Here is a 125,584-nt window from a genome sequence, read left to right as displayed (position 1 = left end):
GTTTGGTTCATTCCTATCCTGATGACTGTGTTTGGTTCATTCCTATCCTGATGACTGTGTTTGGTTCATTCCTACCCTGATGACTGTGTGTTGTTCATTCCTATCCTGATGACTGTGTTTGATTCATTCCTATCCTGATGACTGTGTTTGGTTCATTCTTATCCTGATGACTGTGTTTGGTTCATTCTTATCCTGATGACTGTGTTTGGTTCATTCCTATCTTGATGACTGTGTGTTGTTCATTCCTATCCTGATGACTGTGTTTGATTCATTCCTATCCTGATGACTGTGTTTGGTTCATTCCTATCCTGATGACTGTGCGTTGTTCATTCCTATCCTGATGACTGTGTTTGGTTCATTCCTATCCTGATGACTGTGTGTTGTTCATTCCTATCCTGATGACTGTGTTTGATTCATTCCTATCCTGATGACTGTGTTTGGTTCATTCCTATCCTGATGACTGTGTTTGGTTCATTCCTATCCTGATGACTGTGTTTGGTTCATTCATATCCTGATGACTGTGTGTTGTTCATTCATATCCTGATGACTGTGTTTGATTCATTCCTATCCTGATGACTGTGTTTGGTTCATTCCTATCCTGATGACTGTGTTTGGTTCATTCCTACCCTGATGACTGTGTGTTGTTCATTCCTATCCTGATGACTGTGTTTGATTCATTCCTATCCTGATGACTGTGTTTGATTCATTCCTATCCTGATGACTGTGTTTGATTCATTCCTATCCTGATGACTGTGTTTGATTCATTCCTATCCTGATGACTGTGTTTGATTCATTCCTATCCTGATGACTGTGTTTGGTTCATTCCTATCCTGATGACTGTGTTTGGTTCATTCCTACCCTGATGACTGTGTGTTGTTCATTCCTATCCTGATGACTGTGTTTGATTCATTCCTATCCTGATGACTGTGTTTGATTCATTCCTATCCTGATGACTGTGTGTTGTTCATTCCTATCCTGATGACTGTGTTTGATTCATTCCTATCCTGATGACTGTGTTTGGTTCATTCCTATCCTGATGACTGTGTTTGGTTCATTCCTATCCTGATGACTGTGTTTGGTTCATTCCTACCCTGATGACTGTGTGTTGTTCATTCCTATCCTGATGACTGTGTTTGATTCATTCCTATCCTGATGACTGTGTTTGATTCATTCCTATCCTGATGACTGTGTTTGATTCATTCCTATCCTGATGACTGTGTTTGGTTCATTCCTATCCTGATGACTGTGTTTGGTTCATTCCTACCCTGATGACTGTGTGTTGTTCATTCCTATCCTGATGACTGTGTTTGATTCATTCCTATCCTGATGACTGTGTTTGATTCATTCCTATCCTGATGACTGTGTTTGATTCATTCCTATCCTGATGACTGTGTTTGGTTCATTCCTATCCTGATGACTGTGTTTGGTTCATTCCTATCCTGATGACTGTGCGTTGTTCATTCCTATCCTGATGACTGTGTTTGATTCATTCCTATCCTGATGACTGTGTTTGATTCATTCCTATCCTGATGACTGTGTTTGATTCATTCCTATCCTGATGACTGTGTTTGATTCATTCCTATCCTGATGACTGTGTTTGGTTCATTCCTATCCTGATGACTGTGTATGGTTCATTCCTATTCTGACTACTGTGTGTGGTTCATTCCTACCCTGACTGCTCTGTCTTTTCTTCCAGGATCACTGCTGGAGTGTGATCCTGCTTCTCCTCCTCTACGATGTTGGAGCCGTGTTGATGCACTCGGTCCTGTCTGTGTCGGCGCTCAGAGCGTTGAAGAAAGACTAACATGTTGAATTACTGTCTGCTTTATACTGCTGTGTTTAATCTACCTGTAGAGATCTACTCTGTTGTTAACACCACAGACTCATGCATCTTTGAGTCCGTGCCAGTCTGTAATACTCCACAGGCCTCTGGGTAGGTTCAGGACTGCATGGACCTACTTGGAACGCTGTGAAGAGGCTTCACCATAGAAGCTTGAATCAGATTTTAACTTTTTCTAATCTTATGTTACACTTATCTTTTAATGGATTGTGGTTAATAAATTGATTTGAACATTTCTGTGGTTTAAGTGAATTTCTGCAATATTTAACTGAATCAAACACAGGGTGGAAAAATGAACACATTACTCTTAATTTATATGGCTCCAGTTCATCACTAATGACACTTTCTAAAGGGGGCAGGTCTAGACCAGACTATGGTCTATGATTGATGATGACCCAGCAGTAATCAGCACGACCTCAGACCTAGGAAACTAACTAAGCTAGCCTGGACTCTGCCTGTCAGGTGTTTTTGAGCTAAGCTAACCTGGACTCTGTCTGTCAGGTGTTTTTGAGCTAAGCTAACCTGTATTCTGTATGTGAGGTGTTTTTGTGCTAAGCTAACCTGTACTCTGTATGTGAGGTGTTTTTGTGCTATGCTAACCTTAGCCCCAGGCTCTAATAAAGCCTCTCTGTTTCCAAACAGAGCCTCTTTCTTTACTCTAGCTGTGACTCAGCTCTCCGTCCTCCTCTCAGCGTTGCTCTGGGCTCATATTTACCCTGACAGCAGAGACTGCAGAAAGCTGGCAGTCTCAGATGGAACCTCACCGTCACACAGGGGTTTCCCTTTATATCAGCTGAGCCTGGACCGTACCATTATCACTGCATGGAGGGGGTGACAGCGGGACAACAGGCGACAACAACAATCCTGGCTATGAAGGATTAACGTGTCCCTAAATGTTTAAAATACTCGGGAGCAGTCTGACTAAAAATAATTTATTTCAGAAGTTTTATTTAAATAAAATCATAAAAACAGCTTCAGCTTTTTCCACGTTGTTTTAAAGTAAAGATGTCTGCATGTATATTAAATGTCCCTTCATACTGATTCAGGCCAATACTTTAGACAGATTTTCTTATTAAATATTTACAGGGTGCAGCTCTCAGGACTGTGATGACATTTACATTTATATTAACATAAAATGCATTCCAAATATAGGCCAGTTTGTATGGTTAAAGAAATTAAACATGCTTTTATTTTTTTTACATGACTTACATAACTTAAAATGTTTAGAATCTCTCAAAAGTAGACCAGACATGCTTTATTTGATCACTTATTTAGTATAACTTCTTGTTTTAGTGTTTAAAGAAGAATAACCAAGTGTATCTTTTTCCTGACTTTGATGCCAGAGTACTTTAATCTGCGAATTTCCCATTTTATCATGAATGAATTGAATTTAATGAATTCCACCTTTAATCTAAAAGTTCTTTATTTCAATCTTAAAAATATATATTTTTTCAGTAATCCATTATTTCCCTCCACATCATCCATATATTATAGTGTCAGTGAAATCCGTGTATTCCGGGTTGAGCCGCTGTGGGTGAATATCTTAGTCTGGTCCGATCCCCCCTCCAAACCTCTGCTTTTGGATTCTTCCTAAAATGGCGGCGGTCGCTGTCAGTGTAGAGTGAAACTTTGCTATTTTTAGCGTAAATTTACTCGTTTTTTCCCGCCTTCCCGTGGCCGCAGTCGTCTGATTAATACAATAACTGTTAAACGAACACGGAGACGGTACATATCGACGACCAGGACTGAGCAGGCTCGGCCAGGGCCCCGGTTTTTGGCCGCCTGATCGCTGGTTTCCCTCGAAGTTGACGGTTGCTGAGTGTCTGACATTGCGATCATACCGACTGTTGTTGACTCCGGATTGCTAACGCGGAACCTTCAGGTGTGAAGCTAGCTGTCTGACGGGACACCGCGCGAGGAGCGGCGGGAAACGTGTGCTGGTTTCGGTGCGCGTGACGGTGACGTGTCACGGCAGTTGAAGAGAGAGAGAGGAATCTCAGGTGTTGGATGTCACCTGTACTCACTGTCAGTCTGGTTTGCTAGCATCGCGTGAGTATCACCTGTCTGTCCTGTTTAAAGCTCCTCTGTCTCTGTTGCCGGTCTGTGTCAGTGCCGCCGGGGTCTGTGGCCTAGCCACGGCCACGGTGACTCTGAGGATGGTCGGTACTCCGGTACGTCGGTGATTGAACCGGTACAGTGTCTGTTAGCGTCAGTTAGCAGGGAGATAGACCCATAGGAACAGAGGTAAACATGTAGAGCTCAGTGAACCAGAGTTATCACCATGGCAACACGGTCAGTAAACAGGTCAGAGGTCTGAATTCATCATAACAAACAAGAGGAACTGGTTTAGGTCACAAAACAGGAAGTGACCCAGGATTTTGTTTTAGTCTGATACCCAGCAGTCATTATTGATTGAAGGTTTGGTAATTTTATTTAAATCAGTAAAGAATTTAGAAATATGTGGGTGATTCCACAGTGGGACTGTGTAGCCATCAGAACTGGAGTTTTGTTATTTTTCTGATATTAAGTTAAATCTACAGATAATAAACCAACAAATAATGTAGTTTGCTCAGGCAGCAAAGACTACATTTTTATAGTTTTTTATTTGTTTTCTGTGATTGGTTCAACTGTTACCGAAACCCAATGTGTTAGATCTTGTTTCATAGATCCTTTCTCATTAAACAGAGTATGTCACGTTTAGGGCTGGGCAATTGATCTCGAATTAGATTAAATCGCAATATGGCCTGCTGCAATATTCTAATCACAGGCAATAGATTTTTTATGCTCTACAGCAGTGCTACTCAACCCTGCTCAACCAAAGATCCAAACTGTTGAAAAATACCTTTGCAAGAGCCACAATCTAAGTGGTGAGAAGTGACAAAAATGGCATGAAAATAATCAAAAGAAGTTAAAGGTGGCAAAAATAGACAAAAAGCAGCAAAAATGGATGAAAAGGGGCAAAGATTGGGAGAAAACGTGGAAAATAGTCAGAAAGTAGCAGAAATAATCCAAAAGTGGCAAAAAAATAGTGAAAAGTGACTAAAATGGGCTAAAAGCGGTCATGAGTACCAAAAATGAGCAAAAAAAATTCGAAAACAAGTGGTATGTATTGGCAAAAGGTAGCTTGAATGGCCAAAAAATGACAGAAAAATTGTGAAAAAAGGGCATAAATGGGGTAAAAAAATGGCATAAAAAAGAGGCACAAATTTGGGAAAAAAGGAAACAAGTGATACTTAATGGCAAAAGGTAGCTTATTTAGACAAAAAGTGGCAAAAAGAAGAAGCAAAGATTTTGGGAAGAAATTAATCAAGTGGTATGTAACGGCAAAAGATCGCTTAAATGGGCAAAAACTGGCAAAAAATGGTGAAAAGGGCAAAAAAATGGATTACAGTGGAATAAATGGGGAAAAAGTGGCAAAAGAAATTGTAAAATGGCCCCAAAAAAGGGGTCTTTAATGGCAAACAATAGCTGAAGTGGGGGGAAAGTGGCAAAAATGGTGAAAATGGCAAAAAAAAAATTTTTAACGTTTTCTGGGAATAATATTTCAGATTAAGACATGAAAGAGCCACATTTTGAGTATCACTGCTCTACACTATATGCAAACAGTTTCTTTTGTGGATTTTTTTTTTTTTTAACAAAAATATTACTTTTCTCCCTCATGTATATGTTTTTCTTATTCAAAACAAGAATAACAAGGAAAGATATGGATATGGATTTATTGCTTGTGTTTGTTAAATAACACATAAGATGGGAAACCTAAAAATAATCATGCATTAAATCGCAATCGCGATATTGGGAAAAATAATCGCAATTAGATTATTTTTGAAATTTTATCCTCAGATAAATCCTGATAGGACCAGACTTCCTGAGAATTTAAGGACCTTTGGAAATCCATCACACTTAACAAATTTATTAGACCACCACCCAAAGTAAGGTTTATGGCTCAGCTGCCCTAAATTAACAGCATTGGTAATTACCAAAATCATGTTTTATGTTTCTGCAATGGTTAATACACCAATATGTAGAAGCTGTTTAACCCAAATGATATTTTTAATGCTAAAATATAATTATTATTGTTATCCATGAATTTTCAAATTTACCGATTTACAAAAAAACTAAAAAATAGTAAAGCACATTATTATTTCTTGATTAACATGTCAAATTATAGTTATTTACTTGCATTCCTGAACAGAAAAATGAGTTTTAGTGGTTGAATGTTATGCTTGATTCATTTCTGACTTCTCAGAGAAGCCCAGTGAGCTGGCTCAAATTTGGGTGAATTCAGTTTGAAATTCCTCATTCCTGTTCAAAATGGTAAAACATGGAGAGCTCACTGAAAATGAAAGAGTCTGCATTAAAGCACTTCATGATGCTGGATGATCTTTGAGACAAATATGGCAGATGGTCTAATAATTTTGTTAAGCACTGTAGACTCATTACACACAGAGTGAAATATTTCAAGCCTTTTTTTCTTGAAATGTTGATGATTATGGCTTACAGGTAATAAAAACCCAAAATTCAGTGTCTCAGAAAATTAGAACATTACATTAGATCAATTAAAAAGGATATTTTAAACAGAAATGTCAGGCTTCTGAAAAGTATGTTCATTTTTATGCCTTCAATACTTGGTTGGGCCTCCTTTTGCATGAATTACTGCATCAATGCAGCGTGGCATGGAGGCGATCAGTCTGTGGCACTGCTCAGGTGTAATGGAAGCCCAGGTTGCTCTGATAGCGGCCTTCAGGTCATCTGCATTGTTGGGTCTGGTGTCTCTCATCTTCCATAGATTCTCTCTGGGGTTCAGGTCAGAATCAAGCACAGTAACACCATGGTCATTGAACCAGCTTTTGGTACCCTTGGCAGTGTGGGCAGGTGCCAAGTCCTGCTGGAAAATGAAAATCAGCATCTCCATAAAGCTTGTCAGCAGAAGGAAGCATGAAGGTCTCTAAAATGTCCTGGTAGATGGCTGTGTTGACTGTGGACATCAGAAAACACAGTGGACCAACACCAGCAGATGCCATGGCAGCCCAAATCATCACTGACTGTGGAAACTTCACACTGGACTTCAAGCAACGTGGATTCTGTGCCTCTCCACTCTTCCTCCAGACTCTGGGACCTTGTTTTCCAAATGACATGCAAAATGTACTTTCATCTGAAAAGAGGACTTTGGACCACTGAGCAGCAGACCATTTCTTTTTCTCCACAGCCCAGGTAAGATGCTTCTGACGTTGTCTCTGATTCAGGAGTTGCTTGACACCAGGAATGCCACATTTGCAGCCCATGTCTAGGATTGGTCTTTGCGTAGTGACTCTTGATGCGCTGACACCAGCCTCAGTCCACTCCTTGTGAAGCTCCCCCACTGTTCACTCTGTGAACAACCAGCTTCTTTAGCAATGACGTTTTGTGGCTTACCTTCCTTGTGGAGGGTGTCAATGACTGTCTTCTGGACATCTGTCAAGTCTTCAGTCTTCCCCATGATTGTGTAGGCTACTGACCCAGACTGAGAGACCATTTAAAGGCTCAGGAAACCTGTTTGGAGTTAATAAGCTGATCAGGGTGTGACACCATGACTTTTCTATATTGAACTTTTTCACAATTAATAATCATTTTCTGAGACACTGAATGTTGGGTTTTCATAATCTGTAAGTCATAATCATCAACATTTCAAGAAAAAAAGGCTTGAAATATTTCCCTCTATGTGTAATGAGTCTATATAATATATGGGTTTTACTTTCTGAAATGAATGACAAAGATAGTGAACTTTTTCATGATAGGGTCAGATAAGGTCGTTTTTGAGAGAGAAACATGTAGCCTACATCTATTTCCCACAGGGTGGCGCTGTGTTTGGCTGGTAAGCATGGGCCTCCTGCTCTTCACCACTCATGATGTTTGATTTTGATGTCTCTGCTCCTTTGACAGTACACATCAGCAACAGGTTCTATTAAGAATCTCAAATAACATGACTGCCCTTTTGAAATGCTTCCCCTGACCTTCCTTAACTGCAGCAGCTGGGGTGGAGGCTGGTTGTTGATGAGATGGTGCATCTCAGCCTCCAAGTTAGGAAGGAGGTTGAGATGGTGCAAGGAGCTGCAGAGAAATGCTGAAGTGACGGTCAAATTTTTGACATGTGCCGTCACACTTCAGTGGGTGTGGTAACAGGAAGGACGTACAAGTGTGTATCTCTGTCATGCATACAGATCTATAAGCCTAAAAGGAGTGAAGATCAGAGATACGTAGTACTGTCTGTGTAGGAAACACTGTTAGGGTCAGCAGTGAAACAGTTGAAGTCCAGGTTGGTTGTTTTACAGCTGTACATCTTCTTTTTTCATGCTTCTTTTCTTAGGTACTGGTGTGGGGGGTGGGGGTCCAAGGACAGAATGGTTGTGAACCACAGCCCTAGACTATAATAACAGGGTTATTCCTCTTTCAGACTGACTAGCTGGTAGCTCTCTGGTATCTGTAACAGCCCTGGTATGTTGTTGTGTCCTATGAAGATTTGAACCAGTGTTTAGTCTCCCTCCAGGGCCGATCGCTCAGGTTAACAGCTGGATTGTTCAGACCTTGGCCTTCCTCCTCATAAGTCAGAAACTTATATAGTCTGTATACAAGGAAAACCCTCGCCGCTCTCACTCACCCTCTGAACAAACAGCAGCAGTAAATGATCTGCAGAGTTTTACAGCTTCAGTACTTTTCCATACTATTGATCATGAAAATAACAGATATATGGCAATTAAAGACCAGAGTATTGATGTTGTTGATGAGACTGACTGAGCTGTAATCATGCTGAGAGAGTTTAAAGGAGCCTCCTCTGTACACTTTCTGTTTCTAAATGTATATTTTTATCTCTTATTTCCTCTTTTCTTTACTTTCCATGACGGACAGCCATCCTGGCAAATCAAATGGAGAAGCTCCAGGACCTGAGCCAATCAGAGCTGCAGGAGCTCCTGGACACACCGGAGAGGGTGGAGTCGATGGCTCTGGAGTCTGATGAGGTAAGAATGAGGCTTTACAGGTCTTCACTGTCTTTAAAGGCTACCCTCACACCTGGATCAGCTGGGGGATCTGAAACAACAGCGTTTCCTCCTCAGTCTGGTTATTTATATCTCAGTTTCAGAGCAAAGCTCAGATTGGTTGGTAGAGCTGGTCTCTGCTCACTTTGAGTCAAATCTGGGGAACTTTTTTAACAGTGAGAACGCAACCAAGGTATCGACCGGGACCGACAACAGGTCTCATCGAACTCCAGAAGGTTTATCAGCAGAAGAAGTACAGCTACCAGGCAGTTTCAGCCACATGTGATGATAATACAGGAACTAGAACCATTCTCTGCTGCCCTGTAGGGACTTTGGACCACTTTTGGTGCTCCAGCCCGAGCAATCATTAAAATATCAACAGGCTTCCTGAGCCTTCTGGTCCCTGGGGCTCTCCAACACAGACTGGTTTAACAACTGGTTCTCTGAATTTGATGCAGCTGGTTGAACCAGGGGAATCAGTCTGACTGATCGGTCGGCTGTAACAGTTCAGAGCTAACGGTTCAGTACGGGTTTGGTTCATCAATAAAAATAAAAAAATCCCAGATTTACAATTCACGATCTGATGATATGAACATCTGTGATGGTTAGGTTTCACAGTGAAAACAGCAGGGCCAAGACTGGCATGAATGCAGAAGGCAAAGGCAAGGACGAAATGTTTTATAAGCTCTGAAGTATGACACTGACTTCAAAGGCAAGGATGGAATGTTTTAAAAGCTCTGGAAGATAACATTGACTTCAAAGGCAAGGACAGAATGTTGGTGAACCTCTGAAAGATGACACTGACTTCAAAGGCTAGGACGGAATGTTTTATAAGCTCTGAAAGATGACACTGACTTCAAAGGCTAGGACGGAATGTTTTATAAGCTTTGAAAGATAACATTGACTTCAAAGGCAAGGACAGAATGTTGGTAACCCTCTGAAAGATGACACTGACTTCAAAGGCTAGGACGGAATGTTTTATAAGCTCTGAAAAAAAACATTGACTTCAAAGGCTAGGACAGAATGTTGGTGAAGCTCTGAAAGGTGAAATGCCTTCAAAGGCATGGATGGAATGTTTTATAAGCTCTGGAAGATGACACTGACTTCAAAGGCAAGGACAGAATGTTGGTGAAGCTCAGGATGTTGTGTTTTTCCCTGCTCCTCACCACTTTCACCAGCTTGTCCCAGACGTAGCCTCCATTAAAGTCATGGGCATGACTGGTGAGACCATAGACCAGCCAAGAGGCTGCAGACCCACAGACTTCACTCAGACCTGGTCCGGTATTTTCTAGTCTGGTTTGTCCTCCAGTCCAGGTGTAGATTTGTTCTAGACTGCTCCGTTTATTTTTCATAACATCCAAACTAGCTCATCATCACATCTACAGCAGACACTAGACAAAGAAATGTTCATGAGGAGGGCAGCTGGACACCAGTTAACATGGTCACACATTAAATCATAACACCATTAAAGCACTGAAGGCTCCTCTGGTTCATGCTCTGAGTTTAACATCTGTATTTCTGAGTGGAGACTTCTCTGACTGAGGTGAAGGAGCTGTAGAGGTGACACAGCCTCTCCTGTTCCTCCTTTAGAGAGTCCAGCAGCCTGATCTGACTCACATCAATAATCAGATTAAGGACCTGGACTACTGCTGACGGCAGTCAAGCCTCACCTGAAAGAGAGCTGCTCTGATTGGTTGCAGCTACCAGGTGGGTTCAGTGGGTTGGTTGTCAGAAACAGAGCTGCTCTACTCACTAAAATATTAGAGTGGCTTTATACCAGACCACTTCAGTGCCCAATTCTAGACCTGGTCCCCCATCCAGAGTCACCAGGAGGCTAGTCTGCCGTGTGGATGGGTTTTTTTTAGAGCTGATCCAGTCAGAGGCTTCCTGGTCTGGAGCTAACATTAACGTCAGACATGTTTGATATTGATAATTTAGGATCAGAGAGGCCCCTATGAGAGTTAGCGGACCCTGCAGGCTCCTTTATGCTCTCCTACTGGTCTAGACCAAAGAAAACCTACACATTTTTCAAGTCTCTGTGCATCTAGTTAAATTCTGAGTCTGATCTCATGATTTTAGTGTGTCTGACATACTGCTGAGCCAGCAGACCTGGGCCATCATAGACCAGTCCAGTGACTACATCCTGACTGTGTACGTTTGTGTTCCAGATCCAGAACATCCAGCTGGAGAGAGAAATGGCGCTGGCATCAAACCGCAGCCTGGCTGAGCAGAACCTGGACATGAAGCCTCGTCTGGAGTCCACAAAGGAGCTGCTGGTGGAGCGGTACTCACAGCTGGAGGCCATCAGAGAAAACTACAGACAGCACTGCTCACTCAGAGGTAGGGGGGGCATAAACAGGGATAAGGGTGGACCGAGACTCAGTCCCAGTCCACCCTTGTCCCTCCTACTCAGACCTACGCCTACATTTGACTGGGGGTGTGACGAAACACTTTGCTCCCAAGACAAGAGGAGGCAAAATTTAGTCCACGAGACGAGACAGGATTTCACTCTTTAAATTTTAGAACAAAATTTAGGGAAAAAAATAGCTGTGCTGCATCTTTAATTTACTACATTATGCACTCAGTCCTACAATAATTAAAACGTTTAGATTATTTATGACTTTTTTTTACAGCAGACTGAAATCTAGAAGCTGCATCACTGACATTAGACCAGCGTTACTCAACCCTGCTCATCCAAAGATCCAAACTGTTGAAAAATACCTTTGCAAGAGCCACAACTTAAGTGATGAAAAGTGGCGTTAAAAATAAATCAAAGCTGGCAAAACAGGTGAAAAAGCTGCCTAAAAGTGGTCAAAAAATGGGTAAACAGGAGTAAAATAGGCAGAAAATGGCAGAGACAAAAAAGTGACAAAAAATGGAGAGAAAAGGTGGCACAAATGGGTACAATGTGACAAAAAATGATTTGCAGGTGGCAATAATGGAAAAAAAGGGAAAAACATGGCAAAGAAATGAGTGAAAAATAACTTATATTTGGCAAAAAGCAGCAAAAATGTGAGGGTAAATGTGGGATAAATCACTAAATTTGGTAGAAATGTGAGGGAAAATGATTGAAAAATAACTAGATTTGGAAAAAGGAGCAAAAGGTGGGGGGAAATGAATGAAAAATAACTATTTGGCAAAAAGCAGCTAAAAGGTGAGGGAAAAGGAGTGAAAAATAACTAAATTTGGCAAAAAGCAGCAAAAAAAAGTGGGGGTAAATGCAGGAAAAATAACTAAATTTGGCAAAAAGCAGCAAAAGGAGGGTGAAAATGGGTGAAAATTAACTAAATTTGGCATAAAGCAGCAAAAAAATTGGGGGGAAATGAGTGAAAAATAACTAAATTTGCCAAAAAGCTGCAAAAAAAGTGGGGGAAAATGAGTGAAAAATAACTAAATTTGGCAAAAAAGGTGAGGGAAAATGAATGAAAAATAACTAAATTTGGCAAAAAGCTGCGAAAGGTGGGGAAAAAAGGGCAAAAAAATTGCAAATTAGGGCAATGGAAATATAGGACAAAAAATAAAGATTAACAACAATTAAGTTTGACAATTAAAACCTACTATATAAGTGTGGGAAACAAATTGCAATGGATAATTCTGAGGTCAAGGTTTCCCTTTTTTATGTTTTTTCCAGGGGAATAATATTTCAAAATAAGACATAAAAGAGCCACACGTTGAGTGTCACTTCATTAGACCCTCCCTCATCACCCTGAATATTCTCAGGTGAATAAATCCCTGTCAGAGCCTAAAACACTCTTCATGGACATGAGGACTAACTCTCTGAGAGTCCTCAACCCTCACGTAGTCCACATGTAGTCTGATGTTAGCACAGACTTACTCTGAGGGCTTCAGGTAAACACGACACACCTGTGAGTGCTGATCCAGGTAAAAAACGCCGTCATCATAAACACAATCAGCTGATTTCACTGTCAAATATTTCAGCGCCCTGACCACGCCCAAAGGTGACATCACCACTGCACACACCCAGATCCATCACCACTGCAGGTTCACCAGGTGATCCTGTTACATAACACCCACTCACCGTCTGATGATGTCACAGCAGCCAGGTGAGCCAAAGGCTGGTCATGTGCAGAGCTAGGCCGAATTACACAACTCTCTCTCTATTCACTTCCTGTTTTTAGTGAATAGTCACTCAGCAGAGACACACATGAGGAACACCAGGACCCACAGAGTCTAAACCAGAACAGGGGCTAGCTCAGAGCGCTGTCCTACAGCTGGAGCAGCGTCAGCCAATCACACATCAGCACACAGACGCTGCAGGAGAGCGGGAGTAGGAATGATGGCGTTAGGGTGGAAGGCATGCTGGGAACACAGATTTACAGTCATAGATTAAAGTATTGGCACCCCTGGAATTTTTCTCGACAATACTCCATTTCTTAATTCTTAACAGATTCACTAAAGAAAATATATTTAAAAAAGTGCAATGAAGTTCTGATGACAGTTTACGTTTCTTAAAGTTAAAAGGAAAAGAAGTTAAATAATGACATTACATTATGTCATATTTGGGGTTTTAGGGATCCTCTCCCAGGAAATGTTTGGTGCTAACACTTTATTTCTTCTATTGTAGTTTATTTTTATTTTCCAGTTTGTCATTAAAGTAAAGGGACACGTAATCATTTTAACATCCTCTTCTTTATGCATTATAGCAAGAATAAAGCTCCATCATTCACACAGTAGTCTGATGATGTCTCAAAGCTGAACATTTAGATTACAGGAATATGGTCCATTTTTTCAAACGGTGTTCACTTTTAATTTTTGCACATTTTTGTTTGTGAGTTCATCCACCATAAAATTTTGACCTTTAAGACCATCCACTGACCTGGAGAGCGCATTTTAAGGGATAAAGCTTCTATGACGTCAATGACAAGACATCAGTGCTCTGAATTTTGAATAATTTTCGAATGACTTATAATTACATATATAACATGCACACTCAGAGGAAAGAGAGGGCAAGCACCAAAACAGGATTTGAATTGAGACGCCTGACTGTTTTCTGTGAAACTGTCGGGTCAATCAGAGAAGTTTATGAATTTCCCTTAAGTCAGCAGACACTGTCTCACTCCAGCGAGTCATGCAGGCAAGATCAACTTGGAGATCTGCGTAGGTTCACCGGTGCAGACAAAGTGCCAGATCTGCCATGAAGCCACGACCAGTGGATGCATGAAAACGCAGGACACGTGCCTATAAACATCACTGCATCAACTTCTCTTCATGACTTTCACGCCTCGTATCATGCATGTTACATTATAGTAACAGCAACAACAAGGGCATTGTGCCACACAAATAGCCATCCATGTGAAACACAGAACGCCATCAACGCCAGTGCAATGTCCAGGCTTACAGCATGGGCGTATATGGATACACGACTGATTTAAGCGAAGCCTCGAGGAATTTTTTGATTGGAATCACCCAAATAATTCAAGGAATTGTTTCATCCCTACTGATTAGTGAGCTAAACCAGGTGGCATACGGAAAATTATGATGGGTTTAAAGACAACCCAGACTTTAGAGTATCGAAGAGGGGACGAAGTTAAAACATTTTCATGATGTGTTCAAATGTCCCATGGAGAAAATTGGAATTTTAGTTTTTAGTGAGAAATCTGAATAAATCCAGTCATTTTAAAGAAGGAAGATTTAGTATAAGATAGATGTAAAGCATGAGTTCAGTTAAAACATGTCTCATTTTTCCACCCTAAATACACAAATAATCCTGTTAATATAACTAATATTATCCATGAAGAGTGTGATCATTAAGGAGTATAACAAGAGTATCAATATCAATAAAAATCAATGACCCTCATCCTGGACTGGAATGTTTTTCAATTTTCATCGACTAAAACTATGAAGGGTGATAGGACTAAAATGAGACTAAAACTAAACGTATTTTAGTGTAAACACTAAAACTAAAAACGGTTGACAAAATGAACCCTGTCTCTAAGTCTACTCCTCCACGGGGTCGTAGATGTTTGGTTTTGGTCGTGCACAACTGCTGCAAACAGTTCCTCTAGTCCTTTAGAATAAATATTTGAATAAATTCATACATTAACGAAACACATAATGTAGCTGGCCTGGAAAGATGGAATGGCTTAAAAATGATGAATAATTTGATTTAATTTGGCTCTAGTTTTTCGGTACTGAGGACTCGACTTGGACTCGAGTTTTGGTGACTCGACTACAACACTGGAGCCAGCATATCCTACGGATGCGAACAGTCAACACCATGACATGGCGGGTTTAGTAAAAACAGATCTGACAGCATTTTAGCGAATCATTAAAAACTGATGTATCAGGATGTGTCTCTGCATTATAGAGCATTTAATCAACAGTAATAATCACTGAGGGGCAAAAACAAGACCTGCAGATCAAGTTATCACAGATTAACTCTGTTAAGGACCAGGGTTCTGCTGACCTCTATGGCCCCTGAAAGTCCCCCCTAGTAACTTGCATATAAACTTGAGTCGTGGGGACGCAGAAATGAACCTGACATTAAATAATAAGTGGGAGTTATGAAGCAGGTCCAGGGCTGTTTTGAGTGCTGGATCAGGTACCAGTGGACTGATGCCGATCTCTCTCTCTCTCTCTCTCTCTCTCTCTCTCTCTCTCTCTCTCTCTCTCTCGCTCTCTCTCTCCCGTAGATGGAATGGTGGGCCAGGTTTCTCCTGAAGCGTTTTTCTCCAGACTACAGACAGAGGGCAGCAGCACAGAGGCAGAGTCTGAGGTAAGAGTCCAGGGGTCCATTGGAATAGTCCATTTTGCTTAGGAAGGCTCCTAACTGAGTGAAACGACCCGGAATTATTTTATTGTCGTCCATGATAAAGGCCGTTCAAATTCTCCAACTGAAAAGGAAAGGAGCTTCATTATTTCCTTTTATTATCTCCTTTAGCCAAGGAAACACCAGACCTTCCTTTACCCACAATTCTTTGTGTAAACTTCATTTAAGTGAGCACCTGTTGACTGCTAATCTAAACAAGCGATCACTTTGACTGTAACTCTGCTAGCCCCGATTTAAACAGTGAAATTCAGTCAAACTTATAATTCATGTGATAAACGGAGGAATATTACAGAAATGAAAACTGTATCATTCCACTTATGATCACGATTTCATTTCTTCTCATTTCCATTTGTATCCAAACAGTAAATCGATCAGTCAGAATTTCAAACTGCATTTGTTTTGCTATTTTGAAAAACTAAAGTAAATGTGATAAACATTTGTAAATCACAGCCAATTAAAGCAATAAAGTCGGCGTGTTGCCATATTGTGATTATTATATTTATCATCATAATTACGCAAGTAAGACGCGGTTTATAGAGCTTTTCCCAGAACGAGCTGAAAGAGCGACGGAACCAGAGTAGACTAATGAAATTAACAGAGACGAGAGAATTAAAGAAAAATGGATGGGTAGGGAGTAAAACAAAACTGTTAAATATCGTTGTGAAATAAAAGGACTTGAATATTATTCATCTAGTCGTTTTGACTTTGCAGAGAGTTCAGATTAAGAGAAAAGTTTCTCCTGTTCTAGAAGTTCACAGTCACAGTTCCTTATCCTAAAGAGACTTTAGGATTTAAAATCTTAATGAGATCGTATTTATCACCGACGCTTTCACGTTTAATTCGCTGCACATAAAAACAAGGAGAAAGCACCAAGTGGTAGATGCGAATTTTGTAGTCCATCAACGTTAAATTGTAGTTTTTACACAAGTAACACACTTTACATGTGATGTCTACTGGTCATTAAGTCCCGATGAGTGAACTTTTTCCTCTTCACCTCCATAAATAAACGCTGCATGCTGTCTGCTTTATGCTTGTAAATGACACGGTGTGGGCTGAATCAAGTGATCCTGTTATTAGTTACTGTTATAAATGAATGAAAAACAAAGATCTGAGGTTGTTTTGTTAGCCGGCAGGGTTAGGGTTAGTGGCAGGTGCGCACTGATCGTCTCTCAATTATTGTTTTTTAGTACAACACGATGAGCCTAAAAAATGTGGTAATGCCTCCAAAGGCTTGTTATGTTCATTAAGGATCATTTAGAGTACCAAGCAGGTGCAGTGAGGAACCTGTATGGATTAAGTTAGTCCCCAGCAAGATGATTTTTGAGAATTTATTTATTTATTTTTTATCTGAACGACCAATCAATTAGTTGGTGCCTGGGTGCAATTTTGGTGGACCAAAATTTTGTTTGGTTGACTACAGCCCTAATCATGTTCATAAAACAGTCAGAAAGAATGTGCTACAACGTTCTGTTAACTCTAAAACAGCAGAGAGATGATCCACTCACTGATGCTGTTAGTCTGGATTAATCCACAGAATTACAGACGTGTTCTGGTCAAAGTTCCCAAACTACTGATGGAATCAGAGTGAGATTAACCAGGAGACATTTAACCACATTTACACCCCTGTTATCAGAATTTATCTTAACATGTGGCCGCACTATCAGAAATAAGTATCATGAAGAAGGTTTGAAGGGTTAACTACCTTTAACTTCAATTAATCAACATTTTGAAAGTAAACTAAATATTCGTAGGCCTTAAATGAACTTTATTTATTTGTTATAGTGGCATTCATTGTGGTTGTGCCTCCTGACATTTGCACCTAATTTCAGATTAAACGAGTAAATACTAAAACACATTTTTACTCTCAACGCTGTGCCCGAACCACTCTTTATTTCTTCTTTGCAATCTGTAAAGCATTGTTAGAACGCCCTCTAGTGGACACTTGTGTAACTACACTGTGATCAAGGCTCTGGCAACTGAATGTTTTGTATGTACAAACATACTGATTAAACTGATAATATATGTGTATAAATATTTGAAGATTATTTAAAACTGTAAAATTAAGACATGAAATTGATGGGGATTGTAGATAAAGATTGACAGCTCTAATTCAAAGAAAGCAGGTTTCATAGATGAACACATAAATACCATGAAGGGATTAGTTCTGTTTCTGATAGATCCACACACATTTATGTCTACTCACTGATAAATAAATATAAATGTAAGTATGTTGGCCTGGGTCAATCAGTGGGTTAAAGTCAGCTAAGGTGAGGGATGTGTAAGGATGCCGCAGTCTGATTGGCTCACCTTTTCTATACGTTTTATGTGTTTTTGCTGTTCAGGCTCTAGCGGATGAGTTCCTGGAAGGTTCTCTGCCGTTGGACTCTTTCCTGGAGCGTTTCCTGTCCCTGCGCTCACTCGCTCACAGGAGGCGGGTCCAGATCGAGAAGATGCAGGAGATCCTGCGACAGAGGAGCGAGGCCAAATCCACCGCCATGACATCATCTGCAGGCAGCCAGGACCCCACCCCCTCACCCTGGAATCAGCCAACGACCACATCGACAACCACACATCAGCAGCAGCCCAGCTCCGCCCCCCAGAACCCCTCACAGCAGACAGCGTCCTCGTCAGCGGGGGGCGCCGGCCTCCCCTACAGCCCCTACCCCATCTCTACCCCCAACCCCCCCACAGCTGCGGCAGCGAGCTCCGGCCCTCCATACCCGGGCTCTGGCTCACCTTTCAACCCTGCTGGAGCCTTCTCTGGGCCCCGACCTGCCTTTGGGCCCCCAGCGTCAGGCGGCTGCCCCTACCCCACCCAGCCCTCCTTCCCCGCCCCCCACCCAGGCTCGGCGTTCGGTCAGTACACCCCCAATCAGGGTGGCCCCACCCCCTACCCGGCCTCCTACAGCTATGGCGGCTACAGCTACCCGGCTGGCCCCTCCTACTCCAGTTCCCAGTCCCCCACAGGGCGGCCCTTATACAGACCGGGGTACGGCGTCCCCCAGCCATACTCCTGAGAGCCCCGCCCCTCTGCCCTTCTCCCCTCGTCTTTTTACCTTTTCTAACCCTGCCCCCAGAGTCAGCGGTCTCTCGCTTTACTTCTCTTTGTTGCACTATCTCTCTCTAAGCCCCGCCCCTCCAACACTCATACTAGTCTCAGGTTGTTGTGTTTAAAGCACGCCCCCTCACCATCATACACTCCTTCCCCTCGCCATCATACACTCCCCATCTTCACCATGAACCTCCTCACCATGGTTCCTCCCCCTCGCCTCCCTCCATCATGTATGGGTGTGTCCTGATGAGTTAAGTGTGATCTGGACGCCGTCTCGTGTTGACTTCAGTTCTTCCACGCTCTCTAGCTCTCTCTCTCTCTCTACGGCCATGTTTACATGGAAACAACCTCTGAAAAGAAAATCATGTCATTCAATCATTGTTAATTCAGGTTTTCAAAAAAGATCAGAATGACAGTTGTATTAATGCCAGGCCAGTAGGTGGCGACCTGAATATTTAGTGACTAACACAAGCATGCTCACATCCTCCTCCTTCTGCAGAGCAGTGAGGTATAAAAAGGGTGGAAGCACTAACATTTGTGTGGACGGACAATGAAGTGGAGTTTCTACAAAAGGCAAGGATGGAATGTTTGATAGTCTTTAAAGAATGACATAATCTACAAAGGAAAGGGTAGAATATTTAATAGTCTTTAAAGGATGACATCTTCATAGGAAAGGGTAGAATCTTTGATAGTCTTTAAAAGATGACATCATCTTCAAAGGAAAGGTTAGAATGTTTGATAGTCTTTAAAGGATTACATCATCTTCAAAGGAAAGGACAGAATGTTTGATAGGCTTTAAAGGATGACATCATCTTCAAAGAAAAAGGTAGAATGTTTGATAGTCTTTAAAGGATCACAGCATCTTCAAAGGAAAGGGTAGAATGTCTGATAGGCTTTAGGGGATGACATCATTTTCAATGGAAAGGGTAGAAAAAAATAGTCTTTAAAGGATGACATCATCTCCAAAGACAAGGATAGAATGTTTGATAGTCTTTAAAGGATGACATCATCTTCAAAGGAAAGGTTAGAATGTTTGATAGTCTTTAAAGGATGACATCATCTCCAAAGACAAGGATAGAATGTTTGATAGTCTTTAAAGGATGACATCATCTTCAAAGGAAAGGGTAGAATTTTTGATAGTCTTTAAAGGATGACATCTTCAAAGGAAAGGATTGAATAGTTTATAGTATTTAAAGGATGACATCATCTTCAATGGAAAGGATGTGAAGTTTTTAAGACTGTAAAGGTAAAGCTCTCCTATTCTGTTGTCCACGGATTAACAAATGGCGTTCTTTCAGGCTTAAATTGGGCCTGATTTCTGAATCGTCCTCCCCAGAATGTGTGTTAGTCTCTCGTAGAGATCTGGCCATATGCCTGGCTCTACTCTGTGATTTTTAAACATCTGGACTCTGAAGCGTACTTTCGGGCTGTTGGCGTGTAAACGTGGCCTCTGGCTCCCTCACAGGTGATGTTCTTACCTGCAGCACTGCTCCACACTCACCTGACCCTGATGTCTCAACTAAAGAACAAAGAGCCTCTCGGTTGATTTAGTTGCATTAAATTTAACACTAAAACCGAAGCTGCAGCTCTCCATCACTGCTCCCCTGTCTCTGGCTCGTTAGTGCCCCCTCTGGATTCTCTCGTCAGGACACTGAGGCTGAACCAGAGACGGGCTGGTCAAACACTACAGGATTCAGAGCCCCATTCTATCCTTTTAGAAATCAGGGGATAATAATAATTCTAATGATAATAATAATCATTATTATTTAAAGAAAAATAAAATCATGATAAAAGAAATCCCAGATTTTACCAATAAAAGTGAAGTGATAGTGATTGTAAGGTAAATTTTAGGTGATCTGATTGTAAATAAAGTGCCCAGAGAGTGTACCATGGTATCAGAATGGAACATCTTCTCTCAGAATCAGGACTTTGTTGCCCCCGGTAACGCCCTCAGGTGAGCATGTCAGAGCTCCGTTTTCATTAGTAACTCTGCCTGTGTGTTCTCTGAGATCAAAGGTCGGCGTCAGATCCAGACTGAGTTCTGTTGTGTGTTTGAATGAAACATGGCCCCCCATGCCTGCCACCCCCCACCCCTGACATGAACTGATGCTGGACACAGATCCCCTGAACTTTGAGCGAGGACGTCTTAACGTGTCGTCTTAACGTGTGGTTAACATGAAGGTGATTCGCCTGGAGTCAGTCATGATGACGGACTGTTTCGCTCCTCTCAGTCTTTATAGACTTAGTCCATCTCATCGGAATAATCACGTCTATATTTAAACCTTCTCTGATTTACAAGCTTTTCTGTTGGGAGAGGATGTTTAACTGTTTGAGTCTTAATAATGATCGTCACACCTGTCCAGGTGATCAACGAAGGTTGTCTCAGTGTTTCTGACTTCTCTAACTTTGATTCCTCATGTTCTAAAACCATACAGTCTTTATTTTAGGTCCACATTTGTGTTAAAAACTCATCAAACCTGAAGAAAGCAGCTGGGTGGGAGAGGATCTATAGCAGCTAAACTCCTAAGCTATCGTATTCAGTCGGTGTTTAACAGCCTGCAGATTTTTAAATTGACAGAAATCCAAAATCAAGAAACAAGCTGTTCCTCCATGACTGTTTAAAAACTGGAAAACACACATGGAAAATTACCAGCCAGTTCATATTAAACTGGTAATAATAAAGGATAACAATTTTCTTAAAAAAATAAAAATGTCATCTTTTTGTTTTCGTGGTCTGATCAAAAAAGATTTAAAAATGGAATACTGGGGACTGTAACATTCTTTTTTATGACCCTACAATAGGTTACATACAGAAGAAAAAGAATGTTATAGAAAAAAAAGAGGATGGAACACTGGGACTGTAAAATTCTTTTTTTTTTTTTTTTGTTTTCGTTTTTTTTGTTTGTTTTTTTTTTGCAGCAGGTCAGAGGAAAAATAATGTTGCATTACCAGTGTTCTGTCCTCAGATCTTCCTTTTTTTGATCAGACCACAAAGACAAGAAACTGAAAATGAACTGATACTCATTTATTTCAGGTCTTTTTTTCTGATAAAAACAAAACAGAGAAACTGAAAATGAGGATGACGGCTTGTTTCTTGATTTTGGATTTTTCATTTTTAATTTTAAAATAAAAAAATACGTTGATGATGTTGGTTCAGTTTAGACAGCTTGCAGGAGCACAACAGCTTCAAACTGTGGTTCTCAACTGGTCCTGGAGGGAATGTGTTTAACCTAAAAGGATGAAACCATCCTCAAAGGCAAGAATGGAACGTCATAACCTTTGAAGGGTGACATCATCCTCCAAGCCAAGAATGGAATGTCATACTTAAAAGAATAACACCCTCAAAGGCATGAATGGAATGTCATAACCTTTAAAGGGTGACATCATCCTCAAAGGCAAGAATGAAATGTCAAACTTTAAAGGATTACATCATCCTCCAAGGCAAGAATGGAATGTCATAACCTTTAAAGGGTGACATCATCCTCAAAGGCAAGAATGAAATGTCAAACTTTAAAGGATTACATCATCCTCCAAGGCAAGAACAGAATGTTAGACTTTAAAGGATGACATCATCCTCAAAGTTAAGAATGGAATGTTGGTGAAGCCCCTGCCATGCAACATGCAAACATGTGTTCTATTTCCTCCACTGTAGCATGGAAATGTCAGTTCTTAGGACATGACATCATCCTCTTGGGAAAACAGCTCTGCTATCATGAGGAAAGGACATAAATAAGTTGGAATCCTGGGAAGAGACCTTTATTTATTGATTGTCACAGGGAAATGAGGGAATAGAATGTATGGATGTCTGTAGGACTTCTGTATAGCCTGTGATCTGCTGAAAACAGCTCCACCAGCTGAGAGAAACTAACAAATAACCCAGTATTGGGTGTCTAGGACTTTGATTTTTGTTGCAACGGTGTCAACCAGGTGTCAGTATCACTGGTTTTTACTCTGATCATATCTTATAGTGGGCCCTCTCACTTGTTAAACCGGACTGAACACTGGTAAGTAGTTTAGACGGTGTGACGGTGATTGTTGTAGATTAGGTCAGGTTTCCTTCCTGTCTTTCAGCGTGTCCGTCTGACATGTGTCAGTGGATGTCAATGAGGGTTTGGCCTGTTAAAGACTGTACCGTTTAAAACAGGTGGAATCAGCGTCTGATAACATTAGACAGCCTTAGTCCTCAGGTCTGAACCCTAACATGATCTATGATCTATGATCTGTGAGGGTCTCAGACTGACGGGGACTTCTTTTTCTAAATCAGAATAAAACCAGGAGGCAGATGTGAACAGACACCCTCTGATGATCTTTACTTCCTCAGACTGCATGTCAGAGTCAGATGGAGGATAATGAAGGTCTTATATAAGGTCACAGATACCCCTTACCACCGAACCAGTCCCAGGGCTGCTCCAGACCCAGACAAAGATCCAGCATAAAAACATCAAGTCTCCTGTTGGTCCGTCTGAATTTGGCGCTCGTGTCACTGGTTAACCAGAGACACCCACTGATGTTTACCGTGACCTGACAGCGAGGCTCTGTGGCAAGTTCCAGATCAAACTGGATCTCTGATGGTTCTGAACCAACCATGAAGCCCAGAACCAGGACTGGATCAGTCGTAAAGGTCACAGACGTGAACTGTCTTTAAGGAAGCCTCACATTTTGTTCATGAGAACTACAATTCCCAGCATGCCTCCTGCTCTGCCTCAGTAAACAGAAAGGTTTGTCATCATGATAATGGTTGATTCAGCGCTGTCTCCCCGGCCTGCTTCAGTCTGATTGACTGTAAAATTCCTGATCATAATCAAACACAGCACAGAATCCTGGCAGGTTCAGACCTTGCCAAACGATCAGTGATGGAATGATAGCATGGGAGTGAGCCTCCTGCTCTGGATGGTCTCTAAAGTGAGCCTGACTGCTCTGAGGAGTCTAAACCATATTTTATCAGAACTACTGAACATTAAAGACTTCTGTCTGATCTTCCTCCTCCTCATCATCTGTGAAACAAACACACAAAACCAGTTTAAAGTCTAAACCACAGTCAGAGGGACAGTGTGAACTGGTTTAGAATCCTCTGGACCAGTGGATCTAAACTGGTTCTACACTGGTCATCAGGATCCACCACTGTGGCCCACAGATTTTCAGTTTAAAAGCAGAAATCCAGAATCAGGAAATGCACGGTTTCACAGCTGTTCATGGTAAAGTGAGAATTTAAAAAAATAACAATGATAATAATAATAGTAAATAATACTAATGATAATAATGCAGGTAAAACAAACCATTTTAGTTTTTTATCTTTTTGTGTCTGATTGAAAAAGCAGGATGAAAGAACAGGGCACTGGTGATGTAACATTCTTTAGCAACTGCAGCAGGTCAAATATAAAGTAAGAAAAGAATGTTACATTCCCAGCGTTCTGTTCTCAAATCAGAGCACTGGTGATGTAACATTCTTTAACACCTGCAGCAGGTCCAACATAAAGGAAGAAAAGAATGTTACATTCCCAGTGTTCTGTTCTTAAATCAGAGCACAGGTGACGTAACATTCTTTAACACCTGCAGCGGGTCCAACATAAAGTAAGAAAAGAATGTTACATTCCCAGTGTTCTGTTCTTAAATCAGAGCACTGGTGATGTAACATTCTTTAGCACCTGCAGCAGGTCAAATATAAAGGAAGAAAAGAATGTTACATTACCGGTGTTCTGTTCTTAAATCAGAAAACGGGTGATGTAACATTCTTTAACACCTGCAGCAGGTCAAATATAAAGTAAGAAAAGGATGTTACATTCACCAGTGTTTTGTTCTTTGATCAGAACAAAAATCAAAAGCATTAAAAACAAACTTTTTTATTAAATTTTCTTTTTCAAAAGAGAAACTGTTTTTGTTTTTCTGTCCTGTTTGAGTCCCAGTTTAATTGTTTCTTGAATTTGGATTTCTTATTTCAAACTAAACATCCGTTGGCACCTCCTCATGAAAAATCGTGACCCTAGTTTCTACATTTCCTCAACTGTCCAGGGTTTATAAAGAAAATGTTCCATTTTAGACTTCCGCAGAAGAAAACCTGATTGAACAAAGACACAGACCAAGCTTAACTTAAATTCTCCATTTTTCCTGGAAAACAAAAACTACTAATTTCTTAAGGAATGACCCTGTTATCTTGAGAAGAGGAGATAAGTCGAACCCTGAGAAAAAGACCTAAATTTACCAGTAACCCCAGTAAAACTATGTCATTTATATGGATGTAAGTCCATATAGGACCTCAGTATGTCAAGACGTTTTGCCACTTTCCTGTTTTTTACTGAGTCAGATTTCTGACCCACTAAAAACTCACCTTTGGACCGTGACCCTACAGTTGAGAAACTGCAGAGGACTGCTCCTGGTCGTTAAGTTCTGTTAGTGAATCTCCATCCAGAATCAAAACATCCAACCAGTTTGATATTTTGTGCTGTTCTTGAGGAGACCTCACTAACACAGTCCCAACATTCTGTCACATACACACACATGGTAAACGTCTGAGAGCCAAAAATCATCAGACTTTAACAGTAATTATCTAAAATCTGTCAAAGACAGTAAAACGATGACTCCAGCATAAATAGCTGAATAATCTGTCAACTTTTTAAAGTCTAAATGAAGTCTGGAGGAGGAGCTGGGGTGGAGTTATAGGGCTCAGATGATGTGTGTGTGTGATAGAATGTTGGGATTTTCTCAGTGAGATCAAAGGAGAACAGCACAGCAACAATAGGCAGAACTAACCTGATTGGTCCATCCTCTACTTGTTTCCAATTGGCCGGTCAAAACATCAGAGCAGAAGTACATTTAGAGCAGTTTCTTCTCTTCTCTCACTTTAGGACAGAATTATTTTTTTATTTTTAAATTTCTGACCACATCCAACTCATTGACCATCGATTAATCAGGTCTGATCTCACTAATTAAACATTTAATCCTAATGAATTATGAAAAACCTTTGTCAGTTTTCATGCTTTGGAAAGTGATGACTTGGTTTTCCTTAAAGCACCAACGTGAGCGAGCAGCAGAATCAGCTGGTTTTGACCATGTCGGCATGATGGAAGCTCTGATTTTACCCCAAAGCTCTTTTTCTGTTTCCTTCCTTTTGTTCACGTTGACGTAGGCGAGGAATGAGGAGCATCTGACAGGACGAGGCTTGTCATAAAGCTCTCTGATTTCAAATTAAAAGCACCACGTCATTCTCCTGAAAGGGAAAGTGAAATGAACTGAACAGGGAATGAAATTCTTGATGGATGCAGAGTGGTCAGCGAGCGTCTGACACTGGTGTTCTGTTAGGACATGGAGTTAGACGCCGCCAACACTGCCCGATGAAAAAGGGGCATCTCAGCAGTGCCTCAAAGATGAGCTGAAAGTTAGATCAATATGAAGTTATAGTAGTTATAATATGTTAATTTAACAGCATCTCTATCAAAGGCAAACACGTCTATGCTGATTAGTTTGATGAGATTTAAGAGGTAATCAATAAACATGATAAATGATTGATCAACTAGAAAAAGGCCTTGATTGGAGATTATCTCTGAGACTGAAGGAACTGATCACCAAACTCAATCACTCTGCATGTAAAGGTGCACGACACACCTGACCCCTGCTACACAGCTAACGAGCTAGCTGAGGAGCTAACTAACAAGCTAACTAACGAGCTAAAAAAGCTAATGAGCTTTGAGATTGTGAGTGAGAGCATGAAGAGATAAAAACGGCGTGTTTCTGACATCTTCACGTCTCTATCACCTGTTTTTTGTTTGTTTTTTTTAACTCATGGCGGCGCCACACTCCTGCATGGTGACGGTGTGACCGCTGCTCTGACCTGAGGAGGAAGAGGAGGAGTGATGAAGGTGTAGAAGCACAAAGAGAATTCTTATAGACTTTAGCATTAAAACATTCAGATTATGACTTATGAGAAAGGATGAAGATGATGATTATGATGAAGGTGACTGTGGGTGTTCTAGAGACTTTTTCTTTGGTTCTCTTTTCTGGGGTTGTGAATAAATAAACTGAAGTTGATCTAACCCAAAACGCTCAGAGTCATCTTTTACCAGGATAATGTTTCAAATTTAGAGGATTCCCTGATCAGGATTTTTCCTGATGGTACCAATTATTTAAAAATTAAGAGGTCAGGAACCTTTCATCTACATGGCCCAACAACTGTAGTGACTGTGAATGTCCCCATAGAGACTGTAGATGTCCCCATAGAGACTGTAGATGTCCTAATAGAGACTGTAGATGTCCCCATAGAAACTGTAGATGTCCCCATAGAGACTGTAGATGTCCCCATAGAGACTGTAGATGTCCTAATAGAGACTGTAGATGTCCCCATAGAGACTGTAGATGTCCTAATAGAGACTGTAGATGTCCCCATAGAGACTGTAGATGTCCCCATAGAGACTGTAGATGTCCTAATAGAGACTGTAGATGTCCCCATAGAGACTGTAGATGTCCCCATAGAGACTGTAGATGTCCTAATAGAGACTGTAGATGTCCCCATAGAGACTGTAGATGTCCCCATAGAAACTGTAGATGTCCCCATAGAGACTGTAGATGTCCTAATAGAGACTGTAGATGTCCCCATAGAGACTGTAGATGTCCCCATAGAGACTGTAGATGTCCCCATAGAGACTGTAGATGTCCCCATAGAGACTGTAGACTTCCCCATAGAGACTGTAGATGTCAATGAAGAGACTGTAGATGTCCTCGCAGAGACTGTAGGTGTCCTCATAGAGACTGTAGACTTCCCCATAGAGACTGTAGATGTCAATGAAGAGACTGTAGATGTCCTCATAGAGACTGTAGATGTCCCCATAGAGACTGTAGATGTCCCCATAGAGACTGTATATGTCCTAATAGAGACTGTAGATGTCCCCATAGAGACTGTAGATGTCCCCATAGAGACTGTAGACTTCCCCATAGAGACTGTAGATGTCAATGAAGAGACTGTAGATGTTCTCGTAGAGACTGTAGGTGTCCTCATAGAGACTGTAGATGTCCTTATAGAGACTGTAGATGTCAATGAAGAGACTGTAGATGTCCTCATAGAGACTGTAGATGTCCCCATAGAGACTGTAGATGTCCTAATAGAGACTGTAGATGTCCCCATAGAGACTGTAGATGTCCCCATAGAGACTGTAGATGTCCCCATAGAGACTGTAGACTTCCCCATAGAGACTGTAGATGTCAATGAAGAGACTGTAGATGTCCTAATAGAGACTGTAGGTGTCCTCATAGAGACTGTAGATGTCCTTATAGAGACTGTAGACTTCCACATAGAGACTGTAGATGTCCTCATAGAGACTGTAGATGTCCCCATAGAGACTGTAGATGTCCCCATAGAGACTGTAGATGTCCTTATAGAGACTGTAGATGTCCCCATAGAGACTGTAGATGTCCTCATAGAGACTGTAGACTTCCCCATAGAGACTGTAGAAGTCCTCGTAGAGACTGTAGATGTCCTCATAGAGACTGTAGATGTCCTTATAGAGACTGTAGATGTCCTCATAGAGACTGTAGATGTCCTCATAGAGACTGTAGATGTCCTCATAGAGTCTGTAGATGTCCTTAAAGAGACTGTAGATGTCCTCATAGAGACTGTAGACTTCCCCATAGAGACTGTAGATGTCCTCATAGAGACTGTAGATGTCCTCATAGAGACTGTAGATGTCCCCATAGAGACTGTAGATGTCCTCATAGAGACTGTAGATGTCCTTGTAGAGACTGTAGATTTGGTTTTGAGTTTTCTTGGGGTATGTTTTGAGTTACTTAGTTCTCCTGTCCTCATTGTGTCTACCTCCTGTGTTTTATTTGTTGGGCATTATGTTTTGTAATATTTTGGCCTTTTGTGATTTTTGATTTTGTAGTTTTTGTTGTATTTCTTGCCTTTTTAGTTAAAGAATTTTTGTACCTTTGCATTTCGGTTCTTCCTTTTTGAGTTTTTTCCACACTTGACACAATAAGCTGTAAAATGCTGCTCCAGCTGTTTCTTATTAGTATCTCTTACTTTTCCAGTCTTTTGTTGCCTGTCCCTACTTTTTTGACATGTGTTGCTGCCATCAGATTCATAATGGGCTAGTATTTTTCCTGAAATGGTAAAATGTCTCAGTTTAACATCTGATCTGTTTTTTCTGTTCTATTGTGACTCTAATATGGGATCATGAGATTTGACTGTCGTTGACTTCTGTTGTTTATATTTTACAATGTCCCAACTTTTTTGGTATTGTGGTTGTAATCAGTTTGTCCTTGAGTCGTTGTAGAAAGTTTGAAGAACCTCTTAGAGAGTGTTGGGATTATCGTGGATTATCAGAGACATGATCATATTAGACCGCTGGTTAAGGCTAAAGTTAACTGGATCTTTACACTGAGTTTAAATCATCCTGGATTAATTAAACCTGACATGCTGGTAATCTGACATGCTGGTAATCTGACAGGCTGATAATCTGAGATCCTGAATGTCTGATATAATGATAATCTGATGTGCTGATAGTCTGATATTATGATAATCTGACAAATTGATAGTCTGATATAATGACAATCTGACATACTGATAATCTGACATGCTGATAATCTGACATGCTGATAGTCTGATATAATGACAATCTGACATGCTTATAATCTGACATGCTGATAGTCTGACATACTAGTAATCTGACATGCTGATCATCTGACATACTGATAATCTGACATGCTGATAGTCTGATATAATAATAATCTGACATGCTGATAACCTGACATAGTGATAATCTGACATACTGATAGTCTGACATACTGATAATCTGACATGCTGATAATCTGACATACTGATAATCTGACATGCTGATAGTCTGATATAATGATAATCTGACATGCTGATAATCTGACATGCTGATAATCTGACAAATTGATAGTCTGATATAATGACAATCTGACATACTTATAATCTGACATGCTGATAATCTGACATACTGATAATCTGACATGCTGATAATCTGACATGCTGATAGTCTGATATAATGACAATCTGACATGCTTATAATCTGACATGCTGATAGTCTGACATACTAGTAATCTGACATGCTGATCATCTGACATACTGATAATCTGACATGCTGATAGTCTGATATAATGATAATCTGACATGCTGATAGTCTGAAATACTGATAATCTGACATACTAATAGTCTGAAATAATGATAATCTGACATGCTGATAGTTTGATATAATGATAATCTGACATGCTGATAGTTTGATATAATGATAATCTGACATAATGATAATCTGACATGCTGATAATCTGACATACTGATAATCTGACATGCTGATAGTCTGATATAATGATAATCTGACATGCTGATAATCTGACATACTGATAATCTGACATACTGACAATCTGACATGCTTAAAGTCTGATATAATGATAATCTGACATGCTGATAATCTGACATACTGATAATCTGATATAATGACAATCTGACATGCTGGTTATCTGACATGCCGATAGTCTGACATGCTAATAATCTGACAGGCTGGTAATCTGACATACTGATAATCTGATATGGTGATAATTGACAGTCTGATAATCTGACATGCTGGTAATCTGACATGCTGATAATCTGACATACTGATAATCTGATATAATGATAATCTGACATACTGATAATCTGATACAATGATAATTTGACTTACTGATAATCTGAGATGCTGATAGTCTGATATAATGATAATCTGATATGCTGATAGTCTGATATAATAATAATCTGACATGCTGATAATCTGACATGCTGATAGTCTGATATACTGATAATCTGACATACTGTTGATTTGACATGCTGATAATCTGACATGCTGATAGTCTGATATACAGATAATCTGACATACTGTTGATTTGACATACTGATGATTTGACATGCTGATAATCTGACATGCTGACAGTCTGATATAATGATAATCTGATATGCTGATAGTCTGATATTATGATAATCTGACATGCTTATAGTCTGATATAATAATAATCTGACATGCTGGTAACCTGACATAGTGATAATCTGACATACTGTTGATTTGACATGCTGATAGTCTGACATGCTGATAATCTGACATGCTGATAGTCTGATATACAGATAATCTGACATACTGATAATCTGACATACTGATAGTCTGAAAGAATGATAATCTGACATGCTGATATTTTGATATAATGATAATCTGACATAATGATAATCTGACATGCTGATAGTCCGCTATAATGATAATCTGACATGCTGATAATCTGACATACTGATAATCTGACATACTGACAATCTGACATGCTTAAAGTCTGATATAATGATAATCTGACATGCTGGTAATCTAAAATGCTGATAATCTGACATACTGATAATCTGATATAATGACAATCTGACATGCTTATAGTCTGATATAATGACAGTCTGACATGCTGGTAATCTGACATGCTGATAGTCTGACATGCTAATAATCTGACAGGCTGGTAATCTGACATACTGATAATCTGATATGGTGATAACTGACAGTCTGATAATCTGACATGCTGGTAATCTGACATGCTGATAATCTGACATACTGATAATCTGATATAATGATAATCTGACATACTGATGATCTGATATAATGATAATTTGACATACTGATAATCTGAGATGCTGATAGTCTGATATAATGATAATGTGACATGCTGACAGTCTGATATAATGATAATCTGACATACTGTTGATTTGACATACTGATGATCTGAGATGCTGATAGTCTGATATAATGATAATGTGACATGCTGATAGTCTGATATACTGATAATCTGACATACTGTTGATTTGACATACTGATGATCTGACATGCTGATAATCTGACATGCTGATAGTCTGATATACAGATAATCTGACATACTGTTGATTTGACATACTGATGATCTGACATGCTGATAATCTGACATGCTGACAGTCTGATATAATGATAATCTGATATGCTGATAGTCTGATATTATGATAATCTGACATGCTGATAGTCTGATATTATGATAATCTGACATACTGATAATCTGACATAGTGATAATCTGACATACTGTTGATTTGACATGCTCATAATCTGACATGCTGATAGGCTGATATAATGATAATCTGACATGCTGATAGGCTAATATAATGATAATCTGACATGCTGATAATCTGACATGCTGATAGGCTGATATAATGATAATCTGACATGCTGATAGGCTAATATAATGATAATCTGACATGCTGATAATCTGACATGATGAAAATCTGACATACTGATAGTCTGATATAATGATAATCTGACATACTGATAGTCTGATATAATGATAATCTGACATACTGATAGTCTGATTAAATGATTATCTGAACTGCTGATAATCTGACATGCTGATAATCTGAGATGCTGATATCTCTGCTGTAATCTGTGCTTGCTTTTACGTTCAGACAGCAGAGCTGACGTTTCCTCTGCACGTCTTCATCAGAGTTGGTGTGAAAACAGTGAATTCAGTGACTCTTCCCCTTCCTCCCTTCTTATCATCGCCTCTGTTTTCCCGCTCTCTCTCTCTTTCTCTCTCGCTCGCCCAGTGCAGCAGCTCTTTGAAGGGAGGAAATGTGCAGAGAGGTGCAGCGTGCAGCAGGATGAACTGATTCACTCCTCTGCACGGTTTCCTCTGTCTTCACCTCCTCCCTCCTCTCTCTCTCTCTCTGTTTGTTTCCAGCCGTCGACCTCGGGGTCAGGATGGAGCTCTGGACGACTCTGACCATCGTCGCTCTGCTGCTGATGTCTGCCGGTGAGTCCACATCTTCATCTCAGCCTGACAGCTCAGAGCTCCTGACAGGTGGAGGAGGTCAGGGCTTTGGTTCTGTGACAGTTAAAGAGTTAAACGTTCAGCAGAGCAACAGCAGTTAGAGAACGAGCTGAGAGAAAAGTCCCACAGACTTCCTGAACCGCATTAAAACAATGGCAGCACCTCTGAATGTCTCTATGGAACCCTGCTAGAGGTTGTTAGTCTGGTACCAGGCGCTGAAGAGAACTAAGGCTGTTCTCAAACCCAGGTTTGAATCTTTGATAAGACTCTAGAGAAAACCCTGAGTCCTGGGCGTCCAATCAGATGTTGTTCGCTGGGTCAAACTCTAAGCACAACATGCTGACACAGCAGTTTTTCGTTATTCAATGATCCTTTTCCTAAAAACCACACTAAACAGGAACATTTCTGTCTTTAACACTTGAGGGGGTTTTATAAAATCATCAGCTCCGTCTGCATCTAACATGTTGATCATGAATATTCTGGTCTGGTGACATCCCTTTCGTCTAAAACCCAAAGGAGCTGGATTAACATCCGAACTAGGGCCGTCAGGATATCCGGAGTTTTAAGATTGGTTCTAGAAAAGAAAAGATCAGGATAACTGCTGGGTACCACACAGATGAGAATACAGTCCTGATCATCTACGGCATTTCCACAGCGGGCCGGTCTGCCGTTCCTCTCTTTCACACACGGGCCAAAGACTCCAGAACATTCCAGCCTTTCTGTTAATCCCAAACATTCCTGCATGTCTGAACATCAGCAGCGTTCCTGAGACGTTTCTGTAGACACTGAAATAAAATCCATGCAGCCGGGACCAGACTCGAGCCGGGTTAACATCCCTACCAGAGACAACCCGAGATCCAGAATCCCTGAGACAGAGGCCTGTTTGATCCCAGAGCTCCCAGACATCCAGTCAGGTGCCATCTCCTGGTTTTAATGGTCAAACATTCCAGGAAAAACTCCTGCAGGTTTAAAATCCAGAGACGTTCCGGATCTGAGTCTGGGATCACAGGTACATTAGGACAGAATCAGATCCATCAATCATGAAAAACCTGCTGAGTCAGCGTGATTGTCCTGCTTAGACAGCATGGAGGAGATTATCTGCCATGTTTGACCACTAATCCAGAAATCCACCTCTGATTGGATGACCAGAAGCTCTGGGATTAAACAGGAATCTGCATCCTCTGATATTCACAAGAACCGTATTAACGCATAAAACTCTAAACCAGGGACCAGATTCTGGATTTAGGTCCAGCCTGAGTGCACAACAGGGTCCACATTTAACCAGAAACAACCCCGTTTAATCTGAGATCAATCACAGGTGGGATTATGAGTGACGAGAAAGGCTCTGAGATTAAAGTCAAAATGATCAGATTAAAGGCTCGAAATCTGAGATCAAAGTCAAAATAATCAGATTAAAGGCTCAAAACCTGAGATCAAAGTCAAAATGATCAGATTAAAGACTCAAAATCTGAGATTCAAGTGAAAATGGTCAGATTAAAGGCTCAAAACCTGAGATCAAAGTCAGAATGATCAGATTAAAGGCTCAAAACCTGAGATCAAAGTGAAAATGGTCAGATTAAAGGCTCAAAACCTGAGATCAAAGTCAAAATAATCAGATTAAAGGCTCAAAACCTGAGAATAAAGTCAGAATGATCAGATTAAAGACTCAAAATCTGAGATTCAAGTGAAAAAGATCAGATTAAAGACTCAAAATCTGAGATTCAAGTGAAAAAGATCAGATTAAAGACTCAAAATCTGAGATTAAAGTCAGAATGATCAGATTAAAGGCTCAAAACCTGAGATCAAAGTCAAAATGATCAGATTAAAGGCTCAAAATCTGAGATTAAAGTCAAAATGATCAGATTAAAGGCTCAAAATCTGAGATCAAAATCAGAATGATCAGATTAAAGGCACAGAATGATCAGATTAAAGGCTCAAAACCTGAGATCAAAGTCAGAATGATCAGATTAAAGACTCAGGATGATCAGATTAAAGGCTCAAAACCTGAGATTAAAGTCAGAATGATCAGATTAAAGACTCAAAACCTGAGATTAAAGTCAGAATGATCAGATTAAAGGCTCAAAACCTGAGATTAAAGTCAGAATGATCAGATTAAAGGCTCAAAACCTGAGATTAAAGTCAGAATGATCAGACTAAAGACTCAAAATCTGAGATTAAAAAAAGTCAGAATGATCAGATTAAAGACTCGAAATCTAAGATTAATAAACTCACAAAGGTCAGATAAATGGCTAAAAATCTGAGATAAAAAGTCAAGTTCTTTTGTTGAAAAGGTCAAAACATAAAATTATTATTATTATTATTATTATTTTGAATCTGTTTTTAAAGGCAAATATATCAAATGGGAAATCACCATTTCAAGATTAAAATTTCGGATAAAATTCATAATCTACACTTTAAAAAGTCAAAATAAGTTAAAGTCATGATTGAAAATATGAAAATATAAAAACACAACTTAATTTATTTCCACATTCCTGTCTTTTTAATTTATTTTGACTTTTTTTTATTTTATTTTATTAGGGATATTTTAAATCATGGAGGTTGAGTGTTTATATTGGAGGAACTCTGCAGACCTCAGACTGCCAAGACGGTAAGAATAAAAATATGAACTGATCCTGTGGGCCGGGTAGAACTGTACCATGGGCCGGATTTGGCCCCCGAGCCTTGAGTTGGACACCACCTAATATCATGATGACTCCAGTTTTCCTGTTAATCTGGCTCCTCTGGACGATCAGTTGGTCCCTGGTGTTCCAGTCATACAGGAGCCGCCCGGCCCGCATCGTGACGACCCACCGTACGTACTTATAGAGAAGGGGAGACCGGGGCCAAGTGTAACATTTTCCACTTTTTCCTTCATAACGCTCAGATAAGTTGGAAAACACTCGCCGTCTTTAAATATTAGAAACACCGATGTTTGCACGAGCTGATAAAGCTGTTGCTGTATTTTAACTCATAAAGGCGTGGCTGTTTTCTTCAGTTCAGTCTAAGTAGACAGGTTGTTACATACAGAGCAGGAACGTCAGATTTACCCTCGATATTTCAGATTAGGATTAACTCTAAAGTATTCCCATCTATTCTACAGTATCACGTACGTTTACCGAGGCTGTCATAAAAATTGTCTCTATTTATGGACACACCAAAGCTTATTGCACTAATAAGTCACAGTAAAATTATTTTTATTTGGATTATTTCAGATTCATCCATCAAGAACCGTCTGTAGCTAACCTTTAATAAAACTGTGAATAATAGACACGTTAACAATCCTACAAACAATCATCAATCAGATCGTCAATTCAGTTTAAATCAATCAATCAGTAAATGATTGATGATAGAAGTCAAACTCCTGTGAAAGCACATTTGTTTGAACTAATGGATGATTCTGTTTGACACAGAATCCAGAAGACTCAGGATTAACTAGACAAACCTCTGAGCTCAGATATGTAATCCAGGTTTAGGTCACTTAGAGACGAAGATGGTTGTCTGAAAAACAGAAATAGAGAATTTCTGCTCCAACACCCCTATTGAACATATCTTTTAACACTAACGCTGATCAGAACGATCAATACTGTCAGATTACAGCTGGTCAGAACGATCAATACTCTCAGATTACAGCTGGTCAGAACGATCAATACTCTCAGATTACAGCTGGTCAGAACGATCAATACCCTTAGATTACAGCTGGTCAGAACGATCAATACTCTCAGATTACAGCTGGTCAGAACGATCAATACCCTTAGATTACAGCTGGTCAGAACGATCAATACTCTCAGACTACAGATTACTGGTCTAATCTTGTAGACTAAAAATTTCCCTTTAAAACCATTCAAACCATTAAACCACTAACTCTTCAGTTATTGATCCTCCAGTCCTCTCAGTTTTATTTATGATATCAGGCTTTTATTCTGAAGTCAGGGATTCAGATTGACAGCATTTCCTTTTTGACACCAAATTTCTTACATTTGACCGTATATGGACTTGGGGAAAATTGCATGCTTTTATGCTGGTTTTATAGGAATGACTTTATTTCAACCTTAAAACATTAATGATAATAACAACAACAACAACAACAACAACAATAATAATAATAATAATAATAATAATAATAATATGATGGTGATAATAATAATAATAATAATAATAATAATAATAATATGATAATATAATAATAATTATAATAATAATAATTAAAATCCGTGTTGATGCTCCTTACTAACATCATGAAAATCTGATATACATGAATTAACAGAATAATATTTCATCTCCTGTGTTTATTTATAGCACTTTAACTCTAGAACTTTGTACTTTTGATTGATTGATTGTATGGTATTCATGAAATTTAGGTTTTATGAATTAATATTTGTCTTTGTTTAATTTTATGAATTTAATGGGTTTTTTAATTATTTTGTGACCTGCCAAGGGACAACAGACAAAAATTAGCATTTTTGCTAACTCTGGCGCATTTACAGTATGTACTTCGTATGTTTGTTTATTAATGTGCACTGTCCCTTTCAAATAAATAAATAAATAGATAAAAAATAAATAAATTTTTCACATCCCAATCATCAGAGTTTCTGCACTTAAACTGACATTTAAAGAGTTAAATTCCCCCAAATTAATCAATAGTTGATATTAATGATCAGACCTGATCTTCATTAAATTTAATCATGTTTATTATGTCTATAAATTTTACTGTAAGCTGACATTTTGGTCATACACAGCCAGACTGATTAATGAAACTAAAACATGTTAACCTTGAATAAAATCATTTATTGATCATTATAGGTAGAAATACTCACGCTGCCCGTGCAGCGCTCTGATTCCCGCCCTCGCTCTTTTCTGAGTCAGCATTCCTCTCTTCTCAGATTTCTCCATCAGAACAGAAAATTCACTTTTTTCTCTCATAAATTACAGACTTTTTATATATGAGAGCTTTGAGTTTTCCCTTGAAAATGACTGTCTGTTATTTTGGGATTTTGTCCGTGAAATCGATGCGAGCTGTGGGGCGCTCAGCTTTTCTTAGTGATGGGGGCCCACTGCCATAGATGATGTTGTACTTTATTTCATATCTTTTGTTCTTTTATTTTGTCCTGGTTGTATTATTTTATAACATAATTTTATCACCTCATTTATTTGTTGTAGAGGAAATGCTTCATTTGAGCTGAGCTCTGATTGGCTCTGTCCTGCTGCTTTGTTCGTCTGCTTTAGTTTATGTTTGGTGAAAATTATTTTGCGAAGTTTTAATGTTCAGTAATCTGGGATGATTCCAGTATAATAATGTCATATTCAGATAGTCCACTCTTCAGTTTCTAAACTCATGTCTGAAGAATTAGACCGAAGCTGAAACCTTCTCAGAACATTATTGGCTTTAATACTGAGGTTACTGTAGTAATGCTGTTCTTATTTAGAGAGGCTCTGACAGCAGCAGTCCAAAAAACATCACAATTATCAATATAAAATCTAGAAATAGCATAGAAGTTTTATTTTCTTCATTTTTGTTTTAGTTTTTGTTTAATTTCTGATTTATTTTCTGCTTGTTTCTTTGTTTAGTTTTTAGTTTTCTTTAGTTTTTATCTTTTTTAATTTTAGTTTAATTTTGTTTAGTTTTTCTGCTGGTTTCTTATTTTAGTTTTTATTTTTCTTTAGTTTTTATCTTTTTTAATTTTAGTTTAATTTTGTTTAGTTTTTCTGCTGGTTTCTTATTTTAGTTTTTATTTTTCTTTAGTTTTTATCTTTTTTAATTTTAGTTTAATTTTGTTTAGTTTTTCTGCTGGTTTCTTATTTTAGTTTTTATTTTTCTTTAGTTTTTAACTTTTTTAATTTTAGTTTATTTTTGTTTAGTTTTTCTGCAAGTTTCTTAATTGCCAAAATGTTTCTCCTTTTCCTTTTTATTTTAGTTTTTTCTTAGTTTTTCTTTTAGAAGTACAGAAGCATGGAAACCCCAAAGAGCTCTTTACCCTTTATATTTACTTTATTGATTTAATTCTGATGTTTGAAAAGAACTAAAGTCCTTGCGTGTGAATATCTTTATTGCTGCTCATGAGCAGACAGCAGAGCAGAAATCTAAACATGATAAAGCTAGAGTCGGGGTTACGAGTCTAACAGAAGGATCATTCAGGAAATGTGTGTTTGTTTCAGCCACAGACTCAGCTCTGCTTTTTTTAGCTACAATATTTCACTGAGAGTGGTTCATGACATTTATTATCCAGGGTGACAACTACAAGCGTCTCGCTCAGACTTTCAATATCTTCTCTAAATGCACCGTGAGACCCCAACACTGTTGTCTTGGATTTATTCAGTCTTAGTCTGTTATTATTAAACCAAGCACATGTAGCTCTCTGCAGGATAGAGGTTCAGTCATCAGCATTTTCTGCAACAGCATGTAGAATCGTCTGCATACATGGTAACATTGGTTCAGTCTTAAGCTTGGTTCAGTCTTTAGCATGGTTCAGTCTTTAGCTTGGTTCAGTCTTTAGCTTGGTTCAGTCTTTAGCATGGTTCAGTCATTAGCTTGGTTCAGTCTTTAGCATGGTTCAGTCATTAGCATGGTTCAGTCTTTAGCATGGTCCAGTCATTAGCTTGGTTCAGTCATTAGCATGGTTCAGTCTTTAGCATGGTTCAGTCTTTAGCATGGTTCAGTCATTAGCTTGGTTCAGTCATTAGCATGGTTCAGTCTTTAGCATGGTTCAGTCTTTAGCATGGTTCAGTCTTTAGCATGGTTCAGTCATTAGCATGGTTCAGTCTTTAGCATGGTTCAGTCATTAGCTTGGTTCAGTCTTTAGCTTGGTTAAGTCTTTAGCATGGTTCAGTCATTAGCTTGGTTCAGTCTTTAGCATGGTTCAGTCATTAGCATGGTTCAGTCTTTAGCATGGTTCAGTCATTAGCATTTTCTGCAACAGCATGTAGAATCGTCTGCATACATGGTAACATTGGTTCAGTCTTTAGCATGGTTCAGTCATTAGCTTGGTTCAGTCTTTAGCATGGTTCAGTCATTAGCTTGGTTCAGTCTTTAGCATGGTTCAGTCTTTAGCATGGTTCAGTCTTTAGCATGGTTCAGTCATTAGCTTGGTTCAGTCTTTAGCATGGTTCAGTCTTAAGCTTGGTTCAGTCTTTAGCATGGTCCAGTCATTAGCTTGGTTCAGTCATTAGCTTGGTTCAGTCTTTAGCTTGGTTAAGTCTTTAGCATGGTTCAGTCATTAGCTTGGTTAAGTCTTTAGCATGGTTCAGTCATTAGCTTGGTTCAGTCTTTAGCATGGTTCAGTCATTAGCTTGGTTCAGTCTTTAGCATGGTTCAGTCTTTAGCTTGGTTCAGTCTTTAGCATGGTTCAGTCATTAGCTTGGTTCAGTCTTTAGCATGGTTCAGTCTTTAGCATGGTTCAGTCATTAGCTTGGTTCAGTCATTAGCTTGGTTCAGTCTTTAGCTTGGTTCAGTCTTTAGCATGGTTCAGTCATTAGCTTGGTTCAGTCATTAGCTTGGTTCAGTCATTAGCTTGGTTCAGTCTTTAGCTTGGTTCAGTCTTTAGCATGGTTCAGTCATTAGCTTGGTTCAGTCTTTAGCTTGGTTCAGTCTTTAGCATGGTCCAGTCATTAGCTTGGTTCAGTCTTCAGTATGGTTCAGTCTTTAGCTTGGTTCAGTCATTAGCTTGGTTCAGTCTTTAGCATGGTTCAGTCATTAGCTTGGTTCAGTCTTTAGCATGGTTCAGTCATTAGCTTGGTTCAGTCATTAGCTTGGTTCAGTCTTTAGCATGGTTCAGTCATTAGTTGGTTCAGTCATTAGCATGGTTCAGTCTTTAGCATGGTTCAGTCATTAGCATGGTTCAGTCTTCAGTATGGTTCAGTCTTTAGCATGGTTTAGTCTTTAGCATGGTTCAGTCTTTAGCATGGTTTAGTCTTTAGCATGGTTCAGTCTTTAGCTTGGTTCAGTCTTTAGCATGGTTTAGTCTTTAGCATGGTTCAGTCTTTAGCATGGTTCAGTCTTTAGCATGGTTCAGTCTTTAGCTTAGTTCAGTCTTTAGCATGGTTCAGTCTTTAGCTTGGTTCAGTCTTTAGCATGGTTTAGTCTTTAGCATGGTTCTGTCTTTAGCATGGTTCAGTCTTTAGCATGGTTTAGTCTTTAGCATGGTTCAGTCTTTAGCTTGGTTCAGTCTTTAGCATGGTTTAGTCTTTAGCATGGTTCAGTCTTTAGCATGGTTCAGTCTTTAGCATGGTTCAGTCTTTAGCATGGTTCGGTCATTAGCTTGGTTCAGTCTTTAGCATGGTTTAGTCTTTAGCATGGTTCTGTCTTTAGCATGGTTCAGTCTTTAGCATGGTTTAGTCTTTAGCATGGTTCAGTCTTTAGCTTGGTTCAGTCTTTAGCATGGTTTAGTCTTTAGCATGGTTCAGTCTTTAGCATGGTTCAGTCTTTAGCATGGTTCAGTCTTTAGCATGGTTCGGTCATTAGCTTGGTTCAGTCTTTAGCATGGTTCAGTCTTTAGCATGGTTTAGTCTTTAGCATGGTTCAGTCTTTAGCATGGTTTAGTCTTTAGCATGGTTCAGTCTTTAGCTTGGTTCAGTCTTTAGCATGGTTTAGTCTTTAGCATGGTTCAGTCTTTAGCATGGTTCAGTCTTTAGCATGGTTCAGTCTTTAGCTTGGTTCAGTCTTTAGCATGGTTCAGTCTTTAGCATGGTTCAGTCTTTAGCATGGTTCAGTCTTTAGCATGGTTCAGTCTTTAGCATGGTTCGGTCATTAGCTTGGTTCAGTCTCATATATTTATTTATTATGATTTTAGCTGATCTTATATATTTATTTATTATGATTTTAGCTGATCTTATATATTTATTTATTATGATTTTAGCTGATCTTATATATTTATTTATTATGATTTTAGCTGATCTTATATATTTATTTATTATGATTTTAGCTGATCTTATATATTTATTTATTATGATTTTAGCTGATCTTATATATTTATTTATTATGATTTTAGCTGATCTTATATATTTATTTATTATGATTTTAGCTGATCTTTTATATTTATTTATTATGATTTTAGCTGATCTCATATTTATTTATTATGATTTTAGCTGATCTTATATATTTATTTATTATGATTTTAGCTGATCTTTTATATTTATTTATTTATTATGATTTAAGCTGATCTTTTATATTTATTTATTATGATTTTAGCTGATCTTTTATATTTATTTATTATGATTTTAGCTGATCTTATATATTTATTTATTATGATTTTAGCTGATCTTATATATTTATTTATTATGATTTTAGCTGATCTTTTATATTTATTTATCATGATTTTAGCTGATCTTTTATATTTATTTATTATGATTTTAGCTGATCTTTTATATTTATTTATCATGATTTTAGCTGATCTTATATATTTATTTATCATGATTTTAGCTGATCTTTTATATTTATTTATTATGATTTTAGCTGATCTTATATATTTATTTATCATGATTTTAGCTGATCTTAAACACGTTTTATGATTTTAGGGTTTTTCCTGCACGCTTTGAACAGGATCTCTTCAGTAACAGGATGAACTTAAATTGCTGCATTATTCTAACAGGTTGTTACAGAAACAACTGTTTTTAATGATCCTAATCTTTTTTTTTAGTCTTCAGGTGTGATTTCTCTCCTTTCACTGCTTCTTATTTACTTTCTCTTTAAAGCGTGTTTTTCTCCTCATACTTTCACAGTGTTGGAGTTCTATAGTAGATGATATTAAAACCTAGAAACCCTCTAAAATCAAGCACAGATCTAAAACCAGAACACGCATCCTCAGTGGATCCTAGACCAGCACTCAGTCTTACATTTTAAATAATTCCTCCGATGTTTGACAGAGAGATTGTGGATTAACAACACTGCTGACATTAGGACAAGAGAACAGCAGAGTTATTGATCATTAAACCAATACATTGATAAATCTGCAATAAATCCCTGAATTTAGATCAGCTCTGCAGGACGACGGTTTCTCTATAAAAACATAAAAAACTGAGATTTCATCTTATAGAAACACTGACATTTATGTAGTCCTCGGTTTAATCTTCTCTCCGCTCTAAACTTCCTGTTTTATTGTCTTTCTTTGCATGAGTTTATTTTGAAATGATTCAAAGCTGTCTCTTATTAAAGCCTCGCCAAAATAAAAGAAGGATCATTTTACCGCCTAAAGCAAAGACATGACTAAAGGAAGATTTACAAATGATTTCAGAAAAAAAGACCAGAATACTCATAAACATTTTATGGTAAATACTTTCAGAATAAAAGGCTGAAAAATGGATGAATGCTTTATAGTAAATAAAATGATAAATAAAGAAGTTTCTTGTGTTTGATAAAAAGAGAGAGGAGGATTATATTGTTCCATTATTACTGACAGTTAAATAAGGAGCACCTGAAATAAATGTAGAATTATTTACTTATATTTATTTTTCAGAATAAAACCCTGATGAGACACTGTTGAACATTTACTGTTGAATAAAATAATAAATTAGATTTTTTTCATAGAGCTGTATTAAAATCAGACAGTTGAGTGTGAGTATATTCTCTGATTTACAGGATGAATCTGTAAAATCAGGATCAGTGAGGTCGTTTTTAAATGTTTATTTCAAACACATAAAAATAAAACTACACAGTAAACACAACAGAGATGTACAAACAAGAACAACATGCTGTAGAAATAAAAACAGTGATTAGGTTTTCTTATTTGAAAAGGAGAGGGCAGAATCATCAGCGTGTTTAATCCCAGCCTTCCTCACTAACACGGTGATAATTCATTAATTAGCTTCATCAATAAGAGCCGATGCAGTAATCAATAATCCTCGAGATACACTCTTATTTTAGAATAAACACCGATCGTCTTTGACTTCAACATGAATCAGCATATAAATCTATTAATGAAAATAACTCTTCTATGTAAACCTTATTCAAAAAGATAATCAATCATAATAATCTCTGATTTTTACTCACATAATCCTGATTAATCTGATCTCTAATATCAAAACCAAAATAAATATTTCAGTCAGCATGTCGGTAATCTTCAGTCTGATGTTTGGTGAATGTCAGGAGATCTCTAACATTTATGTCTGACTTCATGTAGATTAAAAAATAAACCAGACCAAATAAATGAAAATGACTGCATTAAAACCAGGCTGTCAAATTATTACTAATGTCAGAACATTTATGATATTTAACCCCGTCAATCCTCTGAGAGAGCGCGGCGCTGGCTGTTCCTGTAACGGTCTTTTGAACTTTGAATTTCTCTCCGTAAAATGAAACTAACAGTTGTTTGTGACTGGATCAGAGAAATGTAAATGACACGAGAGAAACCGTCCGACTCACCGCTAACGGGAAAACAACCTCCGACACACAAGCATCAGAAATAACTCAGAGTTAAATAACTCTACACAACTTCGAAATAACTCAGGTTTAAATAACTCAACACAATTCAGAAATAAACTCAGGCTTAACTAACTTCACACATCCTTAGATATAACTCAGGCTTAAATAACTTCACACATCCTCAGATATAACTCAGGCTTAAATAACTTCACACATCCTCAGATATAACTCAGGCTTAAATAACTTCACACATCCTCAGATATAACTCAGGCTTAAATAACTTCACACATCCTCAGATATAACTCAGGCTTAAATAACTTCACACATCCTCAGATATAAATCAGGCTTAAATAACTCTACACAACTCAGAAATGGCTCAGGTTCAAATAATAACTCAGGCTTAAATAACTTTATACATCCTCAGATATAACTCAGGCTTAAATAACTTCACACATCCTCAGATATTAAATTGGTCATCAAATGTGCTCCGATCTTCATCTAATTCACAACAATAGACAAACACAGTCTGCTTAAACTAATACTGCACAAAAAATGATATGTTTTCATGTTTTTATTGAACAAAACATGTAAACATTCACAGTGCAGGGTGAAAAAGTATGTGAACCCCTAGGCTAATGACTGGTTGACCCTCTGTTGGCGGCAATAACCTCAACCAAACGTTTCCTGTAGTTGCAGATCAGACCTGCGCAACGGTCAGGAGGAATTTTGGACCATTCCTCTTTACAAAACTGTTTCAGTTCAGCAATATTATTCAGATGTCTGGTGTGCATCGCTCTCTTGAGGTCATGCCACAGCATCTCAATCTGGTTGAGGTCAGGACTCTGACTAGGCCACTCCAGAAGGCGTATTTTCTTCTGTTGAAGCCATTGTGTTGTTGATTTACTTCTATGCTTTGGGTCATTGTCCTGTTGCATCACCCATCCTCTGTTGAGCTTCAGTTGGTGGACAGATGGTCTTAAGTTTTCCTGTAAAATGTCTTGATAAAATTGGGAATTCATTTTTCCATCAATGACAGCAATCCGTCCGGGCCCTGAGGCAGCAAAGCAGCCCCAAACCATGATGGTCCCTCCACCATATTTCACAGTTGGGATGAGGTTTTGATGTTGGTGTGCTGTGCCTTTTTTCTCCACACATAGCGTTGTGTGTTTCTTCCAAATAACTCAATTTTGGTTTCATCTATGGACAGAATATTTTGCCAGTAGTGCTGTGGAACATCCAGGTGCTCTTTTGCAAACTTCAGACATGCAGCAATGTGTTTTTTGGACAGCAGTGGCTTCCCCCATGGTGTCCTCCCATGAACTTCATTCTTGTTTAATGTTTTACTCATTGTAGATTTGTCAACACAAATGTTGGCATGTGCAAGAGATTTCTGTAAGTCTTTAGCTGACACTCTAGGATTCCTCTTCACCTCATTGAGCATTCTGCGCTGTGCTCTCGCAGTCATCTTTACAGGACGACCACGCCTAGGGAGAGTAGCAACAGTGCTGAACCTTCTCCATTTGTAGACAGTCTGTCTTACCGTGGACACATGAACATCAAGGCTTTTAGAGATACTTTTGTAACCCTTTCCAGCTTCATGCAAGTCAACAATTTTTGATCGTAGGTATTCTGAGAGCTCTTTTGTGCGAGGCATGGTTCACATCAGGCAATGCTTCTTGAGAACAGCAAACTCAACACTTGTGTGTGTTTTTTATGGGGCAGGGCAGCTTTAACCAACACATCCAATCTCATCACATTGATTGGACTCAAGGTTGGCTGACTCCTGGCTCCAATTAGTTCTTGAAGAAGTCATTACCCTAGGGGTTCACATACTTTTTCCACCCTGCACTGTGAATGTTTACATGTTTTGTTCAATAAAAACATGAAAACATACCATTTTTTGTGCAGTATTGGTTTAAGCACCCTGTGTTTGTCTATTGCTGTGAATTAGATGAAGATCGGAACATATTTGATGACCAATTTATGCAGAAATCCAAGAAATCTCAAAGGGTTCACATACTTTTTCTAGCAACTGTATATATATATATATATATATATATATATATATATATATATATATATATATATAAAACTTTAGAGGACATGCTCCTAAATTCCAACCAAATTCCCAAAGGTATAGAAATACATTTCCCAGATCTCCATAAATATACATTGCTTAACAAATTTATTAGACCACCTGTCATATTTGTCTCAGAGACCATCCAGCATCATGAAGTGCTTTAATGCAGACTCTTTTATTTTCAGTCAGCTCTCCACGTTTTACCATTTTGAACAGGAATGAGGAATTTCAAACTGAATTCACCTTTTTATACCCAAATTTGAGCCGGCTCACTGGGCTCCTCTGAGAAGTCAGAAATGAATCAAGCATAACATTCAACCACTAAAACTCATTTTTCTGTTCAGGAATGCAAGTAAATAACTATAATTTGACATATTAGTCAAGAAATAATAATGAGCTTTCCTATTTTTTCAGTTTTTTGTAAATCAGTAAATTTGAAAATTCATGGATAACAATAATAATTATAGTTTAGCATTAAAAATATCATTTGGGTTAAAGAGCTTCTACATATTGGTGTATTAACCATTGCAGAAACATCAAAAATGATTTTGGTAATTACCAATGCTGTTAATTTAGGGCAGCTGTGGCATAAACCTGACTTTAGGTGTGTTGGTCTACTACATTTGTTAAGTACTATATATATATATATATATATATATATATATATATATATATATATATATATATATATATATGAATACACACACACACATGTACACACACCCCAACAAAAACACCTACAAACACACCCACACACACACACACACATCTGTACAGGGCTTGACATGTACTTTTTTGCCTACCAGCCACGGTGGCCAGTGATTTATCAAACTTACTAGCCACTCAGTATTTCCACCTGCCAGTTTTGATGTTTGGAAGTTATGAGCTTTATGCCATGTTTGGTAAATATGGTATGACATGACACACGTGCTCTATTTTCCCTCAATATGATCAACATCAGCTCTCCTCTAATAAAGCACTTCTACCTGTACATGTGACACTACACAGATGCGTGTCAGACAGTTAGAGACAGACATTAAGAGTTAACACTCTTAGATTTTTATTTTCTTCAGTGGATATTAGGTTTATGCTAATATTTAAATACTGTTAATTTACTGTTTATTAGGGAAAAACTACAGCAGATTACAAGAAGATTTGTAGTTTTCACTCTGATGGATCTCCATCAGAGAATGTTGAGTGACAAACTTCTTCTCTCCTCTCCTCTATTCTCCTTTAAACTTTATGATGGAAATGTCTTTATATGTGTTATTTTAAAAATGGTGCATAAAGCTCACATCTGGAAAACATTAAACAACTGGACTTTCTGTTGTTTGATATTAGTAACTAAAAAACTTTTATCACTTTAATCCTTCTGCCTGTTTCTCACTGCCTCGGTGAACTTATCTAAAGTTTCCCTCGTCTTTTATATCAGTTGATTATCGATATACAGCAAATCTGAAATTATACCCTGAATATACAAACGTTTCAAAGGTTTTAATAACATTTAAAGTACGTGCACATTTGCGGAAGTTTTATCATTTAGGTCACCCTCAACAGACAGAAGCCTTCAGTCTACATCAACACCTCAGTGTGTCAGTATGTGTGTGAGTGTCGCGTTTATGTGTCATACAGCACTTAAGAGTTGGTGCTGCGTAGAAAACGCACAAACAGATGAAGAGACCAGCCTTTTCAGTTATTTTGGAGGAAATTTGAGGCTTTTATGTGCTGAACGGCCTCTCTGCAACAAGCCTAAATCATAAGGGGTAACAGACAAGCACTTTCAGAGAGAAGCATAAATGTGACGGATAAATTCAACCTGGCATCGTGGCTAGTTAGAGTCACGCTGTAACCTGCCACGGCTGAAATCTATCTGTATTTGGCTCGTTGGTAGGTGTAAATGTCAGTCCCTGTATAGGCTGTATATTCATTTTTGAATTTTACTACATTAAACATGTGGTGTCTGTTTGAATAGCTTGTTAATTTTCCTCAAAAGCTTCATATTTAGTCAAGTCAAATTTATTTATATAGCACATTTAAAAACAGCATGAGCTGACCAAAGTGCTTTACAGAGAGAGGCAAGGTACAAATAACAATATATACAAAATAGCAGAGGCTGTATTTAAAGAGGAGGCAGAGGCAAAGCCTGCAGGTGTGGTGGTGGAGTCTGGTGGAGATTCACCCAGGTAAAGAGAGACAGGAATGAGACGGCTAACATGTCACACGTATGACAGGAGGAGACGCGTGATTCAGAGCTGACCGGCTACAGCCATCACAGACGGTCTGGAACGTTAGACCGGGTCCCTAGGATGGCGTCAAGTTCCCTCAAGAGAGTTAAAGTGACTAAAGGATGGAGTCTGCTGCTTCTACATGGATGTTAGAGCCCGCCAGCACTGATGTGCGTTCATGCGTGGCATAGAAACGGAATCTGATGCTGTGAATGTGGTGCCGTCGTCTGAACGCCTCACATCTGAAGTGAAACCAGTTTGTGGTCGTCACAGAAAGGAAACGTGACATTTGAAGAGTGAGGGAGCGGTTAGAGAGACGCTTACTGATCCTGTCAGTCTCTGAGAGACCTGAAGATGTTTTAGAGAAGTTTACTCAATGCGAGTGCTACAGAAGCCAAGGTCAGGGGTCGGAAGGCGGTTTAGGAGCATGTTCATGAAAGCAGGGCCAACTCCAGTATCTCTGGGCCCAAGACCAGATATCAGACTGGGACAATGTTGTTATTAAAACACATAAATACCAGCAACATCTCAAATATTGCCCTTCTAGGGCAATGTTTGGAAAAGTGGGTGGAGCTGGGGAGGAGCAAGGCCAACCCTCATTCCTCACTAGCTCCACCCACTTTTCCAAAAGTTGCCAACTACAGTCTACTATCTAGCTAAAATTGAGAAAAACAGACCCAACATCCCCAGCTTCACCCAGGACAGAGTTCTTGTCGGTAACAGAGTAAGGATGGACTAAAGAGACATCAGCTGGTGTGTGGATGATCAGAAAGGATCAATAGTCTGTGATCAGTCATCGTCTGAATCCTCCTCTAGTTTACATGAACACCTGAGCTGACTTTGTTTCTCTTGTCTGTCTCTCAGGATCCCATCAAGCACCTGACCGGGCAAACAACACCACACCCGCCAATACGACTGACACCACCAAGGTGGACTGTTCCTGTAGTACCCCCGTCCCCCCAGCCCCCTGTCCCGCCGCCCCACCCCCCTCTCTGTACCTCATCTCTGTCAACTGGACCAGACCATGTGAAGGAGACATCATCCTGCTGCAGCTCCTTCCTCCTTCCTCCTCCTCTCCCTCCTCCCCTGTTTGTTATGGGAATCCGACCCTGGATCAGACTCTGCTGGACTCGCTGTGTGAGGGTCGTGGGGAGTGCAAGGGGCCACTGGGCTGGGGGATAGGCAATGAGATCATGAATGGTTATGACATCATAAAGCAGGAGAGGGGGCAGACCTGTAAGAAGCAAACTCTGCTCTGTAAAGGTAGGTAAACCTGGACTAAACCAGTCCAGGACAGGCAACAGGGCCAAATGAAGGCTATCTAAGCCCTCAAAGTCCTTTATTCAGTCCTGTACCTGGATCAGAGGATTTAGTAGTTAGGGTTAGGGTCTAAATCTGGATGCCTGAAATGTATGTGGTGCCATCTGTGGTCACCACAGAGCTCAACAGTTACCGCCAACTTTTTAAACTGCCATTAACTTCACTAGTAGCAGCCCACAGATGAAATTCAAACTCCACCAATCAGAGTTGTTTCTGCTGCATCACTAGAGGATTGTGGGTAGTGTGGTGCAGTTGACTGAGAGGATTTCTAAAACTCTACATGATCACGTTTTGCTTACCCCATGTAAACAATCTTTGTTAGAGAATCTCAGTTAAAGGTGTAGTCCAGACGTTGTTGTCTCTCCTCTCAGGTAAAGGTGTAGTCCAGACGTTGTTCTCTGTCCTCTCAGGTAAAGGTGTAGTCCAGACGTTTTTTTCTCTCCTCTCAGGTAAAGGTGTAGTCCAGACGTTTTTTTCTCTCCTCTCAGGTAAAGGTGTAGTCCAGACGTTTTTTTCTCTCCTCTCAGTTAAAGGTGTAGTCCAGACGTTGTTCTCTGTCCTCTCAGTTAAAGGTGTAGTCCGGGCGGACGCTAACTCCCATCTGACGGCCTATAAAGTGGTGACAGCCCTGCTCTGCTGCATCCTCATCATCCTTTTCCTGATCCGCTTCACCAAACCCACCATCAAGGCGCTGCAGAGCAGACGTAAGAAACACGCACCAACACACTACAGATGTGCCAAAACACACTAAATACACACCTAATACACACTTAATACACACTAGATACACACTAGAAACACACTAAAATACACACGAAACATCAGGATACAAAAGGGCAGGTTAAAGGCTGACAGACCTGAATGAAGACTCATTAAGAGCAGAATAAATGACTCTTCCTTAATTAGACCAATAAATACATCTTTAGTAAAACAGCAGCAGGGTTTCTGCCACAAATTTGAGGGCCCTGGGTCATGGCCCCTCCATCCGTCTGTAGGGGTTTACTCACAGGTCAGGGGGTGGCGCTAAAGAGCTGACTCTAACCTATGGAAAGAGAGCTGTCAAAGACAGCCAAAGCTGCTTCCTCTGCTCCTGTTCTCTCTGTTTTTATCTCCTGTTTTTCAGTTTCAGATCGGAGACAGAACCGCTGGATCGGACCAACGCAGAGTCACAGTGGTGAGAATACATGACCTTTGACCTCTCAGACCCTGCATGCACATATTTTTATATATATTATTTTTTTATATATATAATATTATTGTACTTTTTGATGATAATGATAATGACATTAACTGTAATAATAGTAACAATGGTAATAATAATAATAATAATAATAATAATAATAATAATAATATATTTTCCTGGAAATGTGAAAATATGTTTGTAGATTTAGGAGCACTGCACTGGAAGTTTAAGGTGATTTTTTTATCCACAGTTTTTTTTGTTTTATTTGTGATTCATATTTTTTTTTTTCTGGGAATTTTTTGTTGAATTGTTCAGAGGAATTTGTCTTTAAATTTATATATATATATATATATATAGAGAGAGAGAGAGAGAGAGAGAGAGAGAGAGAGAGAGATCTGGGAAATGTTTTTCTATACCTTCAGGAATTTGGTTGGAATTTAGGAGCATGTCCTCTAAAGTTCTGAGGAAATTTCTTTTTTTTTGAGGATCTGGGAGGAAGAATTTTAAAGACAATCAGGCTTTTAGTGTGAATGTTGTCTTCACCAGTGCTGGTGGTCCGTCATCAGAATGAGTCCCCTGTCCCGCTCTTAATGATGGCAGACCCCCAACATCCCTCAACCCTAACATCTGCCCTGAAACCGATCCAGGTCTGGAGTTCCTGCAGAAACAGGACCTTCAGAAGATTTACAGATATCAGTTTTGGTCTAAACTACTTCGTGTTCAAAGACCAGGCTGGGCTTAAGACTGATCAGGTAGTCCTGATCCTGAACTAGAGGGAAGGGCCAGATCTGTGGTCCAGACCAGAGACCAGGTCTGAGTAGACCAGTATAATGCTGGACTGATTCTGACCCAGGTTTTAATGTTTGTCCGTCAGTGTCTACCATTCTACCAATGTGGTCCAGACCAGAGACCAGGTCTGAGTAGACTAGAATAATGCTTGACTGACTCTGACCCAGGTTTTAATGTTTGTATTCAGTGTCCTACCATTCTACCTATGTAGTCCAGACCAGAGACCAGGTCTGAGTAGACTAGAATAATGCTTGACTGACTCTGACCCAGGTTTTAATGTTTGTCCATCAGTGTCCTACCATCGTACCAATGTGGTCCAGAACACAGAGCGAGAGAAGAGACTGTCGTACCCGGGTAAGACTAAACACTCAGAAATGTCCAGTTTTCTCTCTTCATGTATGACTTTCTAAACTTGTATATTTTTAGTAAATATACAACTTATGACCTTTTTTTTTAAATGCCCACATTGTGTGTCAAAAATGAACAGATCCTCTGAATGTATCTGCTAGAGTGACCCTGATAGGCTGCCGTAGTCTCTAATCATGATTCAAACATAATCACACTTTTAACGGCGGTTCTGTTTTTAATCAGCGCTTGAGAGACTGGCGGTCCGAGACAGCAGAGAGCCTTCATCCAACAGGAACAGTGACTTCAGCTTCTGAACATCATCATCATCATCATCATCATCATCATCATCATCATCATCATCACCACCATCATCATCATCATCATCATTATGGTCATCACTGACATTCGTTTCTATTATCATAAACGTAACAGCGGGATTTCTCTGGACATCAGCGATCCTCGGTGACTGAGTCAGATCTGGAGTCCCTTCACAAATATTCAAGAAGAAAAGAGACCTGTGATGACTGCCTGAGGCCTAATCCAATCTCAGAACTCTGACTTTAATCTCTGAACTCTGACTTTAATCTCAGAACTCTGACTTTAATCTCTGAACTCTGACTTTAATCTCAGAACTCTGACTTTTATCTCAGAACTCAGATTTTAATCTCTGAACTCTGATTTTAATCTCTAAACTCTGACTTTAATCTCTGAACTCTGACTTTAATCTCTGAATTCTGACTTTAATCTCTGAACTCTGACTTTAATCTCTGAATTCTGACTTTAATCTCTGAACTCTGACTTTAATCTCTGAATTCTGACTTTAATCTCTGAATTCTGACTTTAATCTCTGAACTCTGACTTTAATCTCTGAACTCTGACTTTAATCTCTGAATTCTGACTTTAATCTCAGAAATCTGACTTTAATCTCAGAACTCTGACTTTTATCTCTGAACTCTGACTTTAATCTCAGAACTCAGATTTTAATCTCTGAACTCTGATTTTAATCTCTAAACTCTGACTTTAATCTCTGAACTCTGACTTTAATCTCTGAATTCTGACTTTAATCTCAGAAATCTGACTTTAATCTCTGAATTCTGACTTTAATCTCAGAACTCTAACTTTTATCTCTGAACTCTGACTTTAATCTCTGAATTCTGACTTTAATCTCAGAACTCTGAATTTTATCTCTGAACTCTGACTTTAATCTCAGAACTCTGACTTTAATCTCTAAACTCAGACTTTAATCGTTGAACTCTGACTTTAATCTCTAAACTCAGACTTTAATCTCAGAACTCTGACTTTAATCTCTAAACTCAGACTTAAATCTCAGAACTCTGATTTTAATCTCAGAACTCTGACTTTAATCTCTAAACTCAGACTTAAATCTCAGAACTCTGACTTTAATCTCTGAACTCTGACTTTAATCTCTAAACTCAGATTTTAATCTCTGAACTCTGACTTTAATCTCTAAACTCTGACTTTAATCTCTGAACTCTGACTTTAATCTCTAAACTCTGACTTTAATCTCAGAACTCTGACTTTAATCTCAGAACTCTGACTTTAATCTCTAAACTCAGATTTTAATCTCTGAACTCTGACTTTAATCTCTAAACTCTGACTTTAATCTCTGAACTCTGACTTTAATCTCTAAACTCTGACTTTAATCTCAGAACTCTGACTTTAATCTCAGAACTCTGACTTTAATCTCAAAATTTACTTTTAGTAGTATGATTTTTTGAGACTTTGACCAAACTAGTATGATTGTAACTCTTGTTCAGTGTTCCTAATCGGCTCCTGTTGAAATGTTTGACTTAAACCCTGCATACGTATTGATCCAGGATCAGCTGATGGTCTGATATTTGTTTGATTTGTTCCTGATTTATAATTTTGGTTTTTGATAAAAGTTTTTCTGTGTTTAACTGGAATGATTGTTTATGGGTTTTAATTTGAAAGGACTGAAGAGGAAGAGGAAGAGGAGAGAAGAGGTAAAGGAATGGTCAGAAGAGTATTAGATAAAACAAGACAAAGAAAAAGAACATTTTAATTAAATTAAATTTCATTGAAATATTTGTGATAGAGACTTATGATAAATTACAATCTTATTTTGTTATCGTAAATATCTTTTATCGTTTGTGCAGCTTTGGAAAAGTTAACACGTGATTTTACTCCAATAAATTTCCCCCTCTCTCTCTCTCTCTCTCTCTCAGATCATGCTATCTTCAGTTTAATTCTTTGTCCTCTGGTTTCTATCACTGTTTTTAAGAGGACAGCATTGTTTGTCCTGTAGGGGGCACTACTCACTGATGACATGTCATGGAGATAAATCTGAACCAGTGACCTAAAAATGAGCTTCAAAGTAACTGCAGATCTACCAAAATAACAGGGACGGGCTCCTTCCTGTTAACAGCACTGTCCCACCACAGTGAGGGGGTGTGTTGTTGTGAGTCTGTGTGAGTGTCGGTGTATTGCTGTGTGTGGGTGTATTGTGTGAGTGTGTGTATTGTGTGTTTTGTGTGAGTGTGTGTATTGTGTGAGTGGGTGTATTGTGTGTATTGTGTGAGTGGGTGTATTGTGTAAATGTGTGTATTGTGTGAGTGTGTGTATTGTGAGTGGGTGTATTGTGTGAATGTGTGTATTGTGTGTATTGTGTGAGTGTGTGTATTGTGAGTGGGTGTATTGTGGCTCATCTCTCTGTGCTCAGGTCACAGTATGAGATGATAATCTGGCCTCGTTGCAAATGTCCCGCACAGAAACAATGACAGCTGACAGCAGATTACAGCGAGGATTAAACAGAGATCTGGGAGGGCGGAAATATGGATGACTGAGAGACATAAACTCAGGGATGAAGATGGTTTAAAGTTAAAGATAAGAGGGGGGAAGAAAACTGTAGATGTTTATTTATACACTAAAAATAAAGGTCATTTATAAAGACCAGCGTCCACTGGAAGATCTGCAATTAGCATGAAGACATTCATTTAATCCCCTAAACCATCAGCTGACCTCCACCAACCCTGAAGAGCTGTATGGACAGAGGGTGAGAACCTACTGGTAGGCAGTTACCTGGGCATTATTAATGTGCATCAGATATCAGGTGTAGATTAAAAATCACTTTGATTAAACATCTTTTCTGATTATAGATAAAGGGCCAAATGTCAAAATATATTTAAATGATCAAAAAGACCCCTGACCTCCAGATCAAGGTCCACGCCCCTCAGAAAGCCCCCCTATGCTACTGGCTACTATAAGCTTTGATGACATCATCTTTAAAGGTAGACATGGAATATTTGAAAAGCTTTGATTAAACATCTTTAAAGGTAAATAAGGAATGTTTCTATGGCAAGCCGTTTTAACATTTAAAAGTGAAGTTTGACTATCCGGAATTCAAATTGTAGATATCTGTAATTCAATTTCACCTAGTCAAAAAGAACATTTCGGATATCCGAAAATACATTCTGCCTATCCAAAATTGTCATTTAAGACATCTACAACGTCATTTTGACTAGGCGAAATGACGTCACTTTTGCCATTCATGTGAATGGAGTATGTCATTTCGGATATCGGATAACGGATATCAAAATTGTGAATTACGGATATCTGAAAATGAATTGTAGATCTCTGTAATTCTAATTCAAGATGTCTCTAATTACATTTTGACCAGGCAGAATTAGAATTACAGATATCTTTAATTTTATAGAATTGATGCAAATTAAAGATATTTGTAATTCTAGTTCTGCCTAGTCAAAATGTAATTAGAGATATCTTGAATTAGAATTACAGATATCTACAATTCATTTTCAAATATCTAAAATTCACATTTTGGATATCCGAAATGACATACCCTATTCACATGGATGGCAAAAGTGACATCATTTCGCCTAGTCAAAATGACGTTGTAGATACCTTAAATGACAATTTTGGATAGGCAGAATGTATTTTCGGATATACGAAATGTTCTTTTTGACTAGGCGAAATTGAATTAAAGATATCTACAATTTGAATTCCGGATAGTCAAACTTAACTTTTAAATGTTAAAACGGCTTGCCATATGTTTCATAAGCTTTGATGACATCATCTTTAAAGGTAAATATGGAATGTTCCTGGTTTTAGATCAATGGAGAAAGGCCTCAGGTCGGTCTCTGCCTGCAGAGTGAACATGGAGCTGCTGCAGATAAAATATTCAGTGATGTTTTTTGGGATTATGAGTGTGAGCGTCTGTGTGCAGAGCAGCAGGAGGTCACATGAAATAAAAACCCAGAAAACACAAACAGTCAGATTAACAAAGTCCGTTTTGATTCAGAAAATTCATGACTTTGACAGAAAACAGCTCAACAGAAGATCACAACCAGGAGTTTCAAATGAGATAGATACCATGGTTTTAGAGCAATTATTTCAACGACCATGAGTGTAAATAGGACTGTCTGTGAATCACATAGCGATTTATGAGATTTGATGATCACTGACCTCTGATTTTATTTACATTTTACATTGTGTACCAACTTTTTTAGGAATAGGGGTTTTACTTCATTACTCTTCTAAATAGATAGTTTCTATGTTTCAGTACTTCCTCTAATCCCCCACGTTTGTCTTCAGTGGTCCGGTCTCTCTAAGCTTTCGTAGGTCTGATTGGGCCTCGGTTATTATTATTTTGCATTAACTTTCCCTCATCCAGACAGATTTTATCCTGAAAGCATGAACAAAAAGAGGGAAGATTATTTCTGTGATAGCTGATTCCTGGTTATAAAAATACAACAGAGCGTTGACATATTTTACTGGGGTTTATGTTCTCAGACAGAAACTTTACTGCCCTTTTAGAACAGATCGGTGTTGTCTCAGTAATAAATCTGTGCTGTTATGCTAGTGTGGATGTTCACGTCCACTAGAGGGCACTGTCTTGGCTCTCTCTTTACACAGACAGGTTTACTCTCAGAGTCCCGTTAACGTTCCGACAGCTGTCATTCTTCTTTGCTGTATTTTGCTGTTCTGGCTTCACTGTTGGCTATGTTGCTCCACGCTACCCCCATGAGGATCAGTAAAGCAATGCCCAGGCCCCTAAACCTGGGCTCCATTATTACAACGTTATCACAATGTTATCACAATGTTATCACAATGTTATCACAATGTTATTACAACATTATTACAACATTATTACAACGTTATTACAACGTTATTAGGTATGTGTGTTAAGTGTATATTTATGTGTATTAGGTGTGTATATTAGGTGTGTATATATGCCGTGTATTACGTGTGTATTATGTGTGTATAGTGTGTATTTGTGTGTATTCGGTGTGCATGTTAGGTGTGTATATAGTGTGTATTAGGTGTGAATATTATCTGTGTATTAGGTGTGTATTTGTGTGTTGTGTGTTGCTTGGCCGCTCCAGGATCTGCCCCTCTAACGTGGATGTTTTTCCTGTTTCCTCTCCGGCTCCTGTTAAGCTCCTCTCAGTGTCAGCCATTGTCCTCTAAGCCCCTTCTGCTGCTCTATTACCACTCTCTCTCTCACAGCTGTCACTGAGGATGGACAGAGACATTGAGAGTGTAAATATTCAGAGGTGGGGTGTGTAAAAGAAGAAACAGTGAGGATCAAACATGAATACAGAGCCCATCTTCAGATGACCTCTTTATCTCTCTGCTCTCTGATTTATTATTTAACTCATTTTCATGTTTTTTATTATCATGAATTTAAGCAGCAGAAGAGTTTCTCTAAAAACACTCGGCTCATCATCCACCATCAGGAGAGTTTAAAGAAGTTCTCTGTAAAAGGGTCTGAGTTACTGGAACAGGTACCCCAAAAAAAGGTGAAACTCAGCCCCACCCACTACTCATTACACAAGCCTCAGTGGGATGATACGGATCCATGATCATTTCATTCAGTCCAGAAACACTCAATAAAAAACAAAACAATGCTGGCAATGACCTTCTGCTGAAACCAACACTGACAATGGCCCACTGCTTAAAACCAACACTGACAATGGCCCTCCTGCTGAAACTAACACTGACAATGGCCCAGTTCTGAAACCAACACTGAGAATGGCCCCCCTGTTGAACCCAACACTGACAACGGCCCTCCTGCTGAAACCAACACTGACAATGGCCCACTGCTGAAACCAACACTGAGAATGGCCCCCCTGTTGAAAGCAACACTGACAATGGCCTCCTGCTGAAACCAACACTGACAATGGCCCCCTGCTGAAACCAACACTGACAATGGCCCCCCTGCTGAAACCAACACTGACAATGGCCCACTGCTGAAACCAACACTGACAATGGCCCACCTGCTGAAACCAACACTGACAATGGCCTCCTGCTGAAACCAAAACTGACAAAGACCTACTGCTGAAACTAACACTGACAATGGCCTGCTCCTGAAACCAACACTGACAAAGACTTGCTGCTAAAACCAACGCTGACAATGGCCCACTGCTGAAATCAACACTGACAATGCCCCCCCTGCTGAAACCAACACTGACAATGGCCTCCTGCTGAAACCAACACTGACAAAGACCTACTGCTGAAACCACCACTGACAATGGCCTGCTCCTGAAACCAGCACTGACAATGGCCCACTGCTGAAACCAACACTGACAATGACTTACTGCTGAAACCAATGCTGACAATGGCCCACTGCCAGCACAACACTGACAATACCTGCTGCTGAAACCACCGCTGACAATGGCCCACTGCCAACACAACACTGACAATACCTGCTGCTGAATCAAATGCTGACAATGGCCTGCTGCTAAAACCAACACTGACAATGACTTACTGCTGAAACCAACACTGACTATGACCTACTGCTGAAACCAACACTGGCAATGACCTACTGCTGTAACCACCGCTGGCAATGACCTGCTGCTGAAACAAACACAGACAATGGCCCACTACTGAAACAACACTGACAATGACCTTCTGCTGAAACAAACACTGACAATGACTTAAACTGCTGAAACCAACACTGGCAATGACCTGCTGATGAAACCAACACTGACAATGGCCCACTGCTAAAACCAACACTGACACTGGCCTGCTGCTGAAACCAACACTGACAAAGACTTACTGCTGAAACAAACACTGACAATGACTTACCGCTAAAACCAACACTGACAATGACCTACCACCGAAACCAATGCTGACAATGACCTGCTGTTGAAATCAACACTGAAAATGACCCACTGCTGAAACCAACACTGACATTGATCCACTACTGAAACCAACACTGACAATGATCCACTGCTGAAACCAACACTGCCAGTGATCTTCTGCTGAAACCAACACTGACAATGACTTGCAGCTGAAACCAACAATATGTTAGTCTTTTAAACTTTAGGAGCAGTATTTTTTGAGTGGAAAGCTGAGTCAGATTATTCTTGAGGTGTCTGAACTCCATTTTTTTAATATATTTTTAAAAGTTAACAAAGTCATAATATTTCATATAATAATCATATATATAGGTGTTTAAAAAGGGAGAACAAATATTAAACCCCTTCTGTTGGGACCAAGAGGAAGTTCACTTCAAACTGAGGTTCAAAATGAAACACCGAAAAACAATTTTTTCTTTTTCTGTTTTTCTTTGTTAGTTTTCAAAAAGGAACCAAATGAAGGAAAACAGATTTCTTTTCAGTGTATTATATTTCTGTTCAGATCAAGAAAGAAAGCTTAAAGAACAGAACACTGGGGCTGGAACATTCTTTTCCAACAAGAACCTTCATCAAGTCACACACAGAAAGAAAAGGAACGTTACAACACTCGTGTTCTGTTCACTGATCATCTTTTTTCAACGGGAATGTTAGAACAACAATGTGAGGAACTCAGTGATTTCATAATGTCGTTCGTTTGTTTGTCTGAAAATAAAATGAAAAAAGCAGATTTTTAATCTCAGTTTAATCTGAACTGTCTGAAAGGTCTAAAAGTAGATTGTTTCAGCATTTTATTCTCCTTTTTTTCAGATGGTAGATAAATGGTAAACAGCTTTCTCTTGATTTAGATTCCTCATCTCTGAATAAAAATCTGTTTAATGTAAATAAGACTGACTGAGGAGCCTGAGGAATGAACTATAAGATAACAGAGATAGTGATGAAGAGGAGGGAGGGGGCTTAGAGAGAGAGAGGATTATTTACTGTTTTAAATGAATAAATGTGTGTATAAATCTGGCACAGAGAGGAGGGAGGGTGGAGAGAGCGGGGGAGAGAGGGGGAGTTTATTTTAGTGGCAGAGACAAGCAATAGTGGGACAGAGAGAAAGCCGGCAGTCATACGGATCCATCTCCATGGTCCAGGTTTTGGTCTTTATCTGGTCTTTAATGCTGGATTAAAATGTCCAGAGAAATAAAGGAGGAAGATCTGGAGCTGAGGTAGACACAGGTGAGTACGAGTGTGCATGGTGTGCATGCGTGTGTGCATGCTCCCACCTGGTCTCAGGGATCATCTGAGCGTGCTCAGACCGTCTGATATATTTAGCTGAATGTTCTGATGTGGACTCTTTGATCGTGTGCAGAACAAACTGAGTCTGGATTTAACCTGACAGCTGTGGGACTGCTGGTCTGTTATTCTCCTTTAGTGTGAACACTCCCCTCAAGCTTTCAGGATTCAGTCATTTTCCATTCACCACTCTGGAGTCAGACACATTATTTTGGATTGTTAAAGATTGATTTTTGGGCTTTTTAAGCCTCATTAATAGAGATCTGTCCAAGGATGACATCGAAGGCAAGGATGGAACGTGGGTGAAGCTGGGGATCTTGGGGGGGTTTTCCCTCAATTTTTGCAAAATAGACAGCCATAGTTGCAAACTTCTATCCAGGGTTTCCAAAAGTTACCAACAAAGGACGGTGTACATAAGGAAAGACTGCTGGTATTTGCTTCAAAACACAAGGACCAGAGTCCTGACAAGGTCCTACCGTATCAATGTTAGGCTCAGAACCCTGCACAGGTGGAGTATGTGGAATTTAAAGGTTACACAGACTGATGTGGACTGTCTGTCTTCAGGTGTCCTGGAAGTCCAGAGGTCAAAGGTCAGCCAGCTGCAGTAGAGGAGTTAGCATGCTGCTACTGCTGTTGTGGATCTTCATGGAAGGTGAGTTTATCATTTCAGTATCTAGTTATTCTGAACCTCCATCAAGTGGTCCAGCTAAGTTTGGTCTGTTCCTGACTCCTCTCATACCTGGGGGAGGTACCTCAATAACTGAACAGTACAGTCCTCCTTTGTAGGTACCCTTCTGTTGGGGTGCAAGGCGTACCAATCCAACCCTAGAAAGCAGAGCTGGACTAACTGCAAGCCACTGATTGGTCAAAAGAAACTTCCCCACTCCTTGGACAGCAGAGAAGTCAACCCATAATAATCTAACATCCCCTACACATGGAATAGTTGTGAAAATGGAATAGCTGTGATATAATGGAAAAGTTGTAATAATGGAAAAGTTGTGATGAGGGAATAGTTGTGATATGATGGAAAAGTTGTAATAATGGAATAGTTGTGATGGGGGAATAGTTGTGATATAATGGAACAGTTGTAATAATGGAATAGTTATGACAACGGAATAGTCATGACAAAGGAATAGTTGTGTTTAATAGTGGTGATAACAGAATCATTGTGATAATGAAATAGTTGTGATAATGGAATATTTTTGACAAAGGAATAGTTGTAAAAATTGAGTAGTTGTGATGATGGAACATTTTTGATGATGGAATAAGTGTGATGATGGAAAAGTTGTGATATAATGGAACAGTTGTTATAATGGAATAGTTATGAAAATGGAATAGTTGTAATAATGGAATAGTTATGACAACGGAATAGTCTTAATAAATGAATAATGGTGTTTATAAATAGTGGTGATAATGGAATCATTGTGATGATGAAATTGTTGTGATAAAGGAATGTTTTTGACAAAGGAATAGTTGTGAAAATTGAATAATTGTGATAATGTAATCATTGTGATATAGTGGAATAGTTGTAATAATGGAATAGTTGTGATATATGGAAAAGTCATGATAAAGAAATAGTTGTGTTCATAAATAGTGGTGATGATGGAATAGTTGTGATAATGAAATAGTTGTGAAAATGGCATAGTTTTGATAATGGAATAGTTGTGAAAATAGAATAGCTGTTATGATGGAAAAGTTGTAAAAATGGAATAGTTTTAATAATGGAATAGTTGTGAAAATTAAGTAGTTGTGAAAATGGAATAGCTGGTTGTGATAATGGAATACTTTTGAAAATAGAATAGTTGTGATAATGGAAAAGTTGTGGAAATGGAATAGTTGTGATAATGGAATAGTTGCGAAAATGGAATAGTTGTGATAATGGAATATTCTTGATGATTGAATAGTTGTGATACTGGAATAGCTGTGATACTGGAATAGCTATGATACTGGAATAGTTGTGAAACTAGAATAGCTGTGAAAATTGAATAGTCGTGATAATTTAGTAGTTGTGAAATTGGAATAGTTGTGATAATGGAATAGTTGTGATATTATCATCAACATTCCCTTGATTTAATTACCTTGCAAAGCAGATGGATTGTCCAGACTCCATCTAGGTCATCAGGCAAATCCATCTTGAAAAGCTCCAGTCAACAGTGTTTGTGTAGAACAGCTGTTCGGACCAATCAGTATCACTGGAGGAGAATGAGGTGGTAGTTATGGGCGGGGTTTAGATGTACCAGCAGATTGTAATGACTGCTACAACATACTGACAGTTTTATGAGAACTGGACCACATTTCTGTATGACATCAGAGTGAAACGTTTAAAGCTCTATGGTGCATGGTAGGGATGGCGATTGACGCCCATCGTTTGAGACAACGTGATGCTGCGTCACCGGTGTGTTTTGGGCTGTACAGCAGTAATAATAGGCAAAGCCTGCCACTGTTGTTGAACAGCTGCTCAACCTTTTCCCCCCTTTCCTCCATCCTTTTTTGTTACTCAACCCACATTTAAAGGCAGAAGGGGCCTGTGGGAGACAGCACAAGGCAGGACAGACTTTGGCTGTGGAAACACAGACCGGATCAGGGTTAACTGTACCAAACCAGGTCGAGCTGGTCTGAATAAAAGTAGACCACTTCCTGAAAATGGACCATGAGTGACTGTTGTTTTATCGTCTCCTTTCAGAGATCAAGTCTTAACTCTCTGACTCCAACCCTCTGGACCAAATCTCCCCCTCCTCCCCTCAGTCCCCCCCTCCCTGCTGCAGCCTCCCCTCTCTCTCTCCCTGCCCATCCACATGTCGATTGTCCCTCCTCTCTGGCGCTTCTTACCTCTCTCACAGGTGGAGCTGGGTCTTCTTTTCTCAAACTCCAGCCCCTTCTCCTCCTCTCAGAGCCTCTTCATGCTGCCTCCACCGGGACAGGCCCCTAGACCGGGGCTCCAGGCTTCGTTTGGCCCCTACTCTGTCACACAGGTAAGAGGACAGTTGAGGGGTGTGGCTAAAGATGATGCTGTACACTAACAGAGCTGTGTTTCTCCCCCAACAGCTCATATCGGAGCCCGTCTTCTCCTCCAGCCTGTCCGCCTCCCTTCTTTCTGAGCATGTGCAGAGGGAGAGGACAATGGGGGGGCAGGAGGTGTTCAGGGTGAGGGTGCTGTTCCACAAAAGAGGCGACAGCAGTAGCCGGGAAAGCTGCATCACACTGCACGCCTTCAAGGAGACGGAGGAGCATAAAGCCTCCTGCATGACCAAGGTGAGGGTCTGTCCAAGACCACGGTAACGCAACAATGGGATCAGACAAAGCAGCACGACTGACCAATTAGGGCTCAGAAATGTCTCAAAACACTCCATTAAAACGGGCGAACGAAACTTTCTGCTGGTGTGTGTGATAAAATGTTAAAACTCTCTCAGTGAGCGCACCCCCAACCCTAACCTTAACCCTGGCATTATGGGTAATAATCAAATCTAAAAAGCAGCAGACACTGAATGATGTTGTGGCTGATAAGGGAAAACTCAGGCTTTAGTTACTCTGTAAATCAAACCCTGGCTTTAGTTACCCTGTAAATCAAACCCTGGCTTTAGTTACCCTGTAAATCAAACTCTGGCTTTAGTTACCCTGTAAATCAAACTCTGGCTTTAGTTACTCTGTAAATCAAACCCTGGCTTTAGTTACCCTGTAAATCAAACCCTGGCTTTAGTTACCCTGTAAATCAAACTCTGGCTTTAGTTACTCTGTAAATCAAAACCTGGCTTTAGTTACCCTGTAAATCAAACCCTGGCTTTAGTTACCCTGTAAATCAAACCCTGGCTTTAGTTACCCTGTAAATCAAACTCTGGCTTTAGTTACCCTGTAAATCAAACCCTGGCTTTAGTTACCCTGTAAATCAAACTCTGGCTTTAGTTACTCTGTAAATCAAACTCTGGCTTTAGTTACCCTGTAAATCAAACCCTGGCTTTAGTTACCCTGTAAATCAAACTCTGGCTTTAGTTACTCTGTAAATCAAACTCTGGCTTTAGTTACCCTGTAAATCAAACCCTGGCTTTAGTTACCCTGTAAATCAAACCCTGGCTTTAGTTACCCTGTAAATCAAACTCTGGCTTTAGTTACCCTGTAAATCAAACTCTGGCTTTAGTTACCCTGTAAATCAAACTCTGGCTTTAGTTACTCTGTAAATCAAACTCTGGCTTTAGTTACCCTGTAAATCAAACTCTGGCTTTGGTTACTCTTTAAATCAAACTCTGGCTTTAGTTACTCTCTTAATCAAACTCTGGCTTTAGTTACTCTTTAAATTAAGCTCTGGTTTTAGTTACTCTGACTCTGGCTTTAACAGTTTAATCAATCAAATTTTTTCTCTTCCTCACGTCCTCTGTCTTCATCTTTTTTCCATCCTTTCTGTTTCCCAGCATCCTCTGGGGCTGTGTGTGGTCACTCTGACTCTACCCAGCAGCTGGTTTAAAGATAAATACATCAAACATTCACAGGATAATTTTGTGAGGTGGAACAACAATATCCATCCTCGTCACCGAGCACATACCAGAGAACACCGCCGGCATGGGCATCACCACGGCAACCACATCAACCACCATCAGATTACCTCTCCTTCTCTGAGGTGAGACCGACGGCGTTCCCACAGGCAGACATACAAGGATTTACAGCAACTTTTTTCAGGCTTTAAATCTAAATCCACTATAAAAACTAATCAGAGCGATTGTGAGAGTTAATGAAACGTCAAATTAAAAGAAGATGAAATCATGCTAGAAGAAGAAAATAAAATTCCGTCATAAACCGTCATCAGAGCATCCAGCCTGTTTTGTTTCCACTACGCCATTGTGGCGTACACTGTTTGAAAGTCATATACCTCTATGGTGTGTCTTCGGTCAGACAGTACCCTGAGATGTGATTTTTATGCCAGTTCCTGTTCCTTGGGAATCATCCCCTGCTTGTTAGTGTCCAGAAAACCCTGGCAGACTCTTTGTAGACACAGAAACTGGCCTCTAGGTGGCGCTGTCTCTCATTTTTACTCACAGCAGCTTCTGTTTCAGGTTCTCTCTGCAGATCCAGGTCTTAATCAGATCTCTGTGGTGGATTAATTTTTGTTTTGGATCCAGGTACCCTTCAGGAGTTCATGGAGACCCACAGACCGACTCTCCTCGGGGCCTCAGAAACCACCGGGGCCCCTTAACAGACCAGATCCAGCTTTTCTACTCATCTGTGGACACGGGGGCGGACTTTGAGCTGACAGCAGCAGGGTGAGATAGAAACACTGTGACAGAAGGAGGAACAGTCTGATGTTTTTATGGGTTTGATCCGTCTGATCCTTTTGACAGTCCACCGTGTCCTCCTGACCTCCTGTTCACCTGTCTCCACCTGCTTCTTCTTGTTTCTACCTGTTTCCAATTGTTTCTACCTGTTTCTACCTGTTCCCACCTGCTTCCACACGTGTTTACCTGTTTCTCCACCCATCTGCCCAGGTGTGTGGAGGAGCGAGCCGCTCAGTCTCAGAGGAAACTGGTCCACATCCGAGCGGTGACACTGGAGGAGGACAGAAAGAGGAGCAGGAACAAAGAAGAAGAGATCTGTCTGAATGGGCAGGAGGACGAGGAGCTTCATCTGGACTCACACGTCCTGATTCGCTACCACAGAGGCCCTGTGCTGATCGGACAGCCAATCAGAGTGTCCGTGAGCCTGAGGGGAAACTTCAGCGCTGAGTTTGTGGTCATAAGGTAAAAAACAGGGATGTTTCCTGTAGCTCCTCCTTAGAGACGTCCTGACACAAAGGCTACTGTCAGATTAAACAAAGAGTCGTTTAGAACTCATCAGTCAACATCAGCAGTGAATTTCATGTCTATCTTCAGTCTTTGAACATTTCCGACACACTCTAGTCAGACCTTTACCCTTAGATATGTGGAACAGGCTGTCTGGTGACCTCCAGTCCTTTAGCTTAATAATCCCTTTGGCTAACATTCATGAGTACTGGAGTGATATTTAACCAGCAGGGTTGTCCTTTGGCTCAGAGTATCATTTGTCTTCTTCATCCATCCCTGGTTGTTGTTGTTGATTGAGCTTGTTGGTGATGCTGAGTGTCGGTCCGTCCTCAGGCTGAAGGTGAAGAAGGGTCTGGTCTCCATGGTGGCTCAGAGGACAGTTCCTGCTGACCTGTGGACAGTGACTCTGGAGAGGACCCAGGGGGCCACACACGATGTGGTGTCCATCCTCTGCCACAAACACAACAACGAGAAGCACATGCACACGTAGGTCAAACGCTCACTGTTTGTCATCAGTGGTTGTAGATTGACTTGGTTGTTTGTTTGTTTGTTTGTTTGTGTTTTTGGTTGGTTGGTTGGTTGGTTGGTTGGTTGGTTGGTTGATTGGTTGGTTGGCTGGTTGGTTAGTTGGTTGGTTGGTTAATCAGTTGTTTGTTTTGTTGATTGGCTGGGTGGTTGGTTGGTTGGTTGGTTTATTGGTTGGTTGATTGATTGGTTGTTTGTTTGTTTGTTTGTTTGTTTGGTTGGTTGGTTTATTGGTTGGTTGGTTGGTTGGTTGGTTGGTTTATTGGTTGGTTGATTGATTGGTTGTTTGTTTGTTTGTTTGTTTGGTTGGTTGGTTGATTGGTTGGTGGGTTGGTTGGTTGGTTGGTTGGTTAATTGACTGGTTGGTTGGCTGATGATTGGTTGGGTTGTTGGTTGGTTGGTTAATTGATTTATTGCTTCATTTGTTGTTTGATTGGCTGATTATTGGAAATTGCTTGGTTATTCTGTTAGTTGTTTGGTCACTTGTTTGAGTAGTTTGTTGATTTAAAGGCTATTTGTTGATTGGTTAGTTGGTTGGTTGTTAGTTGACTGGTTGAGAGATTGATTGGTCGGCTGGTTGATTAGTTGGTTGGTTGATTGATTGGTTGATAGATTGTTTGGTTAGTTGGTTTGTTGATTTGTTTATTAATTGGTTGGTTGATTGATTTGTTGATTGATTGGCTACTGGTAATTATTTGTATAGATGGTGTTTTATTGATTGATTAATTGATTGCTTTGTTGGTTAAATTGTTGAATTACTGGTTGGATGGTTAGTTGATAAACTGATTGGTTGGTTGGTTGGTTGGTTGGTTGGTTGGATGATGTATTTATGGACTGGTTTAATGGTTGATTTGTTGATTAATTGGTCAACTAGTTGTTTGGTTGATGTACTATTTGATTGGTGTGTTAGTTGATTTGTCAGTTAATTGAAAGGTTGATTGGTTGAAGGATTTGTGGGGTTGATTCATTGATTGATTTTGTTGTTGTTATTGTTTATTAATAGATTGGCTTTTTTTTTGGTTGATTTGTTAAATAATTCATCAGTTGGTTGGTTGATTGGTTGGCTGATTGATTGGCCTTAGGATGGTTTGATTGGTTGATTGATTTATGGACTGACTGATTGTAGACCTATTCCCAGTGCTGGTCATGGTTTCATCGAGGCTCTCCCTCTCTGCCTGCAGTCCCTCTGTCCTCCAGCAGGTGGTTTGTTTGTCTCTTGATGGCCTCAGGCACAGCTTCGGCGTCGCCATGTCGGTGTCTGCTAACTGGTATGTGGAGTACTCAGGCCGTAATAACCTTGTATCATCACACGGGGCAGCAGTGAGTGTCTTCTCCTTCACAGACCGCCACATCTATGGCATCGCTCCCATCACTGAGGTACTGGTTTATACTCTCATCATCACTGGGGTACTGGTTTATACTCTCATTACCACTGGGGTACTGGTTTATACTCTCATCACCACTGGGGTACTGGTTTATACTCTCATCACCACTGGGGGTACTGGTTTATACTATCATCATCACTGGGGTACTGGTCTATACTCTCATCACCACTGGGGTACTGGTTTATACTCTCATTACCACTGGGGTACTGGTTTATACTCTCATCACCACTGGGGTACTGGTTTATACTCTCATCACCACTGGGGTACTGGTTTATACTCTCATCACCACTGGGGTACTGGTTTATACTCTCATCACCACTGGGGGTACTGGTTTATACTATCATCATCACTGGGGTACTGGTTTATACTCTCATCATCACTGGGGTACTGGTCTATACTCTCATCACCACTGGGGTACTGGTTTATACTCTCATTACCACTGGGGTACTGGTTTATACTCTCATCACCACTGGGGTACTGGTTTATACTCTCATCACCACTGGGGGTACTGGTTTATACTCTCATCATCACTGGGGTACTGGTCTATACTCTCATCACCACTGGGGTACTGGTTTATACTCTCATCATCACTGGGGTACTGGTCTATACTCTCATCACCACTGGGGTACTGGTTTATACTCTCATCATCACTGGGGTACTGGTCTATACTCTCATCACCACTGTGGTACTGGTTTATACTCTCATCATCACTGGGGTACTGGTCTATACTCTCATCACCTCTGGGGTACTGGTTTATACTCTCATCATCACTGGGGTACTGGTTTAATCCCAGTTTCTTCCATTTACATCTTTAATGTTTTTATGGTTTTACGTTCTCAGAGCAACACCATCATCAACACCGCCATCCTCAACAACCAACCTGTGTCACTTCCTGTCATTGTACTCGCTGTTGGTCACGATGGGAAAGTGTCGGACGTCACGTCTGCAGTCGCCTGCCACTCCACCAATGAGAACACCATCAAGGTTTGACTAAAGACATCAGAGATTAATCTATAGTCTTTAAAGCCTGGAGACACACCAGAGGATTTGTAAATGTTTTTTAAACCGTGGTCTGATGTTAAACTTTATTATCCTCAGGCTAACACACTTGAGGGTTTAAAATCAGGTCAGATCAGGTCTGGGAGCATATGCCCTAGCAAACTGCTCTATGATGCATGCTGTCTCCCCCGGTGTTTGGACCAGCCCGCCGGGTCCTCCTGAGCTGAATCAGGCCCAGGAAAGCGCACCAGGTGCCCTTTAAAGCACGGCTGCCTTTCCCCATCCCCGCTCCCCAGTCCAGTCAGCACCTCAGACCATCAATCAACCTCCAGGCCTCAAAAGAGTACAGTAAGACCAAGTCTTGTTGATCTCAACCTCAAAGTCAGAGGATCATTGGATTTCTCTTTCAAAGTGGGTAAGATTAGTCTACAGCTTACCGGTCTCAAACTTCCCTGACGCAGATTCAGTGTCAGCATCCAAGGTGTCCCTGAATACCTGGATCTTTCTTTTGGCCCAGGAAATGTCCAGCATTGTGCAGCGCTGCCCCAGCCTATAAGGAAATCTAAAGTCTCTACAAGGACATCTACAGTCTCTACGAGGACATCTACAATCTCTATGAGGACATCTGCAGTCTTTATGAGGACATCTACAGTCTCTATAAGGACATCTACAGTCTCTATGAGGACATCTACAGTCTCTGTGAGGATATCTACGGTCTCTACGAGGACATCTACAGTCTCTATGAGGACATCTACAGTCTCTATGAGGACATCTACAGTCTCTACGAGGACATCTACAGTCTCTACGAGGACATCTACAGTCTTTATGACGACATCTACAGTCTCTACGAGGACATCTACAGTCTCTACGAGGACATCTGCAGTCTTTATGAGGACATCTACAGTCTCTACGAGGACATCTACAATCTCTATGAGGACATCTGCAGTCTTTATGAGGACATCTACAGTCTCTATAAGGACATCTACAGTCTCTATGAGGACATCTACAGTCTCTGTGAGGATATCTACGGTCTCTACGAGGACATCTACAGTCTCTATGAGGACATCTACAGTCTCTATGAGGACATCTACAGTCTCTACGAGGACATCTACAGTCTCTACGAGGACATCTACAGTCTTTATGACGACATCTACAGTCTCTACGAGGACATCTACAGTCTCTACGAGGACATCTGCAGTCTTTATGAGGACATCTACAGTCTCTATGAGGACATCTACAGTCTCTATGAGGACATCTACAGTCTCTCAAGGTTTAGCTTTAACCAACGGGGGTACTCTTGCCCTCTGGGTCCATTTCTGAAGCATTGTTGGGGGTTTAGTATAGTCTGGTGTGTATCCAGCCTCAGAGGAAGTATGTCAAAGTGGTGCTAATTGCTGTTATTATGTCAGTTAATTACTGATGTCATCGTCCTTCCCCCAGGTGTCCAGTGATTGCTCCACCCTCTTTGTTGATGGCAGTGAATCCGGGCTGGGTAACACCTGTGCAGTGGTGGAGTTCAGACTGGGCATGCTCAGTGGCTCTGTTTGTCTGGAGGTATGGGCTCCATCAGTGCCCCTGAGAGTGTCCCTGGCAGACCCCATTCTAAATGCCATCGAGGGTTGGAACCACTTCACAGAGAACGGGTGAGGAACATTATTCCGGATTATTCCAGATCTGATTTTATTAGACGTTTCTAGATCATTCTATGGATTACATCAGAGATATGTTGGAGATGTTTATCCGATTTAAGACAACATCAATCAGACATGAACACATCTATATGTTTGGATTAAATGTAGTTATGAAGCTTATAGTCCACATCAATAAAGATTCACAGAATAACAACAACTTAATGTGTACAGTCATTGTTCTCTCACCAGTCTGTGTGGCTGTTGTTCTGTTCTAATCCTCTGTTTGTGTAGTTCATTGTCTTAATTTCTTAGACTTAAATGAAGTTTAGTCCATAGAGCAGATAATCCAGATCCAGCAGCGGTCCACATGCAAACAGACGTGAACATCAGCCACACTGATCATAATTATAATCCAGCTCATTTATACTGTAGAGACCAGGGCGGACCACCCCTCAGCATGTGGGCTCACAGTGGTCTGCAAACATTACTGCTCTAGAAGCACTACATGAATCAGTGGCTTACAAACCGTTCCAAAAAAGTTAGGATGGGTGTAGGAAAGACTGGGGAACTTGTGGAATCCTGAAAAACTCCTAAAACATTCTACAGGTGAGAAGGTTGAACACTGAGTGGTTGTCATACCCATCCCAGTAAGAAAATGCCAAGGCACATCCTGGATAAGAACAACAGCATGGCTTCACAGTGAAAGAGGGGACCTAGATGGGTCTGAATGCAAAAAATAAAGATAGATTTTACAAGATGACATGACTTCATAGACAAGGATGGAATATTTTATAGACTTTAAAGGATGATATCACCTCATAGATAAGGATGGAATATTTTATAGACTTTACAGGATGACATCATCTCATAGACAAGGATGGAATGTCTCATAGACAAGGATGGAATGTTTCATAGACTTTAAATGATGACATCACCTCACAGACAAGGATGGAATGTTTTTTAGACTTTAAAGGATGACATCACCTCACAGACAAGGATGGAATGTTTCATAGACTTTAAAGGATGACATCACCTCACAGACAAGGATGGAATATTTAACAGACTTTAAAGGATGACATCACCTCACAGACAAGGATGGAATTTTTTATAGACTTTAAAAGATGACATCACCTCACAGAGAAGGATGGAATGTTTCATAGACTTTAAAGGATGACATCACCTCACAGACAAGGATGGAATATTTAACAGACTTTAAAGGATGACATCACCTCACAGACAAGGATGGAATTTTTTATAGACTTTAAAAGATGACATCACCTCACAGAGAAGGATGGAATGTTTCATAGACTTTATAGGATGACATCACTTCACAGACAAGGATGGAATGTTTTTTAGACTTTAAAGGATGACATCACCTCACAGACAGGGATGTTGCCCACCACTGGAACTCCATGTGTTCTAATGATGATAGAGAGTTGAAGTATGGGTTTTTTTTAATGTTTCATCTATTCTGCTCTAAACCACTATGATGGGCTATGGACCAGAATGAATTATGGCCCTGAGCTCTCTTCTTCTGTAGTGTTTGTTTTAATGAGTAGCGCCCCCTACTGTTTAAAGCGTTGATTCCTTATACTCATATAACACTCCTGAATTGAAGCATATACTTTGGCATTTTCTTTGGCTGGATTTCCAAAGACGTGTCTTCATGTTCATTGTATATTTGGAGGGAAACCAAACGACTGGTCATCCCACCAATGAAACATGTTAAAGCTTTCTCCTGGTGTCTCACCTGTCCAGGTGTGTGCCCGTCTACCAGCGCTCCTCCATCCAGGTGCTGACTCAGTTCACAGCTCAGGACTCAGTCGGCGGGAACACAAACCTCCTGGGCTCATCTGATTGGTTTGTGGATGTCACAGAGCTGGTCCATGATTGGCTGAGAGTTGAAGATCCCAGTGTGGTCACCCTCGGTTCTCAGAACAAGCTGATTGGTTTACAACCTGGGAAGACATCGATCTATGTAAGTGGCCATGCATCACCTCAGTACAACATCATCACTTCCTGTGCTTCATTGCCATTTCTTTCTCCCTCTCTCCCTCTCTCGCTTTCTCTCTCTCTCTCTCTCTCTCTCTCTCTCTCTCTCTTTCTCTCTCTCAGGTTGTCTCTGAGCAGTGGGACGGCGTGCTCGGCAGGTGTGATGTCACTGTGACCTCTGAACCTGTTACCCCTGGTGATCTGTCTGTACAGGTGGTCAGTGGCCTCGGCATGACGGTCACATCCAGTCCCACCCACCCTTTCATCGTCACGACAACAGTGACAGCGTACAACATCCTGTACAACCATCACCAGGTGACAGACGCGATAGAATACATATTTTTAAACACCTCTCTCCTGCAGGTAGGATGTCAGAGGAAGGGGTGTGGCTCTCTGATCACCAATCATTGAATGGGTGGAGCTGGAAAAACATGACTCATCATATTTTCCATGCTTTGTTCTAGTAGTCGTGACGTCCTCTGTAGTTAACCCTGCAGATACAGAGCCTTTAACAGCACTGACCCCTGAGATGATTAACCCTCTCATTGATTTTTAGATCTATCATGATCAATGGAATTTGGCTTTTTGACAAAAAAAACCCTCTTTATGTCAACATGAGAACAGATTTCTACAAGGTCATGTCAATAAGATAAAAATATGTGATGTAAAATCTGTGACTGCATAAATATTCACCCCTTTAAAAGGACTGAGCTAATCCAACAGAGGTCCAGACAGTTGGTGCTAGTAGTCTCACAGTTAGTGATTGTAGAATAAAGACACCTGTGTCTGGAAGGTCCAGTCACTGGTTCGTCAGTATTCATGGCTACCATTACACCATGAAGACAAAAGAACACTCAGAAAAAAAGGCTATTGAAAAGTCTAAGTCAGGGGATGGAGACAGAAACTTTTCAAGACTCTGAACATCCCCCAGAGTTCAGTTAAATCCATCATGAAGAAATATGTCACATGTGTAAATCTGCCTAGATCAGACCATCCTCACAAACTGAGTGAGCGTGCAAGAAGGAGACTAGTGAGAGAGTCCACCAAGACCCCTATGACTACTCTGAAGGAGTTCCAAGCTTCAGCAGCTGAGATGGGAGAGACTCTGCAGACAACAACTGTTGGCCGGGTTCTTCACCAGTTAGAGCTTTATGGGAGAGTGGCAAAGAGAAAGACCCTGTTGAAGAAAACTCAGATTCAATCTGGACTAGAGTTCACCTAAAGCATGTGGGAGACTCCATGGTCAAGAGGAAGAAAGTTCTTTGGTCTGATGAGACCAGGATGGAGCTTTTAGACCATCAGACAAGACGCCAAACACTGACATCACCACAAACACACCATCCCCACTGTGGAGCATGGTGGTGGCAGCACCATGCTGTGGGGATGCTTCTCAGCAGCATCATGCTGTGGGGATGCTTCTCAGCAGCATCGTGCTGCGGGGATGCTTCTGAGCAGCATCAAAGTGTGAGGATGCTTCTCGGCAGCATCATAGTGTGGGGATGCTTCTGAGCAGCATCATGCTGTGGGGATGCTTCTCAGCAGCATCGTGCTGTGGGGATGCTTCTCAGCAGCATCATAGTGTGGGGATGCTTCTCAGCAGCATCATGCTGTGGGGATGCTTCTGAGCAGCATCGTGCTGCGGGGATGCTTCTTGGCAGCATCGTGCTGTGGGGATGCTTCTCAGCAGCATCATAGTGTGGGGATGCTTCTCAGCAGCATCATGCTGTGGGGATGCTTCTCGGCAGCATCGTGCTGTGGGGATGCTTCTCAGCAACATCGTGCTGAGGGGATGCTTCTTAGCAGCATCGTGCTGCGGGGATGCTTCTCAGCAGCATCGTGCTGCGGGGATGCTTCTCAGCAGCAGGCCCTGATTTAAAGATGACAAGGGGAATTTTCTGGAGTAGCCGAGTCAAAGCCCAGACCTCAGTCCAACAGAGAACTAGTGCATGGACTTGAAAAGGGCTCTTCACTCCCGATCCCTGATCAACCTGACAGAGCTTGAACAGTTTATCAAAGAAGAATGGAGAAAATCACAGAGTCCAGATGTTTGATCCTGACTGAGACCTATCCACACAGACTCAGAGCTGTGACTGCAGAGAAAGGAGACTCTACTAAACACCGACTACAAGGAGGGATATTTATGCAGTCACTGATTTTTATCTGACATTACTTTGTAGAAATCTGTTTTCACTTTGAAATTAGAGAGGGATTTAGAGAAAAAAACGAATTCTCTTGACCATGATTGATTGATAAAGGGTTGAAAACTAGAGACCCCTCTCTGAGACTGTGAGAGATGTTTGAGGTTTAGATAATAGAGAGGTAACAGCAGGCTCAGCGTTGGAACACTTCAGCATTAAAATGGTTTTCTAACTTAGAGCTGAACAGATCATAACTAATCACCATGTATTAGTGACTGATCACCGTGATTAGGTAATTAGTTTGGAGGATGTTGAACGTATTGATCCTTTATTACTCCCAGCAGTGCTAATGAAAAACCAGAAGGATAAAACGTGTTTATTCTTTAACCCTTTATCGTATGCTTTTTTTTTGTCCTCTAGGAGGCGTCCATCAGCGTCTGGCTGCAGTTCAGTGATGACTCCGCCTCCCTCCTCTCCTCATTCAGTGACCTCCCCCTCTCCCTCCTCATCTCCTCATTGGCTGAGTCTGTGGTCGTCGTGACGCCTGGTCCCAGTCAGCATATCTACGCCCAGGGCGATGGGGGCGGGCCTTTACTGCGAGCAGAGCTCCTGGTTTCTACCTGCGGCAGCGACCAGCCAATCAACTCCAACTCCATCAGTGAAGCCGATTGGACGGACAGCAGGGCCCGCCGGCTGGCACGAGGGTCTGGCTGGATTCGGGTCAACCTGGACCTTGGCTTCCTCCAGCCAGAGGACAAAGACGAGACCGAGGAGGAGTTGGACTTTGATATCTCTGACACGCTAGTGGAGTCGGACATCGACATCTACGCGGCGAACTCCGAGGAGGACGACGGCGGGAACGTCAGCAGTGACTACGACAGGACGGGCGGGAAAGTGGCAGACAGGAACTGGAACAAAGTGGGGAATGGAGGGATGATCAGCAGGAACAATCTAGAACGAGCCGTGCTGATGCCCAGCCAAGAGGAGGGCGTCGTCTACTTCTCCCCCAGCCAGGAGAGAGGAGTGGGGAGGGGGGAGGAGCAGGGGGCCCGAGAGATGGAAGTGGGCGTGGGCGCCGTCCTCTCTCTGATGTGTCTCTCTGCCATCCTTTTCCTCGTCAACTGTCTGCCCTGCGCACTGAGAGAGCGCCGCAGGACAAAGATGGAGGAGGAGACGGGAGGAGGGGGAGACGGGGGAGACAAGGGAGGAGGGGAGGTGGAGAGGAGGGGAGTAGGAGAAAAGGAGACAAAGGAAGGAGAGCAGGAGAAAGGGGAGGAGAAGGAGCAGCAGCAGGCTGAGGTGACGGAGGTGGAGATCATCTGTTGATGAAAACAAAACATCCAAACATGAAGAAAGACTGTGAAACACTGTTAATACACAAACAAATACACAGAATAACACCACACATGAACAACCAATCAGAACGCTTACAGTCAGGATGAGGGCGGGACACAGTTAGAGTTCCACTAAGACAATATCAGGGGGGACTGGTCTGGACTGGCAAGGACCTAGACTGGACTTTACTAGAAGTGGAAGGTAATGCATGACTGTATTTATTAATGTTAAAGATTAAATCCAACTCTGACTTTGATTACTCTATAAAACAAACTCTGACTTTAGTAACTCTTTAAATTAAACTCTGGCTTTAGTAACTTCATAAATTTATGTCTGACTTTAGTTACTCTATAAAACAAACTCTGACTTTAGTTACTCTTTAAATCAAATTCTGACTTTAGTCAATGTATAAAACAAACTCTGGCTTTAGTTACTCTATAAAACAAACTCTACCTTAAGTTACTCTACAAATCAAACTCTGACTTAAGTTACTCTGTAAATCCAACTCTGACTTTAGTTACTCTGTAAAACAAACTCTGGCTTTAGTTACTCTATAAATCAAACTCTGACTTTAGTTACTCTATAAAACAAACTCTGACTTTAGTAACTCGTTAAATTAAACTCTGGCTTTAGTAACTTCATAAATTTATGTCTGACTTTAGTTACTCTATAAAACAAACTCTGACTTTAGTAACTCTATAAATCAAACTCTGGCATTAGTCACTCTTTAAATTAAACTCTGGCTTTAGTAACTCCAAAAAATCAACTCTGACTTTAGTTACTCTATAAAACAAACTCTGACTTTAGTAACTCTATAAATCAAACTCTGGCATTAGTCACACTTTAAATTAAACTCTGGCTTTAGTAACTCAAAAAAATCAACTCTGACTTTAGTTTCTCTTTAAAAAAAATTCTGACTTTAGTTACTTTATAAAACAAACTCTGACTTTAGTTACTCTATAAAACAAACTCTACCTGAAGTTACTCTACAAATAAAACTCTGACTTAAGTTACTCTGTAAATCCAACTCTGACTTTAGTTACTCTGTAAAACAAACTCTGGCTTTAGTTACTCTATAAAACAAACTCTGACTTTAGTTACTCTATAAAACAAACTCTGACTTTAGTAACTCTTTAAATTAAACTCTGGCTTTAGTAACTTCATAAATTTATGTCTGACTTTAGTTACGCTATAAAACAAACTCTGGCATTAGTCACTCTTTAAATTAAACCCTGGCTTTAGTAACTCCAAAAAATCAACTCTGACTTTAGTTACTCCATAAAACAAATTCTGACTTTAGTTTCTCTTTAAAACAAATTCTGACTTTAGTTACTTTATAAAACAAACTCTGACTTTAGTTACTCTATAAAACAAACTCTGACTTTAGTTACTTTATAAAACAAACTCTGACTTTAGTTACTCTATAAAACAAACTCTGACTTTAGTTACTTTATAAAACAAACTCTGACTTTAGTTACTCTATAAAACAAACTCTGACTTTAGTTACTCTATAAAACAAACTCTGACTTTAGTAACTCTTTAAATTAAACTCTGGCTTTAGTAACTTCATAAATTTATGTCTGACTTTAGTTACGCTATAAAACAAACTCTGACTTTAGTATCACTTTAAAACAAACTCTGGCATTAGTCACTCTTTAAATTAAACCCTGGCTTTAGTAACTCCAAAAAATCAACTCTGACTTTAGTTACTCTATAAAACAAATTCTGACTTTAGTTTCTCTTTAAAACAAATTCTGACTTTAGTTACTTTATAAAACAAACTCTGACTTTAGTTACTCTATAAAACAAACTCTGACTTTAGTTACTTTATAAAACAAACTCTGACTTTAGTTACTCTATAAAACAAACTCTGACTTTAGTTACTTTATAAAACAAACTCTGACTTTAGTTACTCTATAAAACAAACTCTGACTTTAGTTACTCTATAAAACAAACCCTGTCTTTAGTCACTCTATAAATCAAACTCTGGTTTAATAACTCTATAAATCAAACTCTGGTTTTAGTAGACCTATAAATCAGACCCTGGCTTTAGTTACTCTGTAAATCAAACTCTGGCTTTAGTTACTCTATAAATCAAACTCTGACTTTAGTTACTCTATTAACCAAACTCTGGCTTTAGTAACTCTGTTAAAGACGGTTCCCATCGGTAACTTTGGTCTTATTTTTGTGTTTTTTTTTAATGAAGCAGAGATGTTGAGGGAGTTTTGATGTGGCGTCCATGGCTGAGCCGGTCTTTGAGAGCTGGATCAGTTCAGTCCGTCTGGATGGATGTAAACAGCGGGCCATAGAAATGATGATGGGCTGTAGATTCTTCACAGGCGGGCTAGTGAGTCCTGGTCCTGGGTCATCATTGTAGACGGATGGTTAATGCTGAGTCTGCAGGCACCGATGGAGGTGTGGTCAGCTTGGTTTCTGCTGACTCAGGGTGGAGGTTAATGCTCAGTGTAAACAGGGTCTTAGTAACTGAAGGGACCATGATCTGGCCTCATTAAGGGGGCTTCTAAAGGGCTAACTCAGTACCAGGAGGGTTTGGGTCCGTGTGCTGTCGGGCCTTTGGGTCTAAAACAACGAGTATTTCTATTGATCTGTCTCTGAAAACGCACACAAATGTTTTTAGGCAGATTACATGTAGCTGCTGTAGAACTGTGTAATCGTTCCTGCTCCATCTTCTGTCTCATCCATGCACAGATGTTTCTGATTCCATTATGTGAGTAGAAATGTCTGACACCAGCCCTGCTGTTCTCATCATGTCTGTCTCTGCTTTGGAATAAATGTATTAAATAAAGCGTGCTGACTGAAGCTCTGCTCCATAACGGGCCGCTGTGATCTTATCTGGATTATGTTTGTTTGATAAGTATGGAGGGCGATTAGGGCCAGACATGAGACGGGAAAATAAAAAAATAGGAGCAAGGTTTTTCCATAAAGTGCTCTGAGACAGGAAGTCAGAAGGATGAGAGAAATGTTGGAATGAAATTAAAACAATAAAAATAGAAAAAAAAAACAGAAACCCTTTTAGATGAATAAATCAAACTTTACTGCAGAATCAGAAAATACTTATCCCTCACAGATGTGAGAATGAATGTCTTTATTTTTATATATAACTTTATTCCCAACAGTTCAGCCGTTCTTCATTCTCAACATTTCAATATTTTTTATTCTGATACTTCAGCTTTTTCTTAATTCTCCCATTTCAACTTTATTCTTCACATTTAGACTTTTGTATTCTCTGTATTTGAATTTTCCTTTTTCTCAACAATTCACCTTTTCTTTCATCTACGTCAGCTTATCTTTATTCTAAAAGTTTATTTTCTATTTTTGACATTCTAACTTTTCTTCTTTTTCCTTTCTTCTTCTCTTGTTCTTCCTCAATTTTTTTTTTTTTTTTTTTTTTTTGCATTCTGACTTTTATACCTACATTTTTTCATTCTGGAATTTTCAGCTTTATGATATTTTTTAAAATGTCATCTTCATTTTTTAACAATTCTGCTTCTTTGATTCACACTGTTGCAACATTACTTTTTCTGGACTTCTTTATTGCGGAGATTTTGTCTTTATTCTTTAAATTTTGCCCTTTTTATTCTCAAAATTCAATCTTTCATTTATACTTTTTAATTTTTCATTTGTTCTTAATATTCCAGGGTTTTTTTTTTCAACATTTCTGTATTCTCATCATTTTAACTTTTCTTTCCTCTTAGAAATTTTATCTTTTTTTATTCTTTTTTCATCACTCCTAACATTTTGTCTTGGTTTATTCTTGGCATTTTCACTTCATGCAATTCAACTTTTTTCCTCAATATTTTGAACTTAATTTCAGAATTTCTGCTTTTATTTCTGATATTTAAACTCTTCCTTTTTTACATTTAAACTTTTCCTTTTTCTCTGCATTTTAGATTTTCTTTATTCTTGACATTTTTAAATAACCTGTAATCACAACAATTTGAACTCCTTTTCTCCATAATTGGGCTTACTTCTATTCTAAAAAAAAAAATTTAAAAAAAATTATTTTTGGATTTTCAACTTTTCTTTCTTTCTTTTTCCTTTTTTTTATATACATTAAAATGCCAAGAAAAAAAAACTGTGTAAAAAAAAAAAAAAAAAAAATATTTTTGGATTTTCAACTTTTCTTTCTTTCTTTTTCCTTTTCTTTCTTTTTTTTTTTTTTTTTTTTTTTACACAGTATTTTTTTTTTTTTTCTTGGCATTTTAATGTGTCAGCCCTGTGATCGACTGGCGACCAGTCCAGGGTCCACCCCGCCTCTTACCTAATGAGTCCTTCTACCTTATTCCTGAGGCGGGTTATAAAAGCAGGTCTTTCTCTCCTCACAACCTCTGTAGATACAGCTGTGAATATTTAATGAAAAATAGGAAAATAAACATTTGTAGAAGTTGGTTATTTCCATGTCTGGGGCCAAAGAAATGCCCACATGCTGACATGACAGTTTTACTTCTTCAATATTATCTGTTGTGTGATTTAATAAACCTAAACATGGAGGCAGTATGTGGGCATATCTCTCTTTTTTAGAGTGTATTACTAAATGTGAATATGAACAGATTTCCAAAGAACACCTGAACGCTCCAGAGCAGTGTTACTCAATCCTGCTCTACCAAAGAGCCAAACTGTTGAAAAATACCTTTGCAAGAGCCACAAGTGGTGAAAAGTGGCAATAAAAATAAGTTAAAGCTGGCAAAAAGCAGTAAAAATGGGTGAAAAGGGGAAAAATTTGGGAGAAAAAGTGAAAAAAGGGTCAGACAGTAACAAACATGGGTAAGAAGTGACAAAAATTAGTTACAGGTGGCACAAAATGGCCCAAAATTGGCAAAATTGTGGGAAAAAAGAGTGAAAAATACAGAGCCTGGGAGGTGACGTCGTGTTTTTTGTTTTTAATACACACATGCGATCTAGTATCTCGCACGCGGATTTTATTACCTCGCACTCGCATTTCATTAGTATCTCGCACATGCGTTTTTATTCGTATATCGTACGTGCGTTTTAGTCGTACTTCGTGTGTGCGTTTTATTCGTATCTCATACGTACGTTTTATTCGTATCTCGCACGTGCGTTGTATTCATACCTCGTGCGTGCATTTTATTCTTATCTCGTACATGTGTTTTATTCATACCTGGTGCGTGCGATTTCTCAGTATCTCACACACTAACGAGATAATAAAACCCACGTGCTGGATACTAAATTGCAAGTGCGAGATACTAAACACACGTGCGTATTAAAGAAATAGACATGTTCATGTCACCTCCCGGGCTCCGTAAAAAAGTGGCTAAAATGGGCAAAAAGCAGTCAAGAGTTGCAAAAATGGGCAAAAAATAGAAAACAAGTGGTATTAAATTGGAAAAAATGGTTTAGGAGGACGCTGCCTTGGTGGCAATGACTGGTAGAAAAATAGGGGAAAAGTGGTATTTAATGGAAAAAGGTAGCCTTAATGGAGGAAAATAGGCAAAAAATTGTGAAAAAGGGCTAGAATGTGATAAAATGGGCAAAATAATAGGAAAAATGGGTAATGGCAAAAGATAGCTCAAATGGGCATAAAATTGTTTTTAAAAAAAACTATAAAAGCGCAAAAAATTGGATAAAAGTGGCAAAATTTGGTAGAAAAATAGGGAAATAGTAGTATTTTATGGAAAAAGGAAGCTGAAATGGCTGAAAAGTGGCAAAAAGAAGTGGCAAAAATGAGAAAAAGAGTAAGATAAAAGTGGTATTTAATTGCAAAAGGTAGCTTTAATGGGGGAAATTGGCAAAAAAAATGTGAAAAGGGCAAAAATGGGGAAAAAAGTGGCAAAAAAATAGGGAAAAAAGTTGTATTTAAAGGCAAAAGATAGCTTTAATGGATGAAAAGTCGGCAAAAAATTTTGAAAAAGAGCAACGAAGTTTCCCCTTTTTTTAAGGTTCTCTAGGGGTTTAATGTTAGAAAAAAATTAAGACATAAAGGGCCACAAATAATCACAAAAGAGCCACACGTTGAGTATCACTGCTCCAGAGAAATATTAAAGCGGCTCTACTCTGCCCTCTAGCGACTCAGTGGTGAAACATTGAACTGAGCTGGGGGACAGCAGGGTACTAAACTGCTGTCATTAGTGGTGTGGATTATTAAATATTATATTTTATTAAATATGTTAAATATTAGTGCTATCTAAAGATGATTTAATGCTGAGACTGGAGATAAAATGACGGGGACTTTACATAAAGAGATTTCGGAGCTCATAGTGAAACAGTCACAGTTAGATTCGGTTTATTCCGAGTCACAGATTATGTTTACAGGTTTAGTACCTAATATGGTGTAAAGTTCCGGTAATGAACCTGGAAACATGTCAGACTGAACCGTTCTGTTCTGTCTGTGCTGTCCGTTCATAACCGCGGTTTGAGGCGGGAAAAGGCAGAAATAAGGCTTTGTGCGGGAAGAGTTTACTTTTTATACACTCTGGTTTATCAGCATTCGTGAATGAGACTGATTTTCATACATCCATAACCCGTTACACGCCATTTATCTCCGTGTCTTTGGTGAAATAGACGCGATGGGACCCGGTTGTCTCCGTACAGCAGAGTGGCGCAGCGGAAGCGTGCTGGGCCCATAACCCAGAGGTCGATGGATCGAAACCATCCTCTGCTAACGGCTTTATGTGTTTCTTTTTTCAAACATGAAAACATCTGTCTGTTCTTTTAACGATAGTTAACTGGTTCAACATTAAATCTAAGTGCTCCTACCGGATTTAATATCACAGACACCCATGGTAGCTTTCACTTTACATTATTTCACCTGTTAAGAACGCCATCGTTGATATAAAACGGCCACTTATCCCTTTAAAACACCTCAGATTTGACTTTCTCCTGTCAGTACTACCAGTCAAGGGTTCGTTGTTGATAAATGAATAACGTAGAAAAGACTAAAAGACTTTTTCATTTGTTGTGAACCGTCCTGTCACCAACATTGCTTCTAAACTCGCTCATGACTGTGAATCTTTCTCATCAGACTCGGCTACTTTCGCTCTCCATCTCTAACCAATCACATGAGAGCTTATGTCCCCTCATTCTATTTCTTACCAATCAAAACAGACCTCCTCTCCATTTTCTTACCAATCTAATAGGTTTCTCTGTTTTAAGTCCCGCCTCCGCTGCTTCGACCAATCAGATGTCTGTTGCTGCCTCAGGACGGGGAAGAGAAGGAGTGCTCTTACAGATACCCACACTGAATCTGTTATGTCTTCCTCTGGTGTGATTTACAGCCTGTAGATCGAATGTTTCAACTGAAGATTAAAGCTCGCTTGGTTTACAAATTGAATTATTTAATATTGATTATATATGAGTACCAATTTCCAACATTACTGTTAATGTATTCTAATTTCTGTTTGAGTTGTCGCTGTAGGATTCTGATCAGCTGTTTCAGTCGTAGCTATGATGGATGTCTACATCTACAGCTTTGCGTCCCGCTCCTCTCCTAGACCCAGGCACCGGTAGCACTTCACCACACAACTGTCTGTAAGGGAAGAGACGCTGCATTAAGACTATACAGTATGATTCCATAAGATAGAATAAATCACATGATATATATGATATAAAATGATAAAACACAATTTAATTTTGTTTAATATATACATGTATGTATGTATGTATATATGATTCTTCTCCCTCTGAGTCAGCAACTCAACAGCGCCACACAATGGTGAGAAGTTTATCCTCTTTCATCAGAAGTTAGAGGTTTTAGCATCATTGTGAAATAGTAATTCAGATTAATCTGAATGAACAGATTAACAGACGTGTCAGCTCAGGAAAGACTAGAACAACATCAGAAGAGATGAGCGGTGGTCTGTATGCTCAAACAGAGGCAAATGTTGTAAGTCTGCTCTGTAACTCACCGATCACTCCTGTTTTCTTCAGACACCACATTAACAGTGAAGAGATGAATGCAGTAAAAAAGATGAGAACCAGGTCTAACCAGAGAGGCGTTCCCCAACAAGAAAGGTTTAGATTGGTCTCAGACGTCCCCAAAACATCTCTGTAAGGTTGGTGCTGAAAAAACACTCCAGTAGGATTTTTGCATGTCTAAAAATTTTAATAATTTCTTGTGGCATTAAGCCTGGTTCAGGTTCTTTAAAATAGTGTTATTACAGATCAACTTTGCAATAGACCATGATTTTGCTGACCTCCGTGGGCCCCCCAATCTGACTGGACCCCAGAAAGCTCAGTCCTTCGTCAAAGCCATGCTTGTTACACCAGTGGTTTCTTTCTTCTTCGCTTGTTTTTCGCCCATAGACAGCTCTCTGGTTTTCATGTTGGTTACACCTCTAACTATAAATGCAGTCTGAACAGGCAAAACCCAAATCTGAAATTGAGTGTAGACATTCAGTGCTATTTATTGTGTGAATAATCAATGTAATAGGACACAGCTGTCAGTCACATGGTCCAGTACTTTTCTACAGTTCTTAAATTCATGTCTGTTGGTCTCTGGCTTATTTTTTTCTTCTATTTTTTAACTAATCGATAAAATAAAATGTGTCATAAAGTCAAGACTGAACTATAAAAACAGTCATCAGCTGAGCCCAGCCCCTGGTCGGCCCTGGGCCCCACAGCCCGTGGCGGACTGCTGGTGAGTCCTGAGGTTGCAGATCCAGGCGAAAGTCTTCCCACAACGCTCACAGCTGAAGGGTTTCTCCCCGGTGTGGACCCTCTGGTGTTTCTTCAGGTTCCCAGCCTCAGAGAATCGTTTCCCACACGTGTCACAGCAAAACGGTTTCTCCCCCGTGTGGACCCTCTCGTGGGCCTCCAGGTTGGACACGCCAGAGAACGCTTTACCGCACGCTCGGCACATGTACCGCTTCCTGCGCCGATCATTGGGCCCCATGCCCACAGCCAGGCTTTTATTGTGGCGGGACAGGAAGCTGGCTCGATGCTGTGCAGAGGAGGACGCTGCCTTGGAGCTGACACTGGGAGGGTTACTGGGAGCTGTGGTCTGGGCAGGTCTAACTCCAGGAGCCTGAGCGCTCCTCATCACGGCGGAGCTTCTGGTCCACAGAGGCTGAGGGGGCGGAGCCTGAATCCTCTGGGGGGCGGGCACAGAAGGGACAGCTGACAGAGGAGACAACATGGAGTCAGGAGAGAAGAAGAGCATTATTAATGCTACTGTCCCAGAACCAGTGAGGAATCAGAATCCCAGTACAACTATTTAAATCAGAAATAACCGTTTATTTTATCTGATTAAGTGAAGAATATGCTCAAATGTGTAAAAATATGAATGTAATCAAAGCAGGCGTTAACCGTCTGACAAACTAATAAAATCTATAAATAAACTGATAAATACAAACAAACAAAAATTAACAATAAATCAGAATATAAACGAAATAAATAAAATTTAAATAATTAATAGAAAGGTAAATAAATAGATAAAACTGTATGATTGGATGAATAAATAAATACAAAATAAATTAATAAATAAACAGACCGATGGATAAATAAATGACAATAAATGATAAATGACATGCGAGACGTTTCTCACCTTGTGTTCTGGTCTGATGGACTCCACTCAGCCTCCCTGCGGCCTCCTGTGGGGCCTGAACCCCATCTTGAGCCTCACTCTCTACAATAATGACTTGGTCCTGCTCACTCTGTGCTGAGTCATGGTTGGTGAAAGAGCAGGAGGGGCCTCCAGGGGCCGATGCAGGCTCAGAGTCGGGGGCCCAGCGGGTAAAGAAGGACTCCAAGTCAAAGAGAGAGAAGTCGGAGCGAGCGGACGTCCTCGCCGTAGATCTGACCCTGGTCCTCTCAGAGTCTGGGACCGTGTCTGGGACCATCAGCTGGACCGTCACCACGCTGCCTAGGTCATGTGACATCACAGGGGTCGACTCTGCTGACTAGGGGGAGGAGAGGAGATGCTAGTGACCTTCATCAAATCAGTGACCATCACTTTTTAAAATGGAGGAAATACAGCAAACTGCAGATCCTGTTTGGTCCACCAGAGGCTGACTCCTATGGTGAGTCAACCCACACAGAGCTTCATGTTAAAACTTTACAACAGAAAGAAACATTGATTTTAGTATGACTCTAATAACATATAGAAAATATTGAAACCTGTTTGATCCCAGAGACAGGTCTGGACTGCAGACAGCCTGATCTCTTTTACTGTGAAGCCAGGTTGTTGTAACTGCAAGAGAAAGTGGTCAAGCCCTGTCTCCATAAAATAACCAGGATGTCACTGAAAAAGATGTCTCAAAGGAAGCAGAAACAGAAACATCTCCAAAACCTGTTTGAACCTCTCAGTAATAACACTGCCATCACAGATGTGACAGTGACCCATGCCATAAACACTAATACACCCCCACACCATCACAGATGTGCTGGAATAACCAAAACAACCAATCGCCGATTGACCGTCTTACCTGTGGAAAGTTCTAGCTGTTTTTAAGTACTCCACAGCTTACCAGTCTTTCCTTGCCTTTGTCCCAACTTTTGTGAAACGTGTTGCAGGTATCAAATTAAGAACAAAACTCTGACGTTTATCATTCTGAGGAGAGAGTATCTCACATTCCTGCTGTTTTTCTGTCGGATGGTCCTCTAGTCGCATCCTCCTGCTCTGTGATTGGCTGATACATCTGTGTTAATAAGCAGGTGAACCGGTGTACCTAATAAAGTGGCAGTGAGTGTATAAATCTGGTAAAGGTTTCTATTGTGTCACAGCTTTGTAAGAATGCAGGATCGGGAATAAAAACATGAATTCAGGAGTGGAGTTTGTAGAAAATTTAATGACGTTTTTGAAACATGGAGCAGACTTTACAAAAGTGTGACACAATAAAAAAACACACATTTACAAAGTACGACTTTTTTACAGGATTCAGTTCAACATTAAAGACAAACTCATGAAATAAAAATAAATCCTGATCCTTACTGAAACCAAAATATTCCAGCTGGAAGAACATGATAGTAAAATAATGCAGAGAGCCATCGCTTCTTCTCTAAGTTCATATTTTTTATAAAACTCCGTTTTATCCCTTTATTCATCATATTTATCCTGATGGTCTGTAACACTGCAGCTGCTCTCTTCTTCTTCTGTTACGTCTGTTTTAAGATCAGATAAAGTCACCTAATTTTCATAAATTATTCCCTATTAAAAACCCCAGACCCAGCCCTAGTTCCTACATCTGCCCTTGAGTCCTGAGACCCAGGAAAGACCTGGACTGAGGTAATCTGTGGTGGTCCTAGAGGAAACAGAAGGCGGGGCTTCTTACCAACCATCCAGCCTCACCAGTCACTGTAACCAGTACCCGTCTGGACTTATGACAACCGAGGGAGAAAAGCCATTAAAGAGACACCGCTAGCCTTGTAGGTCATGCTTAGGACTCTGAGCTGCTGTATGGAGTCATTACTGTTACAAAACTCCAGAGTAGGGCTGAGCAATAAGTCAAAATTTAGATTAAATCACGTCCTGCAATGTTAAAACCACAGAAGGTGAACAAATGTTCCAAAAACCAGTTAATGTTATTGTAAATGCAGAGGAGTTTTACTCTATACATCACAGACATTCAAGCCCCAGTATTCTCAATAACTTAACAAAATATCACACTTTACTTGATTTTGTTTGTCTTGTTGATAAAATGATCACCCCCCCATTCATATCGAACCACAATGAGTCAAAAATAATCTGAATTAAACATATCCTTCTGCCTTAGTTTACTCTGCCAAATATTGTTTCTTATAATATAGAATGATTTATGTTTGTTTGTTGAGAAATAAACACGATGAGGAACTTATTGCATATCAAGTTGCAATATTTATCAAATCATTCAGCCCTACAGTAAAGCTCTTTCATGTTCTGAGGTCCTGACTGATGGATTCTGGTCTCAGATTTTTCTTCAACCCCGTCTCTAAACAGCCTCCTCGTTCTTAGATCTTCTGTCTGTGCTCTAAATGTCTGACTGATCTCTGAGCTTTAGATTCTTCTCTGTGGCATACCAAACTTTCTCTGAACATATTTTCGGTTTTTCTCTGAACCAGCCAACAGGAAACAGGTAGAGGATGGACCAATCAGGTGAGCTCTGCCTGTTGTTGATGTGCTGTTCTTTGATCTCTCTGAGAGAGTCCTAACATTCTATCACACACATCATCTCAGCCATAAAACTCCACCTCAGCTCCTCTTCATTTTGGCTTTAAAAAGTAAACAAATAATTTAGCTACATATGCGGGAGTCAACGTTTTTCTATCTTTGACAGATTTTTAATAATTACTGTTAAAGTTTGATGATGATTTTTGTCTCTCAGTCTTTTGCAGTGTGTGTGTGACAGAATGTTGGGACTAGGTTAGTGAGATCAAGAGAAAATCTAAGAATAAGGAGGTGGTTTAGAGACCAGAGACAAGATCGAAGAAAAATCTGAGACCAGAATCAAATCAGTCAGGACATCAGAACGTTAAAATGTGCTCAAGTTTTGGAACAGTAATGACTCCATACTGCTTGCGATACCAATAAATGGGGGGAAATTATCCCCAAGCTAACATGCTATCAGAGCCCAGTGTGATCACATGTAGCTTTGAAGTAGAGTCCTTCCAGTCTGATGAGTAAACCATGAGGTTGTTTACTTGCTTACTTATTTGTCCTGCTCTGACCTGTGATGGCCAGGTGAAGGGTAAGACAGGAGTCTTATTCACACTTTCACTAAACTCTGAATAGTCCTTGATAGCAGCCAGACGGTCCTACTTTTTATAAGGTCGTCTGTCTCTGGTCGTTTAGATACCAAGTGGTGGTCTTTACTGCTTTGTGTGGGCGTCTGAAATCTGACAGCTCAGACTGATACAGAGGTGGTCTGGGATGTCTTCATCTGGACTGGACTGGCTGTGAAGCCATGAGTACTGGTATGCATTAAAACTAGGGCTGGGCAATTAATCGCAAATTAGATTAAATCCTAATATGGCCTGCTGCAATTTTCAAATAGCAGAAGGTGCAATATTTCTTTGACCTGATATTTGTGTCAAAATAGCAATTTAAAAACTTTTTTTTTTTTTTTTTTTTGCAGCTGAGATGTTATGCATTATATATCATGCAATCATTCTAGTGGCATATTTTTAGAATAGTGTACAAAAAGTTCTATTTTCTTCATTTTTGTATGATTTTCTTGTTAAATATGAGAATTATATAAAAATCATCATTCCTTTTAATACAACAAAACAGATCAAATGTGCAAAATGAGTCAAAAATCATCACAAGTGGATCATTTTTTAAAATTGTTCTGCCATGGTTTGATCTAATACTGTGTCAATTATAGAATAGAATGAATTATTACTTGTTTTTCTTGTAAAATGCAGATGAGATAGGGAGCTTAAGAAATAATCGCTTATTAAATCGCAATATTGGGTAAAAAGATCGCAATAAGATTAATTTTCCAAATCGTTCAGCCCTAATTAAAACCTCCCGTCAGCTGGCATTTCTTCATCGTTTGGTACCATTTGGTTTTTTTTAAGTCTTTAAGACGATAGTGGAAACAAGAAACTGTCCTCAAACAAGCACCAGATCTTCAGACTGACTCCTGGTTAGACTGAAATTAAACTGTGTTGTTGAGTTTTCATGACAGTCTAAGCAGTGATCATCTCTCTATCATTATTACAAGAGATGCCAACAATCTCTCATTCACGCTGACTTTCCAGCTATGACCGATCATTTAGCAAGCCCCCGACATCCCCAGCTTCACCAACATTCTGGCCTCAGCCTGGAGCCACATGAATGATGTGTGGGCTTTTGTTTTCCCATAGATGCATGAAGTAAAGTGACTCACATGGTATCTGAATGACCAAAATAGATATTAATGCCAAATATCAACAGGTTTTTTGTCCTAGGTGTAAGTCTACATCCATGGGTCTCTACGTCTGTGGTCAGTAGCGACGCCCTTGGGGGCCTATGTCCCTGAATCATGTCTATATCCATGGTCAGTGTCTAAGTCCCTGGGTGGCATCTACATCAGTGGTCAGCGTCTACGTCCATGGTCAGCCTCTATGTCCGTGGATGGTGTCTCTTTTCGTGTTTCTTCAGGTTACTAGGGTCAGAGAAGCGTTCAGAGCACTGGGAGCAGTGGTACGGTCTCTCTCCAGTGTGGATGTTGCGATGGATCTTCAGGTTCCAGAACTGAGAGAACTTCTTCCCGCAGATGTTGCAACCGAACGGTCTCTCCCCCGTGTGCGTCCTGAGGTGAGACTCCAGGTTAGCGGGGGAGCTGAAGCCCTTCCCACAGAACCTGCAGGTACATACCCGCTTCCTATTGGCCCCGCCCCCACCCTGACCCTGAGAGGGAACCTGTACCTGCTCTAAAGAGTGGCCGGGGCTCGACTCCTCTGACAGGTCTATAACAGGAAAGGACAGTCCTCCACCAGCCAATACCCTCTCAGCCCTACCCTGCTCTCCTCCAATCAGAGTGCCCGGAAGGAAAGAGAGCGGCGCACAGTGAGAGGACGGCCCTGGTAGGCTGTCGTCATGACTATAACCACCCCCACCATTGGTCCACAGCGAAGAAGTGCCAAAGCTGACCTCTGATAAGCCCTGCCCATTCTCCTGCAGGTCAGACAGCTGATTCGTGGAGCTCTGTGTGAGGTCATCAAATGGCAGATTGGCTCTGAAGTCATCAGTGCTTGACTCCACCAGACCTGGAGACAGGGAGATGATTTCATATTACTATTGTAAGTAGTAAAGGTTACACCCAGGTAACACCCAGGTAACACCCAGGTTATAGATAAGTAACACCCAGATTCCAGCCTGGTAACACCGGGCAAACACCCAGGTAACAGCCAGACTTACCCTCCTGGATGCTGAGGCTGGTCTGACTCTGAGTCTCTGTCCCCACCTCCTCCATCCCCTCCACCTTCACCAAAACCACGTCGTCCTCATCCTCTGTCTTCTGCTGAACAAACAGGATGGAGACAGGAGAGTCTGTCATTGCTAAGGGTTAAACCTGTTTGTCCTTAATCAGGATTTGATTCTTCCTACCATCACGGAAACGAGATCAGAGACATTAGTGACAGTTAGGTATCATATTTTATTCTAGTCTCTCTCTCAGAATCTTCATTTATTTATATCTGTATTTGTGTTGAATGATGCTCGTCCAAAGTGTTCAGAAAGTTTTAATTGAATAAGGCTTAACAGTCTTTAATTAGTAACAATCACTAATTATTAGAGTTTCATGTGACCTCTCAGAATCTCCGTAGTTAATTGTGATTAATCACATCTTCTACAATGGATTTTAAAAATTCCACTCTTTGCATTTTAAACAGTTTTTGCTTCATTTCTCATTTTCTACTGTTTCTGACTAAGGGTGCATGACTTCCTGTTTAAATCCAGACCTGCCTCTGTACGTATAGTGAGTAAGCTCAAGTGATACTAAACATCAAGATCAGCTTTTATTACTAAGCCGAATCAAATAATCAAGATCTGTAAACACAACCATGATCCCATCACTCTGAGACAGAAATAAACCAGAAATTTAGCCTAGCCTTTAGCATGTGATGTAAACTTCACACAAAAAAGTAAGGGAATTTGTGTTTGGTAGATTATTTCTTTGTTGTAACAGTGCTTCTTGGTAATAAATCTTATACTGTTGGAAAGCCTGTTTATTTCTGTTTTAAATAGTGCCACATTTGTAAAGAACATGCATGTGGGATGAGCAGCAGAGCTGAGTATGTGGGTTGCACCCTTGAAAACTTTGCCAAATCTTCTCTGCCAATGCTGAACAGCTTATTCAGCCATTCACTCTTGTTTTGAGCTTCTGGTACTCCCAGGTGCCTGATTGGCACCAGATTGAGTCCAGATCCTGCCTACAGCAGTTGGATAGTATGGTCAAAGCGTGGAGAAGGCGCAGAGAACGCTATGCTGATTGCTGCACCGATAGAGTAACATCTTTTAGTGGAGGCAGTGTGATGGTGTGGGGCAGCATCTCCCTCATTGGAAAAACGAGGCTCGTCATCATTGGAGGCAATCTCAATGCAGAGAGATATCGAGATGAGATTGTGCAACCAGTGGCAATCCCACATCTCCACAGTCTGACTGAACTCTATCCTCCAAGATGACAACGCTCACCCCCACAGAGTGGGGTTTATCATAGACTACCTCCAGAACCCGGGAGTGGAGAGGATGGAATGGCCTGCCAGCAGTCCTGACCTCAACCCCATTGAACACTTGTGGGATCAGCTTGGGTGTGCTGTTGGAGCCAGAGTGACCAACACAACCATGTTGGCTGACTTGTGACAAATGCTGGTTGAAGAATGGGAAGCTATCCCACAGCAGTGTGTGACCAGGCTGGTGACCAGCATGAGGAGGAGGAGCCAGGCAGTTGTGGCTGTGTATGGTTCTTCCACACGCTACTGAGGATCCTGTTTGTTAAATGAATACATTTTTAAATTGCCAATATGTATTGTTTCTTCAAACTTCAATCATCCAATCCACCAGACATCAAACAAGAGTCAATGGCAGAATAAGCTGTTTGGCATTGGCATAGAAGATATGGCAAATTTTCATGGGTGAAACCCACATACTCAGCTCTGCTGCTCATCCCACAAATACATGTTCCTTACAAATGTGGCACCATCTGAAAGGGTAATAAACAGGCTTTCCAACAGTGTAACATTTATTTCTAAGAAGCATTGTTACAACAAAGACATAATCTACTAAACAAAAATTTCCTTAAATTTTGTGGAAACTTCAGATCACAGTGTCAGAAAATCCTGATCTAATCATCCTGATCTGATGTCCCTGATCCAATCATCCTGATCTAATGACCCTGATCCAATCATCCTGATCTAATGACCCTGATCTAATCATCCTGATCTAATAACCCAGATCTAATCATCCTGATCTAATAACCCAGATCTAAAAACCCTGATCTAATAATCCTAAACTGATAGCCCTGATCTAATCATCCTGATCTAATAACCCAGATCTAATCATCCTGATCTAACAACCCAGATCTAATAACCCTGATCTAATCATCCTTAACTGATAGCCCTGATCTAATCATCCTGATCTAATAACCCAGATCTAATCATCCTGATCCAACAACCCAGATCTAATAACCCTGATCTAATCATCCTTAACTGATAGCCCTGATCTAATCATCCTGATCTAATAACCCAGATCTAATCATCCTGATCCAACAACCCAGATCTAATAACCCTGATCTAATAATCCTAAACTGATAGCCCTGATCTAATCATCCTGATCTAATAACCCAGATCTAATCATCCTGATCTAACAACCCAGATCTAATAACCCTAATCTAATCATCCTTAACTGATAGCCCTGATCTAATCATCCTGATCTAATCATCCTTAACTGATAGCCCTGATCTAATCATCCTGATCTAATAACCCTGATCTAATCATCCTGATCTAATCATCCTGATTTAACAACCCAGATCTAATAACACTGATCTAATTATCCTGATATAATAACCCAGATCTAATCACCTTATCTAATATTCCTGATCTAATAACCCTGATCTAATCATCCTGGTCTTTTAACCCTGATCTAATAATCCTGATCTAATAACCCTTATCTAATTATCTGGATTTAATAATCCTTATCTAATAACCCTGATCTAATCATCCTGTACTGATAGCCCTGATCTAATCATCCTGATCTAACAACCCAGATCTAATAACCCTGATCTAATGGCCCTGATCTTATCATCCTAATCTAATAACTCTTATCTAATCATCTGGATATAATAACCCAGATTTAATAATCCCGATCTAATAATCCGGATCTAATTATCCGGATCTCACCATCCTGTTCTAATAACCATGAAAATGATTTTAGACTTAGAGTGTTTGTTTTTATAACAAATAATATAATAGGAACAAAAACAGACCAGTAACCAAACATTAGTGTATTAACATCTTTATTTTTATTGTTTCCGTACCAGCACTGCATCATGGGATGATTTTAACAAAAGAGTGTAGAGAAACAACAGTTTTATTTGGACCCCATCCCACACCAGTCTTCATCCCCTCTGGATTCACTATGGTAAACATCTGTGAGGGTTAACTGGAGTTCAGGCTCTCTACAGAGGAGTCAAACCACCTAAACCCACTGACTCTGATTAAAGTCTTGCATAACTGTGAGTGATAATTCTGTTCAGTTTAACACGATGAACTGAGATCCTCATCTCTGCCTCAGAACATCTCCTCCCATGCTGGGAAATCTTCTAAGTCACTGATCCTGAAACGAGCGAGGGTTTCACTCCAACAACTTTTCTAAAAGTTGTCCACAAAGAACAGTCAACATGAGGGTGAGATGGGGTATGCACTCACCTCCAACGGTATGTCGGCAGTGAGGCCAGGTCCTTTAGCTTTGCTGTAGACTGAAAACATTTGGATTTGACTTCAAAAGTTGAATATGAGACTAGAGATGAACATTTCAGCTTTCATTTCCAGGTATTGATACACAACTTAGAAGATAGCACTCTCTGAACCCACAGATTTTTCATGTGAGCATAAGTATTAGAACATGTGACTGACAGGTGTGTCCTATTACATTGATTATTCAAACAAGAAATAGCACTGAATGTCCACACTCAGTTTTAGATTTAGGTTTTATCTTTGGAGACTGTATTTATAGTTAAAGGTGTAACTGACATGAAAACCAGAGAGCTGTCGATGGGTGAAAAACAAGTGATTGAGAAGCTGAAAGAAGATGGAAAATTCATCAGAGCCACTGCACAAATATTGACCATAGCAAGTACAACCATTAGGACTGTCCTGACATACAGACACCAAATGGGTAGAAGGAAACAGCAGCAGGTGAGGACAGAAAGACTCTAAAAACCGTTAGTGAAATCAACAACAACCTCCACAGGGTAGCAGTGAAGGTATCACCATCTACTGTTAGTGACATCAACAACAACCTCCAGAGGACAGGAGTGAAGGTATCACCAGCTACTGTTAGTGACATTAACAACATCCTCCAGAGGACAGGAGTGAAGGTATCACCATCTACTAATAGTGACATCAACAACAACATCCTCCAGAGGACAGGAGTGAAGGTATCACCATCTACAAATAGTGACATCAACAACAACCTCCAGAGGACAGGAGTGAAGGTATCACCATCTACTGTTAGTGACATCAGCAAACAATCTCCAGAGGACAGGAGTGAAGGTATCACCATCTACTGTTAGTGACATCAACAACAACCTCCAGAGGACAGGAGTGAAGGTATCCCCATCTACTGTTAGTGACATCAACAACAACCTCCAGAGGACAGGAGTGAAGGTATCACCATCTACTGTTAGTGACATTAACAACATCCTCCAGAGGACAGGAGTGAAGGTATCACCATCTACTGTTAGTGACATCAACAGCAACCTCCAGAGGACAGGAGTGAAGGTATCACCAGCTACTGTTAGTGACATCAACAGCAACCTCCAGAGGACAGGAGTGAAGGTATCACCATCTACTGTTAGTGACATAAACAGCAACCTCCAGAGGACACGAGTGAAGGTATCACCATCTACTGTTAGTGACATCAGCAACAACCTCCAGGGGACAGGAGTGAAGGTATCACCATCTACTGTTCACAGAAGACTTCATGAACAAAACTACAGAGGCGACACCAGAAGATGCTAATCACTCATTAGCAAGATGAACAGGAAGGCCAGGCTGGAATTTGCCAAAAAGTACAGAGACAAGAAAGAATGGGATCTGTTCATGATCCCAAACACACAACCTCACCTGTGAAACACAGTGGAAGTAATGTCATGGCTTAGGCTTGCATGGCTTCTTCTCGGATGGGCTGATTAATCTTGATTGATGATGACACACGATAGCAGCAGAAATGAACTTTTTGTCTGCCAGTTTAAAGAAAGATGTAACCAAACTGATTGGGAGATTCTTCATCATGCAGCAAGATAATGGCCCAAAACACACTGCCAAAACAACAAAGGAGTTCATCAGGGGCAGGGAGTGGAAGGTTTTGGACTGGCCAAGTCAATCTCCAGCCTTAAATCCTATAGAGCATTTTAGCTGCTAAAGAGGAGACTGAAGGAGAAACCCCCCAAAGCAAACAACTGAAAAAGGCTGCAGCGAAAGCCTGAAAAAACATCGCAGAAGAAGAATGCTAAAGTTTGGTGAACTCAGTGAATCACAGGCTTGATGCAGTTATTGAAAGTAAATTTTCAGTCTTAGGTCGTTTTCACACCTGATAGTCCAGAGGACTCGGTCTGTTTAGGAACAGAAATGGCAACATTGTTGCACTTTGGTTCGCATTCACACTGCTCTCTTGGTCAAGTGGACCAAACCGTCTAAACACCTATAACCTCTGCCCATTAGGGGCACTGTTGTCACAAACAAACGGAGACGAAGAAGAAAAGAAGGCACAGAAGAAGACGAAACCGGAAATCCATCTCCTTCCACCAGTCTTTTTTTCCATAAACAATGAAAAAAAAAACAGATTTACGCTGTCTTGGGGTTTTTGCTTTTGCATTGGGGCATTGCGAGTAGCCAGTGAGGCGGTGAACTGTCCAGAATGTCTATCTTTACATGAGACGAATAAATCAGCAACACAGACACCAAGCAAGGTACCGACGTGTATTTTAAGTGTATCAAATCACACACAGTACTGTGCAGAAGTTTTAGGCATGTAGAGCGCTAACAGTTCTTCACAGGTCCTGATGTTCCACAACCCCGGGCTGAAGAGAGGAGGGAGGGTGGCCAGAGTCAATGTCAATACATTTGGCATGTACGTGTGTCGCTCAGCAGCCAAGGTTGAGCTTAACAGCATTTCTTTTGTCCAAGGTTCAAGGTTCTTTATTAGTACCCTAAAGGGTATATTTGTTGTGTAGACAGGGCCTTTGCGCCCCTGGTAATATGCCCAGCAACCACCAACATTTTTCAGGAGCTTAGAACATACACACAACAACCAGGCAGTTGTGGCTACCCTCCTACCCGCCCTCACAGTACCCTTGGCTATGTTTAAAGAGGGGGTATTATACTTTTCCAATTTTTAAAAACGTAAATATAAAGTCACAATGTTGGGTGTCCATACTTCACGTATGCAAATTTTCAAACCGCAAGATAAATGTAGATGTATAAAAGAGACAGCTAAGCATTTCAGACGGAGGTTAAAATAAGGGTTTTTCAGGACGCCAGTGTGAGAAACACGAGGAGTTTTTTTGAGCTGTAAACCATGTGAAGCTACTACCTGGGTATCAGAGAGATGTGTTAAAAAAAAAGGCATAATACCCCCTCTTCACGCACCACATCTACCACTAACTCCGCCTTAAAGCTGTGGTTTTTGCTTTGTTTTCATCAGATTATTTTCTCATGCCCTTGGTAATGTACAAAGACATCCAGAGCATGACCTGGGTTGTGTCAATCCTTTTTGCCGCCCAATGGGGCCCTGAGGTAGGCATACTCGCCATTACACGCCTTACTTCAGCCTCAAATATTAGCCCAAACATGCCTAAAACTTCTTCACAGTACTGTATATAAATCTGTTAAACTGCATGCCACTTCCTGCCTTTGGTTCATGAGTTGGTCCGAGACCCCCACTTTCAAGCAGACCAGAGTCCCGATAGATTAGTCCGCACCAGAGTTCATTTGAGTTTTCACACCACTCCAAACAAACCGGACTATCACGGAAAAAAGACCAGCGTTCGTTTAAAGTGGACCAAACAGCTCTGATGTGAATGCGGCCTTATTCACTTCAATCTGTTCCAATTTTTTAGCTCACCTAAAAATGTGGTGTTCCGTTAAAAATAAAGCTATATTCTAAGCTGTGTATCCGATCCAGATGTAAATACCTGGAAATAAAAGCTGAAATGTTGATCTCTTGTCTCATATTCATCTTTTGAGGTCAAATCCAAATGTTTTCAGTCTACAGCAAAACTAAAGAAACTGGTCTCACTGCTCCAGTACTGTTTGAGGGGTGTAGGTGTGTTCTATGAATGACAGAGAGGTAAAGTACTGGTAAGACTAAAATGAGTAATAGTGGAGCAGGCTGGCAGTACCTCTTTTTAACAGCTTCTCTCCTTCATTAGGTAAAAAAACAGACATTACTCTCCTTGATGAAAACTAAACTGATTTTAATCAGACTTTTATTCACCAAATATATTTTTAGCAGGTCTTAGACTAATCTTCATCACAGAAAAAAGGGAACTGTCCAACAGTTTCAGAGTTTTAGAGTTTTAAAGAATGACCACTATCATGGTCCAACCTGGTTTCAGGCCGCTGGCCATGTCGGGACAGTCTTGAGTTCTGGTAGAGAGTCTGACCTCTATCAAGCATTCCCTCTCTCCTCTCCAAATCCACCAACTTATCCAAAAGTTGCCAATGTTTTTGTGCAATTATGACAAAGTACAGAGGTTTGTCCACAGCTATAGATGATTAACAATTAAAAACATCTATTTTTGTATCAAACAGGTTTAATATGCTTTATTCTTAGGAGCATTATGTCAAAGTTTGGTGTCTCCTTTGTGTAGATGTCAGATAAATAAGGCCAGCTAAGCAGGGCCTCCTGGTGTCTCAGATGAATGAGGCCAGCTCAGCGGCGCCCCCCAGCATCTCCTCAGTGTAGACGTCCGGATGGGTCTTCATCTGGTGAGTCTTGAGGTTTCTGATCCAGGCAAATCCGCGTCCACACAGCCCACAGTTGTATGGTTTTTCTCCGCTGTGGACCCTCTGGTGCTTCCTCAGGTTCCCGGCCTCAGAGAATGTTTTCCCACAGGTGGAGCAGCTGAATGGTTTCTCCCCTGTGTGCACGCGTTGGTGGATCTCCACCTTCTTGGGCCGGTTAAAAGCTTTCCCACAGTAGCTGCAGACGAACAGCCTTTCCTTGGCGCCCGTTCGATGGTTGACTCTGTGGCGCTCGCTCTGACTCTCAGGGAGGCTGAAGCGAGTCTGGCCGTTAGCACCTGAGGAGGATGATGGGAAATCTGCCGCCGCCATTGAGTACGAACAAGACGGCCTGGATCCTTCAGCTTCATTCCGCGACCGCTGGTCAGGAAAGTCCTCGACCAGCACATTAGCGTTTTTATCGCCATCACACAAAATGTCAAAGTGAGTGTCGCTGTACGGACGGTTAACGGTTTCCTGCAGAGAGCCAATCAGCTCACAGTTAAGAAGAGAGGAGGAGTCACTGACCTCCACTCCTCTGCTGCCACGCTGCCTCCTGCTGCCCAGGGTCGGGGTCAAAGTCGGGGCCGTGGTTGGGGTCTGGTTGGAGGTGGACTGGGTGTCCTGGTGGAGGCCGGGTCTCTGTCCTGATCCGCGGGGGAGATGCTCGACCACTCCTGGAGAGATGGCAAGGTTAAAGAACAGACAGTCACAGGTCAGAGTCTTTAAACAGAGGTTTATATCACAGCATTACTACATTAAAGAGATAACAGACGTAGGTTATTTTCATGTTCCAACCCTTCTTTAAATAAACCTGTGATGATGGACTGAACTCAGGATCAGGTCACAGAAACAGGATTTTACAGTCTCTCTCTGGTCACAGTTACATTTCTCTCCTGCTGAGGCTTTGAGCTGCCACTGACAACACCACATTTCCTGATGTGGGCCTTCACAATAAAAGCACACAAACAAAATAAGAAGTGCAGACTTTTATTGTGAAGAACTTGTCATAAATGGCTCTAGCAGCGGTGTTGGTGAGGTAACAGCTGTTTCCCTGAGCTCATTTAGCACCACAACCCGCCTCTTTGACTCATCATGGACTCTAAACAGCCGAGTAGTTAAAGAAGCCCTTCAAACTGCTGTTTATAATAGGAATGGCTGCAGGGCTAAAGTCACACTAAATTTGTGTTAGAGCCTTAGACAGAGTCTGCACGTGTTCTCACCATCGTCTCTGATCAGCACCTCCTCCGCCTCTGTAAGCCTCGACAGGGTCGCCTCCACATTCTCCTCCTTCACCTGGGCCGCCTCCGCCTCCACCAGCTCCACGTCTGGAGACTGCACAGCGGGCTGAACAGGATTAAACTAGATTAAACCAGCTTGAACTATACTGAATTAGATTAAACAAGACTAAACTATACTGAATTAGATTAAACAAGATTAATCTAATTCAGTGTAGTTTAAACAGGATTAAACCAGATTAAACTGTACTGAATTAGATTAAACAAGATAAAACTATACTGAACTAGATTAAACCAGATAAAACTATACTGAACTAGATTAAAACAGATAAAACTATACTGAACTAGATTAAAACAGATAAAACTATACTGAATTAGATTAAACCAGATAAAACTATACTGAACTAGATTAAAACAGATAAAACTATACTGAACTAGATTAAAACAGATAAAACTATACTGAATTAGATTAAACCAGATAAAACTATACTGAACTAGATTAAACCAGATAAAACTATACTGAACTAGATTAAAACAGATAAAACTATACTGAATTAGATTAAACCAGATAAAACTATACTGAACTAGATTAAACCAGATAAAACTATACTGAACCAGATTAAACCAGATAAAACTATACTGAACCAGATTAAACCAGATAAAACTATACTGAATTAGATTAAACCAGATAAAACTACACTGAACTAGATTAAACCACATAAAACTACACTGAACTAGATTAAACCACATAAAACTATACTGAACTAGATTAAACCAGATAAAACTATACTGAACTAGATTAAAACAGATAAAACTATACTGAATTAGATTAAAACAGATAAAACTATACTGAACTAGTTTAAAACAGATAAAACTATAATGAACTGGATTAAACCAGATTAAACTTCTTTAAACCAGATTAAACTATACTAAACTAGATTAAACAAGATTATACCATACTAAACTTGATTAAACCAGATAAAACTATACTGAATTAGAATAAACAAAACTAAACCAGATTAAAACAGATTTAACTGTACTGAACTAGATTAAAACAAAAACCATATGAGACCACATTAAACCAGATTTAAGTAGAATAAACATACTAAACCAGATCAGCATTCATCCTCCCACTGAGCAGTAAAGATGGGTCTGAGGTGAGCTCACCTTTGTTTGCACATGCTCAGTGTGGATCAGTTCAGGGTCTCCAGCAGCAGTTCGGTCCGACCACAGAGTCACCTCCATCTGACCCCTGAAACCTCCATCTGAAAAACCCAAGGACAGGTCTGTTAGGACCGGTCAAGATCGAAAACACCAGGGACAGGTCTGTTAGGGCTGGTCAAGACTGACAACACCAGGGACAGGTCTGTTAGGGCTGGTCAAGACTGAAAACACCAGGGACAGGTCTGTTAGGGCCGGTCAAGACTGAAAACCCAAGGACAGGTCTGTCAGGGCCGGTCAGGACCGAAAACACCAGGGACAGGTCTTTTAGGGGTGGTCAAGACTGAAAACACCAGGGACAGGTCTGTTAGGGCTGGTCAAGACTGAAAACACCAGGGACAGGTCTGTTAGGACCGGTCAAGATCGAAAACACCAGGGACAGGTCTGTTAGGTCTGGTCAAGACTGAAAACACCAGGAACAGGTCTGTTAGGACCGGTCAAGATCGAAAACACCAGGGACAGGTCTGTTAGGGCTGGTCAAGACTGAAAACACCAGGGACAGGTCTGTTAGGGCCGGTCAAGACTGAAAACCCAAGGACAGGTCTGTCAGGGCCGGTCAGGACCGAAAACACCAGGGACAGGTCTTTTAGGGCCAGTCTAGACTAGATACACAAGGGACAGGTCTGTTAGGACTGGTCTAGACCAAAAACACCAGGAACAGGTCTGTTAGGGCCGGTCAAGACCAAAAACACCAGGAACAGGTCTGTTAGGGCTGGTCAAGATCGAAAACACCAAGAACAGGTCTGGTCGGACAGGTCTAGAGTAAAAACACTAGGAACAGGTCCGGTAGGGCTGGTCTAGACTTCTGACCCATCATGAGGTCTAGTATTCTGAGCCCCTGCATTACACCACAATACATCAAAGACATCTGCGTCAACATTAAATATGATGCTTAAAAACCTTTCAACAACATTTTCAACAAAGAAGCTTTGTCATCCTGCTCTAGAGCCTCTCAAAGAGCTTCTGATTATGGACTAACTGATTCAACGTGTAACTTTATTGCCACTAGGTGGCAGCAGCAGTACAAACATTCGGCTACGAGACACCTGTGCAGGTTCTAATTTATCCGGCCAAAGTCCAGAAAAAGTCCAAAAAAACCCAAAGTCCTTTCCTCTCCACTCTTCCTTAACCCTGATGAAAAACATCACAGGGTCAAGGACCGGTGGGAGTAAGAGGATCAGAATGGTGGTGATTAGGGAGTCTGGCTGCTCTACATGGCTGTTACAGAGGTGAAGTGGGTTTACTTTGAAAAAACTACAATTTAACATTGATGGACTACATCTATGACTCGGCACCTTCCCTGTGTTTATGAGCCATGGTGATAAATATGAGCTCATTAAGGTTTTGATAATATTCCCACAGTCAGCACAAGCAGAGGAATTATATTTTACAAAGGCATTAAGGAAAATCTGGTTTGTTTTATTCTCTGCCTGTCCATTCTAGCTTTAATTTCACAACATCTCAGTATTGGAGAAGTTACTGTAATGACATTATTTTTCCAAAGCGTTCAGTTGATAATAAAAAACATAAACCATCTTTTGTTTGTCTTTTTTTCTTTTTGAATAAAAAGGACTGAAACATTATAAACAGTTTGTTATAAGGAAGATGACAGAACTGAACACTAGAGATGTAACATTCCTTTTCTCCTTTATTTGTGACTTGGGGCCGGTGTTTTGAAAAAAAGAATGTTACAGCACCAGTGTTCCAGTTTTTGATCTTTCTTTTTAAATCAGAACACAAAAATCAAATCAAAAATTAGACTGTTTTATTATTTTTGAACAAAGGAAATTTTAACAGACAGAAAAAAAAACAGTTTTGATGTTCTTCTGTTGTTGATTCCATTTTATTTTAAACAAAAGGTCAAAGGTCGTTTTCTTCTTCTCTTTGTTGTTCTCCTTTTTTAAACCATAATTGTTGCTGTTGATTTTAACAAACACTGACCCATTGGGACCTGACAGAGGTCCTCCATCAGGATTCTCCACTAAAAAGCCTTCAAATACATAGATTCATGTCTTTATGTAACCTTTATTTATAATCTCATTGAGAACACAGAGTCTTATTCTCTGATTCATTTCTTTATTTAACCTTTATTTATAATCTGCAGACAAGGTCATCCATAAGGGGGAATAAAGGGGAAGGTTTCTGGGTTCCAGCCCATGGAGGTCAGCAAAATCATGGTCCATTGTGAAGTTAAGCTTAAAATTAAATAACTTTTGTTAAAAACACATCTAAAATGGGTAAAGAAATTGCTTTAATTAGTGAATAATGGCAGAAAATGGTGGAAAATGTGTCGAAATTGGATTTTTAAAAAACATAAATGGTTTTAAAAGTGGCAAAATGAATAAAAGTGGCCAAAAAAAATAATCAAAAATGGATTAAACTGGCAAGAATGGGTACAAAAAGTAGATTAAAAAGTGGCTGAAATGGCTTTAAAGTGCAAAAAATTGAGGGAAATTGGGTAGACTGGGATGAAAATTTGATATTAACGGGCAAAAATGAGGTAACTGGTTAAAATGTGCAAAAATGGGTTTAAAAAGTGGTTGATAGTAGGGCTGGGCAATTAATTGCAAATTAGATTAAATCGCAATATGGTATGCTGCAATTTTCAAATCGCAGAGAGTGCAATATTTCTGTAACCTGAAAAGTGTCAAAATAACCAGTTTGATACAATCTTTTATGCTTTACACATTATTCAAACATTCAAATGTCTTTTTTATTTTTTTTATTTTTTTTGGACAAAAATCCTACTTCTCTTGCTCATGTATTTATTTTTCTTCATCAAAATGAGAAAAACACAAGAAATGATCAATCAGAAATGATTTCTAAATGACTTATCTCTACTTTAACTTATCTTATATTGTGCTTGTTATAATAAAGAATGATTTCTTGCTAATGTTTGTTGAACAACAAATAAAATTTGGAACCTAAATAATTGCATATTAAATCGCAATATTGCGGGGAAAAATTGCAATTAGATTATTTTTTACAAATCGTATAGCCCTAGTTGATAGTGGCAATAATGAGGCAACAATAGGCAGAAAGTGTCAAGAAATAGTTTAGAGGTGACAAAAACAGGCAGAAAAAATGGTGGAAAGGGTATAAAATTGACACAAATTGGTTCTAAGTGGCAAAAATGTGTTAAAATCGGCAAATTTGGTGTTACAAAGTGATGAAAAGGGGCTAAAATTTGGTAAAATTGGTGTAAAGTGGCAACAGTGTAATTTTAAAAATTATTTTAGTTTTTTTTTTTTAAGACATCTGGAGACCCCCTCTCAGTGTCTCACAACCCCCAATGAGGTCCCGACCCCAAGGTTGAGAACCACTGCTCTAGAGAAATCTGCATTATTTCATTGACTGGTGGTCTCAGACGGTAACGAGCCTTACTGACCTTCAGTGTGATTTCTAAGAGACTGAGTACGTTGTTACATTGCACAAATCTGTTGGCAACATTTGGGAAACTGGATTTACCTGGCAACGGGCGAAGATCATTAAAAACAACAAATCCTCCTTGTTAGGTCTGTAGGACAGGGAGTCCCAAACCTTACCTGCCATGGGTAACTGTACAGGTACTCAGGCTAGGTATTTTTTCTGACTCACCTGAACAGGTAGCACTCACGCTGATCGTGGATCTTAAACTTACCTGTACAGATAGGACTCAGGCTGGTCATGTTTTTCTAACTCACCTGTACAGGTAGGACTCGCGCTGGCCGTGTTAGCCACCTCTCGCAGCCTCTCTCCCCCGCTGATCTGGATCCTGGGCCGGCCCCCGTTGATGGCGCTCTCCCGGAGCCTCCTCTCGGCGTTGCCCCGGGCCATCTTGAGCTCCAGCAGGTGTAGCTTCCTCTTCAAGGCCTTGTTCTCTCTCTGACACTGGGACATCTGCAGACTGACCACGGCGTAGTCATCGTCCACCAGCTTACAGATTTCTGCTACCGCCGCGTTAGCTAGGACCTCCATGATGGAGGCCAGCTGAGTCTGGAAGGCCAGGCGGCTCGACATGTTGCTGATACCCGGAGGAAGAGGCTCTGCGGCGGGCAAGGAGCGACTGAAGAACCGTTAGAGTCCTCTGGAGGTGGAGATGTTTCTAGAATCGGTCAAATCATCACATAAAGGCGGAAATAACGAGGAGAACGAGGCGGCTAGGCTAATGTAGCTTCTCCCCTGTCTATTCTTTGGCTTCAACTGCAAACACTTGACGTCACTTCCTTTACATAGATTCTGCTGTTGACTTCCGACACGCGTATACGCGGGCGCCATTTTGGTGAGGTCCATCCGTGTCTATAAATGAAAACGTCCATCCGTGATTAGAATAAAGTGGAGATTAAAACGATCATTATTAAGGTAATGTCAGCCCTGCAGCTATGATCCAGGATACCTGGTTCTTTCTTTATCCCGGTTTTAATGCTGAAATCACCATGGCTCTCCACTGGGGGGCCCGGACCCAGGAAATCTACATCTGTCCATGTTTGAAGGTTTCCTGAGAGGAAGCGTTATTCTCAGTATACAGCCTTTTCCCAGAATAACAAAGATGGCTTACCAAAGATAACGTCCTTAGAGAAATAACCAAACTTCCAAACTATCAGGAAAAGAAATAAACATTTAACTGTGTGCCTTTCCGTCTGTGATGATCAGCTCTGAACATGTGTTGTTTTTCATTTAGAGTCCAAACTAAAACACATTTTATAAATTTGAGTGTCAGAATTTTTCCTTTTTAATCTGGGTCCTGGTTCTCATGAGGAGGTGGTGTTGATCCTGATGCCTGACTAACCTTAACACAGAGGCTGGTTCTTTGTTTCCAGACTCCTTCTGGTAAAACACATTGATGTTAGGTAATGATCAATAATCAGACACACACAGGGATTTCACCTTTTATTACAAACACAGACTGATCAATAATCCAAACAGCTCAGACTCTGAAGTCCTCAGTAGCTCCTGGTGGTCTCGTAAGCGTCGGGGAAGGGGAGGCTGATGTGACCGCTGCCGGCCACTAGGGGTAGGATTCCTGCGTTTGGGACGACATTCCAGGACAGGGAGAGGGTGATGTTCTTATTGGCCCTGCAGGAGAGATGGACAAGACCGTCAGCCAATCACAGTGCAGAAACATTTCGCATGGACAGAAACCAGAGCCAGAGCTAGTAAAGGAAGTAATGACTAGATTCAGAGTCTGACCCTAGTCCCTTTATTATAAAGACTAGATTTAGAGTCTGACTCTAGTCTGTTCACTATGAAGACTAGATTCAGAGTCTGACCCTAGTCTGTTGACTATAAAGACTAGATTCAGAGTCTGACCCTAGTCTGTTGACTATAAAGACTAGATTTAGAGTCTGACCCTAGTCTATCTATTATAAAGACTAGATTTAGAGTCTGACCCTAGTCCGTTGACTTTAAGACAACATTCAGAGTCTGACCCTTGTCTGTTTATTATGAAGACTAGATATAAAGTCTGTCTCTATCTGTTGACTATAAAGACTAGATTTAGAGTCTGACCCTAGTCTGTTGACTATAAAGACTAGATTTAGAGTCTGACCCTAGTCTGTTTATTATAAAGACTAGATTTAGAGTCTGACCCTAGTCTGTTTATTATAAAGACTAGATTTAGAGTCTGACCCTAGTCTGTTTATTATAAAGACTAGATTTAGAGTCTGACCGGAGTCCGTTGCCGTCGTCGAAGAAGAAGTACTTGGACTTCATGTCTCTGAGGTTCAGCTTGGTGCTCTCCCCGCGGAGAACGATCTTGTCCCAGAGAACCACTTGGTTTAGAGCCTGAAACACAGAGAGACCGGTCAGCAGAGGTTCCTTCCCTATGGGATTATTGATCAGCAGAAACTCTGGATAAGACTGGTCCAGCTCCAGACTGGTCCAGAGTGGTCCAGCTCCAGGTGCTAGCTTACGTTGCTCTTGGTGGCGTACTCTGCAGACAGGTAGAGGAACAACTGTTTGACGTTCCAGTCAAAGATGGGCTGCAGATGTAGAACCAGTTAAAGAAGAGAGCACGTTTACAGGAACCCAGCGAGGCCCAGACTGGATGAATTCAGCTGTGATTAAACTATTCAACAAATCACCTGTTCATGGGACTGATTCAGTTAGCACTAGCATGGATGTCCCTAGACTCCTTCACTGGGTTATTCTATTTTTGAGTTTCAGTGTTGTGTCTGGTTGTGTGGGGTTGTTTCCTGTGTTTTACCTGACTAAAAAGCCAATTTCACTAAGGGGACAGTAGAGTTAAATGTGAGGATCTAATTAGCTCTGGGCAGATCTCGTTAGATCACATCAACTTCCTGTCATTAAAGGATATCAGCAGAGAGGTCAAAGGTGATGAAGCCCAGGTCACTGCGCTCTCTGGGTCCTGTGAAGTCGTCCACGTTCTTCCTGATGGAGACACAGAAAGGACACATTTCAACTTTGATACACTACATGGACAAAAGTATTTGGCCACACCTGTTGATAATTGAATCCAGGTTTTCTAGTCAGACCCACAGATGTATAAAAATCATCACTTGTCCGTACAGTCTCAAACATCTGAGATCCTACACGGGTCGTCCTAAAGGAGCTCAGGGACTTCAGCATGGTTCTGTGAGGATGACACCTTTGACATAATTCATCCCTGCTGGACAGTCAGCTGTCAGTGATGTTATTAGAGAGTGGAGGCGTTTAGGAACAACAGCAGCTCAGCCATGAAGCAGAACACCAGGTAAAATCACAGAGTGGATCAATGACTGCTAAGGTTCAAGGATAAAAGTCTCTGCTGGTCCCATAGCTGCAGAGTTCTGAACTTCCACTGGCATTAACATGAACACTGAAACTGTGGCTTCTGTGTTTTTCAGGGTCTGGGCTAGACCCCTTATCTCCAGTGAAGGCCAATCTTAATGATTCAGCAGACTAAGACATTCTGGACAATGCTATGCTTCCAACTGTGTGGCAACAGTTTAAGGAAGGCCCTTTACTATTCCAGCATGACTGAGATCCAGAGCACAAAGAGGGACTAGAAAGACATGGTTTGATGAGTTCACACATGTTGTCCATGTAGTGTATGATTTTATCGGTAGACTGAAGGGAGGGATCTCAGCATCAGGCAGACCAGTTCAGGTATCTCAGGGATTACAGAGAGGGTAGACTCGACCATGAGACTAACAGGTGGACCGGTCAGCAGTATCACAAGTGTTAAACCAGACCGTCTATATGAAGAGGGAGCAGAGCTGGAGGGAAAAACTACATCTAAACCCTCACCCTCAGTTAGTACAAAATTTAAGTAAAAGAAATAATATTACATGACTTTGGTGAAGTTTATTTAGATAAATATGGTTAATAAATAAAATAAAAATCGTAAGTAATCTTACAACATGATTCTAGAAACGTCTATTTTGATAAATTTAGATAATAAATAAAATAAAAATCATAAATAATCTACAACATGACTCTACAGACGTGTATTCAGATAAATATGGCTAATAAAATAACAATCATAAATAATCTTACAACATGACTTTAGAGACGTGAATTCATATACATATGGCTAACAATTAAAATAAAATCGTAAATAATCTTACAACATGACTTTAGAGACGTGTATATCCACCGGGACTCTCCGGTCTTTGAAGGCAGTGGTGATGAAGCAGCCGAATGTTAGCGCCGCCATGACGCTGAGAGAGAAGGCAAACAAAGAGTTTGCGCGGGAAAGCACCGTGTTCATGTTTCACTCACAATATAATTTATTTCATTTAAATTAAATTCATTTATCATAAACGTATCACGAAGGATGGAAGAAGGCTAATGCTAACAACTGAGCAGTACAAACCGGAAAAGCTACAATGTTTCAGTTAACATCTACATCCTGTGTCTGGATTTCAAAATAAAATCAGGTTAGTGTTAAGTCAGACTATCCTGAAAAGAGAAAAAAATGATGACACCATCGTTGAATATCAGATCGTTCGCTCGTTTTAAGTTTAGCCTAATCCTTCTGTTTTAGCATTGATTAAATGCTGCATTTTTCTCTTAGACAGGAGTGAGAGGGGTTTTATCTTAATGAATAATACACCTACTTCCGTTTACGTCGATTTTATTTTAACTTGACAGAGCCGAAAACAGGAAACATATTTGAATAATAAAGACGCGTCAGCGGAAGACCTTTTTTAAGAGATCTTTATTTAAAATATAAACACAACAGAAGGACCATAAACGATAATGATTTAAAATGAATTAAGAAAAAAATGTTTTTCGGTCTACAGGGAAACACCTGAAATTAAATAATCTGTGTGGTGTATTTTATTTTCTTGTACACAGGACCAGAGCCTTTATATTTTATTTTATCTGTATATGTGTACCGAGCATTACTGAGAATGTACTACGAAAATACCCTCTCTATAGATAGATCGATATGTCTATCTATTTATCCATCTATCTATGAAAAGAGTTTTTGTTAGCAGAGTCAGATTGTACAGGGTTTTCTAGCGTTCATACCCAGAACTAGACTGATAAGATAACGGAGGATTAATCACACACGGAGCAACAGTTCTGCTCAAACTGGATCTTTCTCTCTCTGAGAGGGAGAAAAAACTTTACTGACACACTTTCTTGACAAAAAACATATGTGCATTTTGGTCATCAGAGTGACTCTGTGACTGTTGAGTGGTCATCAGAGTGACTCTGTGACTGTTGATGGTCATCAGAGAGACTCTGTGACTGTTGAGGGTTCATCAGAGTGACTCTGTGACTGTTGAGGGTTCATCAGAGTGACTCAGTGACTGTTGAATGGTCATCAGAGGGACTCTGTGACTGTTAGGGGTTCATCAGAGTGACTCTGTGACTGTTGATGGTCATCAGAGTAACTCTGTGACTGTTGATGGTCATCAGAGTTACTCTGTGACTGTTGATGGTCATCAGAGTAACTCCATGACTGTTCAGGGTTCATCAGAGTGACTCTGTGACTGTTGAATGGTCATCAGAGAGACTCTGTGACTGTTGAGTGGTCATCAGAGTAACTCTGTGACTGTTGATGTTCATCAGAGTCACTCTGTGACTGTTGAGTGTTCATCAGAGGTACTCTGTGACTGTTGAGTGGTCATCAGAGAGACTCTGTGCCTGTTCAGGGTTCATCAGAGTAACTCTGTGACTGTTGATGGTCATCGAAGTTACTCTGTGACTGTTGATGGTCATCAGAGTTACTCTGTGACTGTTGAATGGTGGTCAGAGTGACTCTGTGACTGTTGAGTGGTAATCAGAGTAACTCTGTGGCTGTTGAGGGTCATCAGAGTAACTCTGTGACTGTTGAGGGTCATCCGAGGTACACTGTGACTGTTGAGTGTTCATCAAAAGGTAGTCTGTGACTGCTGAGTGGTCCTCAGAGTGACTCTGTGACTTTTGATGGTCATCAGAGTAACTCTGTGACTGCTGATTGGTGGTCATCAGAGTTACTCTGTGACTGTTGATGCCCATCAGACTGAATCTGTGATTGTTGACGGTCATCAGAGTGACTCTGTGACTGTTGATTGGTGGTCAGAGTAACTCTGTGACTGTTGATACCCATCAGACTGAATCTGTGACTGCTGATGGTCATCAGAGTGACTCTGTGACTGTTGATTGGTGGTCAGAGTAACTGTGACTGTTGATACCCATCAGACTGAATCTGTGACTGCTGATGGTCATCAGAGTGACTCTTTAAAACACACAGACAATGTTTAAAGTCAAAACATTCAAATAAACCTATATCTTTGTGATGTTTACAGTAAGAGGAGCCTGTCATCCGTGTGTGCAGACATTATCATTGGTGAAAACTACTGGTCCCAAATAGATTTGAGAAACTGAAAATACATTAAACTTTAGCTCAGGTTTTGGGAGGTTAATGATTACCACCTGGTATGTTTCTGTGTAGAAAGGATCAGAGATCCTGCTCAGTATTTCATATAAAAACTTTAAATTGAACCTGTGACCTACTTTTGTCAGTAGCTCCTCATATTCCTCCAACAGCTGCTCTGTCTATGTGAACTCTGTCTATGTAGACTCCGCCATGCTGAGTGAAGGCGGTCGGGGTCTTTCTGCAGGTCTGTCTCATGGTTTCACTCCAAATCCACCCTCTTCAGTAGCGTCGTATCAAAGCTGATCATTATTGAACTGTATTTAATTATCATTATGTTATTTATTATTATCATTATTATTATTATTATTACTATTACGTTTATTTTTATTATCATTATTACTATAATATTTTAATTATCATTATTATTATTTAGTTCATTACAAACAGATCCATGTTTTTCCAGTTTTATTCCTGTCCTTGTTTAAACATGGACTGTGTGAGTGTGGGCTGTCCATGAGACAAAAATAGCCTCCCTCGTGCACACGTGTGCGCGCATGTGAATAGGTCACGTGCTCAGAGCAGAACAACAACAAAGCAGTCAGCCAATCAGCGTTGAGCTCCGTCTGCCGCAGCTTTTCAGAGCTCCAGAAGAAACCAGACAGCGGACGTCCTGATAGCAGCTGACCGTCAAACATGCCTGATGTTCGGCCTGCCGCTCCGGAGGTTTCCCGGAAGAGGGGCGCGGAGCCCAGGGCTGATCCTGAGCTGCTGCCCGAGAGGAAGAAGGCCTGCTGGGGGATCCTGACCAGCCAAGGTTAGTGGGCTATTACTGGGTCTGGGGGTGGGAGGGGGTGTTGTTGATGGTGTGATGGGGGTAGAGCGGTTATTTTTTACTAAAAGGAGAAAAAAAAAAACACAGAAACCCCAAACAAATAACTTTCTATGAGGCTAATCTTTTCAATGAAATCAGAAAACCAGGAAGTTCCAACCACAACAGGCTGGACTTCATGTAAAGTTTATGATAAGGTGTGGCTTGACCTGAAGTGAATGCAGCAGCTGTTTAGGAGGAAATATAGAACCCTTCTCTGTGCTGCTGACTGTCATGTGTTGTTAAAGCTAAACTCCCCCATCTCTCCTCTTCATCGCTCTAAGTGTTACTTTTTTACTCAGTACTCAATGCTTTTTAAAATAAAATGAAGAACAATACTTCACTCAGAATATACTTCAGTAAAAGTAAAAGTAGTGATTATAAACTACTCAGAAAAGAACAGAAAAGGCTGCTGTGTTACAGTAATCTGAGTAAAAGTACTTAGTTACTTTTGAGCCCAGGTTATAGGAGGGCAGGAGTCTGGTGTAAAGCTTTGAATCATCATTGTCACAAAAACAACACTAAAAGCAACAACAAAAAAGAAGAAAAAATCAGACATTTTATTTATGATTCAGTTTGGCTTTAAGAATTAAATATCTCTGCTGTGATCACTTTTACATCTATCATAATCAGTATGCTCTTAACCAGCCAAAAGACTCTGGGCTAAACCCCCATAGGTCAGAGGTCACACTGCAAATTTGAAACCACAAATTTAACACCCTCAGAGTGTAAAGTGTTAAGATTTTAACACTAGCAGTGTTAACTAACACATCTTACAGTGTAAAATATTAACACTATCATAGCAAATCACGAGTGTTAATTTAACCCCCATGGTGTTAAATTTAACACTTTCCTGAGTTTACATAAGTTCCCTGGATTCAGTGTCAATTTGATATCTCTTGTAGTGTTCATTATTAACACTCACAGTGTTGTTGGTTTTTTACACATTGAAGCGTGCTTTTAACAGAATATTTTGTTTTTACCGTTCACATAGAGTGTGTGTTTTTTACACCATGCAAAGTACTTTCTATTAATTATGAACTGCCAGCTCACGTTAAAGTACTCCGGTAATGTAAAGTATCAAAGAGCAGCTACAGAGCAATGAGACAGATAAATCAGTGTTTGCCCTGAGTTTGATATCTTCACTGCCCTTTTAACTGTAGGTCAGGATGTGACCAACTGACTAGACAGCTACACCCACAGTGCAGAAGCGTCTGCCATAAAAGAAAACAATAATTAACCAGAAACATGAGCAAAAGAGTTCCAACAGTGATAGCTGCACAACAGGAAACATCTAAACACATCTTAATACATCTAAAACTTCTAAAATTCATCTAAACACTCTGCACAAAGGCATGATGGGAAAACTCTGCCCCCCAGATTTGAAATGGTAGTGGGTGGAGCTTGGACAAACTAACTCTCTGCAGTGTTATTTTACACTATCGGATAACTTCAACACTAGGGGACATTTAACTCTGAATGGAGTTAAAATTACACTTTAAGTGTCAAAATCAACACCGAAATATCTAACACTGAGAATTCAACACTCCAGTTTAGCTGTGAACATAGTTTTGCTCTAGAACCCTCTAGAACCATCTGGGTCGTCAGATTTAAATCAAAGACTGGTGAATCTTCTCTGAAACTGTGGCAGAGGTTAAAACCAGTCTGATAGAACGGGTGGTGAATGAGGTCCAAGAATCCAGGAGCTAGACTGCAGCAGGACCAGGGTTAGGGTTAGGCCCAATCAAAGACCAGACCAGTGGGTTTGTTTTAAAATGAGCACAGACAGCTGTAAACCAGATGCAGATGCTACCATAATCCTATATAATCCTGTATAATCTAATATAATCCAGCAGGAGCCGACTGATGATGGTGAGGGTAAACGTGGAGGTTTCTTTATCTTTGTTTCATTATTTACATGGATCAGATCTATACTAGGGCTGTTAACATTAACGTGTTAAAAATTAATAATGCATTTTAATCATGTGACTAAGTTTGTCCACAACCTGCTCCTGTAGTCCTCCAGCGCAGATGTTTCCGTGCCTGGGGGTGAAGAGGTGAGAGGGTCAGACACAGCCAGCAGTGATGAATGAGGAGACAGACCCAGGTCTGCTTAGCAGACATTTTCTTTTTAAAAAGCTGGAAAATGTTAGTGAAGATAAAACCAAAATTGTGGGTACATGCTGCAGTGATGGACTGTCTTTACACCAAAGAAGAACGAGTCTTAAGTTCCACCTTCAGGCAAAGCACATCTTTGCTAATGTTAGCAAAGACGCTAACAACAACACGGGATCAAGCCATGGTCATACCACTCTGTTCAGCTGCTTCAGAACAGTTTTCTTCTTCAGCTGCTCAGATAAATGCTGAAAAGTGCTCCAAAACTTTGAGACAGTCCTGTTTGTTAACAATGTTAATCCAGTGTAGAAATCCACGGTGGAATTGGCAAAATTGAAGTTAATTATACCCCGTTCCCACTGGCTGAAAAACCAGTTTAAACATGCTACCAATCGGCTCCTGTCCACATTCAGACCCCCATCGACTGACCCTGCAATGGACACGGGTTTTTACTGCCCCCCCCCCCCCCCCCCCCCAATTGGCTCCAGTAGGAACATCACACCCAGGTGAACACGGGATGTATGGCAAGCTGTTTTAACATTTACAAGTTACCTTTGACTATCCGGAATTCAGATTGTAGATATCTGTAATTCAGTTTCGTCTAGTCAAAAAGAACATTTCAGATATCCGAAAATACATTCTGCCTATCCAAAATTGTCATTTAAGATATCTACAACCTCATTTTGACTAGGCAAAATGACATCACTTTTGCCATTCATGTGAATGGGGTATGTCATTTCGGATATCCAAAATGTGAATTACGGATATCTGAAAATGAATTGTAGATATCTGTAATTCTAATTCAAGATATCTCTAATTACATTTTGACTAGGCAGAACTAGAATTACGGATATCTTGAACTGTATAGAACTGATGCGAATTAAAGATATATCCGAAATGACGGACCCCATTCACATGAATGGCAAAAGTGACATCATTTCGCCTAGTCAAAATGATGTTGTAGATATCTTAAATGACAATTTTGGATAGGCAGAATGTTTTTTCGGATATCTGAAATGTTCTTTTTGACTAGACGAAATTGAATTACAGATATCTACAATCTGAATTCCGGATAGTCAAAGGTAACTTGTAAATGTTAAAACAGCTTGCCATAGGGACGTGCCTGTGTCATAATATCATGCCCATAGACATTATATATGTAGACGCCTCATTGACTGGGTTTGCCCACTGCTGCTATACGTCAATGTGTCTGCCATATTGCCAGAGGAAAGACCATTCCATAAACAATGTAAATCAATGAGGGATGAAGGGTTTTGTGATTAAAAACACACAAGTTTACATTTATGTTAAGGGGTCGTTCTGAGTCGTTTGTATACAACGTGGAATACCTTGTCGACAGCATGGACGTACAGCCATCTACGTATATAATGTCTATGATCATGCCCGTAACTTGGGGCAACAAAAAGACGGCGGCAGCTGAGGGAAGAGCATTGTTGTTTTTTGGACTCAGCGTGTGAGATTTATAGTTGCGAGATGGCACAGCACTGGCAAGACGGCAAGATCAGAGAGCTTCTATTGATCCGTGGAGAAGAGGAGATTCGGCGCCAACTGTGTAATTTCACGGCACATGTTAATACTGAAATGCTTTCCTAGATCAGTCATGCTATAATGAAGATATCCGCTGAGAAAAATATTTTTTTCCTCGGACAGATTTAACGCAGACAGCCTTTAGTTTTCTACTCAGGTAAAGATAGAAAGATATTCACAGATTCGGACTTTCCACTTTAGTAACTCAGTAGAGGATCGTCATATTTACAAAACTTACACCTCTTTTCAATCACCGTACTGTGGACTGAGAGCTACAACACGATTTTTCTCAAAATGAACCGTCTTTGGGGCTTGACAGATTGAATTGTTCTCTGTGCGCGACTGGCGGAGGATCGGAGGCGAAGGGACCATCTACAAATTACCATAGGGCATGAAAAATATTCAGTAACTCTAATACTGTACATTGTAGTGACTTTAAACTGACACCAAACATCAGTCATGTCCTCTACTTTATACTACAAGATGTATTTTGACAAATAAGTGTTAACTGTAATTTTTATTATTTTTTATATATTAAATGAGGTAATAAGTCTTTAATAACTCCAATATTATACATTGTAGTGACATGAAACTTACATCACACATCAGTAAAATGTGTTTTTTTTAAAATAATACTTAGTAATACTAATATTAATATATATTAATGATACATATATTAATACTTACTAGGTCATAATAATGAGATACTAAGTCATAATTATGAGATACTAAGTCATTATTATGAGATAGTATCTCATAATTATGACATAACAGGTTTTGTTTTGTTTTTTTTTACTTTTCCTGTTTTCTTTTTTTTTTCAACTGGCGGAAACAGGCTTCCATAGAAAGTGGTATTAGCGAACTTTACCAGCTGAAGACAAAAATATGAGGTGTTCAGGTAACCTCAGTAAATTAGACGACTGTATTCTAAATGTTATGATGTGTTCAAATGTCACATAAAAATGGGAATATGTAGTTTTTGATGAGAAACTTCAATAAATACAGCTTGAATATGTGCTTATATTTGAGGGATATACAATAGATGTGACAAACTGAATCCTAGCTTTTAACTCAAGCTCTACTCAGCTAAGACCACTGTAGTTTAAATATTTGTCCTTATTTTGTCTTTCCACCAAACTATAGAAAGTATTGATAGTTGTGTCAGTAAGGATTCACATCAGCACTCTAATGTGCTGTACATAGAATTAAAAGAATAAAAATAAAACACTTGACAATAACAACCTTTAAAAATCTAATACCATTAAAATAGACTTGAACTATTAAAAGAATGCCATGATTAATCATGATTAATCATGGGGTAGTAATGCGATTAACTTGATTAATTTTTTAAATCAAGTAACAGCACTAATCTGTAGTTTTATTCTTTTCTTTGTTCAATAAAATAAGATATAAACCCTATAATTATTCTAATAAAGATCATCATAGGAGTTATTTAAAGGACACAGATGCTGCTGTTGACCTTTCCAAAATGGCTGCCCTCACATACCATCAGGAGCAGTTCAGGATCAGCTGGTCTAAATATGGCCGCCTGCATGAGCGTCGGTGCAGAGGATTTACACCGGGGAGAGCAGAGGGAGCTGGTAGAGAGGTTATAGATCAGCTGTAGATCAGATCTGATTGGTCCGAGGTGTTCCTCTTATTCTGGACCTAATTGGTCCAGGGTATTCCTCTTAGTCTGGATCTGATTGGTCCAGGGTGTTCCTCTTAGTCTGGATCTGACAGTCCTTCAGTCAGTGTTATTTTTAGTCCTCGGTGAGGGTCTGCTGGTCTCTGATGTCCTACATCTATCAGTGGTTGGACGGGCCATGGGGAGACGGAGACATGGGTATGATCACATCACACTGAGGGGGTGGGGCTTAGTCTGTCTTTATCAGGGGTTTTAAAGGGACATTTCAGTTTTTTTTTACTTTTATTCTTAAATCTGTTAGAATAGAGCAATTTATAGAGACTGGCGGTCCCTGACCTGGGTCAGGGCCTTTATAAAGAGGTCCAGACCAGCGGTCCCTGACCTGGGTCAGGGCCTTTATCAAGAGGTCCAGACTGGCAGTCCCTGACCTGGGTCCAAGCCTTTATCAAGAGGTCCAGACTGGCTGTCCCTGACCTGGGTCAGGGCCTTTATAGAAAGGTCCAGACTGGCAGTCCCTGACCTGGATCAGAGCCTTTATCAAGAGGTCCGGACTGGCATCCCTGACCTGGGTCAGAGCCTTTATCAAGAGGTCCAGACTGGCATCCCTGACCTGGGTCCAAGCCTTTATCAGGAGGTCCAGACTGGCTGTCCCTGACCTGGGTCAGGGCCTTTATAAAAAGGTCCAGACTGGCGGTCACTGACCTGGGTCAGAGCCTTTATCAAGATGTCCAGACTGGCGGTCCCTGACCTGGGTCAGGACCTTTATAAAGAGGTCCAGACTGGCTGTCCCTGACCTGGGTCAGGGCCTTTATAAAAAGGTCCAGACTGGCGGTCCATGACCTGGGTCAGAGCCTTTATAAAGAGGTCCAGATCAGTGGCTCCAGATCAAGGTCAGAACCTTTATAACGAGGTCCAGACCGGCAGTCCCTGACCTGGGTCAGAGCCTTTATAAAGAGGTCCACACCAGTGGTCCCTGACCTGGGTCAGAGCTTTTGTATCAAGAGGTCCAGACCGGCAGTCCCTGACCTGGGTCAGAGCCTCTGTAAAAAGGGTCTAGACCGGCGGTCCCTGACCTGGGTCAGAGCCTTTATAAAGAGGTCCAGACTGGCGGTCCATGACCTGGGTCAGAGCCTTTATGAAGAGGTCCAGACCAGGGGCTCCAGACTTGGGTCAGAGCCTTTATAAAGAGGTCCAGACAGGCGGACCCTGACCTGGATCAGAGCCTGCTAGGTGGAGGATTTTCAAAGCTTCTTTGAGATAAGAGTCTGGGGATCTGAAAGAAAATGGTTTGGCCCTCCTGGTCTAGACCATACTCTGGGTTCAGACTCTAGATATCAGCTCTGCTGGGACTGTACAGACTCAGAGGTGTGAGTCTAAAGAGGGGCCCGTCTGTGGCCCCTATAGGGGTCTAGAGCTGGGGCATCAAACTTTCACACCCAGGACCCCCAAGATAAAGGTGCCAGAGACCAGACTGACTGGAGTAGATGTTAGAGCCTCAGAGACCAGCAGACAGTCCTATAAAACCAAAGATGATAATAATAACAGACCTGTCTGTGTGGTTTCAGGCTCCTGGGCCGACCGCTCTCCTCTCCATGAAGCGGCGTCTCAGGGTCGACTCCTCGCCCTGCGGACCCTGCTAGCCCAGGTAACTCTCTCATATACACACAAACATAAATGCACCCTCTGAAGCCCCTCCCCTTTACTGTCTCACAGTCAGTCTACCTGATCATGAGAGGATGAGATGGCTATGAAAAGATGATTGATTTGTTTTAACCCGGCAGCACCATCTAGTGTCAGAAATAATAAGTTTACTGCAGTCAAAATACCCCCATGACTGATATATGGTTAAATACCCAGGAGATGACATGTGGTCCCTTTGACCCATCTGTTAACCAGGAGGAGGCGAAGCCTATGACCTGTTCTGCTGACTGTCAGTAAGAGGAGGGTCTCTGAACATGTTGGCTTCACTCTCAGACAGCTGTCTCTCCATCCATCCTAATACTAACCCCTTCATGTCTCTGCTGTCTATCCAACATTCTTCTCTGTCTGTCCGTGTGCAGGGATATCACGCCAACATCACCACCATCGACCACGTGTCTCCTCTGCATGAAGCCTGTTTATCCGGACATGTGGCGTGTGTCAGAGCGCTGCTCAACGCCGGAGCCAACGTGAGCGGTTGCTGCTCTGCTTATTCTACCATTGTTGTTGTTGTTGGTGTTGTTGTTGCATGCCCCCTGTGTGCGTCTGCAGGTGAACGCGGCGACTATCGATGGCGTGACCCCTCTCTATAACTGCTGTACGTCAGGGAGCGTTGGCTGCCTGGAGCTGCTGTTGCAGAACGGAGCGCTCACTCACACCGCCCTCTCTCACCTCCCCTCAGCCCTGCATGAAGCCTGCAAGAGAGGTAAACGCCACAGAGACCTGGGTTTACATCCGGTCCACATTCAAACGACCAGACCTGGATCACTGAAAGTAATCATTCCAAATATCAGACTGTAGAGGCGAGGCAGGAACCGAGAGAACAGAGTGTGACCGTTAGTGTGCATCACTGACCTCCTCCTCTTCCTTCTCTGTAAACCCATTTAAATGTTCACGTCAGTAAAGCTTGCCACACACTACAGGATATACAGCCTGATTTAGGGCCATTTTGCCTCCACGGTCATTGGACGTATCCTGAGTGGAGTCACATCGCAAACATGATCCTCCAGTGTTTGTTGACAACACGATGATTTTACTACAAAACACGCCAAAACCTCCCAGACCCAGAGTCATGAATATCAAACATGTCTGAGATCAGCCATTCTGGCTCCAACTTCTGGAAAAATAGTAAAACTGGCAAGGAGTGAGGGCCAACTGTTCCAGAAGCTACAAACTATGGCAAAAATGCAGGGAAGCCCTAGCATCACCAGCTTCACCGGCATTCCTTCCTCTGCCTTTGATGATGTCATCCTTAAAGATTACAAAAGTTTTATACTCTGCCTTTAAGTGTGATATTTTCCTTTGAAGCTTATAAAACATTCCACCCTAGCCTTAAAAAACGATGTCGTCAAGTCTATAAAACATTCCACCCTAGCCTTTAAAAACGATGTCGTCAAAGTCTATAAAACATTCCATACTAGCTTTTATCGATTATATTGTCTAAGTCTATAAAACATTCCACCCTAGCCTTTAAAAATGATGTTGTCAAAGTCTATAAAACATTCCATCCTAGCTTTTATCAACAATGTCATCCAAGTCTATAAAACATTTCATCCTAGCCTTTAAAAATGATGTCATCCAAGTCTATAAAACATTCCATCGTAGCCTTTAAAGACGATGTTGTCCAAGTCTATTAAACATTCCACCCTAGCCTTTAAAGTCATTATCCAATAACTGATCAATGAAATAACCACATTTATGTGTGTGTGCAGGTAACAGTCACTGTGTGGAGGTGCTGCTGTCCCATGGAGCTGACCCTGACCAGGTGTCTAATCTGGGCTCACCTCTCTACATGAGCTGTTTACACCAACACACAGAGTGCTCCAGGATTCTGCTGCACACAGGTCAGACCCTCTATCTGGGCTAGATTTAGCACACCTGGACTAGATTCATCACACCTGTGCTAGATTCATCACACCTGAGCTAGATTAATCAAACCTGGGCTAGATTAATTACACCTGGGTTAGATTAATTACACCTGAGCCATGTTTGGACACATCGTTTTCCCGTCTGTAGGCGCGGGGGTCAACGCGGGTCGTGGAGCAGACAGTCCCCTCCACGCCGCGGTCAGAGCAGACTCACCTGATCAGGTGTCTCTGCTGCTAGAGTTCGGCGCAGACGTCAACATAAGAGACGAAAACAAGCAGCGTGCCGTGGAGCTGGCTCCCCCTGGTGGTCAGACACAGAGGATCCTGCAGAGCTTTGAAGGTGAGGACTCACCTGTTTGGCTGGGTGCTAGTCCACCTGTAGGGGTTCAGGAAACAGAGGGTGTTATGGTCAGCTGTGTTGATGAACGTCTGAATGGACCACAGAGGTCGCTGCTGCTCCAGACATCCATCTCCTGATTGAACCTGATCGATCCTTCCTCTCTCTCTCAGTTCAGCTTTATTGTCAGGGATAAACAGGTTAACATTGCCAAAGGAACTGACAAATAAAGGGGTACATGTAAAAGTATTATAATTGATAAATGTTTCATACATCTGGGATTACTTTAAAAGCACATTAAATAAGGTAGAAATGATTTATCTATTAACTATATTGTTTATAAAAATAATACAAATTGATAATTTCTTTTTTAATTCTAAATTTACTATATTTATAAATAATATAATATATAGTAATATATATAATTTACTCAATGTATTCTTTATAACAATAATTTACAACATATTCTTTATTTAACTCAATAATTTCTTAAAAAATATAATAATAATAATAATAATAATAATAATAATAATAAAATTATGGTTATTATTATTGATTCTTTATTTAACTCTACCATTCCCTCTCTCTCTTTAGCGTCTCCGAGGTCTCTCTGTCAGCTGTGTCGTCTGCAGATCAGGACTCTGATTGGTCGATCCAGACTGAAGTTCCTCCCCGCACTCCCTCTGCCCCCACTGCTCACTGATTACCTGGATTACACGTAGGAGGCAGGGCTTAGCTGCAGAGTGACGCCCATCTCATCCTTGACAACTTAAATCAAACGTGTAAACATATCACCATGGCAACACTGTATTACATCATCGTGACACCACAGGACACTATTGCGTCTGTTTTAACGTTTGACATCACTTCCTGTTTACCTGTGTTCAGCTGACCTCTGACCTCATCCTGTCATTGTGAACACCTGATTTATTTTCATATGGATGCCTGTTTGTGTAAATAATCAATAATCAATAAATAATGATGCAATGACAGAATTCTACTGATGATTATTTATCTGTATTAATGTTAATCCATCTTCTCAACTCCAGCCAATAAGCTCCTGGAGGCTGGTTTGTTATAGCCAGTCAGCAGTGAGATTCCCTCTGAGGTCATCATGATCAATCCAGCCTCCTTCACCAATCCAACATTTGATAGTTTTCACTCCTCCTTCATGATGATGATGATGATGTCAGCAGACTTTAAACAGACTGCAAATTAAAACTAGAAAAGCACTCGGAGAGCGCTTTCCTCCGCCATTAGCCCTATCTCCCAACAGTACAGAGTCCTTTAAAAAAACTCCTGGATCCAGACGGTGATCAGGATCAGTTCCAAAATCTAATCAGTTCTTCCTTATGTCATTTCTGACATTTCCTGAAAATTTCATCAAACTCCATCCATAACTTTTTGAGTTATGTTGCTAACAAACTAACAAACCCTGCCAATCACATAACCTCCTTGGCAGAGGTAACTACAACGTAAATACCGTCTGTCAGATACACTAAATAAATATATAATAACCTGCTTAAATCAATCAACAATAATCGGCTTTATTACTAGGATTGCTTCCGCACCTCACAGGTTTAGGATCTGAGATGCTAAAATACTAACCTGAAAATACTAACCTGACGTGTTTCACACATCCATCTGGAAAACCTCTCATACACAGCCTTTGGGAAAGGGCAGAGCCTTTAAAGACAACTCGGAGGGTGATTGGATGAACGTTCTGTCTGTCACATCTTTACGGGCCAATCAGAACAACAAAACACGTAACGTCGTAGTCCCAAACCGAGGTGCGCGGCTAGAACGAGTTAACTCCATAGAGAACTACATAACGCAAACCATGGCGACTGTAGACATGTCAGTACACAACTTTTGTCAGGTTACGTTAGGGTTAAAGAAAGTAGAGCAAGGTTATAGAAAGTAATGTTTGAATAAAGAAAGAAATGTAAGGTTATATAAAGTAATGTTAGGTTATAAAAAGAAATTTTAGGCAATAGAAAGTAATGTAAGAATAAACAAAGTAAAGCAAGGTTATATAAAGTAATGTTAGTTTATACAAAGTTATTTTAGGCTTTAGAAAGTAACGCTAGGTTGTAGACAGTAAGTTAGGCTGTAGAAAGTAATGCTAGGTTATAGAGTAATGTTAGGTTACAGAAAGTATTTTAGATTATATAAAGTAATATAAAGTTATATAAAAACGTTCAGTTAAAGAAAGTAAGGTTAGGTTATAGAAAGCAATGTTAGGCTGTAGAAAGTAATGCTAGGTTATAGAGAGTAATGTAAGGTTATACAAAGTAATGTTAGGTTTTACAAAATAATGATAGGGTAAAGAAACTAATTTTGGATTGTATAAAGAATTATGAGGTTATATGAACAACGTTAGGTTAAAGAAAGTCATGTTGGGTTATAGAAATTAATGTTAGGTTATAGAAAGTAATGTCAGAGTAAAGAAAGTAATGAAAGGTTATATAAAGTAATGTTAGGTTATAGCATTTTAGGTTATAGAAAGTAATGTTAAGTTACAGAGAGTAATTCTAGATCTTATAAAACCATTTCAGGTTATATAAATTAATGTTAGGTTATATAAAGTTATGTTAGATTATATAAAGTAATTTAAGGTTATAGAAATAATGTTAGGTTATATATACTAATGTTAGGATATAGAAAGTAATTTTATGTTATATAAAGTAATGTTAGGTCATACAAAGTATTTTTAGGTCATATGAAGTAATGTTGGGTCATAGAAAGTAATGTTATATAGTAGAACGTATGTAATGGAAGCTGATTGTACTCTGTCAGACTGTGGATGAAATAAAGGAGGGCTTAGAACGCCATGTCATCAGTAGGGTAGTTGCTATGGAGACCAAAATAAGTGGGATTACTCTACACCACTGGATAGATGATGGATGTAAAATAATGTTAATGTAAAAGTCAATAAAGAAGGAAAAGTTGAAGCATTTTTATGCCACGGTTAAGTAAATAATAGTAAACCAACCTTCAGAGCTACAGTGTGAGCAGTTCCCATCACCAGCTGTTATTCTGGGGTTTGATGATGATAACTCTGCCGTTACTCTCCAGGAATGTTCTTTAACGTACCTGACCACAGGTGTATCTAACAGCTCTGACAGCACAGTTAACTCTTTCCTTCCTGAGGCCAGTCTCCTGTTTGATGACCATCAGGATGGGAGAGATCATTCCTAGTCTGACATTTATCTGTCTCTGTCTTTGATTAGTCTGGTCTGACTCATCTGTCTCTGTTCTGATCCTCAGCAGGCTTCTTCCTCTACGCCTCCATTGCTTCATGCTCCATCATGTGACACGTTTCAGCCAATCAGCTGGCTAGTTTACCACTGAAGTCAGGATTGTGTCTGCATTCTTAGTGTTTCTTTGATTACTCAGTGTTTGATGCAGCAAAGTTCAACATAAAAATACAAAAGTAAAAGAAAAGGCCAGATTTAAAAATTCCTCTGAGCAGGAAGAGTTCTCTGAAATCAGCTGACAGACAGTCAGGTGAGGAACTGAGGCTCTTTACTGTCAGCTCCCCACCGTCAAAGATGAGGATACGCCCCCAGGGCCAGTCCAATAATAACCTTTAGATCTTACCGTCTGATTGGCTGTGATGAACATTCCTCAGAGACGATCCCGGCACCCATCATTAAAGACCGGAGGATCAGGAGGAACCAGCACAACAGGACCTGCCTCGGTTTTCCAAAAAGTGAATATGTAAAACTATTTCATAAACCTATGTATTTTTAATATTTAAATATTTTATAAAATATTAATGTATTTAAATAAATATACAAATATTAAATAAACACAAAAAATTAAATAAAAATATATGAAATATTTTACAAAACACTGAAAATGTTTGACATACAAAAAATCTGCTAAAAACTTTAAAGAAAATAAATCAAAATTAATAGAAAACAAACCTTCCGTAAAAAAATCAATCCCTTCTCAAAAATGTGACATGTTCTGCCAAATATTTGTCTTAAAAAGTCCTCTTCTGCTAAAAATACCCCTCTAACAGAAATATTCTTCTACCACCCAGAAATGTATTTCTTCTGCTTAAAAGAAAATCTAAATCTGCAAATAGGTATAACTTCATTTTCTGCTGGAATTTAAATGTCTGAAAAAAAAGTAAACATAAATGTACATTTTTGTTCACAAATTTATTATTTATATATTAATATATTATTTATTTCTATATTCATTTATTTATATATTAATTATATATTAATTATATTTCAATGAATGTAGATAGTAACATGTTACTATCTACATTCACTGAAATATATTAACGTCTGCTAAAATATTTTTTACATTTTTATTTAAATATATGTATTTTGTTTTTCATTAAACATTTTAAAAATTATTGAAGTATATCTATATTTCATAAAATATTTTTATATTTATACCATTTATTTTTTCATTAAACATTTGTACATTTTTATTCATTTTATAAATTTGTTTCATGAAGTTGGTTTATATATATATATATATATATATATATATATATATACAAACACACACACACACACACACACACACACACAGTGCTAAGCAAATTTATTAGACCACCCTAACCCTAACCAAAGTAAGGTTTATACCACAGCTACCCTAAATTAACAGCATTGGTAATTACCAAAATTATTTTTTATGTGTCTACAATGGTT

General features: G+C 40.2%; 6 protein-coding genes and 1 non-coding gene across 8 annotated transcripts; 5 read left to right on the top strand and 2 right to left on the bottom strand.

Moving 5' to 3' along the window:
• The first annotated feature begins 3,438 nt into the window (after positions 1–3,438).
• Positions 3,439–19,712, top strand: vps37c (VPS37C subunit of ESCRT-I). Its single transcript, XM_041784986.1, has 5 exons — positions 3,439–3,889; positions 8,723–8,832; positions 11,019–11,190; positions 15,504–15,586; positions 17,983–19,712. Exons 2-5 carry the CDS (start codon positions 8,740–8,742, stop codon positions 18,655–18,657), a joined length of 1,023 nt encoding a protein of 340 aa, XP_041640920.1. The 5' UTR covers positions 3,439–3,889; positions 8,723–8,739; the 3' UTR covers positions 18,658–19,712.
• Positions 19,713–32,352: 12,640 nt separating this feature from the next.
• On the top strand, positions 32,353–52,432 carry LOC121508255. The gene is made up of 6 exons (XM_041784990.1): positions 32,353–32,475; positions 49,013–49,411; positions 50,035–50,172; positions 50,592–50,642; positions 51,732–51,794; positions 52,032–52,432. Exons 1-6 carry the CDS (start codon positions 32,424–32,426, stop codon positions 52,100–52,102), a joined length of 774 nt encoding a protein of 257 aa, XP_041640924.1. The 5' UTR covers positions 32,353–32,423; the 3' UTR covers positions 52,103–52,432.
• An 8,046-nt stretch (positions 52,433–60,478) lies between these two features.
• tmem132a (transmembrane protein 132A) lies at positions 60,479–75,966 on the top strand. Its single transcript, XM_041784149.1, has 14 exons — positions 60,479–60,490; positions 60,770–60,857; positions 62,951–63,177; positions 63,251–63,457; positions 64,609–64,778; positions 65,386–65,454; positions 65,677–65,928; positions 66,304–66,456; positions 67,677–67,872; positions 68,721–68,864; positions 70,320–70,522; positions 72,269–72,488; positions 72,626–72,817; positions 75,061–75,966. Exons 1-14 carry the CDS (start codon positions 60,479–60,481, stop codon positions 75,964–75,966), a joined length of 3,039 nt encoding a protein of 1,012 aa, XP_041640083.1.
• A 6,577-nt stretch (positions 75,967–82,543) lies between these two features.
• On the top strand, positions 82,544–82,615 carry trnam-cau. The gene has a single exon. It is a non-coding gene; the product is annotated as a tRNA-Met (tRNA).
• Positions 82,616–84,331: 1,716 nt separating this feature from the next.
• On the bottom strand, positions 84,332–105,219 carry si:ch211-89o9.6 (zinc finger protein 853). 2 transcript variants are annotated; one of them, XM_041784976.1, is made up of 8 exons: positions 104,717–105,219; positions 100,980–101,077; positions 99,798–99,921; positions 99,103–99,251; positions 90,770–90,872; positions 90,503–90,618; positions 85,496–85,850; positions 84,332–85,068 (listed from the first exon to the last, which is right to left on the bottom strand). In XM_041784976.1, the coding sequence occupies exons 1-8, from the start codon at positions 105,030–105,032 to the stop codon at positions 84,533–84,535; spliced, it is 1,797 nt and encodes a 598-aa protein (XP_041640910.1). In that variant the 5' UTR covers positions 105,033–105,219; the 3' UTR covers positions 84,332–84,532. The 2 variants fall into 2 exon arrangements, with proteins under 2 accessions (XP_041640910.1, XP_041640911.1); XM_041784977.1 differs by having other exon boundaries at positions 90,770–90,869.
• A 670-nt stretch (positions 105,220–105,889) lies between these two features.
• On the bottom strand, positions 105,890–108,850 carry spcs3 (signal peptidase complex subunit 3). The gene is made up of 5 exons (XM_041784992.1): positions 108,581–108,850; positions 107,329–107,402; positions 106,925–107,001; positions 106,681–106,796; positions 105,890–106,088 (listed from the first exon to the last, which is right to left on the bottom strand). The coding sequence occupies exons 1-5, from the start codon at positions 108,721–108,723 to the stop codon at positions 105,956–105,958; spliced, it is 543 nt and encodes a 180-aa protein (XP_041640926.1). The 5' UTR covers positions 108,724–108,850; the 3' UTR covers positions 105,890–105,955.
• A 2,579-nt stretch (positions 108,851–111,429) lies between these two features.
• Positions 111,430–121,897, top strand: LOC121508252 (ankyrin repeat and SOCS box protein 5-like). The gene is made up of 7 exons (XM_041784987.1): positions 111,430–111,640; positions 118,571–118,650; positions 119,066–119,173; positions 119,256–119,409; positions 120,416–120,547; positions 120,720–120,911; positions 121,503–121,897. Exons 1-7 carry the CDS (start codon positions 111,520–111,522, stop codon positions 121,628–121,630), a joined length of 915 nt encoding a protein of 304 aa, XP_041640921.1. The 5' UTR covers positions 111,430–111,519; the 3' UTR covers positions 121,631–121,897.
• The last annotated feature ends 3,687 nt before the right edge of the window (positions 121,898–125,584 follow it).

The sequence above is a fragment of the Cheilinus undulatus genome, linkage group 4, assembly GCF_018320785.1.
Source record: "Cheilinus undulatus linkage group 4, ASM1832078v1, whole genome shotgun sequence".
Lineage (NCBI taxonomy): Eukaryota > Metazoa > Chordata > Actinopteri > Labriformes > Labridae > Cheilinus > Cheilinus undulatus.
This window is presented reverse-complemented; position numbering and strand designations above follow the sequence as displayed.

What these genes read in the sequence shown, in the direction of transcription:
- vps37c (XM_041784986.1), top strand. Translation starts at nt 8,740, where the DNA reads ATGGAGAAGCTCCAGGACCTGAGCCAATCAGAGCTGCAGGAGCTCCTG. An exon ending in ACAGCACTGCTCACTCAGAG is followed by an intron (nt 11,191 to 15,503) that starts GTAGGGGGGGCA and finishes TCTCTCCCGTAG; the next exon opens with ATGGAATGGTGGGCCAGGTT. An exon ending in GCACAGAGGCAGAGTCTGAG is followed by an intron (nt 15,587 to 17,982) that starts GTAAGAGTCCAG and finishes TTTGCTGTTCAG; the next exon opens with GCTCTAGCGGATGAGTTCCT.
- LOC121508255 (XM_041784990.1), top strand. Translation starts at nt 32,424, where the DNA reads ATGGAGCTCTGGACGACTCTGACCATCGTCGCTCTGCTGCTGATGTCT. An exon ending in CAAGGCGCTGCAGAGCAGAC is followed by an intron (nt 50,173 to 50,591) that starts GTAAGAAACACG and finishes CCTGTTTTTCAG; the next exon opens with TTTCAGATCGGAGACAGAAC. An exon ending in ACCAACGCAGAGTCACAGTG is followed by an intron (nt 50,643 to 51,731) that starts GTGAGAATACAT and finishes TTTGTCCATCAG; the next exon opens with TGTCCTACCATCGTACCAAT.
- spcs3 (XM_041784992.1), bottom strand. Translation starts at nt 108,723, where the DNA reads ATGAACACGGTGCTTTCCCGCGCAAACTCTTTGTTTGCCTTCTCTCTC. An exon ending in AGTACGCCACCAAGAGCAAC is followed by an intron (nt 106,797 to 106,924) that starts GTAAGCTAGCAC and finishes TCTGTGTTTCAG; the next exon opens with GCTCTAAACCAAGTGGTTCT. An exon ending in GACGACGGCAACGGACTCCG is followed by an intron (nt 106,089 to 106,680) that starts GTCAGACTCTAA and finishes TCTCTCCTGCAG; the next exon opens with GGCCAATAAGAACATCACCC.
- si:ch211-89o9.6 (XM_041784976.1), bottom strand. Translation starts at nt 105,032, where the DNA reads ATGTCGAGCCGCCTGGCCTTCCAGACTCAGCTGGCCTCCATCATGGAG. An exon ending in GGTGCTGATCAGAGACGATG is followed by an intron (nt 99,252 to 99,797) that starts GTGAGAACACGT and finishes CCATCTCTCCAG; the next exon opens with GAGTGGTCGAGCATCTCCCC. An exon ending in ATGGGCAGGGCTTATCAGAG is followed by an intron (nt 85,851 to 90,502) that starts GTCAGCTTTGGC and finishes TCCTCCCCCTAG; the next exon opens with TCAGCAGAGTCGACCCCTGT.
- tmem132a (XM_041784149.1), top strand. An exon ending in AACGAGAAGCACATGCACAC is followed by an intron (nt 66,457 to 67,676) that starts GTAGGTCAAACG and finishes CTCTGCCTGCAG; the next exon opens with TCCCTCTGTCCTCCAGCAGG. An exon ending in CCAATGAGAACACCATCAAG is followed by an intron (nt 68,865 to 70,319) that starts GTTTGACTAAAG and finishes TCCTTCCCCCAG; the next exon opens with GTGTCCAGTGATTGCTCCAC.
- LOC121508252 (XM_041784987.1), top strand. Translation starts at nt 111,520, where the DNA reads ATGCCTGATGTTCGGCCTGCCGCTCCGGAGGTTTCCCGGAAGAGGGGC. An exon ending in GGGGATCCTGACCAGCCAAG is followed by an intron (nt 111,641 to 118,570) that starts GTTAGTGGGCTA and finishes GTGTGGTTTCAG; the next exon opens with GCTCCTGGGCCGACCGCTCT. An exon ending in CAGGATTCTGCTGCACACAG is followed by an intron (nt 120,548 to 120,719) that starts GTCAGACCCTCT and finishes TCCCGTCTGTAG; the next exon opens with GCGCGGGGGTCAACGCGGGT.